General features: G+C 43.4%; 1 protein-coding gene across 3 annotated transcripts; it reads left to right on the forward strand.

The window, feature by feature from the left end:
• Positions 1-6932: 6932 nt before the first annotated feature.
• On the forward strand, positions 6933-79578 carry ST8SIA5 (ST8 alpha-N-acetyl-neuraminide alpha-2,8-sialyltransferase 5). 3 transcript variants are annotated; one of them, XM_086771008.1, is made up of 9 exons: positions 6933-6990; positions 29286-29985; positions 45059-45166; positions 59777-59869; positions 62352-62438; positions 65598-65742; positions 67558-67670; positions 71431-71523; positions 72486-79578. In XM_086771008.1, the coding sequence occupies exons 2-9, from the start codon at positions 29855-29857 to the stop codon at positions 72952-72954; spliced, it is 1239 nt and encodes a 412-aa protein (XP_086627134.1). In that variant the 5' UTR covers positions 6933-6990; positions 29286-29854; the 3' UTR covers positions 72955-79578. The 3 variants fall into 3 exon arrangements, with proteins under 3 accessions (XP_086627134.1, XP_086627136.1, XP_086627135.1); XM_086771009.1 differs by lacking the exon at positions 6933-6990 and adding an exon at positions 13904-13942; XM_086771010.1 differs by lacking the exon at positions 45059-45166.
• The last annotated feature ends 35468 nt before the right edge of the window (positions 79579-115046 follow it).

Consider the following 115046-nt stretch of genomic DNA (forward strand, 5'->3'; position numbering starts at 1 on the left):
ATCTACAACAAAAGCTCTCACTGTTGTAAGGTGCCTGATGGGGCAACCGTTTGTTTACAACTGATGATTCACATAATTTTTGGACCACTAACAGGGAGCAGTCCTGCAGATTTTTCATGAAGGAAGCAGTGGACTTTTACCTCAAAATACTACTGTGAATCTTCTGCTTTGTAATATTTCTATATGAATAAAAGCCTGTGATGGATGTGGGTAAAAGGGTATCTGACCAATAGTGTTAGAAAATCTGTGAAGCTGATGCCATTAAACCTTGTAAAGAGCAGAAAAAGTCTAAAACTTTTTATTTTCCAGACTGTGAAATGAAAATCCTATTAGTTGCGAGCTGAAGCTGTATGATATAATCGTCTTTGAAAGTCGATGAATAAATTCACTATAAACTTTTAGGATTTTCCAGGGTAGTGCTGCTTTTAAAAAATGAAAGTTTCCTTAATCTGTTGCCATGGGTTTTTTAAACTTTGTAACCTCTCATGTCAAGCAGCCTGTGGGTTTGAAGCCTTGACTATCCCACTAAACTTAATGTCACCTTGAAATTCAGATAATCAGGGGTATATAGTTACATATTAAGTGTGACTTTAACTTTTCTTTTCCTCATAGGCTTTTTCCTAGCAGCATGCAATTCCTTTAAAACAATTAATCAGAAAGATGATGAGTTCTTTTGCTGTTTTGGTGGGTTTTTTTTTTTTTTAATAATTATGCGTTGGCCATAGTCAAGCAATCTCCTCAGGTTTTGCCTGCACTTCAGAAAAGCCTGGGTCCATCTCACAAAATATTAGGCATCTAACAGAGATATCTACATTGGAGACCTTACTTAGCAATGAAGAGAGACAGGCACTTCAGGAAGGCATTTCAGCTTTTTCTTTGCCTGTGATTTGTTGTGACTGAATGAGTAATAGAATATGCCACGATACTATTTCTGCTCCTTCACTGCATGGTTTGCAAGAATATCCAGTATTGATGCTAACACATAAGAGCGGCACATATGATTTTCAAAAGTACTGTCTCTTGTCGCTTTTATTCTGTTCTCTTTTAAGTCAGTGAGATGTGGTTTGATATAGTTCGGCCCAAAATGACTGGTTTTGAGAACTCAAGCTGCAAAAACCCGCAAATGTGCAAATTTGAAATGGATTGCGTGATACATATACCAAGTGAACAACAATATAACTGAACCAAGTTTGTTTAGAGTTGAGGGTTGGCCTCATAAAAAAGGCACTTGAATTGGCTTGGGAATTGAATGAGACATTGCTGAAAAATGACATAATCGCTTTGCCACGAGGTCCCTGCTTGTGAATGAAATTATTAATGCTTCCCTACCTTATAATAATTTTTTATTATGATACTTCTTATAATTAAGTATGATTATTTTAAATTATATTCCAACATTCAATATGGTGATCTGGATGTAGAAGTAGTTATGTTTTATCAAGTTATGTTTTATTCAAGAAAGTTTAGCCATAGTGTTCATTCAATTCTCGTTGTAAAACAGAATGAAAAGGAAGGGAAAGTACAAGGCATGAAGTGTTTTTCAGCTTCAGGAAGAATGCAGGCATATTTTCTACAGTGAATTAAATAAGGACTACCACTCTGCTTTCTCGTAACTTGGCTTCTTTGAGAACATCTGCCAAATTGCACTGAAAGGTTACATTTGTTTATCTGGGAGCAGGATATCTTTTGTAATTGATCAAAAGCAATGCCATAGGCCAACTGGCAATGCAATAAGGCTGCCCTGAGCAAAGCCAATGTGGGAGTAAACACAATTTCAAGAAGCTCTATCAGGAACGAGCAGTCTCTGTGAACCCACGTGTACAGGGTTCGAAGTCTCTAAGGAATCTCTGGATCTTTATTACTCAGGAAACAAACACATTAAGACTGAAAGCTGCCAGCTTGAGCCAGCCTGGGCAGCCAGGTTCGTTCATTGGTAAAACCACTGTAAAAGTATTGGTAAAAGCACTTTCAGTTCTGGGATGGAGGAGTTGACACTTCAAAGCCCAGCTGGATCAGCTGCCTGGGCCATACAAATTGTGTCTCTGGCTGCAGCTTGCCGGGGCATATGTGCCCCTTTTAGGCAGTGGGTATCACAGGGCTGAGGTGCAACGTGAGATGACTGGAGGAAGGGCATCCTGGCTAAAGGGGGTGGCTGAACAACCCTCCGCAATGATCATATTAATCCAGGCTGATGAAACAAATGCAGAGTTTCACCATTTTCCTCTCATCCCACAACTATGGTAAGGCTTGTAATAATCAACTTTATGCACTTTGTTTTGGACAAGGTGACTCAATATAAGCCTTTTCAAGCAGAAGTGATCCAGGATGACTCTCTTAGACCTCTGCAGGGCAGTGAAAAGCATTACCACTGCAATAACACCGCTTTAAAATATTTCCGCATATCTGAGCGATGACAGGATATTTACAAGAGCTTTTTATGTAGTCTTTCATTCTTCCAGGGACGCCCATCTTGTAAAATACCTTCTTCCTTCCTGATCTAGCAGCAGTCATGAGCAGTTTACTATGATGATGAGTGTGTTCACAGTAGAAAATGGCATTATAAAAACTGACTGTAATCAGAGGTAAAAGCGTCTGTTGTGCTGAACATTTGTTCATGGACAGTTCTCTACAAAGCAGTATTTTTCATTTTACAAGCAGAAAGATGATTTTTATAATGTCTCTCTCCCCGAGTGCTCCCTGAGAGCTGAAAAATAAAATTTGTACTCTTTAGTGTGCCTGACATAACTGTGAGGCATCAGGTGTCTGCAGAACAGACAATTTTGTCAGTGATGTATGAGACCAAGTAGAATCCAAGCCATTCTTTCAAGTTTTTATTTGCTCCTAATGCCAACAGGTCAATGGACCTGTTTTTGTCATTAGTGGGAGCAGATAGGAACTTTTTTTTTTTAGCCTGGCCCTGAGCGTGTTTCATAATCAAATGTTCCTTTAAAGCTGGGAAATTACATTAACATCAGGAACAAGAAAAAGGAAGAATTTCTCTCTTAGACACTGCCATATGTCTTTCCAGGTGGAAATACAACAGGGTGCAGTAAGGCAAGGATTGTGGAGGGACCCTGTTGTGCTTGGCTGTTGGAAAGCATATGGTGCAATAACAATCCAGCTCTGACTGTGAATTTTTATTCTCTTGCCTTCTCTGGCAAATACAATCGTTCTAATATATATCCAACTATTCTCTTTGTGTCTAGGTATAGCGTGCTCCTCCATCTTCAAGACTACTTATTAGATTAGGTCCCACTTCAGAGAGAACCCCAGAAGAAACAGAAGAGGTATGAAAAATTCCCTCGCTAATTGTCTGAACCACCTTTATAATGTAGAAGCGGTTATGGAGGCCTGGATTTCAGTGGCCTTAATGGAGACTTCAGGATGCTGTAATTCCAGGAGAAGGAATCTCTTCCCATCCTGAAGCCATAGCTCCTCCAAAGAAAAACAGTGCTGGTCCTCGGCCAATTTATGTGCCCCTGCAGTAATGCTGAGCTGAAGTTGGCTTGATCTCAGGACTTCCTTCCTGGCCTTGGAGGTGACTGCATGGGAAGTATTGCATTTCAGAATTTATTGCTGAAGTTTCTCAGTGCGCTTTTCAGGGCATGATGTTGCAGAAGTGTTAGCAAAACCTGAGCTCTTATCATCCTGCTCTCCAGTGCTTGGCCAGGCATATCTAGGACTACACAGAGAGCACGAGAGAGCTTCACATCTCCAGGGCCTCCATTTGTGTGGAATCCAGTGAAATGCTTCAGTTACATGTGTAACGAGAGATCACAGCAAAAAGTAGAAGTAATTATATTTGTTTCAGTGTCATCTTTCGGTATCAGGTCAGCAGTCAGTACCCTACAGTTTCTGAGTGAGGCTGTTTCTTGTGGCTTCTGAAGAAAAAGGCATAGATCTCGGGCACTTGTTAGTTTTGAAATAACAAGCCCATGCAGGGACGTTTGTCTGTAATCATAAGCAATTTAATGACTGGCTTCCATTCTGAAGCTGGAGGGGGTTTTATGTCTCCTAAAATGTATTATTATCTCTAGAGCTATTATCTCTAATGTAGCTGTGGATATTTGCAATGTCCATTCCTTTTTGAAAATCCTGTTAGGCTTTTGACCTCTATGATTTCTGTCTGCACAGAATCCTGTAGAGCAAAATTAAGCCCTTAGAAAGTTCCCTGCACATATACCACTGAGGGTATTTCTGCACTGCAGGCAGCCTTTCTGCATTGTGGTGTCCAAACGGTTAGCAACTTGAAGCTGTGTTTGCCAGCGTGGCTGAAAGGAAATTGTGGACGCATATTTGGGCAAGGCTGTAATCTGCCTTGCAGTGTGGTTGTGGTACAGCTGTGACTAATAGAGCTGAAATACCGGGTTGTTTCTGTGCCTGCCTCTCTTCTTCCTTTCATTTCCTTTTCTTGCCTTCCCTTCTCTCCTTGCCTATTGTCCCCAGAAGCTGAAAATGCAAAGTAATTGCAAACTAACTCAAACTCACGCACAGTAGATGCAAAACAAATATTGCAGATTTCTGTTACAAAGTGGACTCTTGAGTTGTGCTTCCAGGCAGTGACTTGTGAGCATCACCCGATGTGACATGGCAGTGGCACGCAGAGCATTCATCAGATTGTTTATCTGCCCTGCTGCAGTGCCATTGCTGACAGCTGTATATACTGGTTGAATTAACTGAGCATCGTCATCATCATCATCATTGCTGTGTTCTTGTTCTTGACAAAATGCTTTCTCTTACTTCACAAATGTTGAGCCGAGCAGAGCTGCCAAACATTTATGGGAATGTAATTTGTGACATTAATAGCTAAATGGCAGCATCATCTTGCTTTCTCAGCAAGTGCACGCTCTATTAGCACTCTCCATCTGCTGAGTTTTTAATTCTGTTCTGGTTTATATTTTAATGTTTTTCTCTGTAGTCAGAGTACTTCTCCACAACCAGAGCAAAAGAAGGTAGCAAGGTTTTCTGAGGGTAACAGTGGACACTGCTGTGTTGTTGTTTCAGTATCCATTGGAAGCAGTAGGACCTCATCTTGTCCCTGCTCATAAGCACCAGATCTCTGCAGTAGCCTGTTCATGCACCTTTACAACAATTTTAATGTTGATGTCTTTTAATCAGCTTTGCTTCTTTGAGGGATATCTCTTTGTGAGTGATCATTCTTAAGATACTTAGTCTGAACTTGCCATTTCTCCTTGATCCGCAGGATCTGGTGAAAACATTGTTCTCCCTTTCCTTTTTACTGCCTTTTCTAAGGAAGGAAACAAAATTCTGAAAAATTCAGAAGTGTCACCTTAAGGAGTTTATAATCTTTTCTGTCCGTCTCCTGCTGGCCTACTGTTAGCTGGTGGTGGCAGTAATTGAAGGATGAAGTAATATTTCTAGAAGTGTAAACACAGTAAGGAGTTGAAGCATAGGGAGAAACAGATGTAGCAAACCTTCACAATTCCAATAAAACCCAGCTCTTTAGTGAGAATTTTTGAGAAACATTTCCATAAATGGTAGGGCTCTCAGATGAGTTTACTGTGGGGCCTAGGGTGGTGGGAGCTCCTTACGACCACCAACTCTTCTCCATCAAGTGCATACTTGGGTGGCAGAGAAACATTTTGTCTCTCCTAATCCCTTTTCTCCCAGGGAATCCTGCAAATGTATCTGGATTGGGAGTTTCAGTCTACCAGTGGAAAAGTTGGAGTATGGTACGGTGATTAGTTGTGTTAAAGTTCAGATTTAGTGGTGGAGTGTTTTAAACAGGATGAGTTGCCCAGAGCTTGAGGAAAGCACTTTCTAAGTGGGAATGTCATGTAAACTGGTAAGCTGCGACAAAATTACAGAGATTACAAATTGTTCCAGAAATGGAGAAGTCCTGCAATGTCACTTCTTGCCCATTATCTTATCTATGTGAGTGTATCTAACCAAGCTTGCGCATTTATCCAGCTTTAAAACTTCAAACCTGACTTGAGGTGTAAAACGTGATGGAGACTTGATAAGGCAGGTACACTGCTCCAGATGTCATCAGCAATCTGTTGTTGTTGTTCAGTCTTACTGGAGATCTGCCTGGAGGCTCTTAGTGGGAGCTTTGTCCTGTGTGCTAAACAAATGGTAGCAGGCAATCCTGGCTTCAGTCACCTGTTAATCTAATAGCCCAGATTCTGCAAATTTTAACCTATTTTGTGTTATCACTGTACTCATGTGAGTGGCCCCAAACTGGTCAGTGTTTGAGTCAAGTTACTCATCAGACAGTTTGCAGGATTAACCTGTAGATTCAGCATTTAACTTGAAATAATGCAGGACAGAAGTATTCTGCCTTTTTTTATTTTTTTTCTTTCTTTCTTTTCAGCAGTCATGCCTATAAAAAGTTGCGTTGATTTAGAGGTTTAGATTTAGAATCTTGTTCATATTTTAAGAGAAATAAATCCTTCAAAGGCAGTCTAAATGCTTCGTTTAGATACAAAAATAAAGCTTGATAGTAGAAATGCGCCTTAGAGAAGTTTTATTGACTCCAGAGGATTTCGGTGCCACCGGAGTAACTGAACGAGCTGTTTCCAGCAAAGGCACGGATTTAGCTCAAGCAGGAGGCTTCCCCCAACACAAACAGCTGTTTCTTGTCTCATAAGAGAGAAAAGCCGCGAAAGAAATAGGACGTAAAGTACGGGGTGAATAAAACTGCTGCTTCCCTGCAAACAGCCCTTACAAAGTCTTGAGCATAGGAGGGCTTTCCAGCTCGTGATGCAAGAGCCAAGGCAGGGGGTGGGTTTCGTGGGCTGGGCGGAAATTTGACATCAGGAGGAAATTGAAACCCAGCATTGGTGGAAGCTGTCTGTGATGCAGAGGTGAAGGCTGGATCTGGCTTGATGCTTAGGGGAGGTGAAAGAGGGGGACAGCCCTCGATTCAAAGAGCGAAAGAAGCAGGAGTCCGTGAGTGGCAGTGGAGGAGACAAAGAGAGAAAGGGGTAATCGGGCATGATAGGAGGGCAGCCACAGCACACGTAGCAGGTAAATAAGTAATCACGGTAAAATAAGGGGCAATTTGATTGGAAAACATCTGGTTGCTGCTGCTCTCCTGGTCTGGCTGGATTTCTTGCAGATGGTATGTGCTGTTCTCTCAGCAGCACATTTCCGATACATCCCTGCAAACCTTTACAGGAAATCTAGCTCCACAGCGATCTGCATTAATCTAAAAGCTTTGTTAAAAATTGTGGATCAACTCCAAACACAAAATAATTAGTTTTCAAATTGTGGTTTGTATTTTTTTTTAAGTAAAATACATTTGTACGGAAGACAATGAGCGTTCAGGGACAGGCATAGCACATCTAAAAGATGCATGCATGTTACAGGAGAGGGGATTGCAATTAGCTGCTGAACTTCATGTGTGCTTTAGGTGTGTTAGCAAGCTGTTAACACCTGCACTGAACATAGTTGCCAAAAACCCTTGAAGTATTTAACTAAATCTAATATTAGTTTCGTATGTTAAGAGAATGGTGTGGAATTAGAGAAGTAGGAAATTAAGAGGGATCATAATGGAAACTGACTGTGTGATGAAGTGTAAACAAATCAGAAGTCAAATTAAGTCCTGTTAAATCTGACTCAGATATGATTTGCCTCAACTTGACTTCTCTGGGGTTGCAGGGTGTTTTTTTCCTGTGCTACCTAAATAGTATTTGAGCATTGTGCAGATGCTGCCAAGTTAATCAAACGAGTAGTCATTTGAGCAACGAGCATGAGTTTTAGGGATGAGTGATCAGGGCATTTGCTGAGGGTACAAGTCATGCGGGACCCCGTTAAACTAAATAGCCGTGCAGATCATCCGGTGTGTGGATGAGAATGGGAGAGGAAAGGAACCTGTATCTTAGCATCTGACCCTCCAAATGTGACATTGGCTCTGCCCTTGAAGAAAGGGATTTAAGATCTTATTTCCTGTTTGCAAGTAAATCTCTTATCTAGGATCTCATATCCACTATCCACCGATATGTTGAGAGATTGCAGTAATGAATTTTTCCATCACATCCAGAGGAGGCTGCTAGCACCTCTCTAACATAACATGCAAGGTTTTTAAGGGTGATGAAAGATCACAGAAAAGAGAAAAAGATAAAAGTCAAGATTTCAAAAAATGACAAAACAGGAGTTCTTGGATAAACACCAATAGAGAAAATGCAGCTTGTTTCATTTTGTGCTTGTTTCATGGGGAAAAAAAAAGCTATTCCTGCAGGAATGCAGAAAGCACAAACATAGGCTGCAGTAGTTGCGATTAATTGCACTACAGAGAGATGATGCATCACCCATGTCCTACTACAGCCTTGCTTTGGAGAACTAAATAAATCCCCAGCGCCTCATTCAGTGCTCAGCACTGCTTTGCACCCTGTCTCTGGGCAGAGGGCCAGGATGCTTACGTATGTAACTACCTTCTCAAAAGACTTTTTCATGGATATGCCAGAATGACTTATTTGATGGAGTAAGTAGGTGTAGTGTTTTAAATTAACCGTAACCAAACAACTTCATTTTTGCTTAAAAACTTTTGCTTAAATTTTGTAATGGATGAGGCTAAAATAAGCTTGGTTTTGGATCAATGTACAGAAGCACCTAAATCTGTTTCTAGAATAATTTTAAGATTTCTGAAGCATGCGAATATGTGAATGTGTCGTGGTTTTGAAAGACTGCAACAATTTTTAACTAAGGTATATAAAGAGTACAGGTATTTTTGACCACCAGTATTGATTTCCTCCGGATCTAAATCTCTGTTTTTGCAGAGTGACTTTATTTTTGGCTGTTATTGTATTTACTGTAATATTAAGTTCTTTTTTGAAGTCTACTTCTTATTGCAGGCACAAGTGTGTATTTCTAAAGTACTGAAAACCAGCAGTCTTTTCCTGTCAGGAAAACTGAGAAAATGGGAGTAGTTAGTATTTCCATTCATACAGCATCTTCTCTCAAAGGAAACAGAAGTACTTTGAAAATACTAAGTTGCCCAAGATCCAGGGAATTTTCATTAAAAAGTTGTGTGACACTGGCAGTTCTGTCACCGACTACACTGAATGTGATGAAGGAGATGCCGCCAGGAATCTCTGACCTCCAGGATTTACATGGGAAAGGAAACCTGGAAGAAGGGGAAACAGTCTGTCTCATTAAACAGCTCAGCTATTAATTCTCTGACCCACAGGCATGACATCCTCTGGATGATACCTGAGGAGCTATGCATGAAGGAAGGGATGACCCTAAGTTGTTGCAAAGTTGCCAGATAGCTTTTTTTTTTTTTTAGAGCTCAAGAGGGGCTGTGTATAGCTTTGACAATCGGATCAGTACAGCTGTCGTAGTTCAGCCCCGCTTGGGACCAGACTGCGCAGTCTCTCTCTCACTCTCCCCACCCTCCGAGAGAACAGGGGGAGATGATATAAGGAAAACGGCTCGAGGTTTGAGATAAGGACGGGGAGAAATCCTTAAAGTTACCGTTACAGGCAAAACAGATTCGACCTGGGGAAAAACAGTCATTTATTTCTAAAATTAGCAGGAGAATGAGACAGAGAACAAGATAAGCTCCCCCCACCCCTCCCTCTTCCCAGGCTTAACATTATCTCTACCTCCTTCCCAGAGCAGCACAGGGGGGAAGAGGGAATGGGGGTCGCGGTCAGTTCATCACGTGTTGTTTTATGCTGCTGCTTCGTTGTTGGGGGAAGAACTCCTCGCATTCCTCCCCTGCTCCGTTGTGGGGTCCCTCCCACGGGCCACAGTCCTTTGTGAAACTGCTCCGGCGTGGGTCATCTCTTCCACGGGGTGCAGTCCCTCTAGAACAGCTGTCCCAGCGGGCCCTCCACGGGCCACAGCCTCCTTCAGGCCTCCACCTGCTCCGGCGTGGGGTCCTCCACGAGCTGCAGGTGGATCTCTGCCCCTCCGTGGGCCTCCCCGGGCTGCAGGGGGACAACCTGCTCCACCATGGTCTTCACCACGAACTGCAGAGGAATCTTGGCCAGGAGCCGCATTACTCCTCCCCCTCCTTCTTCACTGATCTTGGCATCTGCAGCCGTTTCTCACAACAGGCTGGCAGACGCCTCTCAGGATCGTTTTTACATCTTATTCACATCTCATCTCCTCTCCACTTCTTGCAGCGGGGCCGGGCCGAGTTGGGCCCAGTCGGCTGCCCGGCGGGAGGCCAGAGGGTGAGGCCTGCAAGGCCCATGAGGCCTCTCTGCCCCCGCTCAGCTCCTTCACATCTTCTCTTTTCCTTTTTGCTGTTTTCCCCTTCTTAAATACGTTATCGCAGAGGCGCTATCACGGGACATTCTGCTACCAATTGGCTTGGCCTTGGACAGCAGAGGGTCCGCCCTAGGCCCGGCCGAGTCCACTGAACAAAGGGGAGCGACTTCTAGCAGTTTCCTCAGAAGCTGCCACCTTAGGCCCCCCCTCACTAAACAAAACCAGAACAACAGCTTTGGTACTATAGATAGTATTGGTATAGGATTTAATGAAGATAACCCCCTTTTTTATAGAACTCTAGGAGTGCCAGTTTGCTAATTTTACCTCTCGCTCCTTTTCAGTCCAGCTTTTACTTGGAAGGTATTTTTAAAATTGCGATGTGTGAGGCTTATTAGGTCACTGAAAGTGGGAGACTAGAGATATAATCGATAGTTCATCATTGGGAAAGAGGGTGCTGGAGGAGGTGTTGCAGGTCAGGTGGATTGCTCTAATGGGGCTCGGAGTCACAGATCAAGAAAATTACTTTTTATTGCATTTGCTCATCGTCATCAGTTATAACCCTTAGTGTTCATTTATCAACTTTCCAACGATTCCCCAAAGAATTAGGAAGCATTTGCAAAACTCAAGAGTGTGATTCTTACTACTTGGGTATTAAGATGTGAAAAAGATTGTTGTAAAATATTTAAATTCATTGCTTATAACTGTCAGTACAGCCTCTGTTAGGAAAATTAGCTTTAATTAGTACAAGAAAAATAGCTTGCTAAAAATCTCACCTGGTCTCTGCGTGTCTTACCAGTGAGGATGTGGACCCACTGGGAAGCTTTTCACTCTCTTTTTCAAGAACAGAAAGAGAAGTACAACCTCTGAAGTGAAATCTCTCCCTACCGTCTTTGCCCTTTGATGCTTAGTTAGAAGAGCATCTTTCTGTGTGACAAGTTTAAACTCTGACAGTATTTCTGCGTTCTTAGCTACTCGTGTGGTTTTAGCAAAACGCCTCTTTCTGGACCTTGGGAAATCAGCAGTTCCAATTTGTGAACTCAGGTGTATATATCCTGACTTGAGATCTGAGAGAGAAATAGTTGTTGGCCTGTTTTTACTGACAGCGTGAGAACTATGTGCTCAGTTACCAGTTTTGTTTTGCCGCTGCCCCTGTCAATATCTCGTAAGTGATTTTACATGTAGAGGTGGTGCGTGATCGTCTTTGTTGGAGGGACAGTATGTTCCATTGGATCCTGGCAAGCATTCAGTGTTTTGCAGTTCCCAAACTATTAACTGCTATCTCCTCTTTTAAAGCAATTTCTTATTTTTTCAATCATATTTATTTTACAGTTAATTTTAACATTCAATTACTTTCAACATTTCAATTCTGATGTATTTTTTGGTATCCTAATAAGGGGATTTTATTTATCAATATTTCCTTGCTTGAGTCCTGTAGTTTTTGACAATTCTGGAGTGCAACATTCTGTTCTGAAAAGAAAAACAGATATAATTCCATTTCAGTGGATGTCTATGTTTGTACTTGCTGCGATAAATATGACCGTATATACATTAAGATCCTCTAGTTCAGTGAATATCTAGTTTTTGGAAACAAGACTACAACCCATTGAATTTTCTTAGCGTGGGCATCTTCCTAGACCTGCAGCTGAAGTGGATGTGCTTTCCAGTTAGACAACTAGTAATAAATGTATCAGTTTCAAAGAGCAGGTTGAAAGTGCTGTAGATATCTATCCCCTTCACACCTAGTAGATCTATTTTGCAAGAAGTTTGTATTCTTTATGATGAAGCCCCCAAATTTTTCTATAAAATCACATGCAAACCAGGAATACTCTTTCTTGCCAAACATTTTGAGCTCAGCAAAGGTGGCATGGCTCCTGCTGCTTTTCATCTAAACTTTTGACATCTCTTAAGGCTTAGAACAGGATAAGAGGTGTTATTTGTTAGGTAAACGAATCTCACCTGCAGTGCTTTTCTTTATGTGACCAAAAAAATATTGGTTTCAGCTAGAGGTGAAAGGAAATTGCTTGTGGTCCTAGACCTCGAAATTAGTTAGATTTTCTGTGTCACTTAGCAAATTATTTCTCATATATTTTTTTTCACTGTTGATTAATTTTTGGCAGCACTGCATAGATAGAGAGGAAAGAAAATCTGTCGTGAGACAAATCGCTAAAGATTTGTAGAATTTCAAAGCTAATTTATTAAGTGGACTTCTAGAAGCATTCATTCAAACATTACAGGAGTCTGCTAGGAGAGACTGTGGAATCTCCTTCCTTGGAGATACTCAAAACTTCCTTTGAGAAGGCCTTGAGCAGCCTGTCAGTTTCAGAGTAGGCCTTGCTCTGAGTGCGATGTTGGACTGGAGGACCTCCATGTCCTCTAGTAGGAACTAGATGTTCCTACCATCATAAATTAATCTGTGATTGTGTCAGTTTTTGGCTCTGTGAATGTGAGAGTTTCAATCCTAGTTTAGCCGTGGAATGCCGTAGTTTGAGCTGAGTAGATGTGTCACCCTGATCTTGGTTCCCATTACATATTCAGAGAGTATTTGCCCAGTTTTGATGCTCCCAGTCTGTGCTTCTGTGTTCACCATCCTTTCCATAAAGCTTCTCTGGCTTGATACTCCTTCCAGGATTTTTTAAGTGATGATGAAGTTTTAAATCATTATATTTAAATTAAATTATGACTTTTAGATTAAAGCATCCTGTTTTCTTGGTTTCTCTCCCTGGCAATAACAACTAGATGTCTGTTTAAAGAGGAAAGAAATTAAAAGAGAGATATAAGAAGGAAGGAAGGAAGGTGGTTTGGATGGGTGACAGTGTCGTCTGTGCATTGGCTTTAATCCATGTTGGGTAGAATGGTCTCAATGGTGAAGGAGGCCTTATTTACCTCTCAGTAATGTAAAGAACCAAGGTCCAAGAATGTTAACAGTAGTTTCTGCATTGTCTTCGGTGAGCTTTGAATCAAGCTGGGGATTAATCTCACTTAGTTTTAGTTGTAAAGAAGATAGATATGTAGTTAAGTGAGTCATTTAACCGCTTTCTGTAGCCAGTGGGGAGCAAGAAGTGCACTCAATGGCTGATTTGCCTGTCTATCCACCTTAAAAAGCAATGAAACATTTATGGCGGTGCCTGTTTTCATCTGCAGAATGGCCCTTCTAGAGACCTATCACTGAGAGATCTAACGTTCAATCAAATGAATTGTGTGTGTTACACACCACACGCATGTTCAGAGCAGGCCCACAGCAAGAGCCAGTGTACTTTTCCTCCAGAAGGGAAGCTAGATTTAATTTTTAAAAAATTTTAATTCAGAAAAAAACCCACAATATATATCCTTAATTAGATGTAGATGGAATTAATGCTGTCAAGATTAAGCATTAATCATACTTTTTATTTGCTACTTTTAATAAATATGCTTTCCCCCCCTCTCTCTATGTAAGGTAACACCCAGAAAATTTAGTTTCTATTATTTGCGTTAAAAGGACCCAAGTCCCACAGGTAAAGCAGTCTGTTGCCTGAACTCTGGAATTTTCTCATGTAAAAAGAGGACATTTGGATCAGGAACTTTAGTTTTTATGCATTTTTTTTTTTTTTTTGTCAGAAGGTAGGCTGATAGTCTGGTATATTATTTGCAGCGAAGATATTTGAGTGAATGGACATTGCGTTACTATTTTGTGTTAAGAATTATCCGGGTAAAGAAAAAATCAGGCTTGTATTTCTTCTTAATCTATGTGGGACGTTCATTGGTTCCCAGGGTAACCATTAAGGTAGGATTTGAAGAGTACAAATGACGAAATAGGATAAAGCAGAGTTGGAGGCAGAATTGCTTATAAAAGCCTCTGAAAGGGAGTGAGTAACCCTAGACATTAACTAGATTTGAGGTGGAGGTTCCCATTAGTGAATGAGGACCTAAGAATTGATCCTAAGAATGGGCAGAGTATTAAATGATAGAAAGCAAAGTAATTTTAGAGATTTGATGTGTTTTTTTCAGCCTATGTAATACTTTAATCCTCAGACCTACTGTTCTAAAACCATCGGCTGTGGATAATGAGGAATGCTTACAGCAGGAATTGAAATGGATAGTTAATTCCTTTTTTCCGGTCAAATTTTCCTCTCAACTACGCTGCTACCCTGAAGGTAGGGTTCAGTATACCGTTTGGATCCTCCTTCGACTGCAAGCCGTATGAAAAAATGTGTTTGGCTGAAGTCGTGAGGCTCACTTGCTATATAAGCTGGTTAGTTTTCCCTCTGGACATTCACTAGTCTGTAATAAAACCTCTCAATTTTACGTGTTTTAAAGTGTGTTTTCAATGTGTTTTTAAGAGATCTAGGCAGAGCTAAGTCATTGTTCCTAACCTAGTCCTGTGTTGGAGCTGTTCCATAGGATGTGAGAGTTTTCTCTCTAGCTGGTTCATGCCATTTAGCTGATGCCTTTGACTTCCAGGTACCCTCTCTTGTTCCGTCAGAGTTTTCCTTATGCAGGACAGGAGGGATCAATCTGGGCTTCTAGCTTAACCCCTCCTGGGGTCAAACAGGAGGGCAGGCGGTGGTACGCATGCCAAGTGACACAATCTCATTATCACTGTCTTTAGCTACAGGGAAGCTACATCTCTTTGCTAACTAACCCGTGTGGTGATACTCACCATCCTTTCTGAGCCAGATGGACTCTTTCGTTGAGGCTGAAAGGAGCTGCCCAAGTGTCAAGACGGGCAGAGTCCTTGCCTTTTTCTGCAGCTTGGCTCTATTTTTGTTCTTTCTGCACGTGATTGTTGACTTTCCAGACTCTGAGAAAGAGCTGCTACCCTCTGATATCAGGCCCGACATTGAGCAATAGTCAAAGCTGGCTCTGGGTTGCTTTGTGAGGTCTTTTCAAATCAGGTAATAACTGATATGTCTGTTATCTTTACTGGGAAGGAACAAATCGTAATAACCTGCCACAGCCAGCGCTGGCCATTGCCTAACCACGCTGGAAGTCATGCGAGAGCTGCACCACAGTAGTGCTTTGCAGTGGTTTGGGTTCATAATCAAGAGGGTTGTTCTAAAGGTTTTTAGTAGTGGAAGTGCCACAGATGAATTCTTCATCCGCTGTCACTAGATCGTATTTCATTTATCATCAGAGATCTTTGCTTTTCAAGAGTTTATTCCTTTTCAGTTCATGGCTGTAGACTTAAAAAATAAAATTCACATCATGTTAGCTTATTGTCGTTTTCTCTGCAATGACAATAAACTAACGTGATGTGGTTATTATTTTGCCTGAATCTCATACTGTAAAATATAGGAGAGTTTGTGTCCTTCAGAGTGACCTTAGATGGCAGCAGCACAAGGAAGGCAATCAGATGCCATTAGCAGCCTTCTGTGGGATTAATGGCCAGCAAAATGTGGTGGAGATGCCTGGAGCTTTCTAGCGTCACTGTTGTGATTTTGTACATAATTGCCCACAAGCAGCTATACAGCATCCAGCGAAGCCTAGCTCAGCCACAGCATCACGCTGTTAGGCTTGTGCACCCGCACATCCCTCCCCACTGGCTTTCCAGCTAAGGCAAGCTGAGGCCAAGCACCTTTCCCAAGGTTACACAGTGAGGCAGTAGCTCTCCTGCGGTTAGAACTCCCCATCTCTACATGGCTCTTAGGCTTTTTGTCCTGGCTGCTTGTGTGACACGTCTTTATCCTTCTGCCTACTTGAATAAACTAGTTTTGCTGGAAAATCAGCCCGTGCTGTGCAAAAATAGAGACATGATACGATGTTGTCCGAAGATTTCAGCCAGGCTTGCTTGAGAATGCCACAAGTCACTTATTCAGGCCATCATTTTGCAAACACTTTCAGCTGACAAAAGCCAGCACAGCTGCCAAAACAGGCTGTCCTTCTCACCCCTTCATCTCCAGCTTCCCTGCTCATACCTCCTGCTTGTCAACCCCTCTCCTGCTTTCTGTGAGTGTTTGCGTGCTTGTGCAGTGAATGTGGACCGGGAAGCTGATCCACATGAAAACTAACATTTAAATTATTTTCCTGCTGGGTTTATTCTAAACTGGATTACCTTTCTGATGGTCACAACGCATCTGTGCAAACACTGATGCTGTACAAGGGCAGGAACAGTGCAACAGCAAAGATGGGTAGCTGAGAGCAGGGCAGGTTTGCTTTTTCCAGACGTAATACCAGCTTAGGCCAGGTTGTAGTATTTATTATACTGCAGCTTAATTTTATCTTCAGCCATTAAAAACCCATTCTGTCCTGGCACACCATGAATGCTTCCGTAAAATAATGTAGTCTGAAACAGCTAGTTGGAAATGTTTGAGAAAGTGTTTGTTTTTTTTCTTTTTTTCTTTTTAATTAGGGCCTGTTAGACCAGATGCTCCACCTAACTGCGCAGATGTAGGAGAGTCAAAGAAAACCCTTTCTGTACCCAGAATAATATAATTTAATCTCTTCCAGAGTCAGGAGATGCTGTGTCGCCCCAGGGTAGCATGCAAGCGGTAACAGTGCACAGACCAGGCTGCGGACGCAGAAAATGTGAGGGAAGGAGAAAAGGCCTTTGACAGCCTCCCCAAGCTGGAAGGCAGAGGTCGGAGAGGGGAAGGGAGCTGATGTACTTTGGATGTTCAACTTGTCAGAATTTGTTTAGTGAAAAAACAGAAATGTTTCCCAAAGCTCCTTTTCTGAGCTCTGGGCACATCTGTTACACGTTCAGAAAAGGAGCTAAAATAACACAGAGGGGGGAAAAAGTTAACTCCCTAAAATCAGGCATGGAGAAGGAGTGATACCCACTTCTGGTTGTCAAATTCTAACTGTGAGGGGGGGAAACTTCACCCTCTTCCCACCTCAAAAGAGCTGGGCCCAAAGAGGTTCCCAGTAGCATGTTTGGGAGGTTATGGATGCCCCATCCCTGGAAACCTTCAAGACCAGGTTGGCTCTGCGGCTCTGAGCAACCTGATCTGGTTGGAGATGTCCCTGCTCCTTGCAGGGGGGTTGGACTGGATGGACTTTGAAGGTCCCTTCCCACCCAAACCATTCTGTGATTCTGTGTTATCACGGATGGTCTGGAGAGCAGCGCCTTACCAGCTCCTGGGTGTGCCTTACACCCAGCTCAGTGCGCATTATACCGATGTACCTCGTCTTTAACAGGAGGAGGATTTTCACAGGGAAATGCAGATTTTTAGCAGTGATGGCTTTGTTGGGACCAATGAAGATGCCGGTTACCTTCCCTCTTACTTGTCACCCAGCATCTGTAAAAGACTTGAGCCCGAGCAGAATGTCAGGACTTGTGGGGTTTGAGGTGGCGACAGAGCCTCTGACAAGGTCTGGAAAACATGACAATGTCACTTGGAGCCAGGCGAAAACTAGTCTGCACAGAGAAATGCCTCTTAAAGAACACAATCTCTCTTCTATGCTTGCTGCCAATTGTACTTGATTAATCAGGTTTCTGTGGGGGTGTTTTCCTTCACTCCATTCTTAACAGCGTGTTTCTCAGTAAGTGGTCTTAATCTCATTGCAGATAATTCATCACCTGCAGGATCACGACTACTTCAAAAAGTTGCAATATTTTGCCTTCAGAAACTATTAGAATTCTTCTTGGAAAGTCATGAATACCTCTTCAACACATCAGCCCCACAAAAGTATTTTTTTTCTTTTAAATGTAATAATTGTGTGGTGTCCCTCACCTGCAAAAAAGGGAGGTGGGAAAAAAGCCTGAAATAGCTATTCTACATATCAGTCCAATATGATATTGGATGCTTCCCAGGATTGCTGTAAGCTTTCCCTAGGGCTTTAAAAGAGCTTGCGGGTGCTTGGCCAGTTGCTGGATTAAGGATCTCTATTACTGATGGTAATAGGGGTAGGCTAAAGCTATTTGCACAGTAGATTTTGCTGTGAGAACAAAAACAAACAAACAAAAAAAGTCTGAATTGATAATAAAGTGATTTAGATTCTGCTTCCTCCCCTGGAAATCAAGATTGCCTCCCAATTGATTTAAGCATGTCCTGGCTTAGGTTCTGATTAAGCATGAATGCAGAATTTGCCCGATGATTCAACTTTCTGGGGGATGTACGAATGAAAAATACATGGCCAAATACATCCCTGGCACAACTCAGTGAAATCTGGCATTTACCCAGTCGTTAGCTGCTCGTTATTGCAGGGTTTGTCTGCTAACCTTCAAATGGTGCAGTGAGTGAAGATTTCTTTTGTAAGCATTTTAATTCCTTTTCCTGACGTGTTCATAGCAAGTAAAGCGGTGTACCAGGAACTGTCACCCCTGTAAGCTGTATTTGTTATTGCCAGAGCAGGTGGAATTTAGTCTGCTACCAAGTGAGATGACCAAAGGGTGAAATATAACCTAAAAACCAGGGCAGATTCTCTTAAGAGTCCTTAGCCTCCCTGATTTCGCTCTCAGATTTCACCCAGGGAGCAAATTATGCAAACGCGAGTATTTTCAAATTTTATATTCCTGTCACTCTTCCCTGCCATCCCTGTGGGGGAACCTGGAGGTCAGGCGTCTTAGCAAGGGCATGAAAATAAGAGAATGTTGAATAATAAGTGCTTCAGGTCATGCAAGCTGTTCCTATCTCCCACCTGCCTGACAGATGATTACAGAATAGCCCAGCTGAGGAAGTTCTGAGCGGCTCATGCAGTGGTTCTGGGGTGTTAGTAAGCAATCTGGGAAGCTGTCAATGCTCTTAGCCTTTGCATGGGTCGTCAAAGGAGGTTTTGAATCTCAGTGAGCACTTTGCCATGTGGCAGGGAGTTCCAAAAGCTATGCGCTGTGTAACTGGGCATTTCCTTTCAGTACTTTCAAATTATTTAATTGTTGTAGCTTTTAAAATTCTTTCAGTTCTAGGAGAAATGGTATTTTAAAGAATCTGATTTTCTTGTATTGTCTGGAAAGGTCACTCCCCCCCTCTCCTCACCCCAGACCATATTTGAATGTTACTGGGGGGGACGAAGTCTCACGAGTCCCAGATTTGCCTTAAATTCCTTTTGCCTGTGAGAGGAGGGTTAATACTAGAAGTGGGAAGGAGGGTTAGCAAAGGGGAGTGCTAGTCATGCGGACAGAGCGCCAGCAGCAAAGCTGGCACATGTTGTTTCGTTCGCATGAAAGTATGTTTTATTCATTTGCTGATCAGCATCTACAGTAGCTATGCGAGAGAAAAAAGAGGACCAGTATATAGCTGGAAATCTTGGAGAAATTCTGTGGCTTTATCCCCCTTCAATGGTAGGTGGCTGCAGGAAATGTGAGTTTCTGTGACAATTTCACTGGAATTAATATAGGCACTTTCAGTGGATTAAATATTAAGGCGAAAATATTCATAGCTCACTTCCTTGTGTTACTTACCTGGCATTAACTTCAACTTGTTTTCATGCTTTTTCCACACCTGGCTCACATCAGCGTTTAGGCATCCACCATGCAGATACCTGCAACTGAACTGGTGATCCCAATCTCCCATTATGCTCAGGAAAGACAAAGGCGTTTCTAGGATGGGATTAATTTGATATAGCTTAGAAATTTACTTTAGGATTAAAAGAACTGCTGTTCTCCATGGAATGTGTTGACTAAATCTCAGCTAACTGCATGGAGGGTTTCGGTAGGCTGTAGGGATGTGTATTTATGGTGGGAGCTGGGTACATCTATGTTTAGGGCTATTAATACCTAGTTTTCCTGGTTCCCATGAGCTCTGTGTGATACTTGTCTGCCTTAAGCAGATGATCCTGTGGAATGTCAAGTAGTTCAGGATGGCAGCGCTTAGGGAACTGAATCCTGTGCCCAGTCTGGTGGATTCTGCTTTTGCATCCCTCAGACTGACAAAGTCATATGTTAAAAGGCAGAAGAGTTTTTTTTGCCGTACGCAAGTGGAAAGCTTCACACAGTTGTCCTCCTTCCTCCTGCAATACACCTGCAAGGCCAAGAAATGCTATGAATGCTAGTTCAGAAATGAGGGAGGAGATGCTGAGGAGGGTAAAGATACTCATCCGCATGGCATATGGAGCGTAAGGTGAGGTGACTAAGCGGAAGGTGACTAAGTGGTCGATGACTCCACCACACCTCGCAGAAATCACAGTTCAAGTGCTGGAAACAGCCATGCTTTTGCAAAAGTGCCGTTTTGCCTTCCCAAGCCAGCCTGGAGATCTCAGCACTGTGGCGTAGCTCTGCCTGAAGTCATGAAAGAAGTCTAGTGACACATGGAGCTAAGCTCAAACCTCCTCCTAATTAGCAGATGATAGTTAGAGCCGTTGTCCCCCCCTGGGATGAGGATAAGACTGAACTCGGTTTTTGGCCTGCTGGGAGAAAGTTTACGGGTTTACGTTAAAAAAAAAAGGACTGGATAGTTAGCAAAAATTGCAAACTAGGGAATAGTTAATGATTTTGTAATTGAATCTCTTACTTTTAATATTAATAACCTATTAAAACTGATGGGGTATGAAACACTTGGAGCTGATGTTTGAAGTCAGTTGGATGGGTATTGTTGAGCTGTTAACTTTTTTTGTAGCTCTGTAACTTTTCATTAGCTGCTGGGAAGATAATACTTTTAACAGGAACATGTAAGTTCTGGAGCACAGGTGTGCTGTGATGGGAGAGTGGGGATGGCAAGGAAGGGCAACGGACATGAAATAATGACTTTCCTGCATATTTTAGGAAAGGGTGATGTGCTGGTTCCAGGCAGCAGCTGGTGAACTCAAGTATGTATTTAAAATTCAAAGTCAAGCTTTGCTCTGTGTAGGGCCAGTCAGAGCTTGCAGGGATTTGTCAGGTGTGTGGCCTGGAGCAAGATGTGTGAAGGTGGTGACCATCTAAACCGAGATCGTGTGCCACAGCACAATGTTTATCGTGAAAGCCGCTGATTTTTGCAGTGCCAGCCAATTCCTCTGTTTCATCAACTGGAAGAAGCAGTGCTGAGGAAACAAGGCGTGCCCTTCCTTTGCCCAAAGCAGATGGGTGCTATATGGATTTCCAAGCCAAACCTGTGGTGGTATCCAAGGTGAGGGGATAGCACCTGAACGTGAGCTCTCAGAGGGAAATTGATGACCGTGCCGTAGTTCCCTGCTGCGCTGAAAGGCTTTAAGTTCCCTATTGCTTTGTATTTGATATTGCGCATTTTTCCACTTGGGAAAAGTGAATGGAAAAAACTCTAGACAGGGTGGTGTATTGTGAGGGGTGGCTCCAGGCCTGAAGGAGGAAAAGCAAGGCAAAGTGGGAGGCGAGAGAGCTGTAAATTAAAAACAGGTAAGGTACACTCTTCATTCCCCATTCAACCTTTCTTTTAATTTCCTTGGGTGTTAAACCATAGAGCAAAAGTTTAATCAGTTTATAATGACAGTATGCAACAATTTAGCATATATCCTCCATAATCTCTTTGTCACAGTAAAAATACTGGAGAATTTAGTGTGCTTACTGCTGCTTTTATTCAGAAAATATTTCATCTGTGATTCCAGTTGAGGTGAACTCACAGCATTGTTCTTGTTTGCCAGTCTAGTCTCATAGACTGCAAGCACCCAGAGACAGTACGAGTTAGATTTTTGTTGTCACATCAGGGAAGAGCCAATTAGCCAGCTTTTGGACCTGTGAAACTTTCAGCATGAATCAAGCACCGTGGTTCATTTTCTTTAGTGCTGCACGGATTGCAAAAGAGGAATTCTGATTTGGCTGTTCCTGTGTCATCCACATCTGTGAAATGAGAACCAAGAAGATCCAAAATGCAGATACAATATTTCATCTTAAACTGGCTGTGAAAAGGCAGCAATCTGATGTAGAATATCTTCATTAGTCACTTTTTGCTGTTTAATGTCCCAGCATTCTGAATCACAGCTGAAATTTAGATGCATTGAGGAATATGTTTGTTGACTCTGAGCCCAAACAACAATGTTTTTATGGTGCCTGAGCCCCAGATTTATCTTCTTCCTTTACCCAGGTCCAAAGCCTTACTCTTCTCACTGCTACCAGCTATTTTGTTGCTGCTGTTCACTCATGTGGGTCTTATTTATTGTCATTTGACAGAAACTGAAAATGCAGTTTGGAAAATGCTTTACCAAGAGTAATTTGTTCCCAGCAAGACCTTTCTGCTACACAGTAACATAAAAGCATCAAAGTGCCAGGAGAACTTTTTAAAAATAAACTGCACTGATGCTAAAATAAGCTTTAATTGATTGAGAATTGCACTGAGCCTGACAATCTGAACCATTTATTATTTTTCCTTTCAAGCTTCAGCTTCATGAGATTTAAAGCGACTGAATTACAGTTCCCACATACCTTCCTACCCACACTGCGTGAAAAAAAACCCATGCACAAACTTCTTAGCTCCAGAGGCTACACCTGGAAGAAAATTAAAAAGTTCATTGAAAGTGAAGTTTAAATAAAAGCGATGGTGATGGGAATGTTTTGCAAAAAAAAAAAACAACCCCTATTCTGGCTAAATGCCATGCTGTGCTTCCCTCTGCTCGGAGGGGAGCTCTCCTGAGGATGTCTCTCCCTGTCAAAGGCATTTCTTTAATACCAGTAGATACACTGGATCCTGTTGGCTAGATGCTGTCTCAGCTCCCTGCGTGGGAGACGAATAATAGGCTGGGGATAAACTACCACTCTTGTCTTCCCCATTTTAGGTTTTTAAAGAAAAAGCACAACCGAGAGGCTGTAATCAGCTGTATAAATATATAACCCCTTGCAGGCTTTCTCACAAAAGGTCAACACCACCACCAAAGACTGCTGATAAATGTGCAAAACTTTCTGGCTAATTGAAGGGAGGCTGTAGTGGCGGTGCTACGCTGGAGAGAAATAAGCAGTGGAAGTGGGTGGAATACAGCAGACGTCAATGGGGTCAGGTTTGGGGTTTCTTCCTGGCAGTACATTGTGGAGGATGCAGTCTGGTCAGACATTCATTAGCGATAACTAGAGATACTTTTAAAAGTATGTCCGCTGTGCTTACGTTTGAGCGTGCAAGCAGAGGAAGCGTGGATCACTACCTTCAGGCTGGGGAGTTGTTTTAGACTCATTCCAGCGTCATGGGGCTCATGGGTCGTGGGTAGCTGCGATTTCCCAAAGCTCTGTGCTGTGTTGAGGTCAGAACAACTCCCGAGCTAGCCCCAAGCTTCAGTTGAGATTAATATCTCCCTGTAAGTCCTTATCTGAATTGTAGCCCTGGACTGCAGCCATGGGCCAAACAAGAATTTTCATTTAACTCCCAAAATTTCAAGAGCAGGAAAATGCTTAAATTCCCTTTTGGCTGTGGCCCTCGATCTCCCTGCCTGTGTCAGCACTGCCTGTGACATTTATGTTCACAGAGCCGGCAAAGCATCCTAGGTTTGCATCCTAGTAGGTGTTTGCAAGCTGAGCAAGTTGCATGCTATGAAAAATAACACCTCTAAACTACAATTCCTGCTCTCTGTCAAAGGGGCTAACAAATAGCTCTCTCACCTTTCTTGCCTACTTAAATCATAAATTAAAATTACAATTTAAATTATAAATGGCTCTGCTAATGCCCAGCCTCAGTGTCTAACATACAGTCCTGTTCCAGTAGTGGTCTCTATTTGCTGCCCTAATACAGATAGGCGTGACCCAAGAATTCACGGCAGATCCAAAATACGGAATTTGAATGGGTCACCGCGTTTATTAGTAGCCATCTCTGTAAGCCCGTGCAGGTCAGACCGGACACTCTGCAGAGCTTAAAAGCTGAATCCACATTGTCATAGGAGGGGCAGAAAGGTGTGCCTAGTCACAGTACTGTAGGGACAGAGATTTCTTTATTTAAGGGTTGGTTGTCCAGGTTTTTGATGAGCACTTCCATGGTGCCAGAAGAGCGAAATAAAATGTATTTCAGTAAGGCGGGGGGGCGGGGGGGAGCGGTTTGAAGACTGCAGAAGCCAGTTGGATTTTTTTTTCTTATTTTAACTTTTGTCATGGACTAAATTGAGCATGGATTAGCATGGATGACTTTATATACCATATTATACTTTTGTTTTAGTATCTGGATTAACATTTTTATTTTTGCTGTAAAATGTGTTGTTAAAATAGTGACATTTTTATTAATTGAGGTTTTTTTTGGCATTAGATAATGTCCAGTCCTTATTTTGACCATGGAAAATATTTGTTCATTGTAGTGTTAATGCTAGAATATTTTCAGGGAAAGGAAATGTCAAAACCTTCAACTGCCATTAAACTTGCAAAGTGAGTGCCACTGACTACAGCACTTTCCAGGCTTTCAGTAAAAGGTTTTAAGTTCGGTTTTAATGAACTATGTGGAAGTTATGACTTGTTTGGGATAGAGGCAGGATCATGTTCCTATTCTGGCCATGGAAGCCCTTTGACCTCTCCACAGTTCTGCCAGCATCTCAGTCCTGTTGATTTGGTGCTAAATCCAGGTGCTCCAAAATCATACTAATGCTTTTAACAGATGATTCCTGTAAAGGCAATTTGCTCCTGTTTCTTTTTCCCTGTAGAGAAAGTGAGCTTCCATCATTCCCAAATATTTGCAGGGTTGTGAGCCTGTACGGGATTGTAACAATCACCCTAAACTTCCTATATTTTCTAGGAGTTTGGGAACACCACTGGAGAATAAAGGCTGCTCCTAGCGTTGAGCCCAGCTTAGTTTTGCATTTTACCATAGGTTTTAGCAAGCGCTGCTGTAAGAAACTGTTAATAGTAAATGTGCATCACTATAGCCGTGGCAGCCTCTGCATTATTTTATGCACCGAGATCATTTCTTCTCCAGTCTTCTCCAAGCTGGTCATGATTCCATAGATGATGTAATGTATATCCAGTGTACAGACCATATGCTGTCTTCAGGACACTTCCTCCAGCTCAGGCAGCTCCACAGGTAGGAGGTCTGATGCCAACATAGACGTTTGTCATCTCCTCGTGGCTTAGCCCAACTCAGGAGGAAATAAATGTTTACATCTTAGCTGAATCATTTAAGCCTCCTTTAAGATCTCAGCTGAAGACATATGGATTTGTGGCACTGATGGGGGATTAGACATTGTGTTAACCACTAGATTATGCTAATAAATTCATGTATCATATCTGCAAAAAATTAATATTGATAAGCATATGTTTTTGAGTTTCATATTCAGCAGAACCTTCCCAGGCGTACACCTAATGTGCCAGTGCCTTGCAAAATCAGGGATCTAGCAGTTGACACAGGCATCACAGAAACTGTAAACAGGCTTGATTTAATTTTAATTTAGGGGGAAAAAAAGATACTAGAATGAGATGTAAAAAGTGTTCTACTAGAACCTTGTACAGCCCATAGTGTGTGAAGTTCTTTAATCTGTGTAACAGTCATGGAGAGGAGTGGAGAGTGGCTGAGCAGGCAGGGAGAGAAAAAATCCTGAAGGGGAACGTGAAGCATATTTTGTTTTCGTCTGAACCTGTGTGATACTGGGACTTTAACATGTTCAGTTAGGTATACCGTGATTTAAACAACCAACGGACAGATCCTGCTATCCCAGACACTAAATGCCCTTGCTTTCAGCTGAAATTAGAGTGCATAATCAGTCAAACAGTCATTCAAATAACAGGTTTGGTGCAAGGTGCTTAAGGAAATTTCCAATCAGACCTGCTCATCAGAAATGAATTTTTCTGTTTAATTTGCATTATGAAATAAACTGCAGCCTAGAAGTAAGTGCTGCATGTTGTCCTTTCAGCAGAGAGAGATGTTCTTGTTCCCTGCAGAAGAGAAATAGAGTCTGACTCCTACCAAGTTTTTTCCTTTTGCTAATTCAGCTTTCCGTGTGTGGAGCTTCAGAAACGTAGTATTGGAGGTTGGCCAAAATTTCTTTGTCTTTGAGATTCAATGTTAACTTTTTTCTTTTTTTTCTTTTTTCTTTTTTTTTTTTTTTTTTTTAAATTTAGTTCTGCTTCATTTGGACTTAAGAGCAAACAATGAGCTCCCATTGGAGGGTATCACTGTCTGGAACGTGTTCATGTTTCTTTTAGAGAGCTCTGAGTCTCACTGCTCAGGCCGGAGGAGCTTCTTGAAATAGATTATCTCTAGTAGCTCACACACATCAAACAAAGGCCGGTAACCTGTAAGACAGATGGCTTTGGGCAGCTCCATATTGTGATAGGCTGTGAGCAGTTCCATTTTGCCACTTTTGCTGTGGCCTCTGAAGTCTATACTCCAAGAAACGATACAAGAATAGCCTTTGTGAGCTTGTGCATGTCATGCACCTTACCCATCCCTCTCTCACAATCTCATAAGAGGTACTCTGAGTACCTGATACTAGCTAAGTGATACTCAACCCTCTGATGACGGAAAAGATCTTGTTTACTGGGTTCCTGTGCTCTGGTGTGACGCTAACTGCAGTATCGTGTGATGTGGCCCGGACTCCCTGTACATTTCCAGTACTGTTGTAGGTACATTGCCCGTTGCGGGGTAACGCCTACGTGACTAGCAGTCAGCACCGTACACAGCACCTGGGGCCCAGTCATGCCCAGCAAATCTGTGTTTGCAACACAAATTTCTGTAATGTCCTTTTCCTCAAGCCCTTCTCAAACTCAGACGGGGCTCTTTTGTTGCCCGTTGCTTGCTTAAGTGCAGGGTGTGAAATAATTTTTTAAAAAAACCCTAATTTGTTCTCTGCAGAGGCCTGATGCTTTGCAGGAGGCCAGTCGTTGTCAAGTCAAACTCTCAGAGCCCTTGGGAATTAGTGCTGGCATTGCTCATTCAGCCCTTCTGCCTGCACTATACGACTGTCTTCACTCACAGCAAATGCTGCAGGCAACCTTGAGCATCCTTTGAAAATCTGTCGATAGCCATCCTGTTCTGTTTATGCTTGCACAGAGCTGCTCTGCTTCCAGCTCTGCAGTGTTATTGTAGTACTGAGCTGAAGGCAGCAAACAGATTTCTTTTACGTGTGACATTAGGAATGGTGTCTGCACAAGATCTGGCACAGAAAACCCCTCTCCATTTATAATGTATATCTTTGTTGTTGTTGTTGCTTTAGGCATGCAGCTGTCCTGCACGTAGCCCTCTCAGGTGCTGCATCTTCTGGCCAGCTCTGATACAGCGCAGGAGGATGAGACGACTCAGAAAATCAAAGACTGACTGAGAGTACATGGCGTTTCTGAGCTGTTCACCGCAGCTCAGGCTGACCATCAGTCCTGGAGAAAAAATAGCTGTTAGGCTCATGAGTTTGCTGCGCTACAGCACAGATATGTCAATTAAAAAAAAAATCACTGGGTATGGAGGGGAACAGAGGAAGAAAGGCTGAAAGTGTTTTCACCAAAACCTAGGTGATATTAAAATCTGCAAAACCAGCATCACACCCATAGGAGGTCCTAAGAAGCCAAATTCTACTCTCTGATACTTTGCTGTTATTGTAAAATAACTCTTGGAGCAACTGAGACAAATTTCTCAGGCAGAGTTTTGAAAGCTATCAGTAAAAATCCAACAAATCAAAGCATTAAGTACATTTTCGTTCACATCTGCCCTTACCGGCCTTACCTCTCAGCTTCTCCGTACAAATCTGCCTGTGTAGTGTCTTGTGGGGTCCCAGCCTGGGATTTCTGATGGCCATACTGCTTGTCCTGTTACTGAGAACGGTGTGCGGTTAGATCCGTCTAAATGGGACTGTTCCTGTATGGAAATGTTCTCGTATCATATGGTCTTACGTGAACTGATCATTACAAGAAACATTTTTGGCCCTAGAGCTAATGACATTGACAAGAGGGAATCGAACTGCATTTGCTATTTAATTTGCAGTCCCCTGATATGTGTACTATTCCCAGAACAGTACAAATAAGTGCATCCAACTCAGTTATTTTTCTAACCAAAATTTTATTTTTCATCCCCTCGTTCAGGGAGACCCTGAGCCACAAAATGTTAGGAGATTGCTTCCAAGGAAGTATCAATATGTCCTCACCCTCTTCTGCTTTTCCCTGTGTATCCATCACTGGCCACTGTCAGGGACAAGGCGCTGGGCTGGTGGGTAATCTTCGATCTGAGCTGGGATCACCACTATTTATATGCACAGGTGATAACTGAATCCTTTGGCAGGCTTCACAAATGCATGTGTGGCAGCTTTGAAAGGGACTGAAGAAGAACATATCAGAGGCTGGGTCCCCACACCCATCTCTGCAAAGTCAAGGGTCTCTCAAGGGCTGGTCTCCTCCGAGGTTTCCTGCCTGCAGGAGTTCAGAGTGAGCTAGTTCCGTCCTTAAACACTTCTGTTACTTTTGTTGCTTAAAATTAGGTAAGGGAAAGCCTACTTTAGCCCTTAACTTGCCTAAATTGCTATGGGTCATGCTGAGGACTAGCCTTGGCTTCAGGAACTGAGTTGGAAGGGTTGCACAAAGTTACCTTTGGCCCTTCTTCCCATGCAGTAACAATTGCAGCTGAGACAAAGTCCAGAAACGGTCCCCCTTTGCTGCTTCGCACAGCTGGGCTGCTGGCACGCGGGAACATTTTGTATGCACTGATTTAACTGCTGGAAAATTTATTCACACAAAAATCTTCCCGTTCTCTTAGACAAAGAATTACCCCCCTCCCCTCCCCTCCACGTTTTGTTGTCAAAATCCTTTTCCTGTCTGTTACTGGGGCAAAACAACCTCCTTGCCAGGATGTTTCATTCATGAGTAAAGCTCTCATTGGAACTTGTTTTAAGAAGCTAAGGGTTGGGGGCAGATATTGCTCACAGTGAAATCAGCAACAAAACTCCCTTCGATTTCCCTGTGAGCTGAATCAAGCTTCTCCTGACAATGAGGAGACTTTTAGAGGTGTTATCATGGCAGTGGACAAGCTCTTGATGCTTTGCCCTTTCGAAAGAGAGCTGTTTCTGGTGGAGGAACAATCAGAATATTTGTCTCTTTAAATGAATGGTTCGTAGAGCCTGCACTGAGAGGCAGTCTCCCTCTCTGCGGCTGTGAGGTTACTCAGAGCCTCCAATAAATCAGCATGCAGGAACGGAGAGCTCTGTCCTTGAAGAGATGCACAGTGACCTTGCTTATGCTTACTCCGGAGGAATAACCAGGGGAAATGTAGGAGCCCAAATAGCGAGCGGTGTATGACTAAAGGCACTGCATTCTGCATGCAAATGCTACAGTACCGAAGGCAGGGTTCGGACGGCACGCTGCTGCACAAAATGCAGCTCTCCTGCTAGCCTGACCAGATTGCTGCTGTTGGTTTTTTTTGCAGGGGACTGAATGAAATCCTCATGATCCTTACACGCTTGTTCAGTAATAGCAGACCCCCGTCACATCTCCTCGCAAGCACGTTTCGTTGGAATCACTGAGCAGAAGCAGAGAAGAGCTGACGACTATGTGTTTCCAACGTGAGTTGCCGGAGCCCTGTGTTTGCCATTGGCTGCAGTTTTCTCGTTTATTTGCAGCTTCCCCCATCTGGAATACGAAAATGGGATTGAAGTAGATAATTACTAGCAGCGGGTTTTCAAGAGAGATTTAGAGGGAACAGAATGCCTCTTGCACAGCACAAGCTGCCTGCACTGAAAGAGCTCCGAGAGATGATTTTAGATGTTACCCACGTCTGAATCTCCTGGAAACTTTACCGTGGAAGCAAGGCATTGCGCACAATCCTGGAGCTCGCATCCAGAAGGGGCAAAGAAGGGGCAGCAGGGTCAAACAATGGAGTACCTTGTCCTCAGAGAAAAGCCAGCAAGCATTCCCCTCCGCTTCCCAGCGAAAAGGGCATGAAGGTGACAATGAACTGAATTTCACCCAGCAGAGCTTCAGTGGCTTTTAACGAGGATGGGATACACTGACCCTTCGTCAAGCAGGGATTTGCTGGGAAACAGAACTTTGTTCTTCATATTCATCTGCGCCTTTGCCGTGGTCACCTTGCTGCAGCAGATCCTCTATGGGAGAAACTATCTCAAAAGGTAAGGGGGGATGTGAGGGAGTAGGAAAAGTTGTCTGATCGGACTGAATGGAGGCAGAGGTCCAGGCATACCATTATATTATAACCCTTCAAACCACTTTTCGGTGTTGTGCTGACAATATTAATACCTTGTCAATCTGGGAAGGTGCATCCAGCATCTGCAATGTCTGTTAGATTATTAATAAAGGAGAATGTTAGGCAGAATATAATGAATTGTGTGTTTCTTAGACTGTATTTTAGTCCTCAGCTGTTGTAAAAACCTAGGTCTTTCTTAACTTAAGCTAGACTGACTTGTACCACCTGAATGTTTGCCCCCTGATCAGACCCTGCTGTATAGGCTTTTCACCCTGTGTAAGTTCAGACTGAAATGGCTTGAGAGGTTGAATTAAGGTAGCATGCTCTTTGCCTAAACTTTAATATCTTTAGAAAAAAACATGCAGATGCAATTCCTAAAATCAAAGTGGCAATATTAGTGTTCCAAGTAACAAAGAGAGCACTTTAGTTTTTCCACTGCTGTATTCTCATGAATTGCTGCTGAGACTGCTTTGTTGTAGAGCACATCAGCCTTTGATCTGAAAATGGTGCTGCTCTTTTTACAGCAAACACAAGCGGGGACCTTCAAGTGTTTAACCTTGACCCATGCAGAGTTTATTTTACTTAAATCTAGTTTGAGGTGTTACAGACTGTATGATTTCATAAGGGGGAATGTTTCTCTTAGATGCTTTGAGGTAAGTGGGTTTCAGTGGTGTGGGCAGCTGCTGTGGAATTTTTTACTGGAATTTAGCTGAATTTTGCCAGAAGAGATCAATGGTTTGGATCTTGCCTGCTTTGCAACTCATGTAGTTGTTTGCCTTGTGCCAAGAGCAAGCAAAATGCTGACAGATCAGCAAATGTTTCTCATTGGGGGGGAACAGCAAGTGTGATATTAATATGTATAGGCAGGAGTGTGGTAGTTTATCCACAGAGCAATTTGTGTGCCTTGCTTAGTGGTGAGGCCTTAGCTGGGGCACTCTGGCTGCTTTTGGGCACCTCACTTCCAGAGAGATGTGACTCAGTTGCAAGGAGCAAAAAGAAAGCAGCAAGAATGAGCAGATGTGTAGAAAACGTGTTTGTTTGAGTCGGGGAAAATTGAAGGGAGATACGATAACGGTCTTGAAATACCCAAACTATTTCTACCAAGAGGAAGGCAGTAAACACATCCCTCTGAAGACTCATGACGTGACAAGATGTCATGGACTTAAGTTGCAGCAGGAAAGATTTGGATTTAACCATGAAGGGGAAACTTTTGAAGAAAAAGGCTACCTGAGGAGGTATAAAATCTCCCTCTCTGGAGGCTTCAGAAACCTGTTAGGTAGGCAAGAGTGCTACTGAGCTGCCTCGGTGTTGAGAGGATGACTTTATGACCAGTTACGATCTCATCTTGCCTTATTTTCTCAATTTTTCCCTGGAGACCTTGCAGCCCTGCCAATCCTTGCTTTTCTAAGATAAAATGACTGCAACAGGATTAGAGCAATAAAAAACATATCCCAAGTATAAACTGAAATGAGAAATGGTGAAGTAAGATGCAACTAAAACTCTTCCAGTGAGTGGTCTCTGTGGCCAGTCTCTGTCCTGCCTCGTGCCCTGGGAGCCTCTCCTGTCATCAGCAGGCTGCAGGGAAGGAAAAAAAGGTGATGTCCAAGTCCTAGGCTTGCTAGGAAAAGGTCTCATTCTGAGCACTGTGCCATCAAAGGGGCTCAAACAGGGAGATGTGCCTACGTTTTGTCACTTTGACTGGAAAACACTGTTTATTTTATTTTTTATTCCAGCTTTGTAACGATTTGTTTCTTTTCCTATTTTTTATCACATGGAAGAGTCTCAAAGAGGGTTTCACCCCCACTCAGTCCAGGGAAAAAGCACTTTGACTCCTTTCTGCTGGGAAATGGTAGTTCCCATCTTTCATGGAAATAAAAGTGCAGGATGTGGCAGTCTCAGGCTATCTGTTATTAATGACAGAAAGGTGATTTACATAGCAGCCGACACTGTTACCATAATATTATCATGAAGGTACTTTTTCACTTTTTCTTTCCCTTTCTCACTCTCATGCGCTGCAGTATGTTTTGGTGACCATTCCCAGGCAGCTTGATAGCCAGTCCACTCTGTGCGGGGGTAGCTGTTACCTTTAATTACTCTTTTCTTTCACAAACCTCTGGTGTTAAGTCCCCTGTTAGGAGCTGATGCCGGCTCTGAGGTTCCCTGGATACGTTGTCGCTCGCACCTCCAGGGACCACAGTGGAGCCGGTGGTTTTGGAAAGCATCCTTGCAGAGGGGAAGTGGAATATTTACGGCTTTGCTGCCGCTTGCCAGGCTGGAGCTTGGGGACGCTGCCTAAACCTAAAGCCTTTTACTCGCTAGGATTCAACATGCTGCTTGTTTTATGGTAGCCTTTGCTTGCCTCTCAACATCTGCAACAATAACAGGCCTCTGGGCCTCTTCCCAAGGCAGCGGGAAGAAATTCCCTCGTGTATTTAGAGAAACCTCAAAATTGCCCTGAAGTACTGTTCCAGTAAATGTACAATGCTTTTAAGCCTAAATATAACACAGGGCTAGATTGCTTCTTTGTAAGAAGATGGTGGAAATGGGTAAAGGCCAGCAAAACAGGGGGAATCTGACCTAAAACAAACAGCTTGGGCGCAACGCAGGGGACAGCATAGACTAGGGACTTCTCCCAGTAAGCAGTGCGGATGAAGGCACCCTTTTCTGGGAGAAAGATGGAAAACTTGGCTGTAAGCTGTGCCGTGCCACTTGCCCTTACAAGCAGGGAATGGGCTGGTTTTATTGCTGTAAAAACTCACTTGAAGCTCTCCGTGGAGGGCACCGTGGAGGCTCATGGTCCTGCGTTTGCCCGAGGCCGTGCGCCCAAAGCGTGGCTGTGGGGATGGCAGGACTGCAGGCAGGAGAAGATGCTCCAGGAAGTAAACTCTGCTCAGTGAAAATTGGTAAGGGGCCTAGCCTCTGGTCAAGTCCTCTCTTTTCCCTTAATGAGACATTAATGAGCTCCTGGCATTGCTGGAAGGAGGGGAGAATGTAGAGATTGAATTTCTAGGCATTCACACATTTTTCACCCACCATATAATGTTCTCTGCTCCTTCCCCTGTTGTTTTGTACCATGTCATTGGGAAGCTGAATCCTGCCCTCCTTTTTTTTTTTTTTTTTTTTTTTTTCCCTTTTTCAGTTTTTCCCCAGGAGGGATGGATGTGGGTGCTCTCAGCGAGGCCAGTGCCTCGTCCCCACAGTAGCAGCTGAAGTCCTAACGAGAGAGTTAAACTGCAAGCTGGTGAATGGCATCGGGAAGCTCTGGTCTCTGTAGCTCCTGATCCTGAGCAAAAAGGATGATGAAATGATTTATAATTAAGGGACTTTAATACAGATCTCTGGGGTAATTATTTTTATTTTAGGATTAATGTGATGATTAAAAATCTGCGGCATTGATCTGCTAAAGTAGGTTAAATGCTGTGGACTTGTGCTTAAATCCAGAGCTGCCACTTGCTTTTGTATTGACTCATCTTTCCAATGCTCAACTTTCAGCTGAATTTTCTTTTGAATCAGATGCTCGGCTGAGGGCTGGCCTTTTTTTTTTGTGAGCTCTTGTTTGGCCAGCAGGGAGTAATCCTGGATTACATCAGGAAACTGCCACTACAGTAAAACGTGTTGAAATGGTCCCTGTCTTCATCCCCCAACCTGTAGCATAGGAGAGATCAATAGGATGGTCCCTGCCTGCCTTGGCAAGGGAAAAATATCAGAGCAGTACTTCGCTGTATACCAATATTCTATTGGCAGAGATTTCACTTAATACTGTTGTTTGTTTTTTTTTTAGCAGCCTGACTTCTGCACAGGGTGAGAGTCAATTGAAGAAGAGCATCTGCCCCTTTAAAACTGTTTTTTGTTTCAGCCGAGTGAGGAGAACACATTTTCAAAGCTACTAAAGACTTTAAACAAAGATTACCCAGGGGTCTGTCAGAGGAGGCATGTACAATAACTCAAAGAATCACACAGCAAGAAACAGCAAACCTTCCCATGCAGGCAGCCTTCATTATTTGAAAGCTTTACATCTTTTAAATTAGAATAAAACATCACTCCTATGTGTGTGTACCCTATAATTAATATCAGACTCTCATAACTCGAGGTTATACCACCATTTTGGTATTTCTGAAGCAGCCTTTATTCAGCAGTTGCAAATCAGTCCCCAGACATCTTTTACCCCTTTTCTTACTAGTGGAAGAAGTATAGCTTATGATAATTTTTTTTTCACAGGATGGGCAAAAAAGGAATAAACTCACAGGAAATAAAACTGGATTACACAATGAGAGATCATTTAGTCTTCACAGTTCTGTAAGACAGGATGAGATCTTACTTATGCCAGCGACAGCAGCAGTTGCAATGTGGACACGGAGGCTGCCTGTGGCCTGAGTTGTATTTTATCATAAGCTGGGCTCTTGAGGAACTACAGCCCACTCGTGTCAGCCGAGAGCATCTCCCCATACCTGGCATGTGCTCCTCTGGCCTGTTCGTAACACCCTGTGAAGGTGTTAACCCTAACCTAAGACCATCTATTCCAATGCTTAATGTCTCTTTCCATTTACGTATTTTTCCCAAGAGGCGTAAGCTGAAGGTCGCCCAATGAGTCATCCCTCCAACACACAGCTCTGTCCCCCCTCCGTTTCTAACCAGTGTGAAGTATCCCAGCAAAATGACATGCGACCCATGAGTCACCTCGCTGAATCCCTGACAGGACTGCAGAGCAGGTCTTGTTTTTTTTTTTGCTTTTCTTCAGAGGAGAAGAGCACTGGAAACTTCAGGAGACAGCAAAGTCTTGAAGCTGGATACACCAATGCATGTATGTATGGGATGTGGCCATCATCTTAAAGTGGTCAGATCTAGTCTAGCGTAGCAGGAGAAGCTAAGACTCCAGCCATGCTGTTCTTGCTACAGGATATTCCCTCAGAGGGATGGGGTCTGGGGTGCTGTCATCCCCGTCATGCCTTACTAACCTTGCAGAGACAAGGAGCTGAATCAGCTCCCCGTGAGGTCTGAGGAGCACTGGAGCCTGTGCTGGGGGAGAGCTCAGGGGAGAAATGCCAATGGGATGGAGGGGGCAGAACAAACAGGGAGTGGATGGATAACTCAGCTGCCTGGTCATCCCATTCCCTTTCTCATTGCTGCTCCTGGTTTCTTTGCATAATGCTCCTGTCTTCCCGCGTCAGATAAAAGGAGAGAGCTCACAAGTACGTGGCATGTGAATTAATGCTCTGCAAAAATTTGCAATCAATCACAGCTCTACCACAGGCTGCAACAGAGACTTCTATTGTGAAGAGTGTCCTGAAACCAAAATCTTACCTTCTGCTACTTGGAGTTCTTTCCTGACTCATAATTTTAATTTGCTTTTAAATAAAAGCATCAAGCGGCTGAAATTTAGTACCAGAGCATAAGAGCAGGTTATTTCCTCTCTTCACTCCCTGGCAGTGCTCTCTGTGGCTCTGACGCAGAAAACAGACAGGGTTTAAATCCCTGCTCCCTCTAGACTTGCTTTATTTCTAGCATCCTTGTGTTGCACCTCTGCTGTTAAGATGTCAAAAACACCTGCTGATCTGGCCTGTGAATTGCCAGTCCTTCTCCATTCCCCAGCTTACAGTAAATTAAGGTAATGAAAGTCGGTTATTTCAGTATTTTACGTGTGCAAATTGCGTTATCTTGAGCATGTCATTCCCTAGTGTGTTACAGCGTGGTCCTTCCTGAGCTCAAACCACAGGGCGTGTGAGTCATTACAGTGTGACCTTCAGACACTTGCCACTGTCACTGTGGCGGTGGCCACCCAGCAGTCCCTAGTCCAGTTCCCAGAAGCCCACGCTGCAGAGGAGTGGTTGGTTTGTCTTGAATCATGCTGGGCTGTAGGAGCTCTTCAGAAAGTTCTTAGGATCATAGAATCACAGGATGATTTGGGTTGCAAGGGGTCGTTAAAGCCCATCCAGTCCAACCCCCCTGCAAGGAGCAGGGACATCTCCAACCAGATCAGGTTGCTCAGAGCCCCGGCCAACCTGGCCTGGGATGTTTCCAGGGATGGGGCATCCACCGCCTCTCTGGGCAACTTGGGACAGTGCTCCACCACCCTCAGCGTAAACAATATCTTCCTTATATCCAGTCTTTTTTAGTTTGAAACCATCACCCCTTGTCCTATTGCAGCAGGCCTGGTTAAAAAGTTTCTCCCCATCTTTCTTCTAAGTCCTCTTTAAATTTTGAAAAACTGCAATAAAATCTCCCCAGAGCCTCTCTGTTCTCCAGGCTGAACAGCCCCAACTCTCTCAGCCTGTCCTCACAGGAGAGATGCTCCAGCCCTCTGATCATCTTCGTGGTGTCCTCTGAAGTTTCTCCAACAGGTCCATGTCCTTCCTGTGCTAAGGCTGCAGAGCTGGACAACAGTACATTATTCTTGCCCGGGAGTGGTGAATTATAGGTGTCCCATTCACCAGCAAAAAGGTGGTCGTTATCCTCACTGATTAATACGGAGACACTTAAATCCTAATTCTACGTAATACACTTGCTTCAGTCTCTGACTTTGTTGGGTGGGGATGTAGGCCTACTTCTGTCCATGCAAACAGCTCTTTTTGAATATCTGGCTGAATATCTAGGATAACTCCTCTTTCCGCACTTCACACAGATCTGTTGCCTCTGTATGACAAAGTGATGGTTGAGTTCTGCAAATGCCCAGCATTCAGCACCTGTGATTCAAAGCCCTTTCATGCAAAGTGGTTTAAAACCTGTGACATTCCTTTCAAAAGCATCTCTGTTATAACCTGCCACCAACGTGTTTTACGCTGTTTTGAAACAATTAGCTGCTTGCCCGCTATGCGTGTGGGTAGGTGCAAAGTTCAGCCTTACCTAGGTTTGTGGAAAGCCAAACCCAGAATACAGTCTTCTGGTTTTGAATACATACACCTGTGTCTGCCACAGCCCTAGGGGTGAGCGATGACATCCTTGACCGCTGACCTCCTTGGCCAGTGTTGCAGACCTCCTGGTAATTTGTTCTTTTATTTTTGACCCGACTGGAGCTTCCTGATCGTTCTTATACTTGCTAAATTTGGTTCAGATATAATCGCTGTGCAAAGCTTTGTATTTTCTTACTTTCTCTGTGCCTCGTCCTTACCCTTCATTGCTTTTTCATTTCATTTCTCATTTTTTAATTCAAGTGTATTCATTGCTCAGCAGTCCATGCCTCCCTCAGGCAAACTGTGGACTTAACCTCTCATTTCTTTGAGGCGTCCTTGCCCTCTATGGCTTGCATCCATTTTGCTTTTTCATCCGCCCTGCAGACAGCCACTGCCCTTCCACGTCCTCTTTATTTAGTTAGTTTTATGCTTTAGTTCTCATGATGAAAACCTTAAAAGCAATCTCTGTTACTCATAGTTTCCTAGCACTCTCCATAAGAACAAATACAGCCAAGGCGAGGCTTTTCACAGCTGAAAATATTGGGCAGTCAACAGTTTGGAGGGCTGGCACAAATGGTAGGAGGAGATTGCGCCTTCCACTTCTCTGCATGGAGAGAAGGAATATTGCCCACTCCCGTGGCTGATACTGAGTACAGACACATTGACTATAAATGGGATTTTGCTTGAAATTTTCAGCACACGTTCTCAAAGCAATTGGGTCTTTGTGGGTATGTTTACGCAGAAGAATATAGCTCAGTGTAGGGGCACTTGACCTGGTGCTAAATATATTAGTTTTGGAAACATGAGATGCAAAGCAATTAGCTCACTCAGATCTCTGATGCTATGGCGAGATTGGTCATGGTACCCATGCTGCGTCAGGTGTCTTTGCACCGAGCTACCATCTCAAATGTCAAAATTTCCCGGTATCTTAAAATACTGGGGAGTTCCTGTGAATCTCTGTGCTTGGGACCTGATTGGCCTTTTTGCTTGAAAAGAAAACAACCTGCCTCACTGTCAGCTCATTCTGTTGTGGGTTTTGTGTTGCTCCCAATTATTCCAAATAATAATATTGTAATTACAATAATTATTAAAAATGAATTGATACTGATTATCTATTACTCCTTGGATGTTTATCTTCCAGTCACAGATGAGAAAAGGAAACACTGTATTATTTTGAAAGGTATCCTTTGATATCCTTGGTGCCCTAGTCAACACTTCATCATGTTTAAGCAGACTAGTTGAATGTTGGTGTTGATTCTATTTTATCTTTTTTGGGAAGTGATTTTTAGATCAGGTTTTTCAGGTGTTGCATGTGAATATCTGATACAAGGTTTAACCCAAATGTGAAATGTACTACATGAAACAAAACCTTTTTTTTTTTCTGTGTAGTAGTAGTTATAATGCAGCAGCTTCCCACCTGTGTTTCCAATTTTGCTCTTTGTGCTAGTCAAAATACACTCCTCCACCGCTTTGTTACTACCGCTTCCCTCTAACACGTAGAGCCAAGCTTGTCCCTGGTATAATAATTTATTGCCAAGTGTGTGGTGTAACCAGATGTGCCCATTTCCCACATCCTCCATCTATATTTTGTTTTTCATGGGACCTCTGTTATTTCATTTCTTTCTCTTGTTGTGAATATACCATTCCTTCTGTCCCACATATTTTCATACATTTTCAAAACCTTTTCTAAGGGTTTTTTCCCAATAAGAAAGCAATCAGCTCAGCAGTTACCCACCGTCAGTCAAGTTGGCAAGCCACAGGTCATTGAGACAACGATTGGTCTCTATTAGTGCGGTGAGCAAAAGTGTGTAAGTGTATATACCCAGACTAAAACTTGCATTTTGCTAGTTTTACTGGAGAAATAAGTATTTTTCTAGACTGGACTAGTCAGATTCAGCTCTCCATCCACTGAATGTAAACGTGAATTTTATTATGGACTCACGTAAGAAGGGGAGCATCTTCCTCAAGTACATGAGTTGGCCCCAGAAATGTTTTATTTTTCTGTACTGTACGTGGTAGGGTTGTGCCCATGGATTCTTCACGGAAAGAGGCCAGCGCATACGTGATATTTTTCTGGCATTATAGCACGGATTAATTGAACCTGGACTGCAATAGGCAGATATACATTTCTTTCTTTCATCTGTGCTCTGTCTTTCTGGATTGCTTTGTCTTCCATATTTATTTGAAAATGGACTGGAGTGTCTGGAGTGATATTAAACTATTCGAGTAAGCATTTGCCTTTCTCTTGTCATCTAACTTCATTGTCTTCAGAGACTGGGACTGGGCTTCCTGTCAGGAAAGGGGAGTTTTTGGACAGAGAAGCTAACTACTGGGTTGGGTTTGATCTTAGCATCTCATTGTTATCCAGTGGATGCTTTACTCCTTTCAAGCCCATCTAATGTCTTTTCAAGTGCAGTGTAAATAAACTTGCTGTTTCTGGCTTGCACAAAAAAAACCCACATGCTTGTTTTTTTTCTCCAAAACTCCTCTTACTGTTATCTCTGTTGGCTCTTGTGCTTGTCTTCATTTGTGCAGCAGTCTGTCACGTTGGAGGCTCCTGATACTCCCCTTTCTTACCCAACCTCCTCTTGCTCTCTGATCCACTTTAGCGAGTGTTTTCAATCACTCTCATCCGCAGGTCATTCATGCATACCACTGGTTTAGTTTTATTTTCCATACACCCTGTGGACACAGTGAGTCATATTTGCCTTGTTTTGCAGAAGGAAGGAACTGGATCTTCAGCAAGATTAACCATCTGACTTTCCAATACCTCTGTGACATCCCTGTTAGTAGGCTAGGGGCATCACTGTCCATTTTAAAAGTCAGTAGCGTGATCATTTAACACCGAGGTCTTCAGTTCCTCCTCTCAAGGGCACAAAAATTATGAAATGTGGAAACGGAAGTGCAGTGAAAGTAAGTGATTTTCCACTGAGTTTAGGAAGCCTGTGCGTGAGCTGATCTGTTTGTCAGGGCAGGGACTGTATATGGCTTCTGTGTTTGGGTAGTATGTAACAGGGTAGTGCAGCACAAGGACCAGGCCTGTAGAAATAAGATTATAAAATTATTAACAATGTTTTCGGAATTAATGTACATACTGTTAGCTTATAACTTACACAGGAGCCAGAGCCACAAAAGCTGGGATTGCTGTCCCCTGCTAATGGCCTCTTTGCTAGGGAGAATGCGTAGAGAGAAGGAATATGAGAACTGCTTTTGCTTGCTTTTGGGTTTAGTCTGCCTCCCGTAGGTGCAGGATGGGGGTAGTGGCAGCTGTCACCTTGAAAGATGAGTGGAAATAGCCCGCTGGCTGGGATTAAATGAGATGAGCTGGTGGTTTTTGAGGAATGGGTTGGCACTGGAGGTGATCTTCCATGCCCTCTCCTTGAATCTCCTGTGTGGTGCCCCCATTACCACTCAGGGTAACCTATAGGTTACCTATAGGTGCTCATCGTTGTGTTACTCAGCCACTTGCACCAAACTTGCTCTTATGCCTTGAAAGCACATGGGTCTCTCCTGAATAAATTCTGCTGCGTACCTCGTCATGGCCAGCTCTCTGTTTAGAGCCCAGACAAGACTGCCAGCCATGCCTGAAGTCTTTTGGTTCTCTTCACCATTTATTAGCAGTACAATACTGCCCTTTTAAAAGCCTTGCCTTCCTGTCTGAGCTGAATTTTCACCTTGACTTCACGCTGTAGGAAGGCAATGAGACACTCCTGAGATGGGACCTCAGTGTGAGGGCAGCATGGGTATAAAGCTTCTTGCTGCAGTCTATCCACTTGTTCATTCCTGCCTTACAGTTCAAAAACCTCATAATTGTTTGACATCCTATTAAAACCTCCACTTGTGCAGGAGTTGTTTCTTGTTTGAATTGCGGCAACAGGCTTTTTGCTTTGCTTCCTGCTGCTTCTCGACAGCCGGTCTTGACAAGCCCTTCAGAATTACTGCTGGTTTGTTAATTTTCTGGGGTTTTTTTCACTCCCTCCTGCTATTCTTACATTATGCCAGTGTTTATTTGACCACATACTGATTCAACATTTACAGTTACCAGTTAGGGTCAAAGTATTGGTTCGACATTTACCTGAAACTCAAGGTCTTTTGTGCTAAAGACATCCAGCTTAACTGAGTTTCCCTAACGCAAGGCACAACATTGCTCATACTTTTATTTGTTAGGGGTAAGTCCCGCGATGGATGAGAAATTTGCTTACAGTGAATGTGCAAAACACAGCATCTCTGCACGAAGAGTGTTTCTGGTTATTACACCTTTTATAAAGTCTTCTTTGTCATCATCAGCGTCACGCGTTGGGCAAACGTACTAATTTTAGAAGGAAGTAATATTAGGGCAAATTGAGCAAATGGCTAAGTTCCACCACTGGTAATCATTGGATCATTGGTAATGATCCCAAGCTTAAAATTAACTGTTTTTTTTTTTTTAAACTCTTTGACATAAACTGTCTAAATTACATAGAAAACCTCTTTGTCTATGTAATTTCCTCTGCTTTTCTTTCCTTCTTTTAATCTTTCCTTACACTCTTTTTTGTTCTGTTTCTTTTTCTCTTCCTTTTCTATGTTTCCATCCTGCACGCGCTTTTCTATTGCAATTCTGATTCACAGGAGCTTAATTTACCTCGTCTTTGTTTACCTGTTAAAATGTAGTTAGCGCTGAGAGTGAATGTGTTAGAATTTAACTGCCATAATATGCCCAAGAAATATACTGATGGAGCAGTTCATGTCTCTGTTGGATTTTCTCAGGCTGTTTGCAAATTTGGCCAGACAGCTTTTATGAACACTTATGACTCACAAATGAGAGGATTAGAAAATTTTATTTTTTTTTAAATTGAAGTCTCCCAACTCAAAGCTGATTGAAATCAATGGTAAAACTCTCAGTAATCTTGTTAGGAACAGAATTAATTCAGGTCAGTGTTTTTAAATGTTCATCCTTGATTTCTTCTCAGTCATAATACTACAACCCACTATTAATGGAAGTTGTTCTTACTAAGAGGAAGAGGTTTATGGCACCATCACTCCAGAAAATGCCATGCAGCAGCTTGGTCTCAGTCTTGCAGACTTGCAGTGAGGGACACAGTTCCCCGAGCTCTGTAGTGTTTCTTGGGTGTGTGTTTTGTGTATACGTAAGTCTGTGGGTTGCTGTTTGTTGGAAGAACAACGCTATCTGATCCCCTTTTCCTGTCTGGTTCAAGTTTGGACATTTAGCTTGCTCCTGACCCTAAGCTCAACTCAACTTTGTCCTTACCACGTAGAAGTGTCATACCCAGACCCCTGCTTGCCCTCCTCGGATATTTTTGTACCTCTGTTAGATCCCCCAGTCTGCCATTTCAAAGCTAAGTATTTTAAGCTATTCATCATAAGACGTGTCTACCATTCCTCAGTCTTAGTCTTCCTGATCTCCTCTTGGATCTTACCCAAAATGTACATGTTCTCCTTTAAACTTGGTACCTCAGCTGCAGGACACACTGTTCCCAAAAAAGACTTGACTAGAGGAGGGCATTAACGAGTGGTTTTATAATTTCTTTTGCTTTATGGACAGATTCACCCCCCTCTGCCTTTGTGTGTTTACTTGGCTTTCCTTCCAGCTGTTACATGTGGAGTGAAGATGTACAAAGGGAAAGGACTTTTACTGAATGTTTTAATTCTTCATTTCATCTGCCTGAATATTGGCTACGCTTTAGCAGAGTCCACCTTTGAAGGACACATTAGCACCAGCTATTTGTCTAGATTAACGCTCTATTTCAGTTTGCAAGTAAATATCTAAGCCCTAAATATCTAATTTAAATCCAATTTAAAAGTACAATTCCATCTTGATTTTCCCACACTTTTACTCTCTCTCCCCATGTCTCATTCAGTGCTGCCCTTAGCAATTAAAATATGTTTTTAAGGTCATACATTGAGATGTCTTTTACAAAGACATACACAATAAAAACACCCCAAATTTCCATACCAGTTATACTGTGACAAAAAATGTGTTAGACTGTGGTACATAGGAGAGAATCGCAAGTGTTTATTTCAACAAACCTTAAAGTGAAAGTATCTTAGTAAAAGTGAGAGTTTTCTCATATTTTCTTCACACCAGTATTCTGCTTGGAAGTTGTACATTAAGCAGCCTCAGCTGATTAAAAACTGTCAGAGCAACGTAGAAGGTATGGGACTCCCTGACAAGCCGCAGCGCTGCATTACCCTATAGCTGTTATAGGATAACCTGTACACCTTTGGTGTGATTCTCCAAGCTGATCACCAAAGCAGCTCTCTCCAAGCTGAATGTGAGATCTAAGCGTGCGATATCATCTGATTTTGCTTACGGCAATCAGGATAGTCGCTTCCACTATGGAAATGCATTTGAAAGATTCAGAGGAAGCCTTTTTCAATATTTTCACAGTGATTTTCTCCCACCTTTTGTGGTGGGAGGCAGCATGGGAGCGGAGGGGGCAGTTTAGGAGGCTTGCTCTTTCCTCAGTTTAGAGTGTTGAAATGGCTCCCTACCTTCTTCAGAATTCCTTCTCCCTCCTTCCTCCTACTTTTTTACCAAAAGAGTCTGTTTTCAGTAAAAAATAAACAAAAAAAAAAATCCCCTGAAAGAATAAAAGGCACAAAACATACAAGAATAAACCTATTAAATTATTTAAAAATATGTTGGGTTTAGGTCAGAAAAAACATCTGTGGTGACATGCTCTGCGCTTCTCTTGGGTGGTGGGATTCTTCTGCCATGTGTGCCCGCACTCCAAGCAACCCTGGGTTCCCTGTACTGCTGATGGAGGACTTTAGGGGATGGACCAGTTCACCCTAGGGTGAAGACCAGCCTTTGATAGCATGAATCTTTCCCTAAACTAACTGTACTGAGCCAGTCGCTACTGATTTTTAAGAACGAAGACAATTAGCTCGTGTGGAAATACCTGCACTGCAGATACATGAAGTTAGACAAGGTTGTCTTAAAAGAGCTATGACAACAAGAAGTTATGTGCCCATGTTTCCGCAACACAAAACAAATAAACTCCTACTATATGTTTTGGGAGCTGTTTACAGCTACTCCCGCTTTTCTACTGCAGGAAGCAAAGATGCCTTATTGTAACACCCCATGTGGTTCCTTCTTAATTTCCTACGCTTATAACTCTGCCAATTAGACTAGAGGGTGGATGTGGTCTCAGAGATTCTCCAGTCCTTGTACTAACCCTGTTGACCAAGAAAACTAGCGGGGTCCTGGATGCCCTTTCTTTTGGGCAAAGCGGGCTGGCAGATTGCTTCCTGGCTGTCCCCACACAGCCCAGCCAGGAAGTTAACTTTCAATATTGGCAGCACCAAATGTTCACAACTCAGCTGCCAGGCTTCATGAAATGGGTTTAAAATTGAGAAGATTAAAAATAACAATCTGTGAGATTCTTTCTCGTTGACTTCTGAGCTATAGGGAGGATTTGACTTGTGTTGTCAAATGTTTCTTCAGACCCAGCCTTTTAAAATACGTGTGTTTTCTGCCCAACTAGAGGTGGAGTCTCCAGACTACAGGCATCATGGGTCTTGGAATGAATTTGTGAATGTTTGGAAAACAGAAAGTTATGATGATCGTGATATTCATTGCCTTAAAAAATATAATTTTCCCAAACAGGGAGAAGGAGCAATACCGTGTGACTTTGAGAAGTCATCAAATGACAAACCCTTTGCTAGCATGGCCAGCAAATCAGAGGAAGGACCCAGTGCCCACCTGTAGTTGTAAAATTGAAGTTTGGAGGGTTTACTTCCTTGGCTCTGCAGTTTTCCACAAAAGTCTCCAGCTTTTTTGAGCTTGTGTCTCTAGGAATGAGATTTCCACCTTGCTACACACATATGTATGTTGTTTATGAGCACAGATGATTATGGCCTTCCATTTTGGCTGGGGAGTTTGGTGTTTTTTTTCAGCCAAGGAGTGGTAGTGGTAGAGTCTATGGGAACTGAAAATTAATTGTTTCCATGACTAAGATGATGTCTTGTGGTTCTTAGTATTTTTTTATTTGTTTTGATGAATGTGTCGTAGTCACATTTCTGTGTTAAGAAAAAGGACATGAGAACTCATGCTGATAGACTTAATGTAATGCATGATATCAAATATCAACTGCCTCGTTTTCTTGCTAGAGGGCTGCAGTTTAGCTGGCAGAATGGAGAGGAATTGGCAAATTGGACCGGCACCTTTAATTTCACGGATGACGGAGCAGTGAAGAGTGGCAGTGACACAGGCACCAGGTACCAACACTGGAGGGAATGACTACAGAGATTTCTCTTTGTATGAACCACAAATGTGAACACAGGCTGCATGAAAAACGAGATTTTCAGTTTGCTTTGGCTGCTTGGTACTACTCCCCGTGGCACAGAAGATGCCAGAGATGCCCAAGTACTGTGCTGTTTGCCCCCTTCAAGGCCTTGGTGCCATTTTGGAAAATGCCATAAGCATCCATGCAGTACGCAGGAGGGTGACTTCTGTGTCCTGGCCTCTCCTCTTTCCGTTCCTTCACCAAAGCTGTGTGACAATATGTGGCAGTGTGGGAGAGTGCGACTTGGGTGCGCAGTGTCCCAGCGTGACAGTACTGATGCACGCAGAGCACACTGAAGAATCTGAACAAAGCTTTCTTTATAATAGGATATGTATTCTAAGAAAACATAATTTAACTTGAAATCTTTCCAAGGCATAGGAGGGGAAAAGCGTTCTATCATGACAAGACCGGCGTATTTTCTTTATTTCCACTATTTTGAAAACATTAGAAGCACTCATGTGCTGTTGCAGTTTTTGTATTTATTAATTTGTAGTAGTATCATTTTGACTGACACCTATCTGAAGGGTCATGAAGAGCCATGTGTATAGTCAGAAAACTGGCTGCAGTTGTGCCTAAAGAACTTTGTGGCATACAGAGTTCTAAATAAGTGGCATACACATTTATGCAGGCCATCTGCATAAATCCAAGTACAGACATGTGGCAAGTATTTGAGGCATCTTCCTGGACCTCAGTTGTAGAGGTTAAAAATCCTGAGTCATGTGTAGTATCAAGTTCAATATGTAGCAGGACATCTTAGAAACACTGTAAGTTAAAGAAAAAATAAAATTAATTAAATAAAATTAATTTTAATAAAATTAATTTTGACGTCTATGTTTAAATAAAACTATCTCTGGATAAATTACATATTTTATTTAAAATATGATCATTTTGGTAACCATACACCACTACAGCTGCGGAGCTGATAGCGTTTCAAAGGCGAGCGGAAGTGCGGAGTCTGACCTGCCAAAAATCATCCAGTCTCACTGGACCGAAGCAATCCGCAGTTCCTGTTACAGCTCTTCCCTGTAATGTGATCCTGTATGAGTGCCACACGCTGCTTGGCTGGTTTAACTAGTTAAGGTTCTTTATTAAAAGAACCAGCTTGAGCTGCAGTTTTTCACTCAGAGTGGGGGAAAAAATGGTTCATTCTTTGTACGTATGTATGTATGTATGAGTGTGTCTATCTATCTATCTGTCTATCTATCTCTGATTTTGTTGCCTTTTTTGTCTATGCATGCGTCTGTATATGCAAAATCTTCAGTTTAGGCACTTGGCGTAAAAAAGAACTGAATGTGGCACAAAGACATCTTCTTGAAGAGATGGGAGAATTAATAACTATAGGTTTCCCCCTCTAGGCACCCTTGACAGAGACAGTTGAACCATCATTGATTGCTGGACTGGGAACCAAACCCCCTGACTGTAAAATACCTACTAGTTGTGAGTTTCTAAAATTTACAAGTCCTTGTCATGTTAATGGCTGTGGATCTGAAAGATGGGGCTTTTGAGTTAGGAATAAGTCTGGCTGCACCATATCCTGCTCATACATTATATTATTTAGCCATTTGTCTACTGTCTGAAAGCTGAGAATACAGCAGAATAAAAAAGAACTGTATAAACTTGGAGGTGAGACTGGAGGCGAGACTGTGTGGGCAATAACTGCAGAGCTGTGTCATGAATTGTTTACTGTTTACCTTTGATCACCTTTCTTACTGTGTTTTCACTAGACATCTCCTGGGAGTCTTAACCTGACACCCAACTGCAGGCTGTTGATATCAGTTGAAAACAAGCCTTCCTCTAATGAATAATTCTTTCCACCAAACTGAAAACTTGCAGACTCCATTTTACCAACCTGATTTTGCTTGTATATTTTCACATGTCTCCAGAGAGACATCCAAAGTGCACAAAACTAATTATATGTCAGCATACGCACAGTAAATACATTGCAGTGCATGACTCTGAAGTTTATTGTGTGTTATCACCTCCTTGTGAAAGACTTGGTGTTTAAAGATGTTCATTGAAATGAATATTAATATGCTTTTCATTAGCTTATATGGTTTATATATCTATATGTATATAGATGAATATTAATTCATACAGATGTGATATCAACACATATCTGTTCTATAGCTACTCTTTATCTTTCAATCGTGTAACTTAATACCTGGTGTGGAGGCATTGACCACTCATTCTGCAGGAGTCACTTATTAGATGAAAATGAAGGACTTCCAGAGCAAAGGCACACTGAGAGAATAAGTGCATTAGAATTGCAAGACGGACAGACTTCGTGACAGTAGTGGCCATATCCAACCCAATGAACACTGAAGAGTAAACATTGGATGAGAAGGATCGAGTAGGACAGAAACGAAGAATGTTATCTGATATCAGTAGGAACTGATTCAGACCTGAACTAATGTACGAAGTTAAGATGTGGCTTGCAATTGGAATGTTTTCTTTTTTTTTTACTGTCCATGGGAGTTTATTACAGAGTTTTGGAAAATGAGCCCTACTGTGGTCGTAGACAGCTCCACTGTGCCAGAGTAACCAAGCTAACCAAGACTTTTCATCCCAGTGCATGAGGCACTTTTTCAGATTGCGTAGAATCAGTCCATGGAGATAAAATCTGATCTCATGAGCTCGTCCAGCTTCAGAGCCCAGTCCAACCTGTCCTTGAATGTTTCCAGGGACAGGGGATCATTTGGGATTGCTTGGCTCTGCTGTCCAGTGCCACATCAGCAGTGTGAATTGACCAAACACCCACTCCAGCCAATGCCACATTGCTTCCTTCTTGTCTGTCCACTCATTTGGGAGCCAAGCCTCTCCAAAATTTCAGTCTAATATACTACCCAATTTCTGGGTACAACTGAGAGTGTGGATCGTGTTTGTGGCATCTAATATTGCTGTTGGTAGATGCCCAACAGAGATCTCTATTTGCTGGGGCTTTTGGGGCACCAAAAGCTTCATTTATATGCAGATTGCATTGCTGCAGGTTTTCTAGGCACCAAAGAAGTTTTGAGTACTTGCAAGGAGTAAAAGTGAAACACTTAGCAACTCCCCAAAGCCATAGGGTTGTGTACTTTCAGCTGAAGGAGGACTAGATGGACTGCAGGCTCTTTGAAACCTTCGCTCAGATGCAGTGTCAACCAATTGTCACATACTGGCTTATTTTTAGTTCTTACATATCAGCCATTTCTCTGATTTCTACCTTTTGCTTTTTGTCTTGGGCTAAGTGTTACAAGTCTTAAAACATCTTTGTGGAGAATCAGGTAAAGGGTTCTATCTGATGCTGGTTATGAGAAGTAATATATGAAAATACTTCATAGACCCTTGATTCTTCTATTCTCCTCTTAGTATGTTTTGCAGCTTACGGGGATTCTGAGTCTTTGTGCTTGAAGCATTTTTCATTGCCAAGAAGCTGCCTTACTGATCTGATGACTGATCTGCCATATTAGTTGGGTTACGGTGTTCTCTGACACCTTCAGTCCATCTGAGCTGAAGATAAGGTTCAATGTTGGACTTACGTGGTGAGACCACAGAAGCCTTTGTTTGGGCCTGTCAGTTTGTACATTGAGTCCTCCACTGTGACAAATCTGGAGCTTTGTCCCCAGCGGCTACAAAATAGAAAGTATAGTCTATTGAATTAATCAAGTACACATTTTACGAGAACGAATGTAAGGGCTGTCAGCATGGTGCCAGTGCCAGCACCGAGGATCCAGAAGGTGAGGAAGGAACAGATTGCCCAGAAAGGTGGTGGAGGCCCCATCCCTGGAAACGTTCAAGGCCAGGCTGGATGAGGCTCTGAGCAACCTGATCTAGTTGGGGATGTCCCTGCTCCTTGTGGGGGGGTTGGACTAGATGACCTTTGAAGGTCCCTTGCAACCCTAACCATTCTATGATTCTATGATTCTATGATCACAGATAAGTGCAAATGAACCTAAACTGTGGTCCAATAGCACCCCAGTTGCTCCAGCCAGCAAGTCGGCTTTGTCGGGGGCCCAGCTGAAGTGTCTCTATACCAATGCACGCAACATGGGGAATAAACAGGAAGAGCTGGAGATGCGTGCACACGAGCAGGGCTACGACCTCGTTGGCATCACGGAGACATGGTGGGATGACACATACGACTGGAGCGTCAACATGGAAGGGTATAGGCTTTTTAGAAAGGACAGGAAGGGGAGACGAGGAGCGGGTGTCGCTCTCTACGTCAGCAACCGGCTGGAGTGTGTGGAGCTTCGCCTGGGGATGGAGGAGGAGCTGACAGAGAGCTTATGGGTCAAGATTAGAGGATGGGGACGGACCGGGGACGTTATGGTGGGGGTCTGTTACAGGCCGCCTGGCCAGGAGGACAGAGCAGATGAAGTGCTCTATAGGCAGATAGGAGCAGCCTCACGGTCACAGGCCCTGGTCCTCATGGGGGACTTCAGCCACCCTGACATCTGTTGGAGAGACAACACGGCAGGGCACAGGCAGTCCAGGAGGTTTCTGGAATGTGTGGATGACAACTTCCTCCTGCAGGCGATAGAGGAGCCGACAAGGAGGAGTGCCATGCTCGACCTTGTGCTCACCAACAGGGAGGGACTGGTGGGGGATGTGAAACTAAAGGACAGCCTTGGCTGCAGCGACCATGACATGGTGGAGTTCAAGATCCACGTGGCAGCAAGGAAACTACATGGCAAGCTCTCTGCCCTAGACTTCAGGAAGGCAGACTTTGGCCTCTTCAGGGACCTGATGGGCCCAGTGCCATGGGAGGCGGCCCTGGAGGGAAGAGGGGCCCAGGAAAGTTGGTCCATATTCAAGGAGCACCTCCTCCAAGCTCAGCAGAAGTGCATCCCAGTGAAAAACAAGTCAGGCAAAAAGGCCAGGAGGCCAGCGTGGATGAGCAAGGAGCTCCTGGACCAACTGAAAGTAAAAAAGGAAACCTATAGAGGGTGGAAGTGGGGACAGGTAGCCTGGGAGGACTACAAAGAGGCTGCGCGAGTGGCCAGGGATAAGGTAAGGAAGGCCAAAGCCCTGGCAGAACTGAATCTGGCCAGGGATATAAAATGCAACAAGAAGAGCTTTTATAGGTACGTAGGGGACAAAAGAAAGTCCAGGGAAAATGTAGGCCCCCTCCAGAAGGGAACTGGTGTCCTGGTTACCCAGGACATGGAGAAGGCTGAGGTTCTCAATGACTTTTTTGCCTCAGTCTTCACCGACAAGAGTTCCTGTCCCACCGCCCAAGCTGTAGAAGGTGCAAGCAGGGACTGCGAGAATGAAGAACTGCCCATTGTACTCGAAGAGCAAGTTCGGGATCATCTGAGGAACCTGAAGGTGCACAAGTCCATGGGACCTGATGAGATCCATCCACGGGTCCTCAGGGAACTGGCGGATGAAGTTGCCAAGCCACTGGCTATCGTATTTGAGAAGTCGTGGCGGTCTGGTGAGGTCCCCGATGACTGGAAGAGGGGGAACATAACCCCAATTTTTAAAAAGGGGAATAAGGAAGACCCGGGTAACTACAGGCCGGTCAGCCTCACCTCTGTGCCTGGCAAGGTCATGGAGCAGATTCTCCTGGAAACCATGCTAAGGCACATGGAGAGCAAGGAGGTGGTTGGTGACAGCCAACATGGCTTCACCAAGGGCAGATCCTGCCTGACCAATTTGGTGGCCTTCTATGACGGGGTGACGGCATCGGTGGACAAGGGACGAGCAACTGACATCATCTACCTGGACTTGTGCAAAGCTTTTGACACTGTCCCACATGACATCCTTCTCTCTAAACTGGAGAGGCATGGGTTTGATGGACGGACCACTTGGTGGATAAGGAGTTGGCTGGATGGCCGCACTCAGAGAGTGGTGGTCAACGGCTCAACATCCAAGTGGAGACCCGTGATGAGTGGCGTCCCTCAGGGGTCCGTGCTGGGCCCGGCCCTGTTCAACATCTTTGTCGGCGACATGGACAGTGGGATAGAGTGCACCCTCAGCAAGTTCGCCGACGACACCAAGTTGTGTGGTGCCGTCGACACGCTGGAAGGGAGGGAAGCCATCGAGAGGGACCTTGATAGGCTGGAGAGGTGGGCCCGTGCCAACCTCATGAAGTTCAACCAGGCCAAGGGCAAGGTCCTGCACCTGGGTCATGGCAATCCCAGGCACAAGTCCAGGCTGGGCGGAGAATGGATGGAGAGCAGCCCTGAGGAGAAGGACTTGGGAGTGCTGGTGGATGAGAAGCTCAACATGAGCTGGCAATGCGCCCTTGCGGCCCAGAAGGCCAAACGCATCCTGGGCTGCATCAAGAGGAGCGTGGCCAGCAGGTCGAGGGAGGTGATTCTCCCCCTCTACTCTGCCCTGGTGAGACCCCACCTGGAGTACTGTGTCCAGTTCTGGAGCCCCCAACACAAGAAGGACATGGACCAGTTGGAGAAGGTCCAGAGGAGGCCACGAAGATGATAAAAGGGCTGGAGCACCTCTCTTATGAGGCCAGGCTGAGAGAGCTGGGGCTGTTCAGCCTGGAGAAGAGGAGGCTCCGGGGAGACCTGATAGCGGTCTTCCAGTACCTCAAGGGGGCCTACAAGAAAGATGGGGAGAGGCTGTTTAGTAGGGCCTGTTGCAATAGGACGAGGGGTAATGGTTTTAAAATAGAGGTGGGTAGATTTAGATTAGAAATTAGGAAAAAATTTTTTATGATGAGATTTATAGAACACTGTCCCAGGTTGCCCAGAGAGGCGGTGGATGCCCCATCCCTGGAAACGTTCAAGGCCAGGCTGGATGAGGCTCTGAGCAACCTGATCTAGTCGGGGATGTCCCTGCTCCTTGTGGGGGGGTTGGACTAGATGACCTTTGGAGGTCCCTTCCAACCCTAACCATTCTATGATTCTATGATTCTAACATCAGACCTCATTAGCCAGGACAGTAGCTGAGGATGTTCCTGAAGTCATAGTGCTGAACTTCTCATACAAAGATACTAAAACCTTGAGACGCACAAGAAAAACAAAAAGCACCACTACTTGCAGTGGTTAAGTGTGTTTTTTGAGATTATCTTGACGTGTAAGTGTTGTTATGTGTTTTGTTATGCCTCCCAGGTGGTCATATGGATAACAAAATCAGCAGCTGATTTCCATCAGAGTGATGGGAATGGGCTTGATTAAAACAGCCAAATGGTAGTTTATTAAAAATTGGAAGAGTTCTGAAATGACATTGGTAGAATAGGACTCCCTGCAGCATTCCCCGCTGCTGCTTGTCATGAGCCAGTGTTGTTTTGATACAATGACTGTGAAAGAAAAGAAATACCACAGTGTCCCTTTGGGGGGTTGGACCAGGTGGCCTTTAAAGGTCCCTTCCCACCCAAACCATCCTGTGATTCTATGATCTGTGTGTTGAGACGTGAAGACAGGGGATCAAAATCAGAACGGCAGTGAGCAGCCAGCGCCAGCTTGCCAGGAGCTTTCATAGTGGTGATAAAAACCTCAGGGTGTCACAGCGATCATCCTAACTGTACAGATGTGTAAACTGTCTGTGAAGTCATGGGGCCAGATCAAATAAGGAATGCAGAAAAGGAGCATGTCTGAGATATGAAAGATGGGTGCGTGTGGTTTTCTGAGGTTACTTGGGAGGTACGTAGAGCTATCCATGAATTGCTTTTGAAGGACTGAATTATAAAAGCCACTCCTCTTATGTGGAAGATCAAACTAACTAATTTAGGGCTGGTTCCTGGAAGGGCTTCTGTTTTGGTTTTTTTTTTAAAGTAAAAATCTTTAATTTGGAAGATAGCAGGATATCTTGGGAAACTGCCCTTGTCTTGGTGGATGGACATTTCTAATGCTATCTATTATCGAAACCCAGAAGACCTGGTGACACTGTAAGGAGACAAACCTAGCCAAGCATTTCAAGATATCCTACGTGGATGGTCAGGAGGTTCATGAGTTAATAGTTTTAAACCTCAGCTGCATGAATCTCCTGGAGAGCATGAGTCCCTGTGCAAGAATTCCAGCTCCTGAGTTTTGTTTGAGTACCCTGGTTCCTCTAGAAAGAAAAGCAGCCTTGAACTGAAGATGCTATTTCTATCTTTATCTTGCAGGCATTGGATGCTATTTTTCCTCGCCATACTGCATTGAAAACCTTCCTGCCCCTAGTGATTCCTTCCTGGTGCAATGTTTCCCTACTCAGTGACCATGTGTTTAGATTAAGGTTCATGCATCTCTCATATTTTTTAGTACCCAAATTATTTCTGCAGATCCTTTTGTAACCCTCACCAGCATCTCAAGCCCTCAAAGATGAAATATCAGAACTGCATGCAGTAATTCAGAAGAGCTGTTCCCGCATAATGTAGACAAGGATGTATGACCATTTTCTCTTGTTTGTATTTTATTTTTTCTTTTACATGACACAGTTTATAGTGACACATTTTATTCCTAATTACAGCCATATACTGAAAGTTCATTATCAATTAGACATCTACTACATCTAGTAGCATTAGAAATGAAGAGGGTAAAAGATTTAAACCAGTTAATGCCAGTGACATTGGCGATAGCCAGTGGTAGCCAGGAGGAATGTGAACCATCTTTTTTAATATTTGTTGTCTCCAAGGAGAAGGCAGTCAAATAGTTTCATCAACCTGTATAAGAGGTTGCCCAGGTAAAACACTGGCCCAGGTTGCCCAGAGAGGCGGTGGATGCCCCATCCCTGGAAACATTCCAGGCCAGGTTGGCCGGGGCTCTGAGCAACCTGATCTGGTTGGAGATGTCCCTGCTCCTCGCAGGGGGTTGGACTGGGTGGGCTTTGAAGGTCTCTTCCAACCCAAACCATTCTATGATTCTATGATCCTAAGAAATCTGTTGCTTCTCCAGCCTCCTCCTTTGTGCCCACAGCACCTTCCCTCTCAGTTCACTCTTTCAAGCACCGTCCTGTTGTGGACAAGTCAACTCAGGCTCTCAAATTGCAGAAACAACACATGCAGCAAAGTGATTTTTTTTTTTTTTTGTGCCACAGCCCTACTGAAGTGTAAATTAATCTAAGGGCATCAAATGTTTCTGCTTCACTTGCCAATTCTCAGAGTAGGGGGATCTCATCAATATGTCCACAGGTGTTCTGTTTTGCAAGGAGTGGTATGAAAGGTCATTATGATTTCCATCACCTTCAGAAGCTGTTCTTGTTCCTGGTGGTAATTCTGTAGTCTAGGCAGTGACTATGAGAGCAGAGCCCAAGGTTCCCATTCCTGCCTGCCACAATCTTACTTGTCAATCAGCCTCTGCATCAGCTTCTTTATCTGCCAGGTGGGCATCGTGCCTTCCAATCGGAGTTAAAGTAATCTTAGGAGAATACGCCATGTGAGGTGGTGGGATGCACTCTTTGAGGGGAAAAAAAAAATCACTGTATTGATAGCAGGCACTTAAACCTTTTAACCAAATCTCACAATGGGCTCATTGATGAAGTCAATACCTGTTTTGCCCTGCTCCGAATGAGTTTTCTGGAACCCCTATAGCCATGATAAGCTCCACCTCAACGATATTTTTTCTGCAAGGGTCTGAGGAGCCCATGCTGGCCTTGTCAGGTGAACGTGAGTCCCCATATGCTTTAAGGGGTGTGTTTGGGCACACTTGCTAGGTTCCTGAGTAGGGAAGGTGAAACTAGACCCAAGGTTGGCCATGGATCTGCCCATACTCATGAGTGCAGGCACTGCTAATTGGACAGTTCTCTTAATAAGTGTTTAGTGGGAGCCTGCAGGGCTTGGTTCATTTATTCTCATTTCTTAGTCACTGGATAATGTATATTTTTGGAAAGACCTTTATTTTTCCTGCAGGGTAGGTGGAATCCTTCCTGCGATACTCTGCTCTCTTGCAGCATAAGTGCTGCAGCCGCAGTGCAAACAGTGCAGACCTGTCACTGCAGGAACGAGTGAAATGGGAAGGCGGCTTGTGCAGGAGCAAATGGTCTTATTTAAAAGACTCCTGAGAATTACACTCAATTATATTTTAAAATCTTTGTTCAGTATATCAGATAAATCAGTGCCTCGATCCAAGTGTCACTTGAAGGCAGGATTGAAGTCTCAGGCTTTTTAATTCACGTAGCATGATCAAGAAAAGCTTACTTTTGATCAAAGCAGGAGCAGCCCAGCTGCAGATGATCAAAGACCTTAGAGTTAGCTGGTGTGCTGGGAAACCAGATCTATCTCTTACTAGTGAGCTCAGTAAGCTGCTCAGCTGGAAGCGTGGTTGCAGTGGGAGACATGAAGGGTAGAGAAGAAGAAAGTCTCAGTTAGTCAAAAGTGGAAAATTACAGCGTGAATAGCATCTCATTTCTGGGCATTCAGTACTGAGAGCCATAAAAAAAAAAGAGTCCTCTTTGAGGACTTGCAGCTTGTGTGGTGTTCAGATACAGGATTTGATCCTGGAAAAAATATTGGAGATTTGAAAGCTACAATTGACCGGAATGGACATAGAACAGTGAGTGGTGTGTCATGCCTGGTGCCCTGGGAAAACACAATCCCGCGTACAACTGTGCTGTTTGTTGTGGTTCAGTTGTAGTTGTGTTCCCTTTTGTAAAGAATCATGAATTCTTGTGTTGGTTTTGCCGTAGACTTGTGACCTTTCAGGGATAAACATTATTTATATTTCAGCAGGAGAAACAAAGGCGATGACTTATCAACTCTGAATATGGATATAAAACATGACTGTCATTTTTGTAAAGCCAAAACACAGCCCTTTTCCATAGCAAAAGGAGTAGCGTAGTCAGGTTTGAGCATAAATCAAAATAAACTGCACTGTACCCTTGCTTCTCAGCTGGGTATCAGGCTGAGGAAGATGATGGGGCGGACAGTTTTCATTTGTGCTAATTAAACTTTCTGACAGGCAAATGTGTCTTCTTTCACAGAGAACTACGTGGTTCAGAGTGGGAAGTAACAGGCAGAAGCAGCACTCAGAGCCCAGGGAGTGGGTGAGACCGACGCTTCCTCTGGGAGAGCACAGGAGGGGTGGTCTCCAAACACTCCCAGCAGGACCAGACTCTGCCAAGCGGAGGAGCTGGGCTTAAAGGACATCCTTTAAGGGGGTTGAGGGAACCCGTGTTCCTTGTGCTGGAGCCTGGTGCTGTGTAAAAGCTGTATTCTGGGAAAGTACAACATGAAGCACTTCCGTGGAAAGAGGTTGGCCGGTGCTCCAGGGAGCTGCCTCTGCTAATTTGCCTCAGTGTCTGTAGCAAGAGGGGGATTGTTGTGAAGCAAATAAATAGTATGAGCGCTCCTGAGAGAAAGAGAGGAAAAATATTTTTGTTTTAGTCTATTGACCGAATACCATCTTGCGAATTCTTTAATGCTGTTATAGCGTCATTAATGCTTGCAACCTAAGTACTCCAGCATCAGTAGCGTTAACACTAAGGAGGCTTAGCATCTGGCTGTCTGCTTCAGATGTGGTTCAGGGCTTATGAATGACCATCCAGATGATGATTATTCAGTGGCTCAGGCACACTGAGTTAGTTTCAGTCAAGCTCACCCCAACTGAAACCCCGTAGATGCCAGTAGCCTCTTCTCCCCACTCGGTGCGGAAGTGACACCACCATCGATGTTCCCTACCTTTGCCACAGGAGGCACATGTCCCATCATCAGTGTGTCATCCAGCCACTTTCATGGGTCCTCCATCTCCGCTTCCACAAGGTGCCAAATGGTGAATCTGACGCTTGCAGTGACTCTGCTGGAAAAGCTGGAGCTATTGTGAGAGGTAGAGACTTGCAGGACAGCCCTGCACTTTTTGAAGCTGTAGGCTAATGGAATAACTCTCCTACAAATGCAGAGCTGCCTCATGGATTTCCTTTCAGATCCAGAAGTGGTTTATTTTTTACCTAATCCTTTCTTCCTTACCCTTCTTCCTCTTTGGTAACACATCCTTTTTTTGTTTTTATTCTTGGCTTGTGGATTGGGTAAATAGGCAATGATCAAAGGAATGGCTAGGACTCAGGAAATTTCATCTCGGTTTCATAAAATGACATCTTTGTCTCCAGGGCTGCGGGTTGAAGCCAGCTTTCCCCTGCTGCGGCATTCTCACGTGACAGCATGTGCTGTTTGACATCTCAGCTGCAGTTCTCTAACTTAGCAGCAGAGCCAGAAGTGCACAGGATGGATAAAAATACATGTGAATCTAGATTTCTTTTCCATTCTTATCTGTCCTGAGGTACATACAAGGTCCTGAAATCCAGTGTTAGGTGAAAGGCGAGGATGAGGCTGATAGGCATTGCTATCCCCCTGACGCCCAAAAAGGTAGGAGTGGTGTGCAATGTGCTGAGTGTTGCGTGGGGGTGAGTACCTGCCTCTAGCTATTGTGTAGAACATGCACATTCAGAGTCTCAGTCTTGTCTATCTCAAAGAACCAAAATAAAGAGTGAAAACTGCAAAATACAGTAAGAAAAATGACTATTGCGGAAGGGTGTTGTCTGGACTGATGGCTGGAGAGGATTCCTTCACCTGTGTAAAAACCTGTGACCACCAAAACATCCTATGGTGTTGATTCCACCACTGCTCTCCAAAACAGAGATTTCAGTTTAGTTTTGGAAATTTATGTGGAGTACATCCACACAGAGCTTTGGCTTGATGCGACCAGGTGAGCTCTTAATCCAGTTTCAGTTAGAGCAGCTTTCAAAATACACAGGTTGCTCAGCTCCAGCTCAACAAGCCAAGCACACAGGAGATGTGCCGGTGCAATGGATTTCAGCGACTCTTTAGTAAAGTCTGAATGTCCAGGTGAACGGTTGAGTTGGAAGGAGGGCCCAAGCTTTTTGGTGAGAGACCAGATGAACTTTCATGTTACATGAACTTCATCTCTCTTCTGGAGGCTGAGGAAGTCCTTTCCCAGATTTGTCACTGATTATGGAGCACTTTAAATACATAATTTCCTCTACAAAACTCATAAAAATGTATTTGTTGCCTTGAAGACTACGAAAACACATTTCCAAATAGTCACATTTTTTAAAGATTGCTGAGCTACTGTTTTTTGGTTTTTTTTATTTTTTTTTTCTGACAGTAATCAGTTTACTTCTTTATTAGGAATTAATGATGTTGTCCTGCTACCTTCTAGGCATAGCTTTCTTCCTTTCAGTCTCCAGGTTTGTGCCTCTCACTGGATCAGAGAAATTATTGGTTTGGGATTTGGCAAAGCTGAGGTGGTGAAAACCTCAGGGAGAGGTGAAGGAGACACATCCTAAAGCAGCACTTGAGAGGATAGAAACATTCCCATTTGGTAGCAGATTGCTTTGGGAAGCTCTTGGGCTTTTTCCAGTCACGTACAGTATTCCCTTTCTCCCGTCTATAGATTTCTCTCTTCCCTGCTTTATCAGATTGATTTCTGGATGTACTTACAAGGCAAAATTCAGAAGCTGTTTGTTTTTAGATGCTTCTGGCCCTTGCAGGCCCTGTTAGAAATACCTGGAGATGTTATTTTCTGGACGCTCTCCCTTCCTACAGTTCCCCTGGGCGGTATGAACACTAAGTACTTCTCCAAAACAGATCAAACTTTGGATCCCCCAAAATTTTGATATTAACTATAAACATGAACTACTAAGGAAACTTAAAAAGGCTTTCCTACTTCAGGATTATGTATTCAGAACTGAACAGACATTCAGGTCTAACATTAATTTGGATGCTATTTTAAAATCACACAAACACAAAATATTAAAGCTCTTCCAGGAATCTTGGTTTTTTTTTTTCTTTCATATTGAAAATGCAAAAGATAGTTTGGAGTTACAGCCTCGTGAATTCTTAGATTTTAAAGGATCCATCAAAGTAACTTGCTCTAGCCTTGGTCATAATACGCCCAGGTCGTCTCCTCGTATTTCTTCATTCTGCTCCTGACAGCTGTATGGGGATGCACAGTTCTTAGGTTTTAATACAGACCTCTAGTGATAAGTGGTGAAACTGATACAGAGCTTGGTTTAAACCTTGAATCTTTTTTTGTCATCTCATCATACAGGAGGAATTTAACAAAAAAAAAAAGTAAATTTTTAATTAAGAGTAGCACCATCATTTGTGCTGTGTCTGAGCTTTCAAATAATTTTGTTCTAAAAGCCACCTCAATTTTTTTTTGAGAAGAAAATCTCAGCTCTCCTTCCCCTCCAAATATATGAAAATAGTAAATCCCAACAAAAAGCTCAATTGTGTAGAGCTATGCAGCAAGTCTCCACAGACAAGATGCAACCTCCAGCACATTGCTTTTTGCCTCAGAGCAAAATTTAAGGAACTGATTTTTAAACCCTAAGCACATTTCTTAAGCAATCAGTGCTTTTCCCCTGACTTTCAGTGGCAACTGCCATGTGCTGCCTCCTGGAAAAGGTAGCTAGTCCTTGTTGGTGCCTACAAGATAGATGAACTCTTGTAGAGATGGACAAACTGGACACGGGTGGCTGTTCTACAATCAGCAACGACATCCATGTTTTCCTGTGAAGTAAAAATCAGCCGATGGGCCAGATTGTGTCGTCTCAAGTTAGATAGAAATCATAAATGATAACTTTAAGCAAATTTCTGTTGATGTGTAAGACAAGTATTCCAGTCTAAGGCTTATTTTTAGTATTTTTTCTTGTCATTTTTCAGGTATTTTGAGTTTTATGAAGGGCCTTTGGAATACAACTCTACCAAATGCCTGGAATTACGGCAGGACATCATTGAGGTGAAGGTTTTATCTATGTAAGTATGAATGAATGTTTGCTAAAAGGTTACTTTTCAGGCAGAATGAAAATGCTAACTTAAAATAAAATTGTTAAAGATGCAAAGCTTTAGAGATTAGGGATCTCATCAGGGATTCCTGAGGTTCTCTTCTATGTGCAAGTAGTCACACTTGAATTCGGTCTGAGGTCTGTTTGAAAAAACTGGAGACATTTCACATACATTGAGGCCTTTGGTCAGGCCCATCATCACTGTTTAGAATGAAATACAGTGTAAAATTATTTGTAGTATTATATTCCAGGTCCTCGACTGAGGGTAACTGAAGAGTAAGAACACCCAGACTGACTCATAGCAAGTGTCCATCTGGCCTAAGGCGCTATCATTGACAATGGCCAACAGTGAAGGCTAAGGAATGATGCAAATAGATTATCCCTTCCTGATAACAAATACTGGCTTGTGGACTTGCTGAGGGGTAGGTGGTGACTAGACTACAGTAGTCAGAATGGGTGATAGACCTCTCTAATTTGTTTAGGTCTTTTCTGAGCCTGTTTGTACTTTTGACCTCCGTAATTTCCTGCAGCTGTGAGTTTTGCAAGTTAATAACACTCACTAAAAAGTAGGAAAATGCAGTTCTGAGAAAGAATAAAATGTCTGTGTTTATTCTTTTGTGGTCCTATATGTACATCAGAAAACTAATTAGTTAAATGAGATGTATCGATGAAGCCATAGAGATGGAACGAAGCAAAAAAGTGAGGTTGCCAATGGAGCTCCTTGGACAGAGCAAAGCAGGGTATTTTTGTGTTGCACTTTTGTATTTTCAGCATTGCGTTGAATTTAGGTGCTCAGATTATGCCTAATCCCTTACCATATCTAAAACCAGTGGTTTAGTAATCTGACGGACAATCCACAAGCTTTATTAAGGTCTGCAAAGTACACTAAGAATCTCAGTTGAAAGTGCAGCTGTTCAAGTCCGTAGCATTAAGAAATCGAGGCTACAGCAAATACAATTTCTTACTTCAGGTCTGCGTGAATTTTGAGCATGTGTCCCTCGCTGACTTTGTGCACAGAAGAATGTAGGTTATGTCCTTGTCTTCTGTATTCGGTACTGGATGAAGGATGCACGAGTAACAACTTTGCACTTCTTGCTGACTTGCAGTGCTTAAAAATAAAAAGAAAGGGTGAGAATGTGACACTTCTGCCAATGTTCTGCTGAAGATGGGGAGTTTTGAATTGCTTTTCTGCATACTTACAAGATGGTACAGAGAATTACGCATTTCTCTTCCTCTTGTCCAATGACACATAGAAGGTAGTGGACTCCTGCTCAGCTGGATAGATTTAGCCTTACTTTTATGATAGATGGCACTTGACATCAAGCTTTTTTACTATGCTGGGTTCTTCTAATGTGCTTGCTTCTAACGTGCTACATTTTCTAAGTCAACCCTTACGGTAATGGAAGATTTCCAAGTTAATGTGCTCTGTTGGGCTACGGAAAGTACAATATGACCTAGTTCCTTTCTGTAACTTCCACAGCCTGGGAAATCCTAAGTCCTTCTCACTTTAAATATGTAATTATCTTAAAAGTCTGTGCTTTTTTCAAACATTCAAAGCCCTCTAGCCTGAAGAGAACTCATTAAGACTTATCAGTCTTGAAGAAATCTCAGATTTCAAAATTTCCCAGCCCGATTATGACATTGCTGCCTAGCTCTAGACATTTGCAAGGCCTTTATTATGTCTGTTGTGGAAATACAGAATAATATGTATGGAGTATAAGTGGTTGGAATGATATTACCAAAAATATGTCATCCTGTATCAGCCTAGTGGAAACAGGAGTGTCCTTTTTTGATATAACTAAAAGTGTATTTATTAATAGAGGGAGATGTCCTTATCTAAAGAGCTTTTGATGTCCTCTTGCTGTCACAGATGCTTATCCCTACATGTGTGCTATCTCAGTTTATAAAATGGCTTTACCAACGGTGCTGTTCTGTAGGATCTCATGGATTAAGATAACCTCACCCAAATATAATGGTAGTTCCTCACCAAAATATAATGGTAGTTGGCCAAATTATCTGAAGTATCATCTTTTCCAATACCCTCTTTGCTGCTTTTCCAATACCGTCAGTTGCATCTGCTAGGTGCAACTTTTCCTCCCAAAGCCGCTGTAATTGCCAGACACTTATTAACCTCCCAGCAGACTGTGGACAGACTTTGGTGCAGTAGATGCTTCTTGCTTGGTGTTGCATTTTTTATCCTGAAGAAATGGAGAATGCCTATCAGGGACTAGAAATCAGTCCCAAACATCTGAAGAGCTCCTTCAGTACTGTGTTGGTCTAGAGTTGCTATATCTGAGCAGGAAAAGAAATAAAAATGATTGATTTTGCCCTGGATAGACGGACTGGTTTGCTCTATCAAAAGCCTACTGCATGGTACCCTGGCTGCAGCTGTTTTAGTAAATGAAGCCCTTGTAATAAAGTGAATTTTTATTTTCTTTCTTTTTATCTTTTAGGGTGAAACAAACTGAATTGTTTGACAGATGGAAGAGCCTACAAATGTGCAAATGGGAGATGAATGTCACAGAAGCTAATTTATTCAAGTAAGAATGGTCCAAACTAATGAGGCTGAGTAAGATTTGCTTTAGATTGAGTTTAAGTTCATGTAGAGAGATCAAACCTTCATATGGATAGCAAGAGGAAGCATTATGACACTGTTACTGTTGGAGTACCATCCTTCTGAATAAATATAGATTTTTTTTCTGCTTCAAAAAAGTTAACAGCAAGAGTGAAAGGGAGGTTTCTGGCATGTGGGACAGTATTCCTAGGAAAAGCAGGGAATTTGGTGTGGGAAAGACTTTTCCAGGTATGATTCAGGCAGACTGAGGATGGAAGCCAAGACTTAATGGCTGCACCTGATACATCAGCCTAACTCTATGGTGGTGTAAAACGGTAATATCATTGGTGACAGTGCAAATTTAGCCTATAAAATACTCAAACTGGATTTTTTTTTCTGTGGTGCATTAGGATTAGGTACTGTCAGACCTCGTTTATCACTTCCTGTTTTTTTTTAAATGACTTCTCAGCTATTACTCCCTGACTATCTCGGTGTTTTTTCTGGTCTTTGGAGACCTCTGCAGTTTGTTTCTGTAGTACTCTGGTCTGTCTTCATGTGACTTCCTCTTTGCTGAAGGTCCTCCATGGTCCTTTCAAGAGACAACTTTTGAAATTGGTCTTGTGAGGACAATAGTAGAATGAAGCCAAAACAATATTTGATTATTGTGTATTGGTATATTGAAGGGCCATATCTAAGTAGGTCTAGACAAACCAGTTTTTTCAGAGTAAGTGGAATATAGACTTGTTCAGTCTTTAAGTCACTGGCATGATTCAGAGATGTTGCTTAGAATAAGGCCTCACAACTTTTTCTCAAATTCTCTTGCATGATTCCAGGAAATAGCTGTCAGGAGTTAATGAGAGGCTGTGAGAATGCATGTGCTGAGTTAGTCATTAACATCTTTAAAAAGAGCTCATTGTTAGTCCCAGGCTCACAGCAGTTTTTCCAACATGAACTCCACACGTAAGGTTTTTTACGAGTTTTTTATTAGTTTTTTTTTCTGGAAATTACTTGATGAGCAATTACCCGAGCTCATTTTGAAGACAAGAGCCATTCAGGACTAGACCCTTCTATCTTAGAGACTGCTTGGAGTAAGAGAATTAATGATTGTGCCCAGAGTGCATGGAGCATGGAGGCCAGCCCAGAGGTGGGAGCAATGGGAAAGGACTATCTAAAGATCATCAGGAGGACGATCACTCTCTCTCAGGTCACCAGCAACAGCACATGAAGCAAGGAACATAGACAGTGCATCCTTCCATCCTAGACAGTGCACTGAGAGAAAGAAGAGGGGAAAGATGCCTGCTGCTGGCTTGTTTCTGCCTGTCTGATATATCACTGCTTAAGAAACTTCCACTGGCACCAAGATGTAACCTAACCTGTGTTAACTGGTTCCAGAAGTAATGATCATGCTAGTCATTAAAAAAAAATAGAAGTTAAAAGTCTGTTTCATTTTTGTCTTATGAGACAGAGACTTCAGTGTGTCAATGTGTGGGGAAACAATAGTCCCTTCAAAGCAGACCAAAGTCTCTTGAGTTTGGAGGTAGACTGGTAGAAGGATAAAATGTGGTCGTCTAACAACTGAGTTGTGGGCTTTTCAACTTTGCCAGTTCAGGACCATCAAGTGAGACGGGCAGAATCCAGCAAAAGTTAAATGGCAGTTATTTAAGCAGCAGGGAGGGAGGAAGCACAAAAATCACACTAGTTTTTGTATCTGGAGACTAAGGAAAACAATTTCCTTGACAGTCTTCCTCCATCAGATATCAGACGTGTACCTTAAGGAACAGATGTACTCTGGAAAACCAGTTGGACATCTGAGGAAAAAACAACATCTCTTTCAGTTCCTCAATGCAGAACTAACGAGATTTTTTTTTTTGTATCTCAAATAGCACAATTCAGTCCCACTACCTGCTTAATGGTTTTGTTATTAGAAATTATCCATTGACATATTCAGTCTCGGTTGTTGCCTTGGTTTGATCATCGTATCGTGTCATTCTGGATGAGTCAAATATATAATAGTAATTGGACATCACTGAAGTGTTTGCGTAATTCTGTATTTCCTTTCTGGTGCTTGTAATAAAGCCTATAAAGAAGACTGGCTTATTCTTCCAACTCGTAATGAGGCCACATACCCCAGAGGCAAGGTATTTAATTTAGGTTATTTGAGAGCCATTTGGCTTTGCCTTCATGTTTGTGCATTTGCCATGACATGTATTTTTCATTAAAGGTATAAAATGCATTGACTGAGAAACAAACCAGCTCGGGAGTAAGAGGAAACTGAAGTCAGGGCTTTCTGTTCCACCAGTAAAAGGACAAAAGCATTCAGGGAAAGATGGGTACTAAGAAATGGACTCCTGTTTGAAAATCTGCTTTTCCTATATAAATTTCATATCAGAGCTGAATGGGTTTTCTCTCATGCCAAGAGCCCCAGAACTGTTCTTGTTTGCATTGGAATACATGCCATTTTGTTTCAGATTTGTCCATTTGTCTGAGATTTTGGAGCTGGAGCCGGGACCAGTCTGCCTGGCACCCATCTGTTGGGGCCACATAATCTTCCTGGTGCACATATGCAAGGCCGAAGGCAAAACTAAAACCTTTAAAAGTTGGGTTTTTTGGTTTTTTTTTTTTTTTGTAATCAAACTGTGCTGTGCTCCACAGTAGTCTGGTAAGTGGGGTAGTGCCTTTAGGCATTGCTGTGTTTAAGTCCCTTCCCTGCCAAGCTTCCACATCCCTAGATGAATACTTTAACCCCCGTGTTTCCTGCCCAGTGATGAGTAAGTAGTTTACAAAAAGTAGAAGCAGAGAGGGATTAATTCATTAGGATGGTTTCACCAGACACTGGGGGCAGAAGCTCAGCTTTGGGGTCTGGAGCAGGACAGAATTTGCGCACGTTTCCTGCAGCCTAGAAGAGACAGGTACAGGGATCTTGTTTCTTCTAGATTTTTTTTTATTATAAGGTACTCCATCAAGGAAAATTTCACTGAATCTGAAATTTTCTAAAGGAAAATCCAGCTAACCACCGTTTTACCCGTCCTACAGCTAAAAAGTTTCTGTTTGCTGAAAAATGCCTTGTTAGGAGTAATAGTAATTGCAAATCCCAGAGCATACTATCAGCTCCTTGATCTTATTTCTCTGTTTTTTCATTTTACAGGTCTACTTTGTCAAGGTGTTGCAATGCCCCTGCCTTTCTGTTCACCACCCAGAAAAATACTCCCTTGGGAACTAAACTGAAATATGAAGTGGATACTAGTGGAATCTTCCATATCAACCAAGAAATCTTCAAAATGTTTCCAAAGGTGCCTCATGCCTCTGCCCGCTTGCAGAATCAACTTTACTTGCTGCATTAGATGCTATCCTAGAGCATTTAGCAGTTAGCTGTTTGACATTTTTACAAATTTTATTGCTTATGCTTTGAAAATATTTATTTTTGATATGATATTTTAGCTGATTATCCTATTTTCTAGTGGTCTTTTGTTCTAGTATGCAGTATACACATATTTTCCTACGGAATATTACTGACCTAGCAGCAAAGCAGCTAACGAAATAACTTAAGAAAGCTGAATAAAAGAGGCACTGATCAGAATTTTTGAAAAGTACAATACTCACATACAATAAACCCAACATTTGGGATAGGTCTGCTTTTTTAGGGGCATGTTTATTTTATAATTTGTCTTCACAATACCAACTATTTTTATACTTATTTCTGTTTGCAGTTTATCTGTGAAGAAGCTGCGCAATTCTTAAATATATCCGTCATAATGATTATTCAAAACCTTTCAATAAATAATCCTTGACCTGAGGGTCATTCAAAGTTATAACCAGTGGGCAATTCCCATTGCACATAGTGACTGAAGCGCAGAAATGGGCTTATGTGAATACTGATTTATCATGAGGCACACCTCAAGAATTTAAAATGGCTTATTTGGAGGGGATAACTAAAATTCATCACTTTCAGAAAGTAAAAAAATATTCAAGTCAAGTGCTTAGATTTATATAATTAGCGTTGTCCTTCAGAGTCAAACCACTTGTAATCTGTTTCTTTTTGAGCGCTGTTAAGAGGTAGGGCAGTCCTCTTATCTAGATGTATGCGAACTAGGAACTTTGTGTTAGGAAATGGCTGGATAAAGCACAGACAACTCTGTGATGCCTCTCTGTTAGACAGCTGCTGCTTTTCTCGAACAGGTGTAATTGCACGCTCTTTTGCCTCGTGGCTTATGAATGCTATGGAAAGATCCTGGGAGTAATCACCTAGAAATGTCATGCCGCTATCGCGTCTCTCTGTAGTTTGCGGTATGGAATCATTGATAAAATATGTATGTACCAAAACAAGCACTCTCATGCTTATATAAGCACATCTTAACATATTTATAAGGTGTAGCACAGCTGAGTTCTGCGTCACAACCCTCTTACCCTAACAGCCCACTTCTGTTCTCAGAGATGCGATTTCCACTCTCTCCTGCTTCGGCAGCAGCTGCATGTCTGCACATGAAGTCAAGATTTTGCCCAAAGATTACAGAAAGATGTGTCCTACACTAGTCCAGAAATGTGCCCGACTAAAGGCTCTAGGCACTGCTGGTAGTACAAGTGCTAATTAATAACCCTTAATACTATTAGTACAATTAGTGGTAGCAAGCGCTAAAATTTGGGCTAGGTTCTGCTAAAAAGCTGCAGTGTGCTGTCTGATTCAGAGAGACTTCCTGGCTTTACTGGCTGCTCTGGGACTTTGTGTGCAGACTTCTCAAAAGCAGGACATCAGAGCCTGAGGAGCGAGCAGTTTGCAGGCAGCTTGGAAGGCAGTGCTTGGGCTGCATGCTGTCATATGAAAATCAGAAGGGAAAGCAAGTTTCTAAAATGACTTCTTCCATTATTAAGTCTGGGCAAAACCAGGTCATTGCTTTCTTCTCTCTGAGTTAGTTGCCCATAGCATTTTTAATTGTACAGAAAACAATCCCATCCGTTACGTACACCATGGGAATACTGAACCAGTGTCAACTTCCTATGATTAGTGCATCTGCAGCATGATGCAGCTGCAGGAAAAAAAAAAATTAAAAAAGAGACTTGTTGCCTCCATGTTTCAGGAGGATAACTGTTTCCTTGCTGTGATGTTGCAGGATATGCCGTACCACCGCTCGCAGTTTAAGAAATGTGCAGTGGTTGGGAATGGAGGAATTCTGAAGAACAGCAGATGTGGTCGGGAGATTGACAGTGCAGACTTCGTGTTTCGGTAATCACCACCATTTTTCTTTCTGTTTTAATGACAAATAAAGGATTGCAAAGCTATTCTCTCTCACATGGAAACATGGGATTTGCCAAACCGGCCACATCTAGTGCACTTCGTGCACTAAAAGCGATGTTTCAGAAAAAACCCGCCTCACTGTATAATATTTATTGGAAAACTATGCTTAGAGGAATTATTTCTCCCTAACTCCATGTGGTTAATTATTGACTTACTGACAAAGTTTGATGTCCCCATTCAGGACATCTCTTGTTACTCAGGTTGTGGATTTATCTTTCCGTGGACATTAGCCCAGGAACAATGTCCTGTGAATGTGGCCATGATTTTCTGGGGCAGTTCTGAACCAGCGGTACAACCTCTGTTGCGTGACAGACAGCTTGACCAGATAGAATCATAGAATCACAGAATGGTTTGGGTTGGAAGGGACGTTTAAAGCCCATCCAGCCCAACCCCCCTGCAAGGAGCAGGGACATCTCCAACCACATCAGGTTGCTCAGAGCCCCGGCCAACCTGGCCTGGAATGTTTCCAGGGATGGGGCATCCACCGCCTCTCTGGGCAACCTGGGCCAGTGTTCCACCACCCTCAGCGTAAACAATTATTTCCCTATATCCAGTCTGAATCTACCTCTTTCTATTTTAAAACCGTTACCCTTTGTCCTGTCACAAAAGACCCTGCTAAAGAGTTTCTCCTCATCTTTCTTATAAGCCCCCTTTAAGTACTGGAAGGCCAAGATGATGTTAATAGCTCCATGCGGCACAGCTCAGGTGCCTCGAAGGTTTGTTTCTGAACTGGTGCAGAGCTCAAGTGCTGGATACTGGGAGTTACAGTAATCAGTACTGTAGACTCCAGGATGTGCAGAGACACCTGAATGACTTTGAAGGTTGAGTGTCTTTGTATTGGGCTCCCCACCATATGTGGAGTTACCCAGGTTTTTCATAGACTGGAATGTCCCATCACTTGTGTCCCTGGATAATGGAGTTTAGCAGTACTTTTATAATCGTTAATATATATGGAAAAGATTTTTTTATTATTCATATGCATGACTAATCCCTCTCTAAATCCTGTTAAGCTCTTTTCCTGGGTCATGGCATATGACAGCTAGCTTAGAGATTCAAGACCTGTTCTGTAGAAAAGAAAAATCTTTTTACTTCTGTTGGCCTATTTTCTGATCTGGGGTATGTTGCTGTCAGTTTAGAATAACCGTGCATAAATCAATTAATTTCTCTCATGTCATACCAGCAAAAATTAGATCAGATTTTGGCTCATTGCATTCTTAATTTAATTTGGCATCAAATGAAAAATAAAATTTTACCAGTCTTACTTTCATTATTCATTATTTTCAGACCCCTTGTGTTTGCCTCTTATGCCCGCTTTATAGAAAACTATTGCCTTATTTTAATCGGTGAAACAGTCCAGGCTTCACATAGTTTGCTTCTTAAAAGCCTAGTGTACCCTGTGTACATTAAACAGGTTTTGTAGATCCCCTTCTATCGTGCTGGATCAGAGCTATCAGTATGGTTGAGCTGAAGGGTACGTGTTATACATGGAGGTGACAAAGTGCTGAGGGGAAGTGGAAATACGGGCAGAAAATGTCATCATCTATCTGTAAAAACTTTGGTTGCTCTTTACCACTGTTGGTCTTTCTTGAACTGTATCACAACTGCTCAAAAAGAGCAGATCAGATCAGTACAGAACTTACAAATTGTTTTTGGTACCAGTAATTAATTGAGTAGAGGCTTAAGTAGAACTGAAATATGAATACGTACTTGTGCAAAAAATCCCCTGCTTCACCACCTCCAGAAAATGTGGGACCAGCTTAACGCACAAAGAGCTTACGGTGTGCTGACATCAATTTTAAAGTAAAGCTTGTGTTCAAGGTCAGGTCTGAACACATCCACTTTCCAGTCTGATACCCGTTCACCACACTGTCAGAAATCACCACCTTGGTCATCCACAAAGCAATTATTTGAAATATTTCAAAAGCAGCTTCTGGAGCACTGCTAACATTCAGTGATACCTTCAGGACACCTGAGCAAATCTTTTACTGTCGGGAAGCTGGTGGTCAGCAGGATGCAACCAAGATTTTTCTATTAAATAAATTCTGGTAACAATGAGTTGTATTAGAATAGAATGTATAAAGCGCACACACACGCAAACACACACACGCACACACGAGTTGCATTTTCTAGTTGTTGTTGTCTATCTCCATCTACTGGCCAGAGTAGGGATCTGTGATGAAACATGGGGTGCATTTAGAAGTGAGACTGCTCTCTTTGCAGGGACGAGCTTTTGGAGTCCTATGACAAAACTACAGTTTGTGCAGGTTGTATCAGCTTTTATAAGGAATTATCACTTTCAACAAATTCAATTTTTTTCTTAATCCTGGTGAGAATTTACTCTTTGAAAATACTGAAGCTGGATATTTGAAATCCTTTTTCAAATAGAACCTGATGAGCACAGTGCCCAATGTGAGGTGGAACTGAGTATGCTAGAGGACTTCAGAATGACTTTGGATGACCTAGCAGAGAAAAGTGCTGGAAATAACATTGCCTACAAGAAGGATGAGGCAGCTAAAAAAAAAATCCTCTGACCTGATAAAGAGGGACTCTCTGGGAGGTAGATGTGAACCTCCTGAGACTGAGAAGGACTTTGAAGGATTTTTCTGTGTTCCTCTGCTCCCCTACTTGCCCTCTCCCTGTGACAGAGAAATTATGATGGTAGCTGAAGTGTAGTGCTGTGAAAACAGTGAGCGTCACTTACCCTTCAACAGTTTTAACCTATTCAGCCCTGACCTTCAGAAATAGGGAGATGTTTGGGAATTAGGCACAGACTTTGGTATGTGAGGATCTTAACAGCATGGCTTTTATTGTGGCTTGTAGATAACTTCAAAAATTATTCAAAATGTCAGCAAGTATCTAATGCTAGCTTAAACTGAGTGTAAAACCAGTTGCAAGCCCACTTATGTTGCCTCTGATAACACATGCTGAAGTTTTTTTTTCAGCTGAGTTTCCTCTGGAAGCAAAGCTTGTGTGATAGCTTGTGTGTATGTGTGCGTGTTTCAGTAACTTCAGCATCTCTGGAGGCATGCTCTGAATTTTTGGAGATGATGAATCTAGGTTAAGGCCAACGTGAGTAGAGGCTGGGCAACGTCAAGGTTTGCACATCTTCACGAGTTTGCTTCTGATAGCTTTGACATCCTCTGGTGACTCTGGAGAGTCAGAGTTGCTGCTTTTACGCTGTGCTGGGAGATATGTGTGAAGGGAAGCAGATCGTTTTGGAGTAATGAGGACCAGACTGATTTCTCTCTTGTGAAGCATTTCTCCTAAATTTTCTTGGGTATAAAACAAGGCAAGTTAAAGGCAATGTTATATAGTTTATCTGTTAATTATTGAATTGATTGAGGAGTCTTTGATTTTATAGGCTGATTGTCCTTGAGGCTTCATGCCATTTCTTGTCCTAAACTGCCAAAGTAAATAGCTGAGCTGCTATTAAGGAAACAAAATAAGTGAACATTGGTTACATCTGCATAAAGGGGTTGGCTCTGACAGACTTGGGGAAGAACAGAGGACTTTATACAGCCTCTGTTACTTTAATGCATAGTTTGGGCATCAACATGTTTCATACAATTTTAAATTCTCAGTTTGTTTCTAGATTTGTTACTTGGAAGAAATGCTCAAATCAATTCTACTTTCTAGTTCTGAAAAGGTGCAAGAAATTGTTTAACTTTCTTGTTTCTTTCCTTTATAGATGCAATTTGCCTCCTATTTCTGAGAAGTACTTAACGGACGTTGGTGTAAAGACGGATGTCGTGACTGTCAATCCCAGTATAATTACTGAGAGGTCATTTCTGGTTTTTGTATTTTCATTTCCTATTGCTTCTCCAATTCTACTTTTCAGTAAATTCTAACTGTTACGGAGATCTTTTTTTCTGCCAATATTATTTTAAGCTGACTCTATGAATCATACATTTCATTATCAATTGAAGTTATTCAGTATATGGAATCTGTAACAACTTATGTGTTAAACACTTAGACCTGCACATTGGTAACAGAAAGCGGGAAGCTGATGAGATAAAATCGTAACAGCAGAGCTGTCCTTCCCTTGGAAGTCCTGTACCATGCTGACAAGCCCCAGGGAAATGGATTGGACGTATTACAGTGAAAGCAACTGGTTCCCACTCTAAATGCTTAAATAAAGTAGCACATGTTGTCATTTTTTTTTTAAATGCCAGTTAAACTTTGTAGCCAGAATTTTAGTTTTAAATTTGTTAATGCCACCTTGCTGACAGGTTTAGGACCATGGGGCTAATTCCTGCTTCCTTTCTTGCTGAGGGAATGTGTTTCCTTGCGCAAGCAACATAAAATCATTTGCTTGCCTTGTGTATTTCTTCTAAATATTACAGTTAGTTGTTTTATAAATGGTTTTGCTCTGCTTTGGTATTTGCCACTTTTTAGACAGTTCTGCACTGCATAGTGCACTATACAGCTAAGCAAACCTTGGAGAAATTACATTCTTCTCGTAATAAAATGAGAAGTGAGACATGATCAGAAATGTCTACAAAGTTTGTGCACTGTTTAAGGAATGTATTTCCAAAAGAGGAGAGAAAATGTAATTTTTTATCCCTTTCATTTTTTGCCCTACATTTCATACTGACACTTTAGCTACAAATCTAAATATATTCCCCTTTAAATTATGTCTGTATCAGAAATGTTTCAATAAAAGCCCATTGGAGGTCTTTTGTCTGCTGGGTCCAGACTAAGTCCGCACTGCTCTCACCGTCATTCGCATCCTTTTCTCTTTAGATTTCATAAGCTGGAAAAATGGAGGAAACCCTTCTACGATGTGCTCCAGGTCTACGAGAATGCTTCTGTGCTGCTGCCAGCTTTCTACAACACTCGCAACACAGATGTCTCAATCCGGGTCAAATATGTCCTGGATGATTTTGAATCTCAGCAAGCTGTTTATTACTTTCATCCCCAGTATCTCATCAATGTCTCGCGCTACTGGCTTGGCCAAGGGGTGCGGGCCAAGCGGATTAGCACCGGACTGATCCTGGTAACTGCTGCCCTGGAGCTCTGCGAAGAGGTCCACCTTTTTGGCTTTTGGGCCTTCCCCATGAACCCCTCAGGGATTTTTATAACTCACCACTACTACGACAATGTGAAACCTCGCCCTGGTTTTCATGCCATGCCCTCAGAAATCTTCAACTTTCTCCACATGCACAGCAAGGGGATCCTACGGGTTCATACAGGGACCTGTAGCTGCTGTTGACTAAGACACTTCTTCTGACACAAAAGTGTAACAGGGACTCGTATATGGTGTAGGAGGTTTTATTACACCCTGAGATTTTGCAATAATTGTTTGATATGAATTTCCTCAAAGCATTGCATTGCATAAGATCTAGGATACCAGCATCTTTCCTGCTAGCAGAGTTGGGTCCGTCACGGTGTGGGAGAAGCAAAACTCCCCCGTCCAGGGTATCTGCTGCCCTGGAAAGCAAGTCAGATAAGAAGCACATTTCCAATAGGTTTAGGGATAAACAGAGCACATTAATGTAGTAATCATTTCACTATGAAGAAAAGCACCAAACTTTTGAGGAGAATCAGTGGTGGAGAATTTTAGCATAGACTGTATGACTTTACATAGGTTTCTGAATTGAGTACCTTGGGGTGTTGCCAGATTTTATTGAAAGCACTGTTCTCTGGCATTTGGGTTTTTGAAAATACTCTTTATCATTATAGTTTTAAAGGGAAATATATAACTTGAGGTCTTTCTTCTGTAATGTCACAAAGTATTGGTGAAAATTAGCAGATAGATGTGATAGGAATAAACAAGATCACTTTATGAATTTTTTCAGGTAGGATAGAGGAGAATCTTTAACTCCCATTCACCACAACAGGTAACTGTATTGATCACGGTGTGCAATTTGCTTTAGAGTTTCTTTCTTCTACCTTGTTACGTCTTTTGTTTCTAGTCTCCTCTGGTGATCGTGTTTTCTTTCTCATTGTATCTAATGCTTTCGTTCTAGCTAACGCATGAGCAATGTGTGTACTTCCTCCTACAGTGACGATCTCAGCTTCAGATTGCAGTCCTTATTGAAGAAACTTGCTCCTTCACAGTTCTGCAAGCTTTTCTCAGGCTGAATAGCAAGGAGACTACGTAGATGTATTTTCTGAGTTGAGTTTTTGGTTTAAATACCACAGCATAAGATTAAAAAAAAAAGCATTTCCTCTTTGATTTTTATTAAAGACTTCGTAGGAGTATCTGAATGTTGATTCACTGTTTTGCAGGTTGAGTTAAGTACCTTCAGGTATCCGTGATAACTACTGGCAGGAAATGAAGGTAAAATACAGTGAAGATACTTGGATTATGATGCTTATTTTAAAATTATGCATCTCAAGATGTCAGATGTCTTAACGTGGCATTTTTATATGTTGAGAATGTTATTAGGATGGTAAAGGGGCTGGTGTATTCTTTAAAAAGTTGCCAGTGTAACTCTGTCAGTTATGCCATTTTACACCTGATAGAGTTAAATTGGCAAAATCCTGATGCAGAAGAGATGCCAGATGTTGCTGGAGTTTATTTTGGCTGCCGAGCCATGGTGTAGTAGGCTGCTGGTATACGCACTTTTGTACTGGTATGATTCCATACACACTAGGGTGAGGTTTGCTGTTTCCGCTGTGCTGGCGTAGTTAAATGAATGGAGTTTCCTCGCATCAGTTCTTAGTCTGAAGCACTTGGGCTGTTGTCCAGTGCCTTCTCTTGTCTTACTTCGATTACAAGATCTTTGGTCAAGGATTTGGAGTTCAAAGTGCTAGTTCTATATGAGGGATGCTTTTTTTTTTTTTTTTTTAGAGAGGAGAGAGGGTTTAAATCCAAATCTGGACTTGGATTTTGATTTTGTAACACATGAATGCACCAAGCTTCTTTTAAAAGCCTCGCTGCTATGCTGGGAGCTGTGAAAGTTACAGATAAAATTATCAAAAAGGAAGTGAAGCATAATGGTCACCTTTTCAAAAGTCCTGGACGGTATGTGAAAGTGTATTTCCTTAACTTTAGACTAGATTGCAGTGGTCTGATTATTTTAAAAGCAACCCATGTCCTTGGTAAAGGTGTCAGAACTCACTTGGGAAATACCAGCCAGGGGTAGGTGAAGGACCTGTGCTTAATCTTTATGTATTTGTATTGTGTTTGTATTTTGTATTTGGTCTTAGCGTTATACCGTGTGTTAGTGAGCACCACCTCGTGTCGGCCAGCTGTGAAACGTGCGGCGCACTAAGAATGAACTTGTAGATGAAATTATTTCCTTGATTTAATATGCAAAAGAGATCTTTGTCTTTGCTGTGTTTTGTGAATTTGTGTGCAAAGGGCTTTGATAATGAAGTGCTGTAATGAAAGTGCTATTTAGAGAGCAATGTGAGCCTGTGGGTTGGCCATCTTGTTGTGCATTAAGCTTTATGATAACAGGAATGACGCTGAAGCTGGTACCTACAGCCCTTACTTCTTCTTCTGCCTGAGTATGGGACTGGTAGCGGCTTCAGTATTGCTTTGCTGCTGCTGCTTTGCTAAAGTTTCCTTCTTTAGTAGGGGATTTCTCTTTATTATGGTGACTGAAGTGAACAAAAGCAACCGAAAGGAGTCTTATATGTTGCGAAAGTTCAAAAAAGATGGGAAGGCACTTGAGAAGCATCCATATGTTGGGAAGCAGTGGTGCAAATCCCTCTTTTTGGTTGCAAAAATCCTTTTGAACTTTTTGGACAGACAAAAGGAGAAGCAAAACTGTAATTGCAGGGTCACAGACATTTCCTTTCCTTTGTTTGCTTCATATAAATAAGCAATGTAAATTCACCTAGGCTATATTGTAATAAGTGCAGTTTTACTGTGCTTAGATTTTGATTGGTTATAAAGCTATAGCTACTATATTTTTTTAAGGATTTTAAAATAAATGTGCAGGATACTCGCGCGTATGCACCAAAGGCCCAATCTTGCCACATTTTTCTGAAAAGAGCTCCCATTAAAGTGAATGGGTATTTTATTTGTTTGGGAACTGCGGAAGCAGGCCCAGATATGTCTGTGAAAGATGTACATAGGTGTACAGTGAGATATAAGGAGTGATTTGCAAGACAGAAAGATACTTTAAAAAGATATATAAAATAGTCCTTGAGATTAAATGCATGTTGCAACATGTTTACTTTCAGATTCATTTTTCAGGTGTTGCTCAAAAAATGATTGAAAAATTGTGGCATTTGTCAGAAATGCCGTCTGCAGAAGCTTTCAGATATTTTGTTGGCCTCCTTATCTTGCAGTTGGTGCTGGAAGATCTAATTTCTGCTGCCATATGCCAGCATCTGTGGGGCTGAGTGGAAATGGCATGGTACCAGCTTGAAGGAGCAGGGTGTGAGGATGGACCCTACCTGCTGCTCTGTTCTCTGTGGGTAGGGGATAAATAGGAGGAGATTTTAGCTACGCGGAGGTCACTGCCTGTGCAATGTCACTCTGGGGTGGGTGAGCCAGCATTGACCAGCCTGAGCTTCTGCCCGTCCTGCTTAAATGGACGAAAAGAAGGGCTGTTGCAGAAAGAAGGACCCTCCTTGTTTTCTGCCATCATTCTTTTGTGTACTGAGCATAAGAAAATACTCTTTTGATGTCAAGAATTTGTCTGAGTTTGAGGCTATTTTGTTTTTCCTTCTCCCATGCAGTCAAAGTTCCACATGCCCAATCTTAACCTTCTTTGAGCAATGGGGTACCTGAGGGACTGTCAGGGAGCTGGGTGTCTTTTTGCTGTTATGGCAAATAAAAGGTGTGCATAGCATGTCGTGCGTCCCCACAGAAAAGGCTGCAGGGCCCAGAGAAATCTTTCCATACAAAACTGATCTGTCCGAGAAGAAACGCTGTCAGCTGTCTGGTACATCCTGAGCTCAGGCTGTAATCCCGGCTCCGTTGCTGCGGATGTGAAATCTGAGACAGGGAGAGAGCAAATTATAATATTATGGTTTAATCACCATCTGCCTGTATTATTTAGGAGAATCTCTTAAGAAGTTCCTGAGATCTGCGTACACTGGCAATGAAAATTCAGTCAGAAAAGCATAGGTAGGACTACTTCTCCTTTACTGTCAGGTCAACAGAGGAGGCTTATGAATCTGCCAGTGCTTTCATCAAAGGGAAGGAAGTATTTAGTTGCAATAGTTTAGCTGCTTGCTTTTGATTTATGAAATCCAACTTTGCTGTTGGACAGAATGGATTAAGTGGTGATAGGGCCATTATAATATTTTAGCATATTTTCTGTAATTGCAACGGAGTTGTCAAAGCTGTCTCATGAATTGCAAAGAGAGAGCCATGCCGTGGCAGCTCCTTCTGCTGCGATATCCGGGAGGAGAGGCACCAGGGCGAGTAGATCTGCGATTGCCTGGAAAAGTGATGTAAAGGGAATATGGGAAATTGCAACCACAGCTCTGCTCCAGAGCCTTTAGCACTGTGGAGTAGCGTGTCAGTGATGATGGATGAAGTTTGCAGTGACCAGGAGTAGCCCTCCTACTCCCTGCCAAAAAATGCCCACGCAGAGTCTTGACTGATGATAAATTAAAGGTGATGTTCACTCGAGACAGTTAGATGTAGTAGACGGAAGGAAATCAGCTCTAAGAATAGTCCACTCTGTGGGGGTTTGGTGAATCAGTAGAAATGTTACTCAGACCTGGAAGGCAAAAGCACTGGTGGTGACGCAGCTACGTGGGCGGACTGCCCGTGCTTGGCTTTGCATGGCAGGAAGGAGCCATCGCTTGTTTGCGTGCGAGGGAAACGAGTGTGGATGAAACTCTGAGACGTGAGTGGGAATCTGTCCTTTTTAACCTTCTGAGGCCCGGTGGCTTGTCAGCAAAGCTCTGACTGTAGAGAGAGAGTGTGGGTAGTGAAAAAAGAGAGCTCTGAAATGGTCCTTTCCCCCGTCTTGCTTGCCTCCGTGTGTGCAGAGAACTTTGGAGCTTTTACAGGTACATGAAGAGGGAAACAGAGAAATTCGGCAATCCCTAAGAGCCAGATTCCTTGGGAAATTCTGGAGTGAGCTGAGGTTTTAGGAATAAAGGAGTTGGTATTTGTCCTTAGGGCCTTTTCCAAAATCCAGTGAAGTCTGTGGAAAATTTGGTGTGCTCCAGAGCCGGCCTCCAGAAATGAGCTCTGATTATGGGCAGGAAGAGCAGCCTCTTGTTTCTTACTCACTTGATTTCAGATATGGTTTTAAAAATATTGTAGATACAGTGCAGTAGCAATACTGGGTTCTTAATGGTGTACGTAGAGAACAAACTTACCTGGAAGCAGAAGTGTTGTGACTGTCACTCTCCCTTCCAGATCTCAGCACTTTTCATCTTTTCAGACTCATCTATGCAAAACATTTCATCGTGGTGGTGTAAGTTGCCATATCACATCGCAGATGAACGCTCTGTACCTAACTGTATGTATGCGCATCACATGCCTCGAGAAAGGAGGTGTTTGTCTGCTCACTGTAGAGCACCAGCGTGGAGTTCATCAGTGATGTGAATGTGCTCAAGGCAGGATTCACCCCATACCCTTTGAAGCCAGCACAATCTTCACATTTGGTTCCAGCAGAAAAAAAAACAACACTGGATCCAATGCTTGTAAGTCAAGCCAATAACCTGCATCTCCCAAAAAAACCCTCCCAGACTCTTATAATTTTATGTCTAATGTTGGTGAGGCTGCTGGGCATCCTTGTGTTGTCTGCATGGTATTAAGAATCAACAAGCAATTGTACTTAAGTGCTTTTTTAAATTAACCTAAGGGAGATCCAAATGTATGCTAGGTGTTAGAGTGAGAGAGCGTGAGTCCCAGGCCGTGAGCACCTCCATCGCTCCCCAAAAGCCCTGAGCATCTGAGAAACACTGGAAATGCTTCTGGGCCATAGTGGGAAGCTTTCAAGGATTGAAAGCTGTAAATATGTTACTGACGTGTCTGACTTTCCCTTTAGAAGCCATAAATGTCGGTGTTTGACCTTTGGGTAAGCTGATGTACGTTTTTAACTGAACTAAGCACTGTTAAGTGTGCTAGCATGGAAAATAGTGGCAAATTAAGCCAGCAGAATCAGGTAGATGTTGTGTTGGATAGTTCTTGAAATGTCTGTTCTGTCTGAAACTGTCTGACGGACCAAGATACTGAGGTATCTCCAGTGCTCCCTGTGGCTTGTGAAGACTGGTTATTACCCATTTCAGCAGTGGGGAACAAGCAGAATTTAATTAGTCCCTGTTTGTTAACCTTGTGTTGGCCAAGTGATTCACATTTACGTGTGACCCTAGAGCCTGTCCCCATAGAGACAAGGAGAACTGCCTGTACCTGCTCCATCTGGGACAGGACATGGTGAATTTTGCTTGATTTCTGGGTCCTCTTTATTGTCAACCATGAGGCCCCCGATCAAATCTCTGTATTCAGCCCAGGTAAATTGTATTGAACAGCTGCTGCCTGTTGAATATGTCCCCTGTTTTCTCTGGGTGAGAAACAAATGCTTAGTTTGGAAATACTGGAGAAAAACCGTGTGTCTTCACACTAGGGGAGCTTGGGCTATTACAAAAATAAAGTTTGTTTCATGTTTGTTATTTCTGTAAGGCGGTGACGGTGGGGGTGGAGAAATCCAAGCGGAGTCATGGTAGTTTCATGCTGATGTTAATCCCTCGTGTCCATTGACTCTCCTCTCTTTTTTCGGCCTTCCACCCTGTAATTTTTTGCTTATTGTTTCTGTAGATGTATTTATGGTTGTAATAGAAAGCCTATCAATTGATGTAAGCCATAACTAAGCCAGTAATCAGGGTATTTTTTTTGGTCTGTGTCACTGTGTTTGAAAGATGATTTAATTCTGTCGAATAAACCACTTTAACAGTTTTATGGGAAAGGCAATCTTTTGGCTATGTTTTGTGTCTTCAAACTCATTTTCTGTTTTCTGCTGCTCTGCGTCTCTGAACAGAGAGAGTTGGAAGCTCAGCTGATAGAAATTGGTTCGTATAACTAGAGAATACCACCGTAGAATTGTTTGATGGTATAATATCATATATGTGTACAGGAAATATACAAGTATATGGAGGGCTCTACGATGATATAAATGGAGAATTTGGTATTTTGAACACTGGACACTCGGTGTTACGTTCCAGTTTGTTGCCTACAAGATATATGGGCACAGTAAGGTGATTTATTGCTAGAAGTAGCAATCTGCACGCAGACAAGCTTTGAAAAGCTTCTGCAATCCCTGGGTTTTTCCTACTTACACCTTCCTAACAGCTCTGTCCTTTGCTGTCCTCACCCCTTACATAAACTCATGTTCCTCGTTTCTGGCCTGTCTTACGTCACCACAGTCTTAAAGCTTACACTTCCATCAATATTCTCAGCACCTGGAAAATTAAAACATAGACGTAAAAATATTTGTGGGAGTACAGAATAGCAGATGAAACAACCATATGTTTTTTTAAATTTCATATTTTCCTGTGGCAGTCTTTTGTTCCTAAACTTTAAACTGAAATAGGAGTAGGTAATAGCAATAATTCAGTCTCGCTATTAGGACTGGCAAAAGCAAAATGCGGATAACTTTGACGATGCAGAGCTGTGATGAATGCTGTCAGAATCAGCTCTCATTCTTGCTGACATTAAAACCGATGGATGTACTTCCTTCGCCCAGCTGCTTGTGATTATTGTTAGTGATTATTCAATCAAGAGGAGGAAGCATGTGGAGAGGTAAAAACGAATAGAGGGATTGACATTGGATGATGTAATTGCTGTCTATCGCATTGGAAATTGCTCAGCTAAGCAAGCAATCAAAGAATGGCTCATTTCCGAAAAGCTGTGGCATCCGTCATTTTCCTTCGTGGCGCTCGCAGCCTTTCCTCCGAGAAAGTCTCAGTGAAAAGCTACAGTGAATTACCGAGATGTTTCACCACAGTCTGCCTCTGACAGTGCCCGGGAGTGGGTACTTAGGGAAAGAGGAGAAGAAACGGGGAAAGTAATAAATGGCTCTTCTGCTGGTATTCCCTCAAACTGGTACTGCCAGTTTATATTTTTGGCCTCAGCAACACGATGTGGTACTGAGTGTCAGATTTTAGCTCTGCGCTCGTCTGACAAAACGATTCGTTTTGCTGTTGTGAGCTGGTGCTTTCTCCTGAGAACATCCAGCAGGATGCCTTTGGGTTGAGGGACCTGCTAGGTGCTGACCTCCCTTCTTCCCCCACAGGCACTTCCTCTTGGAATAAAAGCTTTATGAATCTGTATTTATATATATATATATATTTATTTTTTTTTTTCCCCAACCAGCTCTAGAGCTCTGATGAGCACTGCTAACCAGAATCTGCTCCTGGGTGGTGAAGTGCTAGCAGCCAGGTAATTAATATCACAGTTGTTTCCTTGCTCTAAGCCTTCAGTCATCTCTAAGCCCTCCCAGTGGGTCTGGATAGAGGAGTAAACCATTTAAATCCATAAATGAGCTATTTTCCATCACAGAGAGGGAAAACATTCCATCAAGTGCCTGTAACTCCTGCCACAGGCACCTTTTCAGGTGGAGAAGACACTGGTTGCAAGGATGTCAATGCCAAACCTTCCCAGGTGTAGAAACTCGGACCCCACTAACTTTTCCTACACCTGAAAACCATGGAGTTAGTAAGTTCAGGTCTTAACCAGGAGTTGGGAGCATGAGCATTTTGTTGAAGGTGGGATGTAGAAAATTTTCTGTGTGCACAGTAAGGCAATTTATTACTAGAAGCAGCAATCTGCACGCAGACAAGCTTTCAAAAGCCTCTGCAGTCCCTGGGTTTTGCCTGCTTATGCCTTCTGAACAGCTCTGTTCAGACCTGAAATCCTACCACTGGATCAACAGGAATGCTACAGGAGGGTGTCTCACTCGGTGTCTGCTAGTAACTGTGATAGCCCTAAGGAGACAGCTGTAGGTAGAAAGGCAGAAATGAGAAACAGAATTCTGAAATAATTAACAAAAGAATCCTTTTCCTGCTCTGCTTTTGAATGACTGACGGACACATCCTCCAGCACACTGGGATTATTCTTATCAGCTAAGCACAGAGTTTTACCCCGTACACCGGTACTGTCTTTTTCTCTCTTGGATCTGTCGGATATCGTTCACAAAGCTGGAAAATCGACGGGCGGTCATTTCAGCTCATCACCGCCAGCTTTGTTTTACATTTCGCTACAGCTCGAAGTTGGCGGTCCAGTCCACCTCTTTTCTGCTCTTTTCTGCCCAAAGCTGTAGAAAAATATCAAGGCACTTACGTCCTCCCTCCTTGCTGACAGCATCCCCCCGGGTGCTCACCCCTCTCTCCCTGCAGCCTCCGGCACCTTGGGACCGATGGGGACATCTTTGCCCCTTCTGTCCCTTCCCTGTGACCCCTCTTCCCCTGGCAGCACCTAGCAGGGACTTACCAGAAAGACAACGAGGTTTTGGCACTGAAAAGGTTTCCTGGGGAGCCACTGAGTTCTCTGTCACCGATGGGTCAGAAACCGGGTTGTTGGGGTAGCAGGGGAAGGATGAGGGGCTCTTGGACCCCTGTCCATCGCAGTTCCTGGGATGCGGTGCTGCCTTTTGAGACCTCAGGACATGCTGATATAGGAAGGATCTCCCAGATGCGAGGTTTGCCGCCAGGCCAGGTTTAACCGCTCTGACAAAGCATGGCAAAATTAATCGACAAAAAAAAAAATCTTCATCTGGGCTTTGCACCTTTAGAAAGAAAAAAAAGGGCTCAAATCTACTGTTTCTCTTTCACATCTTCACCATCTACTTTCTTTTCTTTCTTTTGTTTATTTTTGCAAGGAAAGGAGAATATGGAATAGATTTGGTCAGATGTACTAGCAGCCACGACTGTCACACTGTCAGTTTTAGCAATTTTCCTGCCTTGCTGGGCTTCGAATCAGTTTTTGGAAAACGGGAGTTCATCCTTTTCCCACAAGAGGTGAATGAAATGCTGTCGAGGCAGCTGAGCTGATGCCTGGAGCTTCACGGGGCGGGGGGTTTCGTCTCACTGCTTGTTTGCTTAGCGGCACTTGATAGATTTGTGGGCTGCAGTCAGGTCAGGCAGGCACTGGAAGTTAGTCTTGGTAACATCCGTGTTTCCAAGCACGTTATTTCCCTCGAGAAGTGCTGAGGCACTGAGGGAGTTCAATAGTTTTGCAAATAATTTGCCTTCTTTGCTGCTCAATGCAAATGCCATCAAGCGATAAAATAAAATACTTGAGTCCCTAATGCCGTGCTCTTCGGGTGTTTCCACGAACATGTGGCGCGGGATGATAAATATGGAATACGCATCCCTTTCACTTGAAAAGATTAATGGCATTTCTGACTTCCCATATAGGTGTTTCATGAAGTACTGTGTGCTGAGAATGTTTTGGGGTTTTGTTTTTTTTTTTTTTTGTCTCAGAAGTGTCTCCTTAATCACATTTTTAATAAATCTCTTAGAAACTTTGCTTCACGTGGCAACATTTGGGAAAGGTTATGCAACAGTGATGGATTTCAGTCTCTCACTATGTGGAAAAGTGATTTACTAGGTTCTCTGAGTGATGGTGAGAGTGAAAATTAACCACCATCAGATATTTCTCTTTCTCCTTTATGGTGTATCAGTTACTTAAGCAGAACTGGTGCTGTTCTTGCAGCCAGAGAAGATGGTCCCCTCCAATTCTGATGGTCCAAGTACGCCATAGATAAAACTGGTTGAAGTCAACATCCTTTGGAGAAAGGATAGCCATGTCTCTGAGGCAGTGAGGGAATTTCGCTGAATATCCTTCTCTGTTACCTGACATGCCCATTTTATGACCAGCGTGCCTCCACTGAAGGTCCCATGGGTGGTGGGACCCAGATTTGCCACGTGTGGGAGGAGACTCTCAGGGGTGATGGTGGCTTTTTCCCCCTTTCCACGGCATGTCTGTGGAGCACCTCCATAACCAGGTGGTTCAACGTGTGCATGCCCTCTCTCCTACTGAGATTTAGGGTGGGTGCTATGGGCAGCTACCCGCCTTGTGCTCCCCTCAAAGGGAATAACATAGCGTGGTGCAAGCTGCTTTGTCCACCACTTCCCTTGCTGAAGTGGGATGAGTCTCACTGTTCCTCCTGCTTTCTTCTGGGAATCTTGCAGCAGAATGAATGCTTACGTGAACAGAAGAGATTAAATCAGATTTTCTGCCACATCAGACGCCAGAGACACCTCTCCTTGGTTGGGATTTCTCCCCTTTGCAAGTTCTCCAGTGTAATGAAAGCGCAAGAATATGTGCACTATCCTCAATAACTCTTTTCTCCCCTAAAATGTTCCATGAAATATCTAGGAAGAGGTTGTCTCTGGGAGCACTGACTCACCCTTGTTTGAGGTTTAGCACCCGGGTTGGAAGGCAGAAGGGAGGGGCTGGCAGACAGACAGAGGCAGGGGGCTGGCACATCCCTTTCGGTAAGAAATCATGTCAACAGGCAATATTGACGCCAACATATGAAGTACTTGCCCAAGAACTGCTCTGCTATCTTAACATATTTTTATCCCGGTGGATTTGCAGAGACTTTGCCAAGCTGATGCTAAACTGTTTGTCGCACAGAAGAGGCTGATACATTTCTAACTTGATGATTTGGCTGGAAAAGTAGCAAGCATTTGCATCTTTATAAGCTTTCATTATTAACGTGGTTTTTTTGGGTGAGTTTTCAGCCAGCTCACCAGGTGCCGACTGCCCTCTGCAAGGTCTGTAGTGCACTGAGCTCTCCTCAGCTGTGGGTCTTTGTGGCACAGACCATTTCATATTTCTGCACCGAGTATTTTTGATCAACCCTAGTGCAAATTTTTAGTAAGTGTTGCTAAGCTTTTGCTTGAAAAAATGTATTTTTGTGATTAGCAAACTCTGTAGCTGCATGAGCAAAAGATTTAATTTCTAGGGATTAATTAACCTACACCTTAACAGCTTTTTAATCTATTAGACTTTCTATTTTTAATTTTATACTAAAAATCAGACAGAAAAGAAAAACAAGAGGAATAAAATATGTTTTTACAGTGCGTGCTTCATAGAATCATAGAATCACAGAATGGTTTAGGTGGGACGGGACCATTAAAGGCCCATCCAGTCCAACCCCCCTGCCAGGAGCAGGGACATCTCCAACCGGATCAGGTTGCTCAGAGCCCCGGCCAACCTGGCCTGGAATGTTTCCAGGGATGGGGCATCCACCGCCTCTCTGGGCAACCTGGGACAGTGTTCCACCACCCTCATTGTAACAAGTTTTTCCTAATATCCAATCTAAATCTACCCACCTCTATTTTAAAACCATTACCCCTTGTCCTATCACAACAGGCCCTACTGAACAGCCTCTCCCCATCTTTCCTGCAGCCCCCTTTGGGCACTGGGAGCCGCTCTCAGGTCTCCCCGGAGCCTCCTCTTCTCCAGGCTGAACAGCCCCAGCTCTCTCAGCCTGGCCTCACAGCAGAGCTGCTCCAGCTCTTTTATCATCTTCTTGGCCTCCTCTGGACTCGCTCCAACTGGTCCATGTCCTTCTTGTGTTGGGGGCTCCAGAACTGGACGCAGTACTCCAGGTGGGGTCTCACCAGGGCAGAGTAGAGGGGCAGAATCACCTCCCTTGACCTGCTGGCCACGCTCCTCTTGATGCAGCCCAGGATGTGGTTGGCTTTTCGGGCTGCAAGGGCGCATTGCTGGCTCATGTTGAGCTTCTCATCCACCAGCACTCCCAAGTCCTTCTCCTCAGGGCTGCTCTTGATCCACTCCCAGCCCAGCCTGGATTTGTGCCTGGGATTGCCATGACCCAGGTGCAGGACTTTGCCCTTGGCCTGGTTGAACTTCATGAGGTTCTGACAGGCCCACCTCTCCAGCCTGTCCAGGTCCCTCTGGATGGATCCCTCCCTTCCAGTGTGTTGATGGCACCACACAGCTTGGTGTCATCGGCGAACTTGCTGAGGGTGCACTCTATCCCACTGTCCATGTTGCTGACAAAGATGTTGAACAGGGCCGGGCCCAGCACGGACCCCTGAGGGACACCACTCGTGACCGGTCTCCACATGGACATTGAGCCGTTGACCACCACTCTCTGAGTGCGGCCATCCAGCCAACTCCTTATCCACCGAGTGGTCCGTCCATCAAACCCATGTCTCTCTAGTTTAGAGAGAAGGATGTCGTGTGGGACAGTGTCAAATGCCCTGCACAAGTCCAGGTAAATGGTATCTGTTGCTCGTCCCTTGTCCACTGATGCTGTAAGTCTGTCATAGAAGGCCACCAAATTGGTCAGGCAGGATCTGCCCTTGGTGAAGCCATGTTGGCTGTCACCAACCACCTCCTTGCTCTCCATGTGCCTTGGCATGGTTTCCAGGAGAATCTGCTCCATGACCTTGCCAGGCACAGAGGTGAGGCTGACCGGCCTGGAGTTGCCCGGGTCCTCCTTGTTCCCCTTTATTAAAATGGTGGCTGTGTTACCCCTCTTCCAGTCATTTCCAGTTCAGAAGACATTAAAATAGTTTTGCCCTGCCCTCTTATCCTAGCCAACATTAATTTGATTTTAAAAATTATTTTTTTTCTGCTGCATAATTTTATATCATGATTATGGCTATTTAAGGGAGCTTGCTACAAAGGACAGATATTTGGTAAAGTCTCCCAGTAACCCAACCATAAATCATATAGACTTAGATGGGTCTGGTTGGCTTGTTAGTCTTGACTGTCTCTTTTTAAGCCCAATCATACTCTTTGCACAAGAAGACTCAATGGGCTCATCTCAGAGTGTTAAGTTTTGTCATTTTTGAGTGGCAGATGAGACCTCTGCCAAGTAGCAAATGGCTTTTTCCAAAACTGAGGTCAAGGTCTTGCTTGTTGACCATTTGAGACACAACCCCAATGTGGTAAGACCCTGACAAATGAAGAGGTGAGAACTTTTCTTGTCTCTTTGGCCGTTGATCTCCGAGAGCCTGAGTAGCATTAATGAACTCAGCTGTATATTTTTCATTTTCTCAGTTTATAGATGGAGAAAAGAGACAGAGAAAAGCTGAGTTTCCACCTCCTGGAAATACAAAGCAACAATACTTGGCGTGAAATTAATCTCCCCTAATTTTAGGCATCTCCGGTGTAAAGGCTACAGATGAGCTCCTTTCCAGGGCTCTGTTTGTAGGAACATGCCCTAAATTTACCATCTTAGGCCAGGTATTGTTTTGTTCCTCCAAAATAGCATCAGAATGATCGCGGTTCTCCTGGCCGTCCCTCATCCTGCCTTTCCTCTTCCTCCTCTGCAGCACCCCAGAGGGACTAGAGCTAAATGGAGACGTTATCTCCACCTGTCCAAGGCCAAGGGAAGGTTTTTTTTTTCTCTGAAAGACAAACTCATGTCGTTAAAGAGATCTATTTAAAAATAAAAAAATCAAGCTGACCTTAAACTTGGAGCAGTCTCCCATTTTGCATAACTACAGAAACAAAGTGCATATCGAGTTGAATATCGCTGTAATTTAGAAAGGGCATTCATCCCAAGAGAGCCAGCTTGTGTTGCAGAGCGGTCTGTGCTCATGATCCGGGCTCTGATATTGGGACGTAATTGCTTTTCTAATATCCATGTATTATTTACGCTACGCTTCTGTTGCAACCAACGGCAAACTCCGTTTGACTCCAGATCTGTTGTTGCTGTCATGTATTTATGAGAGCCATGCAAGGTCAGGCTAACCTCCGTTATTCATCTGTAAATGACCCAGCTGAAACCAATAGTTTGAGTCCTTTAACACCAATGTAAGCGAGATCCAGATCAGGACGTCGGAGTATTAATTTGCTTTATTGACATATCTTGATAGACAGTTATTAAGTACTTTAAGTATTAATGCTGCTGCTTTATTTATAACATGGAGATACGTGTGGCATGTTCCATAGGTATTTTTTCAGGAAAAGGGCTTGAAGGGAAAGCAGAGCAAGACACACACGCCAAAGATGAATGGATCAACGGTGGCTGAGGCAACGTTAGTCTTCAAACTCTCACTAGGGTCGGTTAATATCTTTGCAATCCACTCCAGAAATTGTATCTATAAAAACATCACCCTGCAGAAAACCGTTGGTGTGGGATTTCAGATTACTCTGATTTTCTTCAAAGTGAAATTCCAGACTGCAGGGGGCTGGGAGCTTCACTGGCTTAAAATCTACCTCAAAATATTGATGTAGTCAGCTCTCCATTGCCCCGGGTGGGAGGAGGCAGGGCCAGGCTGGGGGAAGAAAAGCCCAGGGAAGGAAGTGCCATGCAGACGTGCTTTTGGTCATCATCCTGTCTCCCCTGGTGCTAACCAGGGAGCCCTCAGGCAATCACCTCTCGCACTCCTTGAGAGGTTTGTTTGTAGCTGGAGGTAACTGATGCTGTGTCAGATGGAGGCTACTCAAAAAAGCCCAATTTTGCCCGTGTGTGAGAAAGTTTGGGATGTCAGTACCCTCTCACAGCACTTGTGAGAGGTGTCCATCAGTGTGGTTCCGGACCCCCCGTCCTGGCTGTGCCGGCAGAGAGCTTGGCTCCCAGTGTTCATTACCTCACAGCCATGCAGGAAGCCTGACTTTAAGGGCAAAATATCTAAGGTACTGTCCCCAAACCAGTCAGCTGTACTGGGTTTAAGTGGGTGCTCTGTGCAAACGAGGGTGATGCAGCACCATTCCTCTGCTCTTTGCTGAGTTCAACAGCCTGAGGCTGCAATGGCCTTGCTGCTTGTGTGGTGAAACACCACCTTCACCCCACTGCTACCTTGATCCCTGGTTTGAACCAGGGTAGCCTGCACGCTTTCCCACATTTCCTTATTTTCGGGGAGTTTTCTCTGATGGTGCATATGTAACTGTTGGTGGATCAAAGGGATGCCAAGTGAACACTGGGTTTCCTTTTGATAAGCCCTGGTTCATTTACTCTCCTTTCAGCAAAACCCCTGGTCTCCCCTTCACTGCCCAACGATGCCTGAGTCAGCCCGCACCTTCTGTAGCTGAAGTAAGTTGTTTTCCACATTGCAGCTTATTCCCTACCAGACTAGCTTGCAAATACAAGAGAGCTGGCACATTTTCATTTCTTAAAATATTGTCAATATTCAGAGAGAGAATTCAGGTTAGTCAGGCACGCTTTCTGTTTAGAAAATCCAGGTGGCAACATATCTTATTCTTTTTCAAACTCCAAAGTCTAACTGGGACTGACTTTTGGAGTAGGTGTCCCATCACCCCCTTAACTTACGATTTATATCTGAAACAGTAGGCTTTGAACTTCTGACTCAAAATATTTCCAATACTTTGGTCCTTTAGCTCTTTGAAGCAGTTGAGTTTGCTAACTGGCTGCTTTACTTGTTTCAAAGTTTGTCTTTTTGAGATTACAAAAGCCAATAACGCAAAGACTGCTTTGATACGTGCTCACATGTACACAGGCTCTCAACACTGGGGCATATTAATGAACAACCTTTTGTGGAAAAGTGCTTTGCCAACATAACAAGCAAACTGAAACAAGGCCCGAATTCATTTTTTTTTCTCTCTATATTATTTTAATTACAGTGAAAACTTTTCCTTCTCTGAAAGAAAGTGCGTCTGGTGAGTTGTGACCTGACGAAGTACTGCAGATGATGTCTTCAAACCAGGGTTTCTGGATCAGACTTCCCTAACGATTCTGCGCCGACCTAATCTTTTTTTTTTTTCTATTGCAAAGCGGTGGTGACCTGCCCTTTGGCTGAGTGCAGGTGAAGCTGGCTATCACGCACAGCTCTCCTCGGTCGTCCTTTGTTCCTTTGCCCAAGTAGAAAAGGCTTGGGAAAGAGGAAGGAAATCTGTGCTCAAGTCTGAATACTGAAAAGCAAAACAATACCTTCAGGTCCATTTAACTTCAGGACTGAAGATATTATCAGGTATATGGGACAGACTCCATCAAAAAAAGCTGGTCTATGCCTTGAGAAGAGGATTTTTATGTTCTTTGTACTGATATTAAAAGTCAAAAACTGTAGGGTTTTTTTTCCGTTGTACAAAATATATAATGGATCTAGTCTGCGGTACATGAAGAAAGTCAAGGTGAGTTAAATGGAGAAATGAGATTATGGGTGAAGCCTGCAATGACAGAACATCTGCTTAATGTGCAATTAGTTATATCTCTTCCCTGTTCCATGATATCATCTCCCCACCATCTCACAGAGGTCGATAGGTCCTTGCTGGCTTCATATTTTTTTAAAGCCCTCATTAACTCTGACAGGGCTCTCAGCTGACTGCCTTTGGCACGTAAATACCCTGACTCCCCTCCCAGCTCCATCGGCCGGTTCATCTCCTAAGGACCTTGGGAGGAACATTTCCTCTCCCAGGTGGTGCAACCAGCAGCTGAAGAAGGGAACTGGCTGAGCATCACTGGAGAAAGAGTAGTTGTGATGTGGTGGAGGAAGGAGCTGCAGTCTGCTGGTACGGTAACAATTTTCAGCTTTCTGCCTTTTTTACCCCAGACTCTAGATGCACACAGACTCCTTTTCCTTCCCTCTGGAAAATAAGCAAGTCCCACAAATGTCAATTTATGGTATATTCAAAAAGTCACATTATAACTTTTTTTTTTTCTGCTATAATTATATAGGAAAAAAATGAGATTTTTTTTTTTTAATCTCTGTGTGGAGAAAATTGTTTAAAATAAGCAGATAAAAAGTCTTGAGGGTGAAGGCATGAGAAGAAATGCCATAACAGCTTCTCTTTACTTTGAACCTGATGCCAATATTTTGTAGTCACATGGAAAACCTAAACTGGCACCAATTTTTCAAAGTCTCACAGCATTGCCCTCTGCAGGAAGAAAGACATGAGATGAAAAAGGAGTGCTGTTCTTTAGTACAGGTGGAGGATATCTGTAAGAACATGCATAAATTGGGGGAAAAATTAGGAAAGTGCCCTCTTTGCTCCTCTACTGTAGCTTCACCCTCAAAGGAGCTGAATTTACATAAGTTAATAATGGGGAAATACAAATTTACATGATGGCTTGATAGCTTGTGATTATTATAAGCTTCCTCAAATCCATATGATTGGGAGGGGTGCATAGGCTAAGCTGCTGCAGTATGAAGCAAGAGGTTTATTTTTTAGTATTTTAAATGAAATAATGCAGACTAATACCACCTTGAAGGTTTGAGGGGCTGGACTTAAAGGTCCCTTCCAGCCCAAACCTTTCTATGATCTGACCCTGGCGATGAGGGCTGAACCATGTTGAAAATTTCGGTGGTGAAATGGTGAAGGGTGAGGAGCCTTTTGTGCTTTCCCTGCTTTATTTCTCTTTATTTGCACGTGCAGTGGTGTGCTAGTGAATCTTACAAGTCTCTGCCAAAAGACCAAGAAGAGTTATACTCCATTAACTGCATATTTGAATTATTCTGCTTGTATCTTCTTGTGAAACCATGAGTGCCTGCCTTTGAGGCATGATTTGTCCTTTATATGTTGGAGATAACTAGGTAGCTGCAGTTACACTTTGATGACCATCTTTGGTTAAGTGCGTTGCAAAAAGTTAATGCTGAAGTATTATGAGGTTTCTGATAGCTCAGCTTTAAGAATTCAATGAAACATCACCTGTTGCTTGTCATCTCCAAGGCAGGGGTGCAGGGTTGTTTTTTTTTTGTGTGTGTGTGTTTTGGATATCTTGAAGACTGTTTCCCATTGTGGCAAGGGATAACAAGGGGGACGAATGTCCTCAGCTCTGCCCAGGCTGCCCTTCTGGTGATTCCAGCAGGCACTTGGTGGCCTTTGAAAACACCAGTTGGAGACCTCGTATGGATTTTTTTTTTTCCAGAAAATCTTCTGACTTGAAGAATTTACTCAAAGCCAGAAAAGTTGTTTGTTTTCTGGATAAGTAGCTGAATGCATTAAGTGGCTGTACATCCAACACCATGATAAGCTACAAAGAGCATCATGCTCCCTACGAAGGATGCAGCAGTGAACTTCATCCACCGTGGCACTCAAAGGGCAATTTAATTTGGCATGTGCTGGCTCCAGCAAGACTGCTGACGGGTTTGCCATGAAGGAGATACTCAATTATTTGGATGGGTTGGTGAAATTAAGTTTCCAGCCAAGTCACAAAAAGCTACCCTTGAGGTGTCAAGGCTGGGATTCACACCTGGCTGCAAGGTGTTGGCTTATGGCAGGATGGGTCTGAAAGGACGAGAGCTGCAGTTGTCCAGCCCCATGAAAACAGTATGAAACATGCTTCAGTTTAGGACACCAGCATTTGGAAATTTTGGCCTTGTGCAACTTCTTTGTGAAGGGAATAGAAAGAAATTGCACAAACGCTTTCTCTGCAACGAGCTGAAATTCCTGTCTGGATTCAGAGAAGTCCCCGGGCTCTTGCAAAGTCCCGCAGACAAAATCCTTCCTTGATCTGGTTCAGTAAGACCTCACCACGAAGGCCAGGGTTTTACCCTGCAGGTCTAATTACACACTTAGAGTTGATCAGCTGCAAAAGTGCTTTCTGAAACGAGCCTTTACCCTCTAGAAAATGCCGGGAGTTAGGTGGCTTTCCGTTGGCTTTTCAGTTCAACTAGTTGGCAGAGCTGATCTCTCAGCGTGGATTACTTTTCTCTCTCCTTTCTACTTGTTTATGTGCTTCAGTTGCTTGTCTACTCTCTGTGTGTGCATATATGTGTGTGTATATGTATTAAAAAATATGCACATACACAAGCTCTTTTTGCTTCTGCCATGTTGTCCCTTTCTCCTAGCAGCTGGGAAAGATAAGTAACTGCCATTCTCCTCTTGTATCTGGAATTCAGCTGTGTGGTAATGCAATGCTTATTTATGATCATTTCAGTGGATATTGGGGATTGGGCTTAAAACAGCATTTCCAGGAAGAAATTGTTTATGCTGAGGGTGGCGGAACACTGGCCCAGGGTGCCCAGAGAGGTGGTGGATGCCTCAACCCTGGAAACGTTCAAGGCCAGGTTGGACGGGGCTCTGAGCAACCTGATCTGGTTGGAGATGTCCCTGCTCCTTGCAGGGGGGTTGGACTGGGTGGGCTTTGAAGGTCCCTTCCCACCTGTGATTCTATAAATCTGATTTCAAAGCTAAAAGCTTGTGAAGAAAAAAAAAAATAAAAATCCAAACCCCCATACATTGCTTATTTACTGCTTGACAGCTGTGTGCTTGGTGCTACAACACAGAGCAGTGGGGTTTCTGCCCAGTACTTCTACATGCACGGTATGACAGGGCTGGTGCAAAACCTTCTCAGGAGGCTTCCTGGGTTTCTCGGGTAGGTACTTTTGGCTCTTAAGCTATGTTTTACAGGCTGAAAAAAAAAATAAATCTGCCTACTGATCTGGAAGCAGGTTACGGTGATCTCCTGCAGTGGGAAGTGTCCCTGTGGGAATGGGAGTTCCCGTGCGGGAGCAGCTCTACGACAGTCTCAACACCAAGCGAACAAAATGCTGGAGACTTCAAATGAGAATAGTGAAAAGTTTGGAAATGTGCCTGAAAACTAAAAAGTCAAGCACTGTATTTTACCTCATCATGGTTTCTGTGTGCCGGTGCCTTCCTGGGCACTCAAAGTCAATCTTGGTGCAGAATAACAGGCACCAGTACAAAAAATGTTTCTGGAAGCTGAAGTCAGACGTGGGAGATAACCACCAGCGAGATGATGAACCATTATTGTGACTATGCTGAATTCTCCAATACGGCAAGCTTTTTTATTTTTAATTTTATTTTGTTTTTAACCCCATTTAATGACAGGTATAAATGCCACCATCCCATCTGACCAGTCTCTATGCTGGATAAGCAGTAGGACCTGGAATCACCAGACCAAAATCCAGCTGTTTCCCACGAGAAGTGTCAATGCAAACAGCTGTTAAACTCGGGTTGCTCTTCACCTGTGCTGCTATACAATTTATTAGCTGTTCTGCTAGCAGGAGGTAGCCAAGCGTGTTTCGTCTGGAAGCAGAGCTTTATCTCTGGATGGCTTGTTAGGTTTGTAGTGGTGGGGGGTGGTTTGACTTCAGAGGGGGCAGGAAATCAGTCAGGTGAAGAAAACAAATTTCGGGGCAGGTTCTCTAACGTTACACACGGACCTGAGTGTTTGCTTCTTGTTCGCCACTGCGGGAGGCAGAGCACTTGTGCAGCTGTGGCGGAGTCGCCTCTGGACAGATGGAACAGGCGTAGGGTATTTTGGGGAAGCTTATTTGCATGCTTACAGCTACGTGCAGCCGTATTCAGATAAGGTATGGCAAGCAGCAAGTCCTGCAGGAAATAACTGGATCGGCTCCGACAGCCTGCGAGTAAATCCACGGCGCGGAGAGATAAGGGGTATTAATATTTCTCGGGTTAGGTCTGGATCCCTGTAACTCTGAGAGCTTTTCTATTTTTATGTCAGCTTAACAGAAAGTTTTGTATTTATTTGGTGTTATCTGGGCAAGTTCAGCTGCAATTATTTTACTTTCATTCTTTCCCAGACACACGTACGTACACTTGTGCTCTTGTTTCTTGGCAGCTTGTAGCAATGTCTCTAATCCTCCTTGGCAGAAATCTTCTAAACTAATTCTCTTAGCAAAAAAAAAAAAATAAAATTGTTGGTGATAATTTTAGCGCTGATGATAGAAGAATGGAGGTGAAAAAATGTCTGAGCGAAGAAACTTTGGCTGAAAGTTGGCTTTCTTTCAGTTCCTGTCTAGAGTAGTTTGTGTGCTACAAAGCCTGAGTCCTTCTTCCAGATAAGGGTCCTTGGGAGAAGGAGGAAGGCATTATGAAAGGTAGGCAATGCTACCGGGATGACTCAGATTTGGTATGAATTAAAAGAGAGAAATAAACTCATCCAACCTCCCTGCGCGTAAGCAGGCTCACAATTACCACTTCAAAGCTCATGCCATAGTTTGGACGGGGCTTGTATAGGACTGGTGGCGTTCTCAGTCGGCAAGGGCGCTGCAAAAGGCTCGCTCTGGCTGCTTCCGAACAACAGGGCTTGGAAATTCAGCCCTTACCTGCGTCGTAAACCTTCTGGGGATGATTAATATCTGAAAGGGTGAAGAGATGAAGAGGACATGTGTGTTTGTACAGGACTGCAATAACAAAGCTATGATTTTTATTTTTATTTTTATTTAATTTTAAAAGGAAATAAAAACTCAGTAGTTTGGCAGCTGTTCTCAGCTCTCCATCGTCTCTGATCTCTCCTAGAGCAGAGTGAATGTACAGGATTTTCAGGCTGATGCATTGTGTCGAACACCTGCATCTAAAGGAAAAGATACCAAATGCTGGGTGTGCTTTGCTTCCAAGGTGCTGTGCAAAGGGAGGATTGTTCTCAACAGCTGAGACGGTGTCATGCACTGAAAAAGACCCCATCTTTACTTTTTGGCAAGACATTTGACTTGCCCTCTTTGAGGCCCTGTCTGCAAAGAGCTGGTTATTACTTCTTTCTGGGATTTAGGGATGAAAGTAGCTGTGTCCACCCATTATTGAATTAGATCATCAATATTTTAGCAAGGGAGGTGAAGGTAGCTCACAGAATGGACGTGTCAAGCTATGTACTAAAGACCTCAATCTCTGCTGGTGTCTGACACATGGATCTGATATAGAAATCCTCTCGGAAGCTTAACTCCACTGAAGTTGGAGGACATGGATCAGGTTCTGCGTATTTACTGTCGTTACATCGGTTACGGGTCTGAACTCCGCAAACACTTGTTCCTGATGCCAACGGTGGCACTGGCTTCACTGGCAGCGCTAAATTCTCTTAGGGATCATACTGTTCGCGTTAAAAATTAAATGTACTTTGATTCAGTAGCCTGTGCATAGGTTTAAATAAAAAATTAAAAATTATATTATTTAGTTGTGTAACTTGTAAGTAAACAGAGCCTTAGAAACATCTGTTAGCTTTGATTTTAATTTACTGTATAATAGCTTACATCATAATAAATGACATTGTGTGATTCAGATGCAATTTTGAATTTGTCGGGAAGCTCACAGCCAAATCGCTGAAGTTAATGGTAGTTCTGCAATCAGCTTCACTATGTGTCAAATCAGAGAAGCCATTATTGAATTTTAAAAGGCTGAGTTACTGTGTTGTTTGTATCAAATCTTAATGCAGTTTTGGATAATGATAACGTTTTCCCTTGGAGGTATGTACGGGATAGGGTTTCTGTTCCTGAATATAAAAACCAAACGGGGTTTCAGTTAAATTGCCTGAATTCAATTTTAACAGGGTTAGATGTATCAAAAAATAATTTCAAAGCTAAATGAAATTTACCTCCTTAGCTGTCCTAAATGAAATAATACATTTCCCTGGTTGATATAGTGTTATAGTGCAGTCCTTTCCATGAATAAAGAGAATTTAATGGTGCACTGTCACGTTGTTAATTACAAAAAATAATGTACTGACATGGCTGATCTTTAAGGAGGGGGAAAAAGCACAATGTTTACATTTCTCTAGGGATGGAAAAGGAATGGGAGTTGCCCTGTGTGTGCTTGTTTTGAGGCAGTCTACCTCTTCCAGTGACCACTGCAGGATGTCCTGCCAGAGCATCGCCTTGGATTCCTCAGGGTGGGCTGAGAACCAGCAGATGAGTATGTATACACTGCCCTTTCACCTTCTAAAATTGGGAGTGGTGATTTTTTTTTTATTCTTATGTTTTTATTTTTTCCCCTTCTTACCCAGAGCCTCAACTCTTTTTAAAGAGTCATGGTGTCCTAGACTGATTGTGCTGGTAGTCTCTTGCCATTTCTAAATTTGTATTTTAAAATAAATGTATTTTTTTTTTTAAAAAAAAGTCTTTCCCCATAAAGCACTTCTGGAGCTGAGATCATGCCTTGCTGAGTCAAAATTGCAAAGCTGCCTGGCAGAAAAAGACATGTGGGTGTTGGCCAACAGCCGGCTGAACATGAGCCAGCAGTGTGCCCAGGTGGCCAAGAAGGCCAACAGCCTCCTGGCTTGCACCAGGAACAGTGTGGCCAGGAGGACTGGAGAAGTGATCGTCCCCCTGTACTTGGCACTGGTGAGGCTGCCCCTCAAGACAAGAAAGACATGGAGGTGCTGGAGCACGTCCAGAGAAGGGCAACAAAGCTGGTGAAGGGTCTGGAGCACCAGTCTGATGAGGAGTGGCTGAGGGAACTGGGGTTGTTCAGTCTGGAGAAGAGGGGGCTGAGAGGAGACTTTACAGCTCTCTACAACGGCCTGAAAGGAGGGTGTGGGGAGGTGGGTGTTGGTCTCTCTTCCCAAGCAACATGCAATAGGATGAGAGGAAATGACCTCAAGTTGTGCCTGGAGAGGTTTAAATTGGATATTAGGAAAAATTTCTTCACCAAAATGGTTGTCAAGCACTGGAACAGGCTGCCCAGGGCAGTATCAGAGTCACCATCCCTGGAGGCACTTAAAAGACATGTAGATGTAGTGCTTATGGACATGGTTTAGTGGTGGACTTGGCAGTGCTAGGTTAATGGTTGGACTTGATGATCTTGAAGGTCTCTTCCAACCTAAATGATTCTGTGATTCTATGAAAATGAGCATTCTAGCTCTGGCCAGGTGCCTCCCTCTGTTCAATCTGTGCTTTGGAGTTACCTGCCTGGTCCCTGGAAGGGAAAGGCTATGTCAGCCCGAGGTGCAAACGCTCAACTCCTATGTCATTCCTTTCCTTGGCACAGGATTGCTTCGCTCATGGATCTAGCCCTGCTTTGCTGAACCAGCCTGGGCAAGTGCTGTAAGAAATCCATTACCTCCACAAGCCCCAGATTACCTTTCCGGAGGGTGGCAGAGCTTTCTGGCTTGACTACTTGCTGTAAGGCTTGAGTTGTGTTTAAGTTCTCTGTTACATCTGGAAGAAAACCAGAGATGCACAACAAAATTACCAAGCTTAATGTTTCCATCATTTTTTATGTAGATGATGGCAAGAAAATCACCTGGCCTGATTTTTTTCCATTGTTTCCCCAAACACGTCCCAGATGGGGCATCTCTTGTCTGGGACAACTGACCCAGCCTTCCTGTGTGTCTAACGCTGCAAACTAGTCTGGGGATTTAAAATAACTTTGTAGCTCTTGGTTAATTCAGCATTTCATGGGCATCAACATCTTTTAGAGGAATTTTATTTGAATTTTTATTTGCTCATGATTTCCCATGGCAAATGGCTGGCCATGGTTTTTCTTTTTTTTTCTTCTCTCTAAAATTATTGATTCGTTCTGTGTGGTGTCTAGCCCAGCAAAGCTTCTCACCTGCAGGAGAGCACTGGCCCATGGCATCATGGGTGAGCTGGGAGAGCTTTCCCATCTCCCTCAGGCGGTGCATGACAGCAATAGATATAATGGATTCATTTGGATAATTTAGTACTTGCTCAGTGTATCTGGTTTCTCTAGTCACACTCTGATGTTCATGCTTGACTTCCCCACCTCTCAGATAATAAATGAAAGAGGTTTCACCTTGTCAGCAGCACTGGCTCTTGGCCCATTATCTTCCTTGACACTGTGTACTTGAGAAATTAAATTACCTAGTTTCCTGGCTAGCTCCCTAATGAATGCCATTAATTAATATATTTTTCAAAGGAGGAGGTGTTCTTATTCTTAATCCACAGCAGAAGCTCTTTTGTTGGCCGCCCACAGGCAGGGTGTTTGCACACGTGGGAGCAGGTCGGTCCCTCTGCCGTTGGCTCTGCAATGTCCCGTTGGCTTGTGTGCAAGGTTTCATTCTCTGGGGAAACGCCAACTGGGGATATGGGAAAGTGAAGTAGAGGTGGAGAGTGCTAGCTGATTTCCCCTCCCCGTCCCCCTCTTCACTGTGAGGTTGGTAGAACACTGAGGTTGCCCAGAGAGGTGGTGGGTGCCCCATCCCTGGAAACGTTCAAGGCCAGGTTGGACGGGGCTCTGAGCAACCTGATCTGGTGGAAGGTGTCCCTGCCGAGGGCAGGGGGGTTGGAACTGGATGACTTTTAAGGTCCCTTGCAATCCAAACCATTCAATTATTCTCTTCTGTGTCAGTGTCTAGTTCCCCATGAGGAACTCCTACCCTAGCAAGGACAGCAGACTGTTGATGTTTCTGCCCTCTTCACCTTATTGTTTCTCACATCAGACCTTAAAATCCCTCTTTTTTTTCTGCATCTTCGGCTGGTGCTGCTACACATTGCAGTCACCATTTGCTCTTCAATCCTCCTCTATCCTTTAAAAGAGAAGGCAAGTTCAAATGAAATGGTTTGCAGGAGACTTGTCCACCTCAATGCTTCCTAAACATGGCCTTTGGCTTGTGCTCCCTAAATATGGCCTTTGGCTTCTAACTTGTTTTATAGCACTTCTCCAGGGAAGATCTAGTCCCGGGAGCTGCCAGGTTAATGAAAAGGACGATTATCCCTGCAGATGAGGGGCCAATATAAACCTAAGCTGGGGAGAGGTGTGAAATGCATGAGCCTTGGAGATGAGGGATGGCTTTGGTTCTTCTGGATGGAGAAAAAGGGACCAAGCTGGGATGCAGAAGATGGGGGCTGGGGCATTGGGCTCTGGGTTGATTGAGGTATCCATTTGTCCTTGGTGAAGATGGTACTGGAGTGAGAAGTGGGAAGCCTGGAGTTTTGGGAACATGGGGCTGGGGTGGTGCCTGGCCTCCACTGCAGGCAGTGGGTCATCAGGGTAGTATGGAGTGACTTGATATGGGCTCAAATTCCCCCTTCTGAGCTTTCCTGGTGCGTTAGCAAGGGAGAAGCCAAGCAAAGTTAGGACCTGGTGCTGCAGCGTGTTTCTTCAGCCATGGAGGCTGGGAGCTGGGCAGGGAGTGAGCAGAGCTGTGCTGGGGCTCCAAAGGCAAAGCAGCCACATGGATGCAGGCAGTGGTGACGTGCTGTGCCCCACTGGGATGGGAGCAAAGCCCTCAGGTTTGCTTGGATCCGCTCCGATTCCAGTGGAGTTTCATCCCTTTGACTTTGATGTTTCTACTCATGCTTTAAATCTCAATACCTTTCAAAACCGAACCCTTTTGGCTCTTTATGCTGGCTGCAGTGCGTGAAGATAGCTGCTTTTCTCCTCGTATCCCCGCTGCTTAAGTCACTTCTGCTGCCGCCTCTCGTTGTGATCTGTGGTGTTCTTCATTGAGGAGAAAGAACAGTGTCCTTTGAAACACTTAAAGCTGATGTGAGTCACAGTCTTTTTAAGAAACGTTGGATTTCATAGCCTTCTGGCGGAACAGAGATGTCAGAAAGTTTTAGGATGCAAGGACGTAGGCTGATCCCGCCCGAGGGAAACTTAAAATAACTCCTGCACAAGAGGATGAAGGAGCCTCGACAACTGTGGGGATGCTCGGTGCTTGGTACAGAAGTGGCCGGAGCTCTGAATCCCTCTTCCCACCATCGGTGGTTGGGCTAATGTGTATTATGATCAAAAGGAAGAGATGAATTACAGGCTGAATCCCTTGTTCTCTTGGAATCAGCAGGACTTGAACTGTTAGTTCTTAAGGAAAAAGTCTCTTCAGTAGGAAACCACCTGTGATACTAGTAATTGTGGGTAATGCCTTCGTTAGGGCTGGCTGCACGGCTGGTTTAAATAGAAATAATGTCCTTTACGTTGTTTAGATGATAGTCTAGTCCCTAATGCATTGGAGTGTGTCTATGTACACTTGAAATTCCTGATCTCCGTGCGTCTTATTTTCTAATTGCTTTGCGAACAGGCGGTTGGAGAAGCAGGTGAAAACGCAGTCAGTGCGTTCCCCTTTTCTCGTGCTGTGAAACTCCCTTGAATGAGAAGATTTGGATGACGTTCTTCCCAAACCTATGCTGCACAGCTCCTTTGGTGACCGAGTTTGACCTCTCAGCTCTGAGACCCCTCTGTTTATGCAGAAAGCTGCAAATTGAGATTTTTTTTTTTTTTTTGAGCTTCTCATGTTTGCTGAGTACGCCTAGGCTCACCTTGGCTTTCTAAGGACACATAATCACAGGCGTAATCACAGTTCAATCCATTTTTAATTGTCACTAATTAATTCTTAGCAGTGCTTAAACCTCGTGAACTAAATTGGTAAAAAAGAAAAGCACCACTTTCACCAGACTCACACACTCGTTCTTGCAGACAGATCTGTTTTATGCTCGCGGCGTTAAGATGCGGTTTCTACCCAGGCTTGTGGCTTTTAAAACAACCCATGGCTGTGAATAAACCTTAACGGATTCTTGCATGCCTAACTGTGGGTATCTGGAGGAGATCCTACACAATAAGAGCTCCCAGGGAAAAGCGGAGGAGGGCACTGCACTCTCCCAGCACCTCCAAGTGCCATTGGGGTGAAAACCTCTGGGAAATGCTTGGGTGTTGAACCCGCACGGAGCTCTGTGCCTCCTCCGGCACTTGAAGCTGGGGAGGTAAAGTTTAGTGCCCTCCTGGCTGGGTCCTGGGAGGTGCAGGTGATCCCCAGGAGGTGCCAGGGATGCTGGTGGGGTTTGTGCTCTGGTGACTGCTTCTTCAGATCATGGGAGAGACTTCATTCTGGGTTGTGGAAGAGTCGCACAAATCCCTGTCTTGACATGGATTTTAGAGCCTCAACCTCAATCACCTGTTCTTGAAAGAGCTGGTGTGTGTGTATATATATATATATATTTTTTTTTTTTCCCCCCAGGCAAATTGTATTAAGAGCCCTCATGCTTTACTCCTGTGTTCAAACCTTTCTCTTAGGACCTTGAGTAAAGCAGTTTCTCCAGTCCTGAGTTTGCGATGGGTACCGGAGCTGCTGTTTCGAGGCTTTTCAGGCCTCAGGGTCTATAAGCTGAGTCTGATGATGGACGCCTGCATTTCCTTGCTGGACACTTAGCACCTCTGATGGCGTTTTCTAGGGAAATATTTCTCTTGGCTAAACCCCATTTTACCAGCAGAGGCCGTCATGCCCATACACTTGAAGGCAGCGAGCTCCCACTGAAGCCCAAGAGCATATTAAAACCTTTGCAGCCTGTCTTTGAGATAGATTGGACTCCGTACCCCCGTATCCCCAACCGCCTCTCGCTGAGCTGTTGGGCTAATGGGATTGCAATGCAGATGCAGACCTTTTTTTAAATTATTTATTATTATTATTATTTTTTTTAACTCAAATAGCAAGTGACGTGTAGTCAACTGGGGCTGGAAGGAAAAGCGAAGCTCTTAGTAGGTAGCGTGAGGTCTGATTAAATCTGTAAGGGCTGGTACCACAACGCTGGCAAGCAGCTCCCCCAGCACCTCCTCTGCCCAGCCTGGTGTGACCTTGTGTGTAACTCATGTACATGGGAGGGAAATGAAATGGCTCCATTAAAGGAGTCCTTTGGTATTTATTGCTGTGGTGTTAAATACATTCCTTTTCTGAAGGAGACAGACTCTGTGTGTGCATGTATATATTGTAAGTATATGGCATGCTTGGAGTATTTTCAATAAACTATGCAGAGATGAGGGTAGATCCTGCCCTTCCACCCACTCCCAGCTGGAGATCAAGGATGCCTTTTTTTTTTCCTTTTTTTTTCCTTTTTTTTTTTTTCTGGATTATACCCCAACCTGAACCCCGCAGGAGCAGTATGGCGGGGAAGATTCAAAGAGCTAGTACTTAAAACATCTGGAAAACTTATTTGCCTATATCCAATCTATGTCTTGCTGTCTGTCCTGCGCAACAAATTTCTTTACCTTCATCTCCATGGGGCATGTTGGTCACCGAAAGAGCAGCGAACGACAGACTGAGCGTGCAGACACCAACTATTTCTTTAAATTGCCCCCAGACTGTGCGATGAGGATTACAGATTTCTCTAACCGTTAGTGCAGAGCAGCCTGTATTGCAAAATAACCTCTCCTGAAACAAGAGGCTTCCATGCATCTGCCTTGGGAAGGAGGCTAGAATAAATATTTCTCTGGGATATGTCAGCTATGTTTGTGTTGCCTGGGTAGAACATCTGGATTTTATGGTGTTAGGTGCAAAACAGGAACCACACAGAAGAGAATGAACTAAAGAAAAGGTGTGTTCATACTTCACCTAATATTTACCTAATAATTAATAATAATCTCATTGCCTAATAATGAGATCATTCCAGGTTAAGCACTGTATGGGTTTTAGTATCCCGGGAAAAAAGCTTACAGGTGAATGAGGACCTCAAAGAGCCAAATTCTGACCTCTTCTACTACACCAAATCTGTTATAATCGAAGAAGTCACCCTGGGCTCATGGCACACTGGTGGGTTCTGGCCTGAACCTTTTTTTGGAGGGAGGATTTTGGGGAATCTCTTGCTGAATACAGGGTAAGAATATAAAACCATATAAATACTGTTGACAGTTTTAACTAATGGTTCTCACCAATAGCTTGGTTGCTTTCCCGCTAGTTCTTTATGCACCAATAAATCCCATTGTTCTTCTCCCAGCTGTTACTCACAAAAAGAACAAAAGTGAGCCGGAGCGTTCTCGGCACATTTCTTTTTAATTAAAACAACAGGCGAAGGAACTGTGTGAAGCAAAGTTTGAATGACACATGGTAAATATGTCTTCTCCCCCAGCATTTTAGCTCATTTGATAGGGGTGATTTGTTTCTGGCTTGTACCTGAGGTCCTGCTCTGCTGCGTGAGGAGAAAGCGAAGTGCAAGGCTGGAGATGAGGTGGTCCTCACTGGGACATCACTGCGGTGTCCCGCTGGTGGTCTTAGATCTTTCTTCCCTGGCACATGACTCATTAATTGGGGTATTTCTGCTGGGGTCAGTGCATGACTCCAGCCCTCGCTGGGGATGCATCAGCCTGAGGCTGCTCCCAGAGGTGCCCTGAGCATCCTAAACCTGAATCTCCCCATGCAGGCAGGGGGAAAGGGGTTTCTTCTACCCCAACAGCTCTGCTGTCAAAGGTGGGTAACTTGCAATGGGAGTGGGGTAAGCAGATACTAGGAAAACCATTTTAGGGCTAGAAGGGACCAATCTTGTACCCAGATGGCTTGTCTTGAGTAATCGTAATGCTGCCTTTTGGCCTTAGATGTTTATGCTGTCAGAGTTTTGCTGCACAGAGCTGGAGCTGTTCGGAGCAGCAGCATGCAGGGACTCGGTTTTGATGAAGTGTTTACCTTACAAAAGCATAACAAAGATATGAGCTTTGCTTTTCTGAGAGATCCCATGATTTCCCTTTTTCTGAAGGCATGTTTTGCTCTGTTCTGTGGGATCTTATTTTTTTTTTTCTTTTTTTTCTTTTTTTTTTCTTTTCTTTTTTTTTTCTTTTCTTCTTCTTCTTTTTTTTTTTTTTTTTTTTTTTTTTTTTTTTTTTTTTTTTTTGTAGTGGAAAGGGTTGGATTTTCTGCAGCCAAAATCTAAATCTGGCTCCCATCTTTAAACTGAAACATCTGTGCCTGCAATGTCTGCTGTGGGCTGATGGCTGACCCAAGAAAGGGAAAGGTAACAGTTATGAATGTAGGGTACTGCAAAGCCCCTGTCTGAGAAAATGTGCTCCATCATCCAATATCTCTGCAGGATCCTCGAGGTCCTCGGGACCGGCAGCATCCTCATGCCTCGACAGTCCCTTCAGAGGAATATGGCTTGGCGCCTGCTGAGCTGACCGTCCCATGCTGGCTCTCAGAAGCGCCCTGCAGAGATGCACTATGTGCCTTTCTGCTGCTTCGCAGAAAATAAAGATCTGAAAGCAAACGGGATTTCAGGCACAGCGTAGGTCCTGCGGTGCTGATGTCTCAGGAGTTTGGCAAGTGAGACCTGTATAGTAAGGAAGGACAGGGATTTTTTTTTTTTTTTAATGATTTTAAGACCTTGGAAAAGCCGTTCTTGTATTTCATCCAAAACCTGTGCTTTAACCTACTTGGAAGCTGTCCCTGAATAATTAACTTTATGATGCTTAATAGAAAAATTGCCATTCTGCAATAGAGACCATAAAGAATACAGTGCTTTTTTTCTTTATTAGTCATGTTAAATTGTTGGAGGCTGGTGCCAAATCCCTTCTAAGGAGAGTGGGACAGACCCCCACCAATCCTGAATCCTTTGGGCTAGGTGCTCTCCATCTGCTCCAGCCTGGAGCGATGCCACTGCCATCCTGCTCGGGCTGCACGTCCTGCCATCAAAACATCTGCTCCTCATGCTCTTGATAACCCACTGTTGATGCCATCCTCACCTTCCAGGCTGGCTGCTGGAAACCCCAAATTTATGTAGGCAGAGTTTTAAATCATGTGCTTTGAAGACTTAGCATGGCTGAACCCCCTGACTTACCAATACTTATGGTATCATTAACTTGGGCAGCACACCATCCAGCAAATCACACTTAATTCGTCATTTGAGGAAGCTGTGGGCTGAGTTACCCTACAGGCAGGGCGGGCGATAGCAGGAGGTTTTGCATTGTCATCCTACAGCCCTGCCATAAATTCAGCTCTCACTTCTGCTAGTGTGAGCAGCCAGGCTGACTGCTCTGCTTGGTTTACGCACACTTGAGCTACACCAGGGAAATCCAGTATGGTTTTCCATATCACAAATTTCAGCTAAACTTCGTTTTCTAGGACAAAACCCATAAAAGCACCTTTGAATAAGAATAGATTATTTTGCTTCTTTTCTCTTCCCATTTGCAGTCAGACTTTAAATCATCTGCTCCTGACTGTAGCTGAGATTGACCCGGTCTTGTGGTTGTCCTTCCCTTACCTGCCATGAGAACCTGCCAGAGCCTCTGCAGGGCTGCATGCCAGCCCAGCCTGAAGAGCTGGGGCCATGCACTCACACCGTCGTGGGGCTTGGACCACGGCTGCACTGGTGGCTCAGGTGTGAAGGGAGAGGTTGAAGGACCCTCAAATCCCTTCCTGTGTGCCCCTGCCCTATCTGCCTCTGGGCATGGGAGTGACACCTCTGTTGCATGCACTAGATGTTAGATGAGCCCCATGCTGACATCTCTGAGCACAAAAAGGGTTCTGGGCATGCTTCTTCCTATGGTGTCCTTCCAACCATGATGTTACATCATTTATTTTTCCCATCCTCCACCTGTCTCACCTCAATATCTTCCCATGAGAGCTGTCAGATGGATATAGCTCAGTTATTAACCGAAGTCTTATTTCTCTTTGGTTGGCCAAGGTGGCTGTTATAAGGGCACCTTGTGTAGAGGGCATTCAATGTCTTCTTCTGACTGTATTTATTTATTGAGCATCAATTTTTCATTTGGTTGGAGGTACAGCACAGTAAGTGGGGGATGGAGGAGCTGGATGTGGGATTGCCTTGCTGACGCAATGAAGATCTCCAGACAGAGGTCCAGGAGGTGTTTGTTTTTTTCTGGTAACTGTCCTGGCCAGCCAAAAAAAAAAAAAAAAATCCATATAATGTTGAGACCTTTGTTATCAGTAAGATGATCCTGACACCATGAATAATGGAGAGGAAATGCAGACCAGTGCGATATGGTTGCTTGGTGGGTCTCCTTTTTCACCTGCCCATCTGTCTTATACCCACATGACTGGATAGCACTAAGTAATATTTCATGAGGTTTCTGAAGCTGCTACATGTTATGAGGAGGAGAAATGCCTCTGTTTTCCCTCGTCCTGAGCTGGCATGTGAAGGACAAGAAGCAATTTGACCATGTGCCCTCATCTGACCAATTTTCCAGGGAGCTACAACCTTGATTGGCATGTCCTGATACCGTAGACCCAGATTATCAACTGACCCTGAGGCAGCTCTGGAAAAAAAAAAAAAAGAGAAAGTTCTCAGCACAGACCAATGAATAAATAATAATAATGAAAAGGAGAAAACCCAAAGTCTAAGAGAGACAAAGAGAGCAAGGTGCCTCAGTCAAGGAGGTGAAGGAAGGGAGGAAGAGTCAGAAGGAGGTGAGCTGTTGGCACCTGTGGATTGCAAAGGACAAGGGAATCCAGGACCCACCTACGCTGAGCTGGTGGGGAGGAAGGACACCGCAAAACAAGGGCAGCCCCAGGCAGGGAGAGAGGAATAAAAGGCTTTGGCAATTCATAAAGAAGCCAGGGTAGGTGGAAGAAGTGAGGTTAGGGCAATGACAGAGTGTTTAGAGGTGTAGGGGTGCAAAACAATGACATGAAAGAAAAGATCAAAAAGAACAAAGTAGAAGAGAAGGAGGAGGAAGAGGAAGAGGAAGTAGTGGAAGAGGTAGTTGAGGAGGAGATAGCTGAAGAAGAAGGTGAAGATGAAAGCCAGGAGAAAAAAAGCAAAAAGAAATCAAAGTCTGAGGACTCAGAGGTTGATGGGGAAGTGAAGAAAAAGAAAAAGAAAAAAACCAAGCGAAGAGAGTATAGCAGTGAGGATGAGGATGACTATGAGCGCAGAAAGAAAAAGAAGAAAAAAGCCAAAAAAGGCAAAGAAAAGAAGAAGAAGAAAGGTGACAAGTCCAAGAAAGGAAAAGCAGACGATAATTTTCTGGAGATGTATGAACAGGAACTTCGAGACTATCATTCAGACTCCTCCAATGCCACAGAAGATGAGTACAACAAAAAAAAAGGTCAGCTCCATCATTTTTCATCTCGCCTCTTGAGCAGGCAGTTATGGTGTTGGTCCTTCTGATTCCCACCTTGGGACCCTTCCTGGGGGTGTGGGCACTTTTCTTTCCTGGGTGGGGAACATTTCTAATTAAATAAGGATTTTTACTATGTGAGGTGGCACTGACAGACTGTGTCTGTACCAGCTTTTCAGTTTATGAAGTCACTTTGCTGTGTGCGTAGTACTGCTGTAAGTACATTCTCCTAATCAATATTTGCATTGTGGTGGCACTCAGAAGGTGCAATCATCAGATGTGGATAGGCTGGAGAGGGTCCACAGAAGGACCACAAAAGACTGGGAAGCCTGTCATACGAGGAAAGGCTGATGAAACTGGGTGTTTTCAGCCTTGAGGAGCGAAGGCTTAGGGGCAACCTTATCACCATGTTCCAGTATTTAAAGGGTGGCTTCAAAGAAGGTGGAGACTCTCTTTTTACAAGGAGTCGCATGGAAAAGACAGGGGTAATGGGTACAAGTTACTCCCGGGGAAATTCCAATTGGACACAAGAGGAAAATGTTTCACAATGAGAACAATCAGCCATTGGAATAACTTCCCCAGGGAAGTGGTGGATTCCCCAATACTAGACACTTTTAAGATTTGGCTGGATGGGGTGCGGGGCCATCTTGTCTAGACTGTGCTTTTGTCAAGAAAGGTTGGACCAGGTGATCCTTGAGGTCCCTTCCAACCTGATATTCCATGATAGCTCCCCTTGTATAAGCAGGACGCATAGCAAAGATGCAAACTCCTGCTCAAGCATATGCAGCAGAAGCGTGCTGGTGATTTCAACAATCAGATGAGCAGGGAGTGGACTGTTTAGGATTGATGTAGAAGCAGGAGGTCCAGCACACCATCTCTCTGGCTGTTGTAAGCAATCAAATAGGCTGGGGAAATAGTGCTACTCATCTCTAAACCTTAATACTGTGTCGGTACAATAAACAGTTCACCCTCTTTATGTGCACAGGGTACTTCAGTTCAGTGCATGGTGAGCTGTGCAGTGACTTAACGTTTTAGATGGTACACTCAGTTTCTTTAGAAAGCCATGGTCTGGAGAAGGATTGTAGCCATCACCCTGGCAACATCTAGACATCCTGTACTTTAGCATTTTATCTACTGGCTGGCAGCTAGTAATCCCCCCAGCTCTGCAGCAAACCTGCAGCACTATAGCAGAGAAGTGAGGAAACTGCAAGGCAAACAACAAAAAACCATGGTATAGCTCCATGAGTAAAAGAAAAAGCGCTCGACAGGTAGGAGGGTGCTCCCAAGGGCAGCTAGGTTATCTCCTTATCAGAGAGGTGGGCAGCGAAGAGGGACGGGACTGCTGAGGGGTGACACTGGCCACCCGTTACCTGTGCAACAGGATCTTGGTATGACTGGGGCAAGACACTTAACCTCCCAGCAGCGTAGTTACCTCATCTGTTAATTAGAGTAACAACACATCTTGTTGTATGTGGCAATTTGGAGAACCGAGCATGCCGAAGGAATCTTGTAAAGCATCTCAAGCTTGTGATGTGGTTATAGGTTAACTGTAACTGATGACTTCTGTAACGGTGCCATATGGCTGTACTGGAAAAAGAAAAATGATTCAGCTGCTCTGATGCTGGAGGAGCAAGGCTCTCCCAGATACGCTGTATTTAGGCCATGCACACAACCTATGTCATTTGTGATGGCTCTTCAGGGGAGAGAAGAGCCCCCCATAGTACAATTCTTTTTTTTATAGTAGAGGAATAATAACTATTCCACTTCACTCCAGAAAATGTTTGTAATAATCTCTCCATGGTCTTCTGCTTAGTTTGTCGACAGCTTCTACAGAGAAGGTAATCGTGTGTGGTTGAAACACTGGGGAATTAATTAAACAGGGACTTGATTCTCATAGACCCTATCAGAAATTAAAAAGCTTGGTTGAAAACCTGCAACGCTTACTATTGTGACAGCCCCAGAACCTCCAAGAAACCTGTCATGAGGCCAAGAGTCCCAAGGGTGAACCGCTGGTCACTCCCTTGGACAGTGGACTCTTCTTCTTGAGCTGTGTTGTGGTATTTTGCGCCCTCAATTTCCAGATATTTATGGAAGTGAGTGGACATGTATGTGATAATATAAATGAAGGCAGAGGAGGAGGATATTGGGTAGGACATATGCAATCAGTGAGCCACAGAGGTTTTCCATCAGTGAAAATCTGCCACTGTGACATTCGTCACCAAAAAGCAAAAGCTCAGGAGCAAACTCTAACTGCCCTATCCTCTGGCTCGAGTTTCAGCTATTGCCTCTGCCACATGCTTTGCTGCTGCTCTTTATATTTTGATTCAAAACCAGCAGATTTCTTCAGCCACAGCTGCTTTTCTTCCAGAGGACCACTGAGTGAAGGGACTCTTGTTGGTCAGGCTTTAGAGAAATGTGTATCCTCTGCAAAAAAAAACCTCCCAGAAGGTTTGAAGATGTCAGCTGCCTTTGGTACTGGTGAATATTCAGTAGAGATATATTTCGGTCCACAAGCCGTGATTCCTTTTGCTATAAAGAGAGATGTTGTAAATGTTTTATAAGCAGGGAGTCGATGGTGCTTGTGTCATCTGATGTCTTCTTTATCTTATTGTATTAGCAAACAGGAGAAGGGGTTCCCCCCCATCACATTTGATCGATGACTGAAGAACAAGGCAAATCCGGCTGCTGGGGACAGGAAAACAAAAGATATCAAGTGACTTGGTGATAGTTTATCTGAGAAAATTATCGCAGCGGTAGCAGGCTGTTTTAACTAAATTGCAGCTGTTGTCCATTCTTGTGATCCTGGTGTTAACAAGTTTAGTTATTTATTAATAAGTATTTGCAAAGTTACTTCTGCAGTACAGGAGGCTCCAGAGAGACCTTACTTTTCAATACTTAAAGGGGGCTTATAAGAAAGATGGGGAGAAACTTTTTAGTAGGGGACATGACAAGGGGTAATGGTTTTACACTGGAAGACAGTATGTTTAGATTGGACATATGGAAGAAATTTTTTACCATGAGGGTGGTGGAGCACTGTCCCAGGTTGCCCAGAGAGGCGGTGGATGCCCCATCCCTGGAAACATTCCAGGCCAGGTTGGACGGGACTCTGAGCAACCTGATCTGGTTGGAAATGTCCCTGCTCCTTGCAGGGGGGTTGGACTGGATGGGCTTTAACTGTCCCTTCCAACCCAAACCATTCTGTGATTCTATGATCTTGAACTGCCAAATAATAGTGAAAACAGGAAACACTATGTAATGTAAAATTAATTGCTGGAATCTGTAAATTTAATGTGCAGTAGGTGTCCAGAGACTGTCCATATAGCATCTTGACTGCCTAAGCCATCATTAAACCTTCTGTAGGTACCAGCTACCTGAGGTTCAGAGTGGATGCCTGAAACCAACCCTTTGCAGGAACTTAATATCTTTCTTTTTCCCTATTTTTCTCTTGATGTCTCCAGAGTCTTGTCTGTGACAGGGAAGAGGGAGACTGGCAAGGTTATTTATCCTTCTGCTCAGGTTTAGGGTCAGAGAACCATGAAGGAAGGGACTAAGTGTCATTGTCAGTTTTCAGCATCACTTCTGCCAATGCCATGGATATTTGTGGGTTGGTAGGAAGAAAGAAAATGTTTTCTCTTCCAGACTTGTTTCTATGACATTAACTGAGTCTTTCTTCTTCCTAAGCTGGTAGCTGCTGGCTTGGAGACTTCAGCCTCGGGACATCCATGGGCTGTGGTGGAAAAGCTCAGATGGTGGAAAGCTCAGCCCTGGTTGCTGAGTCATGTCCCTCCCATACTGTGTCACAGTAAAGTGCTGCTGACTCAGGAGATCTTGGGGCTTCCGTCTTAGTGAGCTACAACTATGCGAAAAGGTCTATCTCATTTCAGAGGAAAACAATCTTTTTTTTCCATCCTACTGACGATAAAATCCTCTTTTTTTTCTTTTTTTTTTTCCTTTTCTCCCTCTTTTTTTTTTCCTACTGAGTTGCAGATCTGGATGTTAAGAAGTGGGTATCTTTCCTTTAAAGAGAAGCAAATCCTCTAGAAGGTTTTTCTTTTTTCTTAGAAGTTTTACTGTAGTATGCAGTCAGACCTGCTGCGCTATGCTCTCTTGGTCACCGTCTCTACAGCCAGGATTCCCAGGACTGTTTCTTAGAGGATGAAGGTTAAGGTGCTTCCATGCACGCAATCTCTTAAATGGCAAGGAGATTTCTGTGTCAGCTGTTGAGGATGTTGTGACCAGGACATAACTTCCAGATTCACAACACATTTTGTCTTGTTAAGTCTTCCTCTTGGCTGACTGTTGCTGCTCCAACAAATATTTGTTTATTCTCAGTGTCTTGTAGGTGCAGATGTTTCCCCATGCAATGTCAGAGCAGTTTTTCTTCTGCCTTTGTTTTTCCTTCCTTGCTGGACACAGCTGTGCAATACAATGTCACAAATACCTGAGTGGCAACTCTTAAAAACAGTCTGAAAATAATAATTGTGGCTTTTGTTGATGGACTTGTGCATCGCAAGACTCGCTGGACACATATCACAAAGTGGTTGTTCATCTTTACTGTAATCAGATGTGGCTGTTAGAAACCTTCAGTCTTTTTTGCACTTCACCCCCTGATGTTCAGATCTGCTGTATTTTTTACACATCTTATAGACATCTGTTTCATAGCAGTATCTCTATCAGACTTGCTCTTCGAGCTGCAAGTGTTAATCAAGGAGATATTTGCAAAGAAGGAAGAGGTAGGAGATGGGAAGGTCATAGCTTGCATCCATTCATACCACGGGGCAAATGTCCCCACTCATGGCGTTGTCTGGTCCTCACTTGCTGGTGGCTTTGCCAGCTGTTGACTCCTGAAGACGATCCTGCTGGGTTCACTGCCTCAGGCTGAGCGGTTTTGAAACACATCTTTGTCAGCATGTTTTTCTCTACAAAAAACAACTCAGCTGTTCCCCAGAAACAAACTGGGAGAAATGCCTTCCTCATGTCAGGGAACATCCAGCATCTAACATGTGTGACACTTTCAGACCAAGGATGCTGAGGGGGTCAGCAAAAAAGAGATCTTTGGTGGAATTGCTCTTCCTGCTACCTGATTATTGGGGGTCAGGGCTGGCAGCAAGGAGAGCTTCTCTCCTTGGTCTTGGTTGTCCTGCTGCCTAGACAACCAGAAGAAATTTGGGCTCTTGTTCGAATCTGGTCCTAGGGTGATGTGGTAGACAGCAAGGGGTTACTTCCAGTGGTGTTCTATCACAGACTTTGCTCAGTGCTGCAGGTAAAAATCAATATTGTATTTTACCCAGGCTGCATTATACACTTCCCGTTGGACAGCAGTGCCTGATGTTTCTGCCCACAGTTGTGAGTCAGAGACACCCTGTGTCCTGGCAGGCCCTCCTTGTCTCCAAGAGATAATGAAAGAAATGGAACAGGTTTTTCTCACAAATATTTCTCTCCCCTTAGGCACAGTGTTTTCCTCCAGCACAATCTAAAGTGGAATAACAAAGATGTTGATGGCTAAGCCAATTCTACTTTGCTGTTGCAGCAAAGAACCGAGATGTTTTTTTTTTTTTCTGGTGGTGCTAAGGTGAAAGCACTTCTACATGATAGCTGGAGCACCAGATGAATCGAGTTTGGCTTCCTATGGTGCATGAGAATTAAATGTTGGTTTTGCAATAGCTGATGAAGGGAAACAAACTGGAACTACTCTGCCTGTGGGAACAGGCGGGACAGTATTCAGCTTTGGATTTATATTTTAAGAGATAAATGATGTTTCAGAGCTCAAGATAATGTTGTTTGTGTGTACTAGTGGTAAGTTTCCCTAATTCATGTCCGTGAAGTCTCTCAAAAATGCAAGATAGTATTAATTTCGCAATTCTTTTAATAATCTATGAATAGCAAAATGTGTAACAGCATGCAACCGGTCCAAATATTCATGGAAAAAATCTCTCTCTTTTGCTTTGACTAATTAATTTGGCATCCATGCTAGACTTAAAAGCTGCTTTCAGTAAAGCATATAAAGAGTAAGCGGTCTCGCATAGTATGTGAAGCCCAAATCTGTTCCTAATTTTGCCAATATGAATTCTAAGTCATTGTGCTCAAGTCAATGGAGTTAGTCAGGATTTGCCCCAAAGTGTATGAGAGAAGAATTTGACTCATTTTGTGCACGACAAGAGATTATTGCCCAAATTGTGGCTTGATAAAAGCAAACAAGCGCTGATTTCGAAGGCCCGTCTTCACAGTGGGTAAAGGGTGATCCTGATAAAACTGTAACTATAGTAAGTGTTTTAACTGGTGTGTTCAGAGCATCATTTTGGCAGATGTAACTTGCAACAGTCAGCACAAATCCTTAAAAACATCCAAGTATTTCTGCATAAATATCAAGGTGCTCCAAGACAAACATATGCTGAAATGCTTTGGCAGGAGCCAGAGTGATTGGTGCTTTGCATGAATCAACATTAAGTGAATATTGAGAATAATCAGTGAATTCCCAACTGGAAGTAGAGTGAAGTGCAAACAACCATTACCACTGCTGAGGTAAATGCATCCTGCTAAACGGGTGCATCTGAAGGCAGCTCTGATACTCATAGCTTCATAGCAGTTTGTCTTGGTTTGGGTTTATATTCAAGATGAAGACGGCATCTTGCCGGTTTCTTCCACTGCTTTGGTGTAGGAGAGTTTAGTTCTTGCTCACCTTGTGCGTGAAGCCTGGAGGTATGGGTCTGCAGATCTCTGTGAGGAAGCCCATAGCGATGAGAGAGATGAGGTTTGCCATGGCGGTGTATGACGGTGTGTGATAGATAATCTCGGAGAGAAGTAAAAGGCGGAGATACTGGAGGGTGGCAGTGCACTGCAGGCTGCTTTGAGGACACTGGCGCTTCTGTGCACACAGGAATGTTTCTCATCTGCAGTCACCTTGGAGATTTCACCTCCTCTGTTTCCCTGCCCGTGCTCACAGCATGGCTCAGCTCTTGTTCCTGCTTTCCCTCTTCCCTACGTAAGTTCTTTGATGACTCCTCCCCAGCTTTGCTGTCTTATCCCACCTGTTTAACCACTTTTGTGGCATAACCCTTAATTTTTTTTCTACCGAGGGATGCTCTTGCTAGACAGCAGTTAGGCACCATCATGAGCTTCAGCTTGGTTCTTCGTATTCGCCATGTGAGAACGTGACCTGGAGGGATCTGCAGTCACTGCCATAATTGGTGCAAAGCAGTCCCACGTTCCTGGAGTCAGAAAAACCTGAATTTATCAGCCAAAGCACTCTTCTACCCTGAAGATACTCCCTCCCTGTGGAGCTAAAGGAATTTTGCATGCTCTTAGGTAGAGGATCTCAGTCTCCTCTTATCAGTCCTTTTAGCTTTACAATGATTTTAGCAACCATTCTGAAGCGAGTGTTGCTTTACTCTGGCCATTAAATGGATGGGTTTGTAGTACTAGCTCTTTCTGCAAGACAGGGAAATGGATGTAAGCTCTTCCAGCAACGCTGCAATGTAACTTGCTACCAATTTTATGCTGCCTGTATTTTGCGCTTGGAATGACCATTTTTGAGTGCTTATTTTCAGCAAAGAAACTAGTATCTGCTATTTCCTTTATTGAGCTTGTATATGCTCATCAGAAGCACTGATAGGTTTCCAGTCCATAGCAAATAAGCTCTGTTTAACTTGCTGAAACTTTCACTGATTTCCAAAGTCTTCATGCTGGAGTCAGCTGAGGATTCAATATCTACCAGATAAGTGAAACAAATTCCACTTGATTGAGATAATATTTGGAACAAAAGAGTCTGTAGCGGTGGAAGCATGAAGAGCTTTGTATTGACTCTATCTAGCCCATTGGGAGAAAAGTAGGATTTGGAGACTGGCCTGAAGGTCAAGTATTCCCATACTAACACTCTAGATTGCCGTAACTCGGCCATGTTCTGGGCACTCAGAATAGACTCACCTTGCCCTTACGGGTGAGACTGTTTGCCAGTTAAAAAGATCTAAACATAGGTGTCTTCCTGTGAGCAGTGGCCCATGCAGCATGCCTATGTTCAAGCTGGGATCTTGTACTCTCCCTTTTGCCTTCATGACCTCCCTTTG

Source organism: Chlamydotis macqueenii, chromosome Z, assembly GCF_036417535.1.
Source record: "Chlamydotis macqueenii isolate bChlMac1 chromosome Z, bChlMac1.mat, whole genome shotgun sequence".
Lineage (NCBI taxonomy): Eukaryota > Metazoa > Chordata > Aves > Otidiformes > Otididae > Chlamydotis > Chlamydotis macqueenii.

Excerpts from the sequence above, each read along its gene's own strand:
- ST8SIA5 (XM_086771008.1), top strand. The coding sequence starts at position 29,855 with ATGGGATACACTGACCCTTCGTCAAGCAGGGATTTGCTGGGAAACAGA. Across the intron at positions 67,671-71,430 it reads AGTGCAGACTTCGTGTTTCG|ATGCAATTTGCCTCCTATTT; the intron begins GTAATCACCACC and ends TTTCCTTTATAG. Across the intron at positions 71,524-72,485 it reads CCCAGTATAATTACTGAGAG|ATTTCATAAGCTGGAAAAAT; the intron begins GTCATTTCTGGT and ends TTTTCTCTTTAG.